Source organism: Podarcis pityusensis (assembly GCF_964106645.2).
Source record: "Podarcis pityusensis genome assembly, chromosome: 10".
In the NCBI taxonomy this organism is placed as follows: Eukaryota; Metazoa; Chordata; class Lepidosauria; order Squamata; family Lacertidae; genus Podarcis; species Podarcis pityusensis.
The window spans coordinates 65,755,615-65,899,793 of NC_138035.1; positions in this window are offsets into that span (position 1 = coordinate 65,755,615).

Genomic DNA, 144,179 nt, shown 5'->3' on the forward strand with positions numbered 1-144,179 from the left:
CTTATACTGTATACAACATTAATGTCACACATCAAATGTCACCGACCTGTAGAAAAGACTCTGACCTGAAAATAGAGACAATAAACATACTTTGGTCAACCAAGAAAATATTTTATTTTTTAAAAAATGTATACACTGAACTAAAACGTGCATAGAAACCCACATATTATTGAAAACACCATACAAAAGTACATTGCAGTAGGGAAACTTGTTTTGCAAAAATGTTCTCTTAAGAGATATTTACACCCAGAGGCTGATGAATTTCCAGGAGGACTTGAAAATAAATAAATCACTAACTAATGAGGAGAGGTAGAGAACTGAACTTGAGATTGGAAAAAATGAGAAATTTAGAGAAACTAAAACCGAGCGTTGTGTCCGTCCATCCCTATGGCAACACCGGGTAACAAATGCAGAAATTGAATGAAACACAGTTGGGGTCAGAACGTATGTGGTTGGAACGTGAAAGGCATCTCTTCCAAGCTGGTCTCCTTATTGGAGTCCAAGCGGAATAAAGGGAACCATGAGGATTTAACTGCCATTGAAGATTTTCCTCTAAAGTTGCATGCTATTTTAGTTCACATCAAGACAGATTTGCATACATGCACAAAGACTATGTAATTGTCTTCTGAAACAGACATTGTGCAATATGTTTGTTTCTACTTCGAGAAAAAGAAAACGGTAATTTGGGGAAGGGAGCCTTATCAAAAAAAGAAGAGGAGGAAATCTTGCTGCTCTTGAATACTGTGACGTAGAATGCATTAAAATAAAAAAAACCCAAAGAGGCCTATTTTGCTGACAATATATATTTTATGGATTCAGGCACTTGGCTCTAGAGTGTTTGCAGCTAAACATTTTTCATTTTGTTACTCCATTTGTTTCATACTTGGTTTTTTGCTTCATTTTCTTTTAAAGATCAGGTTTTAAAAAGGCACAGCCTAGGACACGGGTAGACAAACTAAGGCCCGGGGGCCGGATCCGGCCCAATTGCCTTTTAAATCCGGCCTGCGGACGATCCGGGAATCAGTGTGTTTTTACATGAGTAGAATGTGTCCTGTTATTTAAAATGCATCTCTGGGTTATTTGTGGGGCCTGCCTGGTGTTTTTACATGAGTAGAATGTGTGCTTTTATTTAAAATGCATGTCTGGGTTATTTGTGAGGCATAGGAATTCGTTCATTCCCCCCCCCCAAAAAAAAATATAATCTGGCCCCCCACAAGGTCTGAGGGACAGTGGACCGGCCCCCTGCTGAAAGAGTTTGCTGACCCCTGGCCTAGGAAAACTATTAGGAATGGACGGGAAATATCTGGGCACTAAACTAAGGCAGCAGATAATGGCATGCAGTGCAGACAGACAGACCAGAACAACCATGCTTTAAGAAGCAGACCTTATTAGGCAGACCCGACAAGTTGCTCCCAAAACTGGGGAGGGGGCCGTCGTGCTCACATGACATCAAACACATGCTGCCACCCCAACCCAGCCAGGTCGATTTGACCCTCCACTCCCCACTGCCAGCTGCTTTAGGGACGTGAAAGGGACATTCAGGGGTGAGGATGCTTTATCCTGCTGTGTCCCTGGCAGAGGACAAGCCAGGGGGAGCCAATTTATTTACAGTGGTGCCCCGCAAGACGAATGCCTCGCAAGACGGAAAACCCGCTAGACGAAAGGGTTTTCCGTTTTTCAATGCGCTTCGCAGGACGAATTTCCCTATGGGCTTGCTTCGCAAGACGAAAATGTCTTGCGAGTCTTGAGATTTTTTTTTCGCTCCCCCCCTTTTTCTAAGCTGCTAAGCCTTTAATAGCCTTTTAGCAGCTAAGCCGCTAAGCCGCTAAGCCTTTAATAGCCGCTAAACCGCTAATAGCACTAAGCCGCTAAGCCGCTAATAGGGTTGCTTCGCAAGACGAAGAAACAGCTAGACGAAGATACTCGCGGAACGGATTAATTTCGTCTTGCGAGGCACCACTGTAATTTATACTGCCCTATACCCACAGGTCTCAGGGTGGTTCACAGAAAAGATCACTATATATAAAATCAAAATAAGAACAATAACCCAATAACACCCCCACCCACCCAAAAAACAGCCACATTTTAAAAGGAGGCAGCAATGCTAACATGCCTACAGGACTCAAACTCAGCTCTCTGTAACTCAGTGGACTGCAGCCTATGTCCATTGTTTCCTAACAGAAACCAAAATGATCTCGGCTGGGAGTTGGGTATAATAATAATAATAATAATAATAATAATAATAATAATAATAATTTATTTATACCCCACCCATCTGGCTGGGTTTCACCAGCCACTCTGGGCGTCTTCCACCAAAGTATTAAAATACAGTGGTCTGTTAAACATTAAAAGCTTCCCTAAACAGGGCTGCCTTCAGATGTCTTCTAAAAGTCTGGTAGTTGTTTTTCTCATTGAAATCTGGTGGGAGGGCGTTCCACAGGGCGGGTGCCACTACCGAGAAGGCCCTCTGCCTGGTTCCCTGTAACTTGGCTTCTCGCAGTGAGGGAACCGCCAGAAGGCCCTTGGAACTGGACCTCAGTGTCTGGGCAGAACAATTAGGTTTAGGGGAGAAAGGCATCCCTTTTTCTAAAATGACTCTTGCCATCCAATATATATATATTTAAAAACAACGTGGGATGTGCTCAGTACCGTCAACTTTGTTTTTCTGTGGTTTCAAAGTGACAAGGGCTCCTATCACATATGAATCATTCGTGGTGAGTGTCACAAAAGACTGGTCTGCCATTGTGCCGCTGCTCCAGTCCAGAGACCCAGCAGATATGTCTGTTTTTTTACAGCTACTTTTCATTGACGTTTGCATTGATTCCCTTTTAAATGACTAGGCCTGGATTAATGCCTTTATTCAAGCTACATAATGCTATATCTAAATCAGTAAACAAGTTAATAGTTTCAGAGCTCTCTAAAGTAAGTGGGGGGGGGGGAATAATTATCTGCCCCGAAAACTCAATCCCACATATTGCACGTATTTTATGTGACAAACTCCTTCATGTGATACTGGCAGTAAATACCATGAAAAACCTTTCACAAATCTAATTATAGCTGTATTATCACAATAACATTTCTAGCTGATCACATGTTCCAGTGCTACCAGATGCTACCGATTATTAGTCAAAATGAATAGCAGCTTTTCAAATGGGAAATAACTGTTATTTTCCAAATCCCCAAGTTAATCAGTATATCCAGGGGGCAGGGAAATCAAGAGCCACCTAGAACATATCCATTTGTGGTCCTAGAACACGTCCCATTGGTGTTTCCTTTGTTCTGCAATAGGAAACAATATTATCAGGCCGGTACACACTCATAACATTACTGGCAAGTCCTAAAAGGCAGGCTTGGAGCTGAACCACTGGGGTTGGAGCTAAAGTCGAGAAGACTGCTTCAAGTGGGGATGTGGTCTAAACCACTGAGCCTCTTGGACTTGCCGATCGGAAGGTGGGCGGTTCGAATCCACACAACCGGGTGAGCTCCTGTTGCTGTGTCCCAGCTCCTGCCTACCTAGCAGGTCAAAAGCACACCAGTGCAAGTAGATAAATAGGTACCGCTGTGGCAGGAAGGTAAATGGCGTTTCTGTGTGCTCTGGTTTCCCTCATGGTGTTCTGCTGTGCCAGTAGCGGTTTAGTCATGCTGGCCACATGACCCGGAAAGCTGTCTCTGGACAAACGCCGGCTCCCTCAGCCTGAAAGCAAGATGAGTTCTGCAACCCCATAGTTGCCTTTGACTGGACTTAACCGTCCAGGGGTCCTTTATCTTTTTTATCTTGACCTTGCACCAAAGTCAAGAAGACTGCTTCAAGTAGTGGAATTTAGCAAAGTAGATAAAGGCAGGCCTTGATTTCTGAACAGTGAGACTGTTGGTAGCAGGGATATAGGAAACCTGTACCACCCAGCTATTGTTGGACTCTGGAGTTCCCATCATCTCTGTCCATGGTAGCAGGAGCTGGTGTGAGATGGAGTTCAAGAACATCTGAAGTCTTCAGGTTCCTCGCCCCCAGTTTGAAGCGCTGGGTTTAAACATAGTCCTAGTTCAGCCTCAGAGCAGCATAACGTCTCAAGCCTGCACTGTGACTCCCCTGAACTGTCCCACAAGCTATATTTACACAGCTGTTCCTTTGCTCTCTCAACCTGAGTTTCCTGCTTTGGCTGCTGTGTAATTCTAATTGCATATTTTAATTACGGATGTTTATATTGCAATGTTTTAATGGGATGCCTTTATTGTATATTTTAATTATGGATGTCTATATTTTAATGTGTGTATAACTGGTTCTGATACTTGGTTAGCCACTTAGAAGCCCATTTTGGCACTAAGTGGTAGATAATCATCCCCTTCGTAGACAACTTAGTGGTTTTATTACAATCAAGTGGCTTATAAATTTTGTGGAATAAAAATAAAAACATTTGGGACACAGGGTTCTGTGCAGATACACGAAGAGTTGTGCCATTCTGAGCTTTCTGGTATGGCTCTGTTGTTTTATCAAAGGTGTTCTCAGCTGGCTGGATATCTTCCTGGAAAGTTGGAGAACACCCCTTGGTATCTATAGCAACACTCGATAACAGAGGTTGCAAAAGTAAAGTATGCTCAATTGTATTAAAAACACACATACTCTCATTGTAATAGTGATATACACTGGGCTTCTTGTAAAGCTTTATTCCATATCACGGTGTATAAAAAGGTGGATGAGAGCTGGACCATAAAGAAGGCTGATTGCCGAAGAATTGATGCTTTTGAATTATGGTGCTGGAGGAGACTCTTGAGAGTCCCACGGACTGCAAGAAGATCAAACCTCTCCATTCTGAAGGAAATCAGCCCTAAGTGCTCCCTGGAAGGACAGATCGTGAAGCTGAGGCTCCAATACTTTGGCCACCTCATGAGAAGAGAAGACTCCCTGGAAAAGACCCTGATGCTGGGAAAGATTGAGGACACAAGGAGAAGGGGACGACAGAGGACGAGATGGTTGGACAGTGTTCTCGAAGCTACCAGCATGAGTTTGACCAAACTGCGGGAGGCAGTGGAAGACAGGAGTGCCTGGCATGCTCTGGTCCATGGGGTCACGAAGAGTCGGACATGACTAAACGACTAAACAACAACAATGCATAGGCACATGACTATGCAACAGTGTGACATGGGCACATTGTGATAATATTGATGTTAGGCAATGTCACAATGATCCTTTAGGCTGGAAAGATTTTTTGCACTAGCAGTAATGGGAAGAAAGAAAACCAACAAAGTCTCTGGATCATTTTCAACACTATCTAAGACAGGGAAGAATGCAGCCTCTCCTTTCTATTTAACGATCACTTAACAGAAAAATTCTAAACATTACTGTAAAATTGCCTCTTGCAAGCACACAGACAAACGCAGCATGCCATTTTCGTTTGCTTTGGACACTGCAATTATCATGGTCTCCCATTTTTTAAACGGCATACAGCTACCCATTTGTCTTTTGTTGTTGCAAGTATCTTTATGCCTCTTATTTGTCGAGATGTGATATGTTCGACAGAATTGCTGCAGTGGGTTCACTGGGGAGCTGAACTTTGCCCCATAAATCCCTCGTGAGCTCATTGTTGTTTGCCTATTAGCCTTGTTCCTTGTCACAAGCGTGAATGCTCCCCTGCCTGTGGTGGGCGAAGAGGGAATCTAAAACAAAACACTTTCCCCAACAGCTAACTATGCTGCATCAGCAGGGAACACAAAATGCTCCTAGCACAATATGCTCACACCCAGGTCTTACTTTAATCATGACTATTTAACTTATAAATGAGCCTAACATCATAATTACACATCACTCTGAACGTTTCTCTCTCTCTCTCGCCATGCATATTTATCTTATATAACCAATTAAAGCCAAAGGGAAAGAAATCTACAACGGCGCAAGGATTTAACACTGAATCATTTACTTCCTGAGTCTAAATTGGGGCTGCGTCAAATATTTGCTTATTTTGATATTTGCCTTGAAAATTAGTGCATGGACACAGCAATCCAAAGATAACACTGAGCAGGGGAGCTGCCAGATCCCAAATTCCTAAAAACAAGAGTTGTTTGGGGCACTCATTATATAAACACTTATTTGGTTAATGGGTGGAAATTAAAGAGTTATCTGTTAATGAGCATGCACCGTAAAATGCATTCCGAAAAGAAACAAACCCACACCGATGACATCCATGCTCACTACTAGGGAGGTCAAGGTAATGTACTTAGGAGAAGAAAAAGGGACGTTGTGGTCTAAACCACTGAGCCTCTTGGGCTTGCCGATCAGAAGGTTGGCGGTTCGAATCCACACGATGGAATGAGCTCTGTTGCTCTGTCCCAGCTCCTGTCAACCTAGCAGTTCGAAAGCACGCCCAAAAGTGCAAGTAGATAAATAGGTACCGCTCCAGCGGGAAGGTAAATGGCGTTTCCATGCACTCTGGTTCCCATCACGGTGTCCCGTTGCACCAGAAGCAGTTTAGTCATACTGGCCACATGACCTAGAAAGCTGTCTGTGGACAAACACTGGCTGCTTCGGCCTGAAAGCAAGATGAGTGTCACAACACCACAGTCACCTTTGACTGGACCTAACCGTCCAGGGGTCCTTTACCTTTTTACCTTGCACTTAGGAGAGAAGTGTATGCAATGTTCCCTGGCTACTTTTTTTGTTTTGCCACAGCAAAATGCAAAAGCTGTTCATAGGAAAGTGCACGTACAAGGTTCCTGTTCTCCCGCCTTGCTTTCTTTTCAAAAATAGTTTTAACAGACATTTGATTAAGCTCTCCGTCTTTGCTAAAATGAAGCTATAAACAATATTAGTTCATCAGTCCTGTGTGTGTGTGCATACGCACATAAACTAACACATGGAAGAGAGGGTTGATGCTCACCTGTATTAACAATGTTAGGCAGTACATTTGTACCATGAGCATCCTGCTGTCCGCTGTAGCTTCACTTTAAGAAATCCACAAAACTTTTGTTTCCATTCAAATTTAAAGCAATTTATAAAATTTAATGAGGGGACATAACCTCAAATACTTTCCAAGTGCTGATGCACAAAAACAAAGTTTCTAATGGTGGGAAGAAGCCGGAATTAAACTTTTATATGTTTTCTTTTAAATCATGGCCTGTGAATGTTTGCTTTTGGTGGCTTCACTCTTTTCACTGTTATGAAAATTGCATTGCAGATTTAGAGAGAAGCATGTGTCTCTAAGGGAGCCGCCTTCTCTTTGCTCCACATCTTCACCCCATTTTAAAACCATGCCTGTGAACTTGAGTTATGCTGAAGTGAAAAAGGTTTTCTTCCACTGAGTGGCTGCGAGCAAAAAGGCCAAATGTTCTATTTCAAGTGAACACAAGAGTTTTCTAGCCTTTTTTCTGCTTTGGCCATACCTTCTTGAAACAGAAAAACAGGGCAGCTTCTGCATAGGATGAGCTGAATCTGCCAATTTCATTTTCTCTCAGTTTTCTAGACTTATGTTCAGTTGCCTACATTTGCCCTTCAGTTTGCATTTTTTTTAAAAAAAAACAAAAACCTCAAGAAACTTCATCAGCATCTTAGTGTGAATTTTCCGTAATAATCATATTTTATATTAAAAAATATTGCTTGATGCACACATTTTTGGAAAGTCCATTTTTTACATTATTTTTGCTGATGTATCTACTCTAATGCACACTTTACCTCAGGGCATGCATTTTTGCACACCTGACTTGGCTGGAGTGCTCCATTTCAAAATTACGAGAAGCACAACTTTTGAGGGATGGCTATGTTTTGGTCCACGTATTTTTTTCAGAAAGCATGGATTTGGTAGTTTCACCTTCAAATGTCAGCTGAATCCAGTTCACCTTCCATCCCTACCTCTGGAACACCCCATACCCTTCAACATTTCTCTGATGAAAATAGGGACATCCTATTCCGTAATGATAATTTTACTATTTATACCCTCCCCATCTGACTGGGTTTTCCCAGCCACTAAACATTAAATGGGACGCGGGTGGCGCTGTGGGTTAAACCACAGAGCCTAGGACTTGCCGATCAGAAGGTCGGCAGTTTGAATCCCCGTGATGGGGTGAGCTCCCGTTGCTCAGTCCTTGCTCCTGCCAACCTAGCAGTTTGAAAGCATGTCAAAGTGCAAGTAGATAAATAGGTACCGCTCCAGTGGGAAGGTAAACGGCGTTTCCGTGCACTGCTCTGGTTTGCCAGACCACATGACCCAGAAGCTGTACGCCGGCTCCCTCGGCCAATAAAGCGAGATGAGCGCTGCAACCCCAGAGTCGGTCACGACTGGACCTAATGGTCAGGGGCCCCTTTACCTAAACATTAAATACCTTCCCCATACAGGGCTGCCTTCAGATGGTTCGGGGGTCGTATAACTCCATACTCTCTGACATTTCTCCAGTGAAAATAGGGATGTCCTAAGGAAAAGCAGGACATTCCATGATCAAATCAGAAACTGAGAGAACTTCTGTTTGTTATGGTCTGCAATTTTTAATCACAGTTTTAATCTGGTTTTATGTTGCTTTATCATTTTAATGCGCTCGTTGTAAACCCTTCTGGTATCTTAAATGATGAAGGGCAGAGTAGAAAGTAATTAAGTAATGGTGCAAGCCAAACCATGTTGACTCAGAAGTAAGTTCCATTGAGTTCAACGGGGCCTATGTCCAGGTAAATGGGGTTAGAATTGCAGCCTAAGAATATAAATGAACAAGAAAAGACAGAGGTTGCAGAATTGTGAATAAATCCTATTAATCTCTGTAGGATTTCATTCCAAGCAGACATGCATGGTATGTTGGTACATGAAGCATTCCTATGACCTCAGTGACAACGTGGTTTAACTGAATAATCTAAGCTAGCCAAAGAAATAAACTGAACAGAAGAAGGTCAAGTCTTCCGTGTTCCTTACAATACCAAAATCAAAGCCCAAAGGCATTTTTGTCATTTGAACTATTATTTCAGGTTAGCTCAAAATAGAAAGAGCCTAACAATGCTGACAAAGGCATTACAGATACATCAGTTCCCATTGCAGTTAATGCCTCCTAATAATGTTTTGGTTTACATGGCAGTTGCCGCAGAAGTAATTGATGTTTTCCTCCTGATGGCGTGCTCGCTTGGTTTTTTATTTCAAGGCATAAAGCTAAATAATGAGACACTTGTCTTATATTGGCGGTGATTAATTAATACACAAACATAATGGAGTCGCCTACACTTCATTTGTTTTACTATATTATTTCAAATTATGGAGGGAAATGTTCCATTGCTTATCTACCTCTAGGCAATAAAACTTGCATAGAAAGGCAGTCCACCTTTCTCCTACATGCGTACCTAGATAGTGCATACTTGATTCATGCTGAAATTGCCATGCAGTTTCTATAAAATCAGTAAGGAAAAAGGTAAAGGACCCCTGGACAGTTAAGTCCAGTCAAAAGCGACTATGGGGTGCAGTGCTCATCTCGCTTTTCAGGCCGAGGGAGGTGGAGTTTGTTCACAGACAGCTTTCCGGGGCATGTGGCTAGCATGATTAAACTGGTTCTGGCACAATGGAACACCGAGTGATAAGTGCCAGAGCACATGGAAATGCCGTTTACCTTCCTGCCAGAGCCGTACCTATTCATCTACTTGCACTGGTGTGCTTTCGGACTTCTGTGTTGGCAGAAGCTGGGACAGAGCAACAGAAGCTCACCCTGTCGCATGGATTCGAACCGCCGACCTTCCGATTGGCAAGCCCAAGAGGCTTAGGCTTAGACCACAGCACCACCCAGTCCCTTTATAAAACCAGTAACCTACATAGAGTAACTCAGCGAAATTAGATATAAGAAAGCAATCATGCCTGAGACAATAGTGCTTAACATTTCATACAGCTCAGTCAGAAGCAATGCATTCAGGGACTCCTGCTGGAATATGACCCCGCTTCATTATTCCTCCAAGGACTAGTTTACAAAAAGTCATAATCTCCCCCTTTGCTTTCCACCCTCTCTCTTGAAGAACTGCAGAAAAATAGCAGAGAATGGATTTACTCCAAAGTTCCCAAGAATTGTGTTTCAGTGTTCCTGGGGCAAAGTAGGCAAGGAACGTGAGCATTTTGTGAGTAAAGAAATGAACAAAATGAAGAACAGTCAAATAATTGCTTTCACCGAATGTTTGTGTGTGAAGCAAACAGATTCATTTTACTTATACACAGCAAGGGAATTTGCTGAGCTGGAGTTTTGGTTTGGAAGAAATAGAGCTCAAACTTAGGGAAAGAATTACAAAAATATTATTTATGACACAGAAAATGACCCATGTGTTAAGTTCATTTACGCATTCTCCTGAAATCACCATTGTTGTTGTTGTTGATTTTATTATTTATACCCTGCCCATCTGAGTGGGATTCCCCCACCACTCTGGGCAGCTTACAGCATATATAAAAACATAATAAAAACCTCCTAATACAGGGCTGCCTTCAGATGTCTTCTAAACGTTGTGCAATTCTTTATCTCCTTGACATCTGAAGGGAGGGCGTTCCACAGGGAGGGCACCACCACTGAGAAGGCCCTCTGCCTGGTTCCCTATAGGTTTGCTTCTTGCAGTGAAGAAACCAGCAGAAGACCCTCAGAGGAGGACCTCAGTGTCCGGGCTGAGCGATGGGGGTGGAGACGCTCCTTCAGGTATACTGGTATATTAGTTTGCTGATGAAACCTTGCTCCAAATATCTCAACGATTACTCACAAAAGCTTCACATGGGTATTAAATAGAAAAGGAGGAAATATAGTGCCCTTTGACACCCCATAACTCAAGAGCAAGGGCATTGAGAAACATTAACCCAACCCAACAGAAGGTCAGCGAGGCTGGCTGTTAACCAGAAGGTTGGTGGTTCAAGCCAATCCAGGGACAGCTGTGGGCAGGATTCGTGCATTGCAGAGGGTGGAATTAAATGATCCTTTGGGTCCCTTCCAACTTACAATTCTGTGATTCTGTACCATCTTCTGGAACTGTCCTTGGAAAGAAGGCAGGACCCACTGTAGAGCAGTCTCCACAGTCCGCATCTCTCATAGATGGTCCAGAAGGATTTCACGGTTGAAAAGCTGATGAGAAATAGATCAGGAGCAAGGGCAGATCTACACTAATGGTTTTTAATGTTAAGGAAGGTTTAAGGAATGGTTTTGATAACATCGATTGACTAATGACGTTCTACTTTTTACATTCATAATGCATTATTAGCTTGTCTCTTTTAACACTAAAAATTTGATTGTTTTATGCTGCTATATAGATGAAACACTGTTCATATGTCCCTGTGTAGCGTTTTACCTTTTAAAAAAACTGTATTCAAACTCCGACCCCACTCCAATGGTACTTGAGGGGCGGTATTCCGTTTTTCCCATAGGGGCAGGGCAGAGCAACCAGTGGCCAGCAGCAGGGACAGAAACAGCTTTTTGGAAAATGGTGTGGCCAGTTATTACTTACATTTGATGAAAAAAGCCAAAGTAAAAAAATGTTTTAATTAACAAGTACAGTGGAACCTCGGGTTATGTTACCCTCGGGTAATGTAAACTTCGGGTTACGTAAGCAGCAAACCTGGAAGTGTTCTGTCACTCGCGCATGCGCCAAAGCGGTCTACCGCCACGTGCGCATGCGCAGAAGTGGTCTTTCTGGTTGCAAAAACTTCAGGATACAGCCGGACCTCCGGAACGGATCCTGTTTGCAACTGGAGGTACCACTGTATGCCCTGTGATTTTTTAAGAATGGCATATCTAATATCATTCCAATGGGGGGAAATAACATTAAACATGTCAGCGTAGATCCAGCCCAACAGGGTCACACTCCCCCTCTCCCTTTCACAATAAGGGTCACCAGGGTTTTGTCATTCCTGAACCCAGGTCTGAGTCTAGGCTGCAATGGGTCTCGATAACTGGTTTCCTCCAGTAGTACATACAACTGCACTGCCATGACCCTCTCAAGGGCCTTGCCCGAAAAGGAGGTGTTTGTGACTGGGCAATGCTTGGTAAATACTATTGGGTCCAGGGAAAGTTTCTCCAGGAGTGGTTGAACCACCAGCTCCTTTAAGGCGGTAGGCATCATCCCGTTCCACAGAGATGCATTCACCATACCATGGACCTGTCAGTTTGCATTTCTTAGTATAGAAAGGATTGATCTGATGTGTAGAGATCTTTCCTATTCTGATTAGTTCAGGAGGATTCTAAAAGGGTTATTCTCTTTGTGAAAGAAATTTTTCTTTCTATGTGAAAGAAATAGGAAGAAGGTTTTCATTTGAGTTATTTCTGCTGGGAAGCTGAGTACAGCTGGTTTAAACTAATTTTGTTGTCCTTTCTGTTAAGGTTAAACTTACCTTTCCCGCCCTGACCTGGCCACAGTGATCCATGGGATCGTCACCTCCAGGCTTGACTACCGTAATTTGCTCTACGAGGGGCTGCCCTTGAAGCTGTCCCAGAAACTCCAGAGGGTGCAGAATGCTGCAGTGAGGCTCCTCACAGGGTCTCTGCCATGGGAGCATATTCACCCAGTGCTTTTCCAGCTGAATTGGCTCCCGGTGGAGTACAGGGTCAGATTTATGGTCCTGGTTTTGACTTTTAAAGCCCTTCACGGCCCAGGACCCTCATACCTACGGGACCGCCTCTCCTGGTATGCCCCACGGAGGACCTTAAGGTCCACATATAGCAACACCCTAGAGGTCCCGGGCCCTAAGGAAGTTAGATTAGCCTCAACCAGAGCCAGGGCCTTCTCAACACTGGCCCCGGCCTGGTGGAATGCTCTGTCTCTTGAGACCAGGGCCCTGTGGGATCTGATCTCTTTCCATAGGGCCTTTAAGACAGAGTTGTTCCACCTGGCCTTTGGCTCAGAATCAGTTTGATTCCCTCCCCCTCTTTCTTTTTCCTTCCTCCTCCTATGAGGAGATTGCTCCCTAATTGTTTTAATGTCGTATCTTAATCTTGTAAATTGTATTTTAACCAACTTGTTTTTATTATTGGTTGTTAGCCGCCCCGGGCCCAGTCTTGGCTGGGGAGGGCAGGGTATAAATAAAAATTTATTATTATTATTATTATTATTATTATTATTATTATTATTGTCAGGCCAGGAGGAGCCTGGCTCTCACTCACTTTCTCTTCTGTCTCTTTGTTCTGGTGTTCTGTTCTGTATGCTTAGTGTTAAGGTTAAGTCTTGTTATAAGTTTGTGAGTTTTATTGTAAGTGCGGCAACAGGATTTTTATGGACTGTGCCAATCCTGAATGTACTGGATTTGTGACAATGGTGCTCATTTCCCTTCAGTAGCAAGAAAAACCTCTGCTGGATGAAGTACAATTTCCTCTGGTCTATTATTTGGGAAATCTGCTATGTTTTTAAGTTTTTCCCTCCCCAGAAGAAGCTAAGCCGACAGGACCCAGCTAGCTTTAATCTGTCATGAAGGGCAAGGATCGAAGGGGTACATCATTGGGCACATACTCACAAGCACCTTGTCAACATCATCAGGTTGCAAAACCAAAACTGATCCCAGAAAGCAAGGCTTGGTGGAGCATTGAAAACTTCACTTGGAGCTGCATCAAAGACTGAAATTTTATTTTACTTCCCCTGAAAATGCAAAAAGAATGTGTCATGGAGCATCACATTTCCACATCTCTCTTGAGAGTGTGGTTGTGAGTTCTTCTTATTGTCTGATGTGAATTGTTGGCTTTCCTTTCTAGAGGAGGTCGAGGACTTTGAACACATTATCCTTAGAAATGCTGTACTTAGGGGGGCAAAGCTTGCTGTTGAATCAGAAATCTGTATAAAGCTTCTTATCTTTCTGGCTTCTTCATGAACTGGAGGGACAAGGGATTCTTCGTTTGTGCCTGGCATCAGCTCTCCTCAATGGAGCAGGTCTACATGTTTTTTTCCCCATTAAAGTGGAAAGCAGTTTTCGTACTGTATGCGGAGTGCAACCATTCAAGCAACCCTTGACCCTTTAGAAAACAAAATTATTTTGCCTCTGATCTTTCAATGCATTTATAGTGTTTTAGTATTTCAATAAGCACTCCCATCGTGACATGTTAATTTACTGTGAATTAGAAGCTCATACAAATTTCATAGCCTCTTGTCTCCGAAGGAAACTTTTTAGAAACAATTACAAAGTCTCCACAGTGAGGACTCACATCCAAACATGCACTTCTTACCTTTATTTCAGCAAAAAATGTAAATTGCATCCTGAGTAAGTATTTTAGGCAATTATATACTGCACAGAAGAGAGGGTGGTAGATCTGATGATTATCTCCTAATTAACCTTGAGAAAGAAACATTCTGAAGCACCGAAACGTCAAGCAGGTGAACGACAATAAACCTGGAATCAAAGGACTTTGCCACTAATGTCAGTGGAAGATGCTACCTTGTGCAGAGATTTCTCTGTGGCTGTAGTTTGGCTGCCCCCATTGGCATGACAGAGTGGCCCACAAGGTAAGTTTGAGTAAAGTAAAAGGTAAAGGACCACTAGACGGATAATTCCAGTCAAAGGCGACAATGGGATTGTGGCACGCATCTCGCTTTCAGGCTGAGGGAGCCGGCGTTTGTCCCCAGGCAGCTTTCCAGGTCATGTGGCCAGCAGGACTAAAACGCTTCTGGTGCAATGGAACACTGTGATGGAAACCAGAGCACACAGAAACACCGTTTACCTTCCCGCTGGAGCAGTACCTATTTATCTACTCACACCGGCATGCTTTCAAACTGCTAGGTTGGCAGGAGCTGGGACAGAGCAACGGGAGCTCACCCCGTCATGGGGATTCAAACTACCGACCTTCCAATCAGCAAGCCCCAAAAAATTGGGGAATGAGGGACGGGAAATCAAGAAGAAAATGTGTTAAAAAAATATGATTGGAGTTATGTAATAATTTGGAAGATTTAATAAAAATCAGTAATGAACTCCAACTCCAATTGGCCCCCGGCAGCATGGGATAATAGGATTTATAGCCCAGCAACATGGAGGCAATAGTTTCCCCCATCCTGCCCTAATGTGCCTCCATGACACCTCTAAAGTAAATAAAAATGACAAAAGACAAATGCATTAAACACACACACAAACACACACACACACACAGAGAGAGAGAGAGAGAGAGAGAGAGAGAGAGAGAGAGAGAGACCACCTGTACTGGTAACTTGCTTCATCGCTCTACCCATAAGCGTTTGCTACACAGAGTGTGAAGAAGAGAGAATGGAAATGTACAAAACCCTGTTGTTAAATATTAAGCTGTGGGGAAATGAGTCCTCGGTGTGCACAAAGGAAAAGAAGCAATGAGAAACAGACAAATCTTTTCAATTAAAAGATGCTAAGGCAAAATGAAGCCAATTTCTTTTGTTTTTCGTATGTGGTGTAATTAGGCATAGTTACCAGTGTGCATATGTCAACAGTTTAATTCAAAAGAAAAAACTCTCCGCCACATGCTTCCCCAAACACAGTCAGAGAAAACCAGTGCCTTGCAGCAAATGCAGTGTAAAACCCTCAAGTGAATTTTAGGGTCACAGTCGTAGCCCTATGTTACTTATAGGGTCACAACTGTGTAGTAGGTTCTACAGCTTATAGTTAGAAAATGGTTCAACAGCATGATTTGAAACATGGCAGTGTAGGTAAAAGTAAAGGTAAAGGACCCCTGGACAGTTAAGTCTAGTCAAAGGCGACTATGGGGTTGCAGCGCTCATCTCGCTTTCAGGCTGAGGGAGCGAGCGTTTGTCCACAGACAGCTTTCCAGGTCATGTGGCCAGCAGGACTAAATCGCTTCTGGCACAACGGGACACCGTGACGGAAACCAAAGCGCATGGAAACGCCGTTTACCTTCCCGCTGCAGTGGTACCTATTTATCTGCTTGCACTGGTATGCTTTGAACTGCTAGGTTGGCAGGAGCAGGGACCGAGCAACGGAAGCTCACCCCGTTGTGTGGATTCGAACTGCCAGCCTTCTGATAGGCAAGCCCAAGAGGCTTGGTGTTTTAGACCACAGTGCCACCCACGTACCAGTGCAGGAGGAAAATGTTTGATGATGGTCCAAGTCCAACTGGGAGTGACTTAAACATGAAATGAGTGACCTGGGAAGTTAGCATTTTGCTTGCGTCTGGTAACAGGCAGTGGTGAGTGTCTTGCACTGTGTACTCACAGGGCCAGGGGGTGTTAGAGTTGCAGCAACGGGATCCCTGATCTGGACTTTGCGTAGAGTAGGAATGAATGCTCTCCGCCATAAGAACGAGTTCCGAGGCTTTACTGGGGACAGTCTTAAAACAGTTACAAATAAATGTTAGAAGGATACAAAGTACCACATTGCTCTTAAAGAAACAAGCAGTGCAGGGCCATCTTCTTTTAAGTCTTTAATTTACCCCAAGAATTTTCATCTCTCTGGTCCCAGAGAGAGAGAGAGAGAGATCCTGAGCATCTCACAGAGCTTAGCCACTACTGCTACTGGCTCCATTACCAACTAAAACACTGAGTTCTCAGGTTTCATCTGTTAGAATTCCTGCTCCATGATTGCAGTCATGGGATTGTTGTCTGTCACATGACGGTGTATGTTTTGACTCCACAGAGTGGGAAGTGACAGAGACAGGATGTTTGTGTTACTGTGTTCCGTGAAATGGGACTATTGTCCTTTGTTCTTTTTCTCTTTGCTGTCTGATGCTAGAGAGAGAGGGAGCCATGTTGCAGTGCTCTGTGTGTGTTTAAATGTAAATACAGTAGATTAGCCAAAATGCTGAGTTGCTGAGGTCTGTTATGCATGATGCGCAAACTCTGTGGATCCCTAAGTGTGCTGGTGTCAGTTGGCATCGGTCGCTGTGATGTTCGGACTGAATAAAGCTTTTGAAGCTCCTGAACGATTGACCAGGAGGGAGAGAACATGCCAGTCAGGCATGTGTCTCTACCAGGGTCCTACTTGAGTGTAGGAAATGCTCCTGACATCTTCCTGCTGTGAGAGATCTACAACTTGAGTTCCTGGCAAGGAGTCATCAGTTGACCTGGAAATCTCCCCCCTTTGCTAAGCTCCTGTGCCTAATGCAAACTTCTCTACTTTGCAGATGAAAAGTTTTTCAACTTCAGTGCATACAAACATTAAACATCATGCATATTAAACTTACATCTTTAACAGGAGCTAAAGCAAAGCGGCCTTCACTGCATGGCAATATTGATCATGCTTTGTGTTAAGTCGTGGGTTGACATAGCAGCCGGCACAGCGATTTCTTCAAGTAGCTCTTTATTATGGTAAGCTGGAATAGAACTGACTGCGAACAGCTCAGCCGGCCTGTATTTATAGGCAGCCGGCTGTCAACATTGTAACCACAACAGCCCAGAGTTCCCGCCTAAAATAACTGGCGCGGACCTGAGTGAAAACTATCTACAGACCTGAGTGAAAACTATATACAGTATCCCCCTGTTGGCCCAGGGTGAAACTACACTACATAACACCCCTCCCCACCGAGATAAGGCGTTAGTTACAATCGTAATGGTTTCCTTATATACAGCACTACGCGTAATGGTTCAATTAGGCACAAAAGCATATCGGTTACATTTCCCATACTGAGACCAACAGTGATACCTGTCCAACAACATAGTCCTTTAAATGAGTTGGGCGCTTGGAAACTCTGCCAGACCGCCGGGGGCTGGTAGCCAAGTCCGGAGGGCCACACAGTTCTCGCTGAGGCTGTGGTGCGACCCTAGGTGGCGTTGGAACCAACTCCCCTGGATCCGCTGCTGTGAGTGGAGCCTTCGCAAGTGGAGTGGTCTGAGTCTGTTCTGAAACGGCTTGGTTCGGCTCCACGCTGGCAGTTTGCGAGGGAGGTGTGGGTGGGGCCTCGCCATCTGTACGTGTCTCTTCTGGAGCCGCAAACGCAGTTGGGGGCACCTCGGTAGTGTCCAAGTCCCCAACCCTGCGCCTAAGCTGGTCTATGTGCCGTCGCCACAAGCGTCCGTCTTCGAGTGCCACCTGGTACGAGCGAGGTCCAGTGACTCCCACTACTGTGGCCGGCACCCAAGGGATGTCCCCCACATAGTTCCGGGCAAAGACCTGGTTTCCTGGGACAAATGACCGTGGTGCGTTGGCACAGCCTGGGGGTTCAGCCACGGCAAAGTCTGGGTGTAGCCGGTCGAGCGGTGACCTGAGGCGGCGGCCCATAAGCAGTTCAGCAGGACTCCTCCCTGTGGCCGCATGAGGGGTGATGTGTTGCACGAACAAGTATTCGGCGACCCGCTCATGCCAGTCTCCCCGGTCCAGGCGCGCCAGTGCCTCTTTTGTCGAGCGCACCATTCTTTCCGCTTGCCCGTTGCTGGATGGATGAAAGGGTGCCGTTAGGGCATGGCGGATGCCCAGTCCCAAAAGATACCGCTCAAACGTGCCTGACGTGAACTGCGGTCCGTTGTCAGAGACAAGGACATCAGGACACCCATGCGTTGCAAACAGGCCTCGCAGCACCCGGATGACAGCTTCGGTAGTGGTGGAGGGCATCAGGGCGACCTCCAGCCATTTGGAATAGGCGTCCACCACTACCATAAAGGTCCGGCCGTGAAAGGGGCCAGCCAGATCGATGTGCACCCTCGACCAGGGTGTCTTTGGCGTCTCCCAGGTGTGTCCCTTAGCTGCCGGTGGTGCAGGCCTCGACTCCTGGCACGCTTGACAGGCGGACACCCAGGCAGTGATGGCATCGTCCATATTAGGCCACCAGACGTAACACCGAGCCAACGCCTTCATTTTGACAATTCCCGGGTGGCCAACGTGCAGAGCCTCCAGGACGCGCTGACGGAGTCCCTGGGGAATCACGACGCGGTCTCCCCACAGCAGACAGCCGCGATGAGCTGAGAGTTCATGTTGTCTGGTTGCGAAGGGCTGGAACTCCGATGCAAAGGGCCCTTGTGGCCACCCCCTCCACACCCAGTTGAGCACCCGGCTGATGGTGCGATCCTGGGCAGATGCGGAGGCCACAGTGGCAGCCGATACAGGCGCTGCCGGAAGATCCTCAATCAGAAGGAGCGATGAAGCTGGAGCCGGGTCTTCCACAAATGCTGGAAGAGGGCAACGGCTGAGGGCGTCGGCATGGCCCATCGATTTCCCCGGGCGATGGATGAGCCGGTAGTGGTAGGCAGCCAGGAAAACAGTCCAGCGCAGCATGCGTGGTGAGAGGACCGGTGGAGTTGGACGATCACCGGCGAGGAGGCCCAGGAGTGGCTTGTGGTCAGTGATGAGGTCAAAAGTCCTGCCATAGAGGTATTCATGGAACCTCTTCACTCCAGCCACAAGTGCCAATGCCTCCTTGTCGAGCTGGCTGTAATTCCGTTCCGTCGGAGATAGTGTCCTGGAAAAGTAGGCGAGCGGTGCTTCTCTTCCATCTGGAAAACGGTGACTAAGGACAGCACCGATGCCAAAAGGTGAGGCGTCGCAGGCAAGGACCAGCGGCCTGGATTCACTGTACTGTACCAGCACACTGTCTGAAGAAAGGAGAGCCTTGACCGCGTTGAAGGCCGCCGTCTCCCGATGACCCCAGACCCAAGGCGTCTTAGTGCTAAGGAGTCGGTGAAGAGGCTCAGCCACTGTGGCTTTGTGGGGCAGGAACATGTTATAAAAGTTCAGCAGCCCCAGGAATGCCTGCAACTCCGTTTTGTTCTTTGGAGTGGGGGCCTGCTGGATAGCGCGGATCTTGGATATGGTTGGATGAAGACCGGAGGCATCGATAAGATAGCCCAGGAACTCTACCTGTGGAACGGCGATCTGGCACTTCTCCCTCTTTACCTTGAGCCCGGCCTCCTGGAACCTGGTCAGCACGGCACGGAGGCGCTCGAACAGCTGCTGGTGTGAGTCTGCAGACACCAAGACGTCATCAAAATATGGTACCATGCCTGGAAGCCCTTGCAGGAGACGCTCCATAAGGCTTTGGAAGATGCCAGGAGCCACACTCACCCCGAACTGCAACCGGCGGCAACGGAATGCCCCCCGGTGGGTGACGATCGTCTGGGCTTCAGCAGTGGCATCATCGACTGGCAGTTGTTGATAGGCTTGGGCAAGGTCCAGCTTAGCGAAGACCTTACCCTCACCCAGGGAATGCAGCAGGTGTTGGACAACAGGAACCGGATAAGCGTGCTGCTGAAGTGCCTTGTTGATCGTGCACTTGTAGTCAGCGCAGATTCTCACCGACCCATCTGGCTTGACAGGCGTGACGATGGGGGTTTCCCACTTTGCATGGTCAACCGGCTCCAAAACTCCTTGGGCGATCAGTTTGTCCAGTTGTTCGTCCACCTTAGCCTTGAGAGCAAAGGGAACCCGGCGTGGCTTTAGCTTGATGGGGGCGACTTGTGGATCAAGGCTAAAGGAGATGGGCGTACCTGTATATTGGCCCAAGGTGCCGTCAAAAACCTCGGCAAAGTCTTTGACCAGACCCTCAGTCTCTGCGTTAGAGATGCAGTTGATGCCGGTGACTTCCAGGCCGAGGGCATCAAACCAGTCTAGCCCTAGGAGGCTTGGCCGCTGACCTTCGACCACCACCAACCGGAGCAGGCCCGAAAAATCCTTGAAGGCGATCCGGAACCGGCCAACGCCTACCACGGGAATGTCGTTTCCCTGGTAGTCTCTCAGGTGTACGCGGTGAGAGTCGAGTTGCCTTTTGGACACTCTGGGTACCAGTCTTTTGATGGTGCTCCATGACACGATGGACAGGGCAGACCCGGTGTCGATCTCCATGTCACATGGAGCTCCTTCAATGAGCACCGTGACATTCAGCTTGCGTCGCGTAGGCGAGTCGGTTTGGCCAATCGTGGTTCCAGACGGGCAGCGGCAGTTGGTGAGAGCGAAACAACTTTCCTTGGCAGACTGGAGTGAAGACTTGGACTTGCGAGTCGATGAAGGGGGGGTGTCAGACGGAGCCGATCGGCAGACCTTAGCGATGTGGCCCCTTCTGGAACACTTCCTACAGATGGCGTCTCTGAATCGACACTTGGCACGGGAATGGTTGCCTCCGCAGCCAGCACATTCCGGTTGGCCCTTGGACTTCTGTTGGAACTTCCTGCGCTCCCGCTTTGTCTGGTGCACGTCATCGTCTTCACTGGAGGATGCCTCCTCACTGCTGTCCTCTTCATGATGCACCGGAACTGGCTCCCTAGCAAGACGCGGGCTGCTGGACTTGCGGATCTCCTGGGCGGAGCGTTCAGCAGCTTCTGAGGCCACAGCTTCCTCAATGGCTTTCTGTAGCGTGAGGTCTGGCTTGGCTAGGAGGCGCCGTTGCAGATGGATGTCCCGGACCCCGCAGACGATTCGATCCATCAGGGCATCGTCTAAGTCTCAGAACTCACAGTGCATTGCAGCCTGTCGCAGGGCGGTGGTGTAGTTGTTGATTGACTCCCCCTCTACCTGGTTCCGGTGGTAGAACGCATGGCGGGCAGCAATCTTGGACGGCTTTGGTGCGTAGTGGTTGCGGAGCTTCTCTTGGATCGTGTCCCATGGTGTTGCCTGGACTGCTTCAGGCGCAACCAACGCTCGGGCCGTCTCAAACACCTCAGGCCCACAGAGGCTGAGGAATAGGCCCCGCTTCCGATCCTTTGATACTGCTGTCAGCTCGTTGGCTTGGAGGTAGCAGTCGAACCGAGCGAGGTAGGAGTCCCATGATTCAGAGGCTGGCGCAAACGGCGGTAGAGGCACAAGTGAAGCCATGATTCCGATGCCGGCGTGAAGGGCGATGGATGGAACACAGCGCTCTAGCCAGAACAGTCAGCTCTGAATTGGTTCTGCCCAGTGATTTCGCTCAGTGATTTCGCTCTGTGATTCAGCTCAGTGATTCAGCTCAGTTCAGAGGCTGGCCGCATCTGGCTGTGCTCTGATGTCCATCTATCCCACCCTCGTCGCCAGTGTTAAGTCGTGGGTTGACATAGCAGCCGGCACAGCGATTTCTTCAAGTAGCTCTTTATTATGGTAAGCTGGAATAGAACTGACTGCGAACAGCTCAGCCGGCCTGTATTTATAGGCAGCCGGCTGTCAACATTGTAACCACAACAGCCCAGAGTTCCCGCCTAAAATAACTGGCGCGGACCTGAGTGAAAACTATCTACAGACCTGAGTGAAAACTATATACAGTATCCCCCTGTTGGCCCAGGGTGAAACTACACTACATAACACTTTGTATATCTTTATCCACTACAAGCCATCCAGTATATATAAAACCAAGCCATCCAGTATATATATATATATACCGTATTTTTCGGACTATAGGACGCACCGGCCCATAGGACGCACCTAGTTTTCAGGGGGGGAAATCAAGGAAAAAAATATGATTTTCCCCCCGCAGCTCTGGGAGCAGCGGACAGGCTGCACGCAGCCTGTCCGCTACTCCAAGACCTTCTCCCTGCTTTTGCGGGAGGTGGCGGAATTCCCCCACCTCCCGCAAAAGCCCACAGGAGCCCCGCGCGACTCCTGCGGGCTTTTCGACCAGGAGGGAGAAGGGACTGAAACGGCCAGTCAGTCCCTTCTCCCTCCTCGGGGAAAAGCCCCCAAGAGCGGCGCGCTCTTTAAAGGGTGCGCGGCTCCTGCAGGCTTTTCTAGGAGGTGGGGGAATTCCCCCCCTCGTAGAAAAGCCAGCAGAAGCCGCGGAGCCCCTTTAAAGAGCACGAGGCTTTTGCGGGAGGTGGGGGAATTCCCCCATCTCCCCCAAAAGCCCGCAGGAGGGAGAAGGGACTGACTCGGCCAGTCAGTCCCTTCTCCCTCCTTGGGGAAAAGCCCCCAAGAGCCGCTTGCTCTTTAAAGGGTGTGCGGCTCCTGCGGGCTTTTCTAGGAGGTGGGGGAATTCCCCCACCTCCTAGAAAAGCCGCGGAGCCCCTTTAAAGAGCGCGCGGCTTTTGCCTGCTTTTGCGGGAGGTGGGGGAATTCCCCCATCTCCCGCAAAAGCCCAAAGGAGGGTTGGAGAGTAGCGGGAGGGCGTCGCGCGCCTTCCCGCTGCCCCCCATCCTCTGGGGCTGGCGATGGGGGAAGAGCTGCTTTCCCCACCGCCAGCCTCGAAGCCGGGTTGGAGGGTAGCGGCAAGGCGTCGCGCGCCTTCCCGCTGCCCCCCATCGTTTGGGGCTGGCGATGGGGGAAGCGCTGCTTTCCCCACCGCCAGCCTCGAAGCCGGGTTGGAGGGTAGCGGCCAGGCGTCGCGCGCCTTCCCGCTGCCCCCCATCCTCTGGGGCTGGCGATGGGGGAAGCGCTGCTTTCCCCACCGCCAGCCTCGAAGCCGGGTTGGAGGGTAGCGGCAAGGCGTCGCGCGCCTTCCCGCTGCCCCCCATCCTCTGGGGCTGGCGATGGGGGAAGCGCTGCTTTCCCCACCGCCAGCCTCGAAGCCGGGTTGGAGGGTAGCGGCAAGGCGTCGCGCGCCTTCCCGCTGCCCCCCATCCTCTGGGGCTGGCGATGGGGGAAGCGCTGCCTTCCCCACCGCCAGCCTCGAAGCCGGGTTGGAGGGTAGCGGCAAGGCGTCGCGCGCCTTCCCGCTGCCCCCCATCGTTTGGGGCTGGCGATGGGGGAAGCGCTGCTTTCCCCACCGCCAGCCTCGAAGCCGGGTTGGAGGGTAGCGGCAAGGCGTCGCGCGCCTTCCCGCTGCCCCCCATCCTCTGGGGCTGGCGATGGGGGAAGCGCTGCTTTCCCCCACCGCCAGCCTCAAAGAGCAGACTCTCCTGGCTTCAGCGGAAGCAACGCGAAGCCTCCGGAGCGCAGGCTTCGGAGGCTTCGCATTGCTATCGCTGAAGCCAAGGAGTCTGCATTCGCTCCATAGGACGCACACACATTTCCCCTTCATTTTTGGAGGGGAAAAAGTGCGTCCTATAGTCTGAAAAATACGGTATATGCTTATTAAGGGTTGCATAACCTCAAGCTTCACACGAACAGTCTTTGGAGAAAAAAAGGTACCATTCATAATAGCTGCTTTCGCAGTCAAGAAGGCTAGAACTTGATCAATATGCCTTTAATATTCAGTGGAATTTCACTGGCTTTTGGGCTTCTCTATACAGTGGTACCTCAGGTTACATATGCTTCAGGTTACATACGCTTCAGGTTACAGGCTCCACTAACCCATAAATAGTGCTTCAGGTTAAGAACTTTGCTTCAGGGTGAGAACAGAAATCGTGCTCCGGCGGCGCGGCAGCAGCAGGAGGCCCCATTAGCTAAAGTGGTGCTTCAGGTTAAGAACAGTTTCAGGTTAAGAACGGACCTCCGGAACGAATTAAGTACTTAACCTGAGGTACCACTGTATGTGGGTTGGCTTGACTAGCAATATAGGGATACAGGAAGCTGACGTATACTGAGCCAGACCATTGGTCCATCTAGTTCAGTATTGTCTACACCGATTGGCAGCTGCCCCCCCAGGATTTCAGGCAAGCAATCCTCTCAGCCCTACCTGGAAACAACCAGAGTGAACCTGGGACCATCTGCAAGGAAGGCAGATCCTCCACCATTGAGCGATGGCCTGTGCCTTCCTGGTTTTCTCTGAACAAGATCATCTTTGGTTGAATCAGCCGACAGGCAAAGGAAATCACTTGAGAGCATGAAAGTTATTTGGTGAATATCTTTCTAATCAAGGGTCATCTGTCAGCCGTGTATGTAATGCGTCGAGAGGGACGACTGTGTGCATGTGGAAGCAAAGATGTGATTGATTGTCATACACAAGGAGGGGGTATTGATTAAGCATGGCTTCGCATTTTATAGACCTGCTCCCCCGGTTACTGAAGAAGCAAATCTATAAAATGTGGCATTTAGTACATAGTTATTTGCCTGGCTTCTTTACACATGACCTCCCATCTGCCTTGATCTCTGCTACTGGGCTGTTCTTTTTCAATGCCTTCCTTTCATTCTCCAGATCCTCCCCACTGTCTTCTGCATTCCATAAACCTTTCTAAAAACCACACAAAAGAGCAAAAGAAACTCGAAGGCTCCCTCATTTACATTACAGAGACTCTGCCAAAACTATGATAAAAGGAAGGCCCCCGATCTTCAAAGATTTCTACAAGTCTGGATATGGGCTTGTCTCTCTGCTCATAAGTGCCAACCAGCTAAAATTATCATTACATTTGATGAACCACTATATTCTAATAGCAGCATGATCTAGAGCATCTGGGCTTCAGAACCCTGCAGAGATCTCCTGAACAAACAAATGCCATTGACTACATCGTTAATCCACCTTCCTATCTTATGGTCCAGTGAAAGCTGGACCATAAATAAGGCTGATCGCCGAAGAATTGATGCTTTTGAATTATGGTGCTGGAGGAGACTCTTGAGAGTCCCATGGACTGCAAGAAGATCAAACCTATCCATTCTGAAGGAAATCAGCCCTGAGTGCTCCCTGGAAGGACAGATCCTGAAGCTGATGCTCCAATACTTTGGCTACCTCATGAGAAGAGAAGACTCCCTGGAAAAGACCCTGATGTTGGGAAAGATGGAGGGCACAAGGAGAAGGGGACGACAGAGGACGAGATGGTTGGACAGTATTCTCAAAGCTACCAACGTGAGTTTGACCAAACTGCGGGAGGCAGTGGAAGACAGGAGTGCCTGGCATGCTTTGGTCCATGGGGTCACGAAGAGTCTGACACGACTAAACGACTAAACAACAACAATCTTAATTCCCTTTTAAAATAGCCCAACTGCTATAACTTTGCTGGATCATTTGTAGTGGAGGTTCAGAACCAGAGGAACCAACTTCTGGAAAAGATTGCAGGGGCCTGATTGCGATGTCGTGATGCAACATTTGTAACATCACAAGGAGGCAAGGGGCAGAGCAAAATGCAGCGGCAGCACAACTCCACTGGCTTGCGGTCTCCACCCTCCTCTTCCCCCTACTGAACAAGGGTAAGATAGGGGGAGCCCCCCCCCCACAGTCATTGGAGGCAGCAGTAGGAGGAAGAACCCAAAGCCATGTCACATCTGGCTCCACGTTTGCCCTCCTCCATCCTCTGAAAAATGGGGGGCAGCCCCCTCAAAATAAACTGGGGGTCCAAAATGCCTCTAGGAGTTGGTGCCTATGTTCAATAAATAAGGGAATACAGTGGTGTCTTGGTTCTCAAACTTGATCTGTTCCAAAACCAAGTCGTTCCAAAACCAGGGTGCGCTTTCCCATAGAAAGTAATGCAAAATGGACTAATCCGTTCCAGACTTTTAAAAACAACCCCTAAAACAGCAATTTAACGTGAATTTTACTCTCTAACGAGACCTTTGATCCATAAAATGAAAGCAATAATCATTGTACTGCGCTATAAAATAAATAAGACAGTACAGTGGTACCTCAGGCTACAGACGCTTCAGGTTACAGACTCCATTAACCCAGAAATAGTACCTCGGGTTAAGGTACTTCAGGATGAGAACAGAAATTGTGCGGTGGCAGCGGGAGGCTCCATTAGCTAAAGTGGTACCTCAGGTCCTCCAGAATGAATTAAGTTCTTAACCTGAGGTACCACTGTATTGTAGATGATAAAAATTAAAATTATTATTTTTTCTTACCTGCCTTGATGATAGTCATTGCATTGATGATGGTCATTCATCCATTTTCACAGTCACAAACAATCAATCCATATCTGAACTGGGCTCCACACAGTCACAAAAACAAATGAACCAAGGTACCGCTGTACTACACTCTGTGTAACGATGGAGACCAACTTCTTCTGGTCTTAGATTCCCATAAGTAGGTGACACTTCCTCTCAGTTCCCTTCTTTCCCTGGGTGCATCCAAATCAGATGATCCAAGATGCCCTGTAAGGACATATCCCTCGCAAGAAAGTCTGCTTATACTCTGAAATCAAGATTCAGCTTAAGCAGGTAAAATGCAATTTACTGTTAGATTGAATATATCGGTTAGATTTGAAGATAGGTGTTTGTTATCTGTTGCCTTCATTTCCCCCTTCGCCTCTAAATAAGACAGCTTTCAAAGAATATGAAGAAAGTTTGATTGGTTTTAAAATGTGCTTCTTGGGAATTACCGACTAAAATCTTCTCCATCTGCTAAGACAGTGTGGTTATTAAGTTAGCCCTTATGTTCTAAATATAGTTCACAAGGTTCTGTGAAATTTGGCATCTTCTGGGCTTTGAGAAATCAAAACTAAAACCCCTTTCTTTAATTTCCCATACTTTTCCTGGTTTGGAGGGATGCATTCTCGTTAGTGATATATAGACTTGCCACTGAATTTCCTTGGTAGTGGAATCCAGGTGAAATTCTATGGTCCTGCCAATATGGATATTTATTTATTTTTGGGTGGGAGGGAAATCATTTTCAAGTAGCTGTAGCTTTTACAAACCCCACAGTGCTGTGTTATCTTGAGTAAAAAATAATGCATGAGGGAGAAAATTGAGGGCCCAGATGGAACAAAATGGTTGGAGGGTGTCATAAAGGTGTGGATCATAAGAGCGTACACAAAATAGAACTGGAAATCACCTCACAGATTTTTACATGGAAATTGGTTGCTGGTTGCTGAGGAAATGGAATTGGTGACATTGGTTTTGCCTACACCTAATGAATGATTCAAAGCCATATAGGAGAAAACAGCAGAGATGAATGTCAAGAGAACTTCAGCATTGTTTTAATAACAAAATGAAGTTATCTTAGTTCACCTTTCGTTGGTCAGTTATTATATTTCAGAACACTGTTATGGATGTCAGGCTAATACTTTCCCAGTCTATTTAGTATGAACCTCAGCTGAGAGAAGCTGACCTTTGATGGGAAAATGAATTCTTTTCATATTGTGCAGCACATTAAGAAAATAAAAACAGCCCTGTCAGTTGGACAGAGAGTCCATCTAGTTATGGTTCCAACCATAGTCAGTCTCTAGGAGAGCCACTTACGGGGCAGAAAAGGGGTCAACTTTCCCCCTGAAGGTCTTGGGCATTCTGGCTTAATTAATTAATTTGGGTAATAATAATAATAATAATAATAATAATAATAATAATTTATTATTTATACCCCACCCATCTGGCTGGGCTTCCCCAGCCACTCTGGGCGGCTTCCAACAAAATATTAAAAGACAGTAATGCATCAAACATTAAAAGCTTCCCTAAACAGGGCTGCCTTCAGATGTCTTCTAAAAGTCTGGTAGTTGTTTTTCTTTTTGACATCTGATGGGAGGGCATTCCACAGGGCAGGTGCCACTACTGAGAAGGCCCTCTGCCTGGTTCCCTGTAACTTGGCTTCTCGCAATGAGGGAACCGCCAGAAGGCCCTCGGCGCTGGACCTCAGTGTCTGGGCAGAACGATGGGGGTGGAGACGGTCCTTCAGATATACTGGACCGAGGCCGTTTAGGGCTTTAAAGGTCAGCACCAACACATTGAATTGTGCTCAGAAACATACTGGGAGCCAATGTTGGTCTTTCAAGATCAGTGTTATGTGGTCTCGGCGGCTGCTCAGAAGGTCATCTGCTGCCACCATCTCCTGCATTTTCTCCCATTCTTAGATAGACGTTGTCCCGCAAGGGTTTTCTGAGAAAGCTATGTACTTGGACAACAGCTTCTTCCATGTCTTTCTGGCTGCAAGAGTCTTTCTGTCTTTCCCTGTTCCTGCTTCTCTTAGACCAGTAACTTAAATTGACATGCTGGAACGTGTGTAGAGGGCAACCAAGACGATCAAGGGTCTGGAAACCAAGCCTGATGAGGAACGTTGAAGGAGCTGGGAAAAGAGGAGACTTCAAATATCTTAGGGCTGTCACATGGAAGAGGGAGCAAGCTTTTTCTCCCTCCTGTGAAGAAAATGGCTTCAAGTTATGAGAAAGAAGATTCTGACTAAACCTCAGTAAGAACTTTCTGTCAGGAAGAACTGTTCAACAGTGGAACGGTCTCCCTTGGGAGGTGGTGGACTCTCCTTCCTTGGAGGTTTTTAAGCCAAGGTTGGATGGCCATCTGTCATGGATGCTTTAGCTGAGATTCCTGCATTGCAGGTGGTTGTACTTGATGACTCTTCCAATTCTAAGATTCTATGATTAGAACAGTTAGGTTTGTGGGTAGTTTTGGAACCATGTGGGAGAGAAGTAGGGACAACATATATTTAAAGCACTTTTATACCACTATAATAGTCATGGAGAATCTTGTAGTGTGTTAAGGGTGATGAGAATTGTAGCTCTGTGATGTCAGTGCACAGAAGCTCCCAAAAACATATGTGGAGGGCTTTAGATTCCTTCAGTCAGGTGTTGAGAGAGTAGAATTCAGTTAACATAGTAATAATCTCCAGAGGGACATGCATGTTACTCTCTTGTGGTACCTTAAAGACTAGAGATGCAGGTGGTGCTGTGGTCTAAACCACAAAGCCTAGGGCTTGCCGATCGGAAGGTCAGCGATTCGAAGCCCCGCAATAGGGTGAGCTCCCATTGCTCAGTCGCAGCTCCTGCCAACCTAGCATTTCAAAGTGCAAGTTGATAAATAGGTACCGCTCCAGGAAGAAGGTAAACGGCATTTCTGTGCGCTGCTCTGGTTCGCCAGAAGCGGCTCAAGTCATGCTGGCCACATGACCCGGAAAAACAGTCTGCGGACAAATGCCGGCTCCCTTGGCCAGTAAAGCGAGATGAGCGCCGCAACCCCAGAGTCATCTGTGACTGGACTTAACTGTCAGGGATCCTTTACCTTTTTTACCTTAAAGACTGACATGTTGATTATGGCATCAGCCTTCCTGGAGCAGAGTCCATAAGATACATGAAAGGTAATCCTAAATTGGCAGGCAGAAGACTAAAGCTTGTTAATGCTAGATGGGCCATAAAATGTTGAGGGCAATAATTTGTGCCCTCAAGAAACCGAGGCAAAAAGAAAGCATGTTAAGTATTTTCTAATCCATATCTCCTAAATCTGTCACCAAAGAGGGTACATTTGCAAAAAAAAACTGGATGGGTATGTGTGATGTCAGATTGTTCTTAAAGTAACCAAGGAGACAGGAGGGATTTATAGAATTATGTGTATTGAGAAAGGACTCTTTTCTCACACAAGACCTTGTGTGTTTCCCTAGTATCTGATATTCAGAGGTCTATGTAGTGGTAAATTTCAAGTGCAGGAGTTTTTCTTGGCAGCCTCCATAGGCCTCTGAATAAGTGAGCTTAATGGCTGAGTGGAGATTTGAATGCTGGTGTCCCAGGTTCTAGACCACTGCTCTAACAACTACACCACACTGCCTCTATTTATTACAGTTAACTGACATTCATAGAATTGGAAGGGATTCCAAGGGTCATACAATAGTGAGCTGGCAAAGTGTGCTTTTATTAGCATGCTGGAATTTGCCTGATAAACCATGTGGTATGATTGCAATCCCATGCACACTCACATGCAGTCCTCTTCAGACATTAACATGTCACTTTTATAAGTTACATTGAGGTCTTCTGTTGAGTAAGTGGTATAATTTTTGTAAAAATAAATGAAAGAAAGTGGATACAAGCATGCTAGCTCTGCCCCCATTTATGTCACCCTTCAACTTGTGGACGGCAACAGTCTGAAGCAATGAATCCACAAAGGCCATAATGTCAGATATAAAAGGTCAGATCTAAAAGGTGTGGCAAAGCTCCATTGATACAAAGGGCTCCTCACTACCAACTGTTGCCTTCCACAAATTGGAAGACAACAGATCTGGGAACAGAGGGAACAATGACAGCAAAACACATCTTGGCTGCCTCTTATCACTTGGAAGTAAGCTCCATTGGACACTGCTGACTGCATACACTCTTGTGCAAATTAATTGAAACAAACAATGAATTCAGTACAGTAGTTTATTGTACAAAACTCACGTATACATGTACAAAACTCACATACCGGTATACGTGCATTAGTAACAGATATGACCTCTGCTATTTTTAAGCAGCATTTGAACACGGTTTGGCATGGAGTCTACTAGTTTCGAACAGTCCCTGTTGATTTTCGAGTCCCTGTACCACACTTGAATCAGCGCCTGAATGAGCTTCTCCATAGTCCATAGTTCTCCATAGTTCTCCATAGCCTGCGAGCGCTCCAGTTGGAGAACAGCCTTCACCAAAGGTGTCATGGGTTTTGAAGACACTCGAACTCAGGACGCAAGGGAGAAACGTGCTAAGAGGAAGGCACGCTTGGCAAATCCACACCGTGATCAACTCCTGCCCGGAAACCAATGTCCCCACTGTGGAAGGACGTGTGGATCCAGAATTGGCCTCTACAGTCACTTACGGACTCATAGTTAAAACCGTGTTTATGGAAGACAATCTTACTCGGCTACAAGTGATTGCCAAAGAAGAAGAAGAGTCATACAGTCTACAGCATGGAGGCAACTTTTGCATATAGCCCACAAATTCTCAATGGGATTTACATCTGGGGAATTCCCTGGCCAATCAAATACCTGTATTTGCTGCTCTGTCATGAATTTCTTCACCATTTTCAATGTGTGACAGGGGGCTAGGTCCTGCTGCAATATCCCATTACCATCAGGACACCTCTTTTCCAGCTCTGGAATAACTCTCTTTTGTAGAACTTCAATATATTGTGGCGAGCGCATCATTCCTTCTATTGGCTGCAGGCTTCCAACACCATAATAACTGAAGCATCCTCAAAACATCTTTTTTTGTGGGTGCTTGACAGACTGATCGATGTGGCATAGAAAACATGCTTTGTTTCAATTAATTTGCACAAGGCTGTAAGTTGTAAGATCCATTAGGCTTCAGCAGAAGATCTCCAGCAAACTGAAATGCAACCTCTAGCTTCCAACTAGAAATACAAACAATCTTGCAAAGAAGGATATCCATTGGAGAGGATGTCTTTGGTCTTTTACATTTCAGCGGTGCCCCGTACGATGCTAAAATTTGGCATTCCCTGCCTCTCACTCTCCATTCCACAATGTTGTTGCTTAGGATTCTGCTCAATTCATTACATCAAAGTTGATGCCTTACAGCGCCTGAATGAGCTTCTCCATAGTCCACAGTTCTCCATAGTTCTCCATAGCCTGCGAGCACTCCAGTTGGAGAACAGCCTTCACCAAAGGTGTCTAGTGTGGCAGAACTGGTTGTGCTGCCCTAAATCTGCCTCTGAACCATTGGAACTGGTAGCATGAAGTAGGGATCCCAGCAAATAAAAGGAAAGATGTAGTCAGCCTGTGCTTGATTATTTCCCTCATTCTCCAACTAACTCTTTACTAATCTGTGACAAACAACCGTAACTTTTGAAAGCTGTATTACTTGACAGAGCAAGGAGGGGCTGTCAGTTATTTTGACATTGTGAAAGATCATATCTCTCTCTCTCTCTCTCTCTCTCTCTCTCTCTCTCTCACACACACACACACACAAAAAAAAAAACACCCCACACAAACACACACACTTGCTCTGGTAAACATCCTGGAACTCTGCATTCCCCATTCCTGCTCTTATATACACAACTTCCAAACTTGGAAGTTCCACTTTGCTATCATGCTTAAAAGCTACTGGTAGATCAACCCCCTCACCTAAGAATTTGTCTAACCATTTTTAGAAGTCAGTTGGGCTTTTGGCCATCATCATATTGTGTGCCTGAAAGTTAACTATGCACTGAGTGGAAGACTCGCTCCTTTTGATAAGAGCTAAAATCTTTCTTCAAAGTAAATGCTTTCAATTATTTCACAGGTTTCTTTTTGAAAAGCAAATTCTACAGAAGTGACGTGGGAAGCCTATAATTATTATACCAGACATGTCAATTATTTCATGAAAACAACTCTTCACAAAGCATGGCTGATGCTCTGCTAGACAGTGATGGGTGTCAATGACAAGCGCAATTTAAAAAAGAAAAGAAAATATGATCCTAGTTCAGCAATTCCCAAACCTTTTCCTTCCACAGATTGCTTGAAAATTGCTGAGGATCTTGGCAAATCACAAGGATTTTCCCACCTGTTGTAGAGCTTGAAATGCACTGTATGATTTTAAGCGTATTTTCATTCCTTCTTTTTAATATTGTGTTATATTGTACAGAATTCAACTTGTATTCCAATATATAAGAGATAAAAGAAGCAATAAAATATGATTAAAACCCAAGATGAATACATTTGATACATACAGAACAGAAACACGAAGAATTTACTCAGGGATATTTTCTCTCGGTTTTTGTTAAAACTGGGATCCTATAAATCTGGAGTGGGGAACTTGTGGCCCTCTAGCTAAAGATATTATTAAGGTCACTGTGGTTTTCCAAGACAGTGGTACCTTGGTTTAAGAACAGCTTAGTTTATGAACAACTTGGATTAAGAACGCTGCAAACCCGGAAGCAAATGTTTTGGTTTGTGAACTTTGCCTTGGAAGCAGAACATGTTCAGCTTCCTGTTGAGTGTGTTCCATTTGTAAATTGAGTCCCCTGCTGCTATGGGAAAGCACGCCTTGGTTTAAGAACACTTTAGTTTAAGAACGGACTTCCAGAATGGATTAAGTTCGTAAACCAAGGTACCTCTGCATTGGTTTTACTCTGCTGGCTATTAGACATTTTTGGCAACTTCAGTGTTGGGCTGTATTTGTTTTAAATCTTTGATTGATTTGTAGTTACTGCTCACTAGCTGTCTGTTATTTTGTGGGTAGCGTTGTAATGTGGGTGGCGCTGTGGTCTAAACACTGAGCCTAGGGCTTGCAGATCAGAAGGTCAGTGGTTTGAATCCCTGCAATGGGGTGAGCTCCTGTTGTTCGGTTCCAGCTCCTGCCAACCTAGCAGTTCAAAAGCACGTCAAAGTGCAAGTAGATAAATAGGTACCGCTTCGGCGGGAAGGTAAATGGCGCTTCTGTGCGCTGCTCTGGTTTCAGTGTTCTGTTGCACCAGAAGCGGCTCAGTCATGCTGGCCACATGACCCGGAAAAACTGTCTGCGGACAAAAATTGGCTCCCTCAGCCAGTAAAGTGAGATGAGTACCACAACCCCAGAGTCGTTCGCGACTGGACTTAACTGTCAGGGGTCCTTTACCTTTACCTTTACTTTTGTTTCTTGTATGATCTTGTTGTATTGACATAAGGGGTGAATGAAATTGTCAGTTTATGTTCTCTGTGTTTCTCATTGTTTCAGTCTTCAATTCAGTTCCCCACATTTTTGCAGCAATGTGCAATTTTTAAATTAAAATAAAAATCCTTATGAAAATTCCCCAGCACGTTAGTCAAACATCTCCTAATAAACATATATTTCTATTCAGTTTTGACTAATGCACACATTTTCACCTCATATAATGTATTTTGTATGTTATATTCACAAATATATGCATATTTGTGCATATTATTTGGTTGGAGAAATGCTTCACAAACTTTGGAGAAATGCAGATTTTGAAGGATAGCTGTGTTTTGGTTTGCATCTTGTGAGCATGAGGTGGTTTCTTGTTAAAAGGGAAACAAAATGGAATTTCTTCCCCAACCCTAATTGGAATTGTGTTTTGCCCTGTTGTGTCTATAAGCATCTTAGAGAGCACATTCTCCAGTAAGGTGGCCTACAAGAAATTCTTTAAACAAATAAGTAACAGTGAAGTGTGTTTAATTCCCAATGGTTTAAAGAGGACAGTTGGAGACATACTTATCTCCCATGAAATCAAGAGAACAACGACAATGACAAATCTTAGCTTTGAGCGTATCTTGCCCAGAATCTTTGAATAATGGGCAGATTCATCTGCAAAGACCTCAGTTTACTGTTAATCTGCAACAAAGCACGGCTCATTGCCTCCATCTTAAAACAGCAATCGCTTGTAGAGGGCAGCCATCAGCGAGGGAGAGGGGACATACCTGACATGAAGATTTTGAACAGCACGGACACCCTGCTACCTCTTTCCTTATTAATATTATTGCTTGGGAGAAGAACCAGAAAATCAGACGGTAAGGAGACGCCTTGGCAAGGCTGCCGCCTTGGCAGATGTACAACCAATCACTCTCTGGAAAGCCTTCACCTCAGCATTCAGTGCCAAGGACAAATTGGGGCGAATAAAGCTGAGGCTGCAGGCATCTTTGCATAATAGGATCATTTGTGATTAACCAGCTAGGGACATAGCCCAGTTGTGCTCTTCTAGCTATCAAACGACAAGGGGCCAAATGTGTCCACGCTGCGATACCAGCAAAGTGCTTTCCCATCATGGTAATAATGGCAATCAGGCTCCAAGGGGAGAGAGAGGAAGTCAGGGAGGGAGGGAAGCTGGTTTGCAGTGTGAAATCTGTCGGTGAGTCAGAGCAGGATGCCACAAGAGACGCTGCAGGATTCATCACCTCGGCGTGCAAAGGCCAGATTATTTGGTGGGAAATGTATCTATTTCTTTTAATTCATGTGAATTAAAAAGTGTGCTTCCTCCTGAGTTGAAGGAGGCATTCGATAACAGAAAGCGCAGCGTTGTATTTCACAGTACAGTGGTACCTCAGGTTACATACGCTTCAGGTTACATACGCTTCAGGTTACAGACTCCACTAACCCAGAAATAGTGCTTCAGGTCAAGAAGTTTGCTTCAGGATGAGAACCGAAATTGCGCAGCAGCGGCACGGTGGCAGCGGGAGGCCCCATTAGCTAACGTGGTGCTTCTGGTTAAGAACAGTTTCAGGTTAAGTACGGACCTCTGGAACGAATTAAGTACTTAACCACTGTACTGATCCTGCCACCCTAAACCTATTTTCTCTGAAGTGAAGTCCTATTGATTTTGATCAAGTTGATTACTGATACGATATGATACGATAATCTTTATTGTCATTGTCCCATACAGAACAACAAAATTGAAAAAAACCTAGATTAGACATTCAAAAACCAACAAGCCTGCTATCCCAGCCTGGTTGTCCCCCTAAAAACTCTTATACCCCATAATGAAATACAATATACTCCCATAGAGACTACCCTACACTGCGTTTAAAACCAAAATCGCATTTGGATAGAAACTGTTTCTCAGGCAGCTAGTCCTAGTCTTTATAGCCCTGTACCTTCTTCCAGAAGGCAGAAGCTGAAAGAGATCATTTCCGGGGTGCGCACTATCCTGCACTATCTCTGCAGCTTTCGTATGACACCTGGAAGCATAGATTTGATCCAAGGTGGGAAGAGTGCAGCCAATTATTTGCTCTGCAGTCTTTACAACCCTGGACAGCATTGTCTTTTCCCTGACCGTGCAGCTCCCAAACCACACACAGAGACTCATTAGACATGCTTAGCGTTGTAGTCCAGTTGCCATTTCTGGTTTATGATTCAATTATAATAGTATTTCTCCTTCAAGCAACCACATATGCACAGCAATTTGACCATGGGCAGGGTGTATTTGTCTGGAGTGAGCTTCTCAATAGCCTTTTTTGCTGCCAACTCAGATAGTTTCCCATTGCTGCTGCTGCTGTTTTATACTATGGAAAGGGCACATTCTCCATCCAAAATGGTCAAAACTTTTTGGCTTTGCAAAAGAGAGAGAGAGAGAGAGAGAGAGAGAGAGAGAGAGAGAGAGAGAGAAATGTCTTTTGCTACCCCAACCTTCAAACCTCTCCATTCTGAAGGAAATCAGCCCTGAGTGCTCACTGGAAGGACAGATCCTGAAGCTGAGGCTCCAATGCTCTGGCCTCCTCGTGAGAAGAGAAGACTCTCTGGGAAAGACCCTGACATTGGGAAAGATGGAGGGCACAAGGAGAAGAGGATGACAGAGGACGAGATGCTTGGAGAGTGTTCTCAAAGCTACTAACATGAGTTTGACCAAACTGCGGGAGGCAGTGGAACAGTGTGCTCCGGTCCATGGGGTCACGAAGAGTCGGACATGACTAAACAACAACAACCCCAAGCTAGTCAGCCCTTATTTATATCCCATGTTTCAAAAGAGAAATCCTTCCAAGTCTGCTTACGAGGAACATCCAAATATATTAAATCAAATCGCAATGAAAAGATCAAAACAGCACAAGTCATTAGGATCTTTCCCACGGGGCAGTTGGTAGGAGGATGTCCCATGGGGAAGGAGGAAGAGAGGATGGAGGAAGCACTTGGTGTTATCTTTGCCTTCCTGCCTCTTTCCCGAAATTATTTCCACAGCAGGCCTATAGGAAAAGTGGGTAATCCTCTTGGATCACACTCCTGAATCTCTTCACAGAGGGCTGTTGGTAGTAGGAGGCCGGAGAAGAGGGGCAATATGTGGTGGGGGCGCAAAGTGGTGAAACAATTCTTGATTATGATACATGAAGGGCTTAAAAAGATATTTAGGAGTTCAGTCTTTGAAAAACCAGAGGCATTTTTGCTGGGTTTAGTATCGAGTGACATCCCTAAGAATAAAAGGAACGTATTCCTTTACGCAGCCGCGGCAGCCAGAATCGTAGTGGCAAAAAATCGGAAAACTGATAAAATACCAGAATTATTAGAATGGAGAACTAAATTTATTGAATTTGCGGAGGTGGCAAAATTAACAGAGGCTACTCTAATTAAAAAGTTTATAACGAGTGGGAATTCGTTAAGGAATACATGGAAAAAGTCGGTGTTGGGGCTTTAAAATTAATATGCAAAAGTTTAAAAGGTGCAAGGAGATAGGATAATAATATACTAAGGATGGAATAACAAATAAAGTGAATAACGCCACAATAACAAAAATAATAGTTGGACCACACACGGGTGGAGGGAAGTACTGGGCTGTGGGGAAGGGAGGTGAAGGGATTAATTGAAATTGTTAATGATTGGTATAGGATTTAAGAGATTTAAATTTTTATAAAGATTCTATAAGGAAAGCAGAAAGCAGCAAGAAATATCAAGTAAAGGTATCGGAGAGGAGATCAGTGTAAATGAAAACATGAGACTTATGGTTTCGTTACATATGATTTTATTTTGGAGTTGTCTGTTGTAAAGAATGTATATTATGTGAATAAAGTAATAAAGGATGAGTGCAATAGAAGAAGAAGAAGAAGAAGAAGAAGAAGAAGAAGAAGAAGAAGAAGAAGAAGAAGAAGAGGGGCAATGGCCTCCAGGGTACCTGAAGCAGCTCTGATGGTTTCTTAACTTCTCTTCCTCTCTCTCCTGAAGTCCTTTGCAAAGGGCAGTTGATGGGGGATCAAGCTCTGAGGTCTTCTTCATTTCCATCTCTCTCTCCATAGGTATTTCTACAGCCAAAGTTGAAGGGTCTGTAGGGAGAATATGATTAGTCCACTTGGATGCTATTATTGCCTGCCTGCCTGCTTGCCTCTCTCTCTCTCTCTCTCTCTCTCTCTCTCTCTCGCCTTCCCTGTCATCTTTTATATACCCTCCATCATAAACACACAGACCCCAAATCCTTGTTGCTGATTGTGTGGTGGCCATGTGTCCTACTACTGCACAGAGGACAGTTTTGAAAGTGTCCTCTTATTTGAAGGCTGTCCTGTCAATATTAATGATATAGAACCATAAGAAAGGAGAGCAAGGGTCTTAAAGTTCCTCATCAACAGCACCTGGTCAGCACAATAATCAGGCAGGTACAGAGGTAATCTGCTTGTCCTTTTGTTCTCCATTCTGGTGAGATTGCTCATGTTTCTGTTTAAATCACCATCATTCTAAATTTACATTTATACATATAAAATAGCACATGCACATTTTATGCAAATCTGTCTCCTCTTTTGTTTGGCTGACAACCCCATTTCATATGTAGCATTTCGCTTAAAGCTCAAGACTCTCTACCCCAGTGCAAACCTGAGATCTGTGTTCAGTTTGTTGCCATGAATTTATTCCTCTTGGTGTGGATCAATTCTCTAAATTCCAAAGGGACGTAAGAAGGTAAGTTTAAGACCAAGCCTTTAAAAAACTTACTGCTCTTCCTCTCCCTTCTGTGATTTTTATGGCATACAATCAAATTAAATGATCTATGTTGGCATTGGCTTTTTCACAAGACTTAGTTTAACAGGTGAATGGAAGGGCTCGCTCATCAGGGTTTGAATCACTGTACCATAGAACAAAACCTTTTATTGTATTGATTTCTTATTACCATCAGACTTTACTGATCAAACCAAGACGGATTCAGTTCATTATAAAGAAAGTAGCTTTAGTAAAATGTTTTCAAAAAGGAAGAGTAGTTTAAAAAGAAGTAAGGAGAGAGAAAAAGGTGTTGTGGCTTAATAAGCACTAATTGGCTTATTGTAAGATGGATTTTCGGAGACGACAAGCCATTTCATCAAATGAGCGAATGTACTGAGAAAACAGCAATGTGCCAAAATGTAAAATATATAGAAATTGCCAAGAGATGATGTCAGTGCAAGACAATATAATATATAATGCCCCTACGAAAATTTTGTTGTTGCTTAGTCATTTAGTCATGTCCGACTCTTTGTGACCCCATGGACCAGAGCACGCCAGGCATTTCTGTCTTCCAATGCCTCCCACAGTTTGGTCAAACTCATGCTGGTAGCTTCGAGAACACTGTCCAACCATCACGTCCTCTGTCATCCCCTTCTCCTTGTGCCCTCCATCTTTCCCAACGTCAGGGTCTTTTCCAGGGAGTCTTCTCTTCTCATGAGGTGGCCAAAGTATTGGAGGCTCAGCTTCAGGATCTGTCCTTCCAGTGAGCACTCAGGGCTGGTTTCCTTCAGAATGGATAGGTTTGATCTTCCTGCAGTCCATGGGACTCTCAAGAGTCTTCTCCAGCACCATAATTCAAAAGCATCAATTCTTCAGCAATCAGCCTTCTTTGTGGTCCAGCTCTCACTTTGTGGTCCTATGAAAATTCTGTAGTATTTAATTACTTAATATGCAGTTTGGAACTGAACGTAGGCATTTAAAGGAGTAAGCTCATTAAGGAAGCATATTTGTCACCAGTGAAGTTACACATACGTGAACTGGCCATCAGCTCCATGAGAAAAAGGAGTGGGAACTAGTATTACCAGCCCACCCTGCAAGCAGCTGATTTTAAGACCAGAATTATGGTCAGAATTTTCAGCCTGGCAACTGGAGAAAGGCAACCCCATAAACACAATTATTTGTTTGCATGATCCTTCATCTAACAGGAAGTGCATGGAAGCTGCCCTATGTTTGTATATACCCCAGAGCTTGGATTGGGGTGCTGGGTATAATATTGATGAAGATATATTAAAGTATTGTAAACAGGCATAACTTTAGGAGAAAACTGTCTTCCTGAAAGCTTTGTGTTGCCTGGACATATTCTAGATTTTTTAATGGGTATTGTTTGCACAGATGCAGGTGTTCCTTTTCTTCTGAGTTTCTATTGATCTTTGCTATCAACCTCTATTTTTAACAGCCAGCTGTCTAGCTCTAACTGAAAGAGGGAAATTCTTTTGGTTCCTGGAGTTTGCTCACTTTGGGTAATTTCAACTGGGGGATCAAGAAGACTATGCTATTACAAGGTGACATTATTCTCTGCCTGCATAAACCTATAATGTCAGGTAGAATGGTAGGGATAGGCTATAACTTTGCTCTTCCCATGCTACATCTTCCAAAGCAGGGTAAAGGTAAAGGACCCCTGGATGGTTAAGTCCAGTCAAAGGCAACTATGAATTGCAGAGCTCACCTCGCTTTTCAGGCCGAGGGAGCTGGCCTTTGTCTGCAGACAGCTTTCCAGGTCATGTGGCCAGCATGACTAAACCACTTCTGGTGCAACGGGACAGCGTGATGGAAACCAGAGTGCACAGAAGCACTGTTTACCTTCTCATCACAATGGTACATATTTATCTACTTGCACTGGTGTGCTTTTGAACTGCTAGGTTTGCAGAAGCTGGGACCGAGCAACGGGAAGTTCACCCCGCTGCGGGGATTCGAACCACCAACCTTCTGATCAGCAAGTCCTAGGCTCTGTGGTTTAACCCACAGTGCCACCCGCATCCTATTCTAATTATTAGGACCAAATCAAAAAACAAGACAGTCTTCCACTCCTTCTTTGGGCTTCTCTGCAAAACCTGAATAGACCAAAGCAGCAATAGCAAATGATAAGATGAAAGGAAATAACTTTTCTTTTTATTTTTTGGGGCAGGGGGAAGAGGCTTTTTGTGGATATCATTGCCAATTCAATGCTGATATTACAATCAAAAATGTATTGTTGTGACTGTAAACTCTTGACATCATTACTTTTTTGCAACTGACAGTAAATGCAATATTGCTAAATTAACTCCGGTTGACTTTCAAAAGAATTAACAATAGTACTGGGGAAAACATAGAATTGGTAGAAGCACATCTTAAAGCAAATATAAACTGTCTGCAAAGATGGCATGTTTTGTTTAGTTGTTGTTGTTTTTGATATAAAACAATCTCTAGAAAAGCATTTTTGTCTGAAGTAGTCAGGCTGTCAACTTAGAGGAAACGATACAATCACTGTCAGGCAGTTATGGACAATGTACAACACGGCTGCAAAATATGCTTTGCAAGGATTACGTTGACTTTGATGCATGAAATGTGGGCCAAAGGTTTGTGTACTGATGAGAGCAAAAACAGCCCAAAAGAATCAAGACAATGCAGAGAACGAGACTGAATGAAAACAGCAGACAGGCGTGTCATGAAAAGAATCCAGTAATAGGGCAAGTGCCACTAACTGCCTCCCACAATTATCTGGTTTGCATGCATCATAGAAAATCACAAAGACCCATGGTTATGAGTTCTACCACTCACACCCTGTATACCAGTGTAAGCCTCATATGTGGGGTGACTGCCCACGACACATAGAGCAGGGGAAAGTTTGGTTTACCTCTCCCCACTGTGCTCTTGCAAGATTTTGCAGAATGGTGATCATCACATGGGATCTTGCTAGAGGGCAAAGGGGTCAAGGCCTTTAGAAGGCCTCACTCATGAGGATTTGAGGCCATTTTGCCCTGTGAGCTCCCCCCCCCACACCCTTGGTGCTAGAGCAGGGGCCGGCAAAGTTTTTGTGGCTTGGGCCAGTTCACGGTCCCGCAGACACCATGGTGGGCTGGAGTGTGTGCGCGCATGCATGCGCCAACTCTATTTCCTGCACTCCTTCTGGTATGGAGGAGGCGTGCACAGCTTCCTGCAGCCAATGGGAAGCTGGCCAGCATTGTGGAAGATGGTCCCCGCTCTGCTCCATGCCGGTTTGGCACGGCACACAGGAGTCGACTGGGTGGCGGTGGTCCCTGAGGGGGTTGGGGGTCCATGGACCGGTTAAATGACCCCCATGGGACACTTGTGGCCCATGGGCCTTAGGTTGCCAATCCCTGTGCTAGAGCCTCATTGGGCACTTGGGGTGCCAGTTGACAGGGTGTGCTGGTCCCGGGGGGGGAAGGTACTAATACCGTAGCCGAAGTTCAGTCCAGAGTCACTAGCAGGGTAGACAATCACTAGATGAGATGCGAGGTCCGAAACAGGGAGCCGGGCGGGGGAGCAGGAACGCTGGTAGGGCAGCAGCAGGAAGCCAGGCGGGTAACAGGAACACTGGTAGAGCAGAAGCAGGGAGCCAGGCGGGGAACAGGAACACTGGTGGGTCAGCAGCGGGCAGCTGGGCGAGGAACAGGAACACCGGAGAGTCAGGAGCAGGAAGCCGGGCGTGGAACAGGCACACTGGGAGTGCAGATCTAGGTCTGGGTAAAGCAGGTACTCCACAACGACGTTGCTCCCGCAACCTGGGACCGGGCTGCCTGACCTTTATCTTCTTCTAAGGCCGGGGGCGGTCCCGGCCCCCAGGAGCCCCGCCTCTCTTGGCCTTAAGGCGAGCACTCCTCCTGGGAGAGACCAGTTCCCTTCGCCTCCCTGCCCTAAGCCTCTGCAGTTCAGGAGAGGCCGAAGGGTTACTGGGCCCCGGGGGAGGCTCACCTGTAGCCACTGAGTCCTCCAGCACCTCTGGGGCCAGAATGGTCTCACCTGGTGCCTGCCCCTGAGGATCTGGCACAGGTGCAGGCTCCTCAGCATCTAGGCCTTGCCCCAGTTCAGCCGGCCCTGGAGGCGGGGACTCCTGTGCCGGCTGGGATTCCTCCGGTTCACTCTCAGACTCGGAATCCCAGGCCATCACACAGGGGCAGAAATGCATTTTTCCTCCCCACTTCAACTGGCCATTAATTGGGTTTTTTGGTCCCTTTTCCCTCTGCAGAATGCTTCCTCAGGTTTGTTGTTTAGTCATTTAGTCGTGTCCGACTCTTCATGACCCCATGGACCAGAGCACGCTCTTCCATTGCCTCCCGCAGTTTGGTCAAACTCATGCTGGTAGCTTCGAGAACACTGTCCAACCATCTCGTCCTCTGTCGTCCTCTTCTCCTCGTGCCCTCAATCTTTCCCAACATCAGGGTCTTTTCCAGGGAGTCTTCTCTTCTCATGAGGTGGCCAAAGTATTGGTGTTGTTGTGCTGTTGTTGTCTTATTTTACAGCCCCTCAGCTTTGCACCCTGTGCGGGAGAAAAGCTCACACCTCTCTAAATCCAGCACTGCTCTGGATCTAAGAAAGGGAAAATATATGACAGCAGAGTATCACCCTTTCCCTCCTCTTCTGAAATTAGGCGCCCAATTTTCCTGTCAGTTGAATTCAACATCCCCCCCCCCCTTTTATTATCAAAATCTATGCAATACTAACATTTTAGGGATATATGAAATAATTACCATTTATACTGAACAGTCTTTACAATGTTACATTGTATGTATTCCTGATTCTACAAGCTATTCATTCAATGATCATATTACCTACTGCAGGGATAGCCAAAGTGGAGTTCTTCAGATGTGTTTGGACTACATCAAACAACACTCCTAACCGTTGCGTGGACAGGCGGAGTCCTCCCCCAACCCCAGGTGACCCCAGAGCTGAATAATGACTCAAGACAATGTGCTATGGGATTAAAATTGGCCACAACTTTATTAAGTTTCAGATGTAGGGAGACCTTGGCTCAGGCATTGGGCGTTTATCCTTCCCAGTCCCCAGCCGGGGATCTGGGAGACATCAGGGTTATCCAGAATGTGTGGGGATTGGGCTGGCTCTGGAGAACATATGTTCAAGGAGAGAGCCCGCCCCCCGTTTCGCCGCTGTCGCAGGGGGGAGCAATGACAACCTCTCAGCGTATGGCCAATGCCTCCCCTCAAGACCCCTTTAACAGGGAACCCTGGGATTACTGCCGCAAGGGGGGCGTGGGTCACCGCTTCATGCCCCCCCCCATTTAGGAAGATAGACTAAAGGATTCCGCCCAAGGCCTGAAACAGCCAAAGTTGTGATGTTTTGCTATTTGGAAGGCAAAACCTGTGAATTCAGGAAAATCCCTTTCCAGCCCTTCAACAGCAACAATGATGTACCAGCACCCACGTACCTGTGGAGAAGAGGTTAACCTGCAAAAGAAGGCTTAACTGAGGGAGGGCAGGGTGGGAGAAGCTCTGGAGCCAACTGGCGCTTCGCAAGTAAGATTCACTTTCTGTTGTGTGGGCAGGGGGGTCCCTCCCCCTACCTGGCTGATCCCCTGGCAATGTCTCCCCAGACGGGATTGGGCAATTGGCTGAGGTAGGCAGAGACCTCCAGGTATCCAGCCTGGGGAGGGTGAAGCCAGCCCGAACTACCAGGCGCTGCACTGGGATCCGGGGGGCTGCACACAACTATGCAAAAGGGGCCCCCCATTTGATGTGGGGAGCGGTCATTGTCACCTGGCCAGTGCCGATGGGAATGCACTGCCCTGATTCTGCAGAGTCACATATCAATTCAAAAAGTGTCCATTCTAGAACTCTTTCAGTCTAATGCAGCGGTTCTCAACCTGTGGGTCCCCAGATGTTGTTGGACTACAACTCCCATCACTCCAGCTAGCAAGTTCAGAGCTCAGGGATGATGGGAGTTGTAGTCCAACAACATACGGGGACCCACAGGTTGAGAAGCACTGGTCTAATGTGTTCCATTCTCGAAACACTTCTCCGTACTCCTTGACACACAAAGTTCTCTATTTTCCCATTTGCCGCCTCTCTATTTTACCTTATATTAAAGCCAATTTCAAAACATTAAAAATTAGGCTACAAGTTAAATCTATTTATTTGGACTAATCTTATAAGCAGATTAATGTTCCTAGTGGTCTTCGAAAGAGGAAAATATAAGCTTTATTCCAATTTATTTTTGCTTTTAAAAAGTCCATCATACGCTCACTAATTCCGTAATAGTTCCCAAAAGCTTTCATCAAAGAAATATTTTAAGGTATTGAAATGTGTCTCATGTACCATTTGCTTGTTTGAAGCTGCAAACAGTTGACTTTGAATTAGTGCTCATCACCTGCCATTTGGATGACAAATTTGTGGATGAGTTGAATTCATGGCATACCCAACCACTGCATCCTCTTTTTGTTTTTAAGTCCCTTGGTGGTGGTGAATGTCAGAAGCTTCCTGAATATTTTAATTCTACTCATACCCAATGTGTAATTCACAGAGCCAGAAGCAAAGAACTACTTAAGAGGATCCCCCAAAATTATAAATCGTCACATTTTTCGATAGAGCTGCCCAAGTAAACAGAGCTGCCAAGCGACACGTAAAATAGGGTTGCCGTATGTTCAGAATTTCCCAGACATAGCTGGTATTCAACCCTTGTAAACTGTCTGGGCGAAAATTGCTTAAATGACTGGGCAGCTCAACCACTTTTATGTCCAGATTTTTACTTTTTGAAATATGGCAACCCTATAAGGTCACAAGCAGGGCCGGATTTAGGTTTGAGGAGGCCCTAAGCTACTGAAGGTAGGAACTATTAGAATCAGCAGCTACTGCCATCACATAGAGCCTTCTGTCCATGTAGAACCATTCTGGAGAACCTGTAGTTTCTCCAAATCATCTTGCCCTTACAACTCCCATCATCTTGCCCATGGGCCATCCTGGCTAAAGGTTCCCCTTCTCATTGGATCATTGATACGTTCCTGCATGAACTGAACTCACATGCATCCGTAATTGAGGACTTAATTCAAGTAGGGGCAATTGCATCACTTGACTCAAAATTACTTCATCTCATCTTCAGAGTTCAGGCCTTCTCTAACGACATAGTACAGTGGTACCTCGGGTTACATACACTTCATGTTACATATGCTTCAGGTTACAGACTCCGCTAACCCAGAAATATTACCTCAGGTTAAGAACTTTGCTTCAGGATGAGTACAGAAATTGTGCAGCGGCGGCATAGTGGCAGCAGGAGGCCCCATTAGCTAAAGTGGTGCTTCAGGTTAAGAACAGTTTTAGGTTAAGAACGGACCTCCGGAACAAATTAAGTTCTTAACCTGAGGTACCACTGTAATGGCATTGGGGGGAGAGAGGTTGCTATATTTTATATTTTGCTCTCCCCTACCAATGCCGTTTTTCTTTCACCAGGAAATAACAGGAAGGATTGCTTGAGTTTGAGGAATGGTTTTGGTTTTTTCCAGTCCACTCTGAGCATCAACCATTTGCAATATTTAGAATTACTCAAGTTCTCACCTTTAAAGTTTAAACAGTGAAGCCATTTTGCAGAGTCTCAGTGGTATCTGACCCAGTTCTCAACCTGCTGGCTATTAAAACTTCCCTTTATCTTTCAAATTCTTTCATAATGCCTTGGAAACAGCAGCAGATTTGGGGGAAAAAAACATTTTAATAAAACGCAGGAACCCGGTAGACTTTCAGAAGAAACAGTCTGCTTATTACGAAGGTCAGCTGGAGAGAAAAGCAAAGTCTCAAACACCAGGCTATGATAATCACTATGATGGGGGATTGGAAACTCAGCATTCATTTTTAGGATCAGGTACCCAGTGCATGATGACTGGGAGACACAACATATTAGGACACTGATTTCTTAACACTTAATACAACTACATGGTATGAAGCACACCATTCTTATTCTTTTGAATATAGCTGATTCCTTTCTATCACTTTTGAAACCTATGTTTGCAAGGCCTAAATAAGTGAGAAACCGCAGTTGGCATGGAGTTACTGATTGAATCACAGAATAAGGTAATTTGAAGGCTAGCCCCTAATATAGAATAGATTTTTGGGAGGAGTGGGGCATGTGGGATTATGAAAAATCTGTGACCATCCTGGAGAATCCAGCAGCAGGCCAATGGAGCTCTGGAAATGGGTGAGAATTTAAGATTAGAGGTGTTCTTTGTCCTGATGGTGATGGTGCAAAGTCAGTTACATCATTAGACAGAGTGAGGTAGCTGTGTATGCACTGCTGTGAAAAAATTGCTGGTGTGTTTGAGGACAGAGTCCTATGTGCTGCACCCCCTACCCTGGAAACTCCAGCTTCTTTTCCCCCAGTTGTGGAGGCAGTATCTCTCAGCAGGGTGTGTTAAACATATAAGGTTTATTATGTATTTAAAATGCTATGCAGAGAGGTTTCACTCTGGGAAATGCGGCAAAAGAGATTGGGTGTTCCCGTTTCATTTTTTAGACTAATTGATGACCCATTGCTGGAAATCCAAGTGGCAATCCGTCTGTCAGCATGAAATGTAATCTGTGGAGCTCAACATTTAAGGCAGCAATAGAGAGCAGCAGCGGTAGCAGCAGAAGCTAAGCTCTGTGATGGTGAATGAGCAAATTGCTTAGAATCTCTCTCTCTCCCCCTCAAACCAGAGAGATGAAAGTTTATTGAAGTATGTGTGTGACACAGGGAAGGAAGCATATATCTGTTGCCAATCCTCCCTGTCTTATTCTGCTATACTGATGTTTTCATTGCCCACCAGAGCAAAAAAAACCTTTACCCTGACTCAGCTCTGGTCATTTAAAGTTATGCAGGATGAGCTGGGGTTGAATATGGTGCACTTTTCATTGCATGTTCCACTGGAAATCCTGCAGGAAGAAATAATGATATCTGCATTTTTCTGCACTTTGAGATGCAGCTGTTATCATTCTGCAAAGCATTATTTTCAAGGGGATGTGAACTCAATGTGCATATGAATGACCATCTTCCACTCTCTGCCCCAGCTAGTCAGTGATACAAGGCTACATTTTTAAAATTGTTGGAAATGGAAACAAATTTCAGGGGGATTTCTGAAGTATTCTTCCCTTTTGGTTCAGCTTTATAATATCAGCCATTGGTTTTTATTTGTATTTTAGTTATTTCCTGTATTTTGATTTTAGTGTTTTGGCAAACTACTTCTGGATACTACTTTATTTATTTATTTTTTGGCTAAAAACATTAAGTGGTATATACATTTTCTAAGTAAATGCACCATTAATTTCATCTGTTTATGGGTGTGGTTATGATTTTTATTTTATTATATTTATGATCCTCCCTTCACTCCAAAGTCCCAGGTTGGGTTACACCATTAAAGCGTAGCATTACAACGCAATATTAAAAACAGTTCAAAACAACTTACGATCACAGAAAAAAGGTGGGTCTTAAAAAATATGCACCTCCTGTCGAAGGCCAAAGAGGTGGCTCCAATTTGAATGGAAGGATATTTTTACCACCACCACCATCTCAATAAATAGTGTATTGGCGCCCGACAGTACAGATTTTGTAGCACTCATGTGGGATTTGGTGATAAGTGAATGACACTAGTTTAATAACAAAGGTTAAATTCTCCTGTGAGAGAGACCATCTGTTTCTACGAAGGTGGGTAACATGATAATTCAGGAGCTGCATAAATTCTTGGGGTTCTCCGGGGTGCTACAGTCAAGGCAGAATACATAAGGAGTTCAGGGCAAGTGTCCTTCTCAAAATACAGAGTTGCTACTGGGGTATTGAATTTTGAATTATGGTGCTGGAGGAGACTCTTGAGAGTCCCATGGACTGCAAGAAGATCAAACCTCTCCATTCTGAAGGAAATCAGCCTTGAGTGCTCACTGGAAGGACAGATCGTGAAGCTGAGGCTCCAATACTTTGGCCGCCTCATGAGAACAGAAGACTTCCTGGAAAAGACCCTGATGTTGGGAAAGATGGAGGGCACAAGTAGAAGGGGATGACAGAGGACGAGATGGTTGGACAGTGTTCTCGAAGCTACAAACATGAGTCTGACCAAACTGTGGGAGGCAGTGGAAGACAGGAGTGCCTGGCGTGCTCTAGTCCATGGGGTCACAAAGAGTCGGACATGACTAAACGACTAAACAACAACAACATATTTCTGTTACCATTAACTCATTTCTCCATGCTCCACTTTTGGCTCTGTGACATGCAAGGTCTGCAAGACCTCTGGACCACCACTGTTCAAGATGGAGGGTTTGTTCACACAATCTAATGCAACCCCATGCATTGTGCCTTGAGCATCTCCGCCATGCCTGCAACTGTGTGGTGATCATGAATTGTCATATGGTCTCTCCTGGCTACAGCTGCTGGTTGCCTGGGGATCAGTTCTCTTTAAAAACTCATTTTCCAGCTGCTATGATCGCCCAAGCTGCTGCTGGGAAGCTGCCTCCGGAGACTGTTAACAAGGTGGTCCATGGATGAATGAGCTCTCCTTTAAAGTCCTTTTGTTTTAAAGAACATTGGGCTGGCGAAAATGGGAAGCTTCTCTCTGAACTTTCCGTGGCCTCTGCTTGCTATGGCTCAGAAACAACTTCTCAAAGGAATGCGATAAGGGGACAACACGGAGAAATAGACCCAGTTGCAGGCAACTGCCTACTGCCAGGAAATTTCGCACGACCCAGAAAGACAAGATGCATTGCCCGTACGGAATGCACTTAGGGAAAACTGATATCAATTTAATGTTATCGTTAGATGCCCACGGATGCCATAATGGTCTGTTGGAGCCTGATCACATTTAAAAGCTATCTGTACCAAAGAACTGGTAAGAGCATATTATTACGCTTTTCGCTATCTCTCTTTCTAACCTTCGCTTATGGCTAATGCACTCTTGGCTGTTGTCATATGAATAGAAGCAATTTGATTTATTAGAAAGCAACTCGTCCATTGTTTCCAAATGAGGGGCTACAAATTGTGAAAAGTAACATGACATGCAACTGGAAATATATGCATTTGATTTGTAACACATGTAGCATATATATATATAGAGAGAGAAGGAGTTCTCCATCTCACAGAAGGGGAAAAAACATACAAAACTGGAGATTTCAGATGGGCCTAACAGAGCCTTCCCCTTCTGCGCTGACTTTCTCTGTGAAGAGAAAAGTGTGAGTTTTGCTTTTCATAGGAGAATATTCTATTTTAGGAGCCTGCTATCTAGAGAGGTAAACCTTGACACAAATGTACTACTTCAGTAAGAACCAACCCTATGTGAGGCATCTCTTATGCCTTCCCCATAGCTTGCTGGACTTGAGCTCCCATCATCATTAGCCATTGGACATGCCAGCAAGGGCTGATGGGAGTTGGAGTTCCCACAGCACCTGAACACCTGAGGTGCTACAGAGCTCCAAGACTCAGGCCCTATCTGCACTACGCTTCTGAAGCAGTATCATTTTAAACAACCATGGCTCCCCCCTTGAAGAATCCTGGGAGCTGTAGTTTGTTAAGGATGCTGAGAGTTATTAGGAGACCCTATTCACCTCACCTGGCGTGCTCTGGTCCATGGGCCATGGGGTCACGAAGAGTCGGATACGACTAAACGACTAAACAACTAAACAACATTCACCTCACAGAGCTACAATCCCAGCCCCCAGTCCCCAAGTGTCCCTGTTTTCCAGGGACAATCCCAGATTTACAGAAGCCATCCTGTTTTCTTATTTGATCCTGGAATGTCCTGGTTTTCCATAGGACATCCCTATTTTCATCAGAGAAATGTTGCAGGCTATGGATTTATGCAACCCCCGAACCAAGGTGATAAGTAACTAGACAACTTTTAGAAGACATCTGAAGGCAGCCCTGTATAGGGAAGTTTTTTTTCATGTTTAATGTTTTTATATATGCTGGAAGCTGCCCAGAGTGACTGGGGCAACCCAGACAGATGGGTGGATAATAATAATAATAATAATAATAATAATAATAATAATAATAATTGTTTGTTTGTTTAGTTGTTTAGTCGTGCCCGACTCTTCATGACCCCATGGATCAGAGCATGCCAGGCACTTCTGTCTTCCACTGCCTCCTGCAGTTTAGTCAAACTCATGCTGGTAGCTTCAAGAACACTGTCCAACCATCTCGTCCTCTGTCGTCCCCTTCTCCTTGTGACCTCAATCTTTCCCAACATCAGGGTCTTTTCCAGAGAGTCTTCTCTTCTCATGAGGTGGCCAAAGTATTGGAGCCTCAGCTTCACGATCTGTCCTTCCAGTGAGCACTCAGGGCTGATTTCCTTCAAAATGGATAGGTTTGATCTTCTTGCAGTCCATGGGACTCTCAAGAGTCTCTTCCAGCACCATAATTCCAAAGCATCAATTCTTCGGCGATCAGCCTTCTTTATGGTCCAGCTCTCACTTCCATACATCACTACTGGGAATAATAATAATAATAATAATAATAATAATAATAAGAATAATAATAAATTTTGTTGCTGCTGCTGCTATTATTATTCAATAGGATGTCCCTATTTTCATTGGAGAAATGTTGAAGGGTATGCAATCCCCAGAGTTCCTTGGCAAAAGGGATTGATTGTTAAACCACTACGGAAATTGTAGCTCTCTGTGGGGACAAGGGGTCTCCTAACAATTCTCAGCACCATTAATAAGCTGCATTTCCCAGGATTCTTAGGGAGAAGTGGTATGATACTGCTTTAAACCTTTAGTGCAGATGGGCCCTTGGTGCATTTGTGCGACGGACAGAGACTGACTTATTTTCTTTGAAGAGTTTGGTTCTTTTTCCTTTTCTTTTTTGCAGCCATTGCAGCACTTGTTTCCCAGCACAACTTGCCTTTTAAGTCACGCATAGAATTCATGAGAGGATGATCTTATCAGCATGCATATCCAGTGGACACCTCCTTTTTTATCTACTCTTCATGCCACGGGGAGGCATAGCCTTCAATCCAATTAGGAGCTGCACACATAGAGAGCCAATGTGTGAACATTATCCATTTGGTTTAGCCCCTGTGTTTCTAAATTAAAGTGTGTCACCTCTCTCATCTACAGAGTAAAACAAAATGTGATTAATGCTAAGTTAAAGGTGGAAAACACTTTTCTCATTCAGCACTGCAATGCTGAGAAATGCAGAGACGCAGCCAAAAAGGGAATCTCATCTCTATAAAATAATTATCTTTCTATCGCTCTCTCCGTATCAGTGGCTTAGATCAGAGGGGGCTACATGTGGCTGCAGTTCCCATCACTGTTTATGATGGGGGAGATGGGGTCCAACAAACATTGGTAGGGTACCACTTTAGCTTCACCTGTTTTTACACACACGTTTCCTCTGTTCGTAAATAACAACCCAGAAATATTGTGTACTTTATCCTAGAAGATAGGCTTTAGTAATGAAAGTAACAAGATTCTTCACCACCAGAAACTAGGTTTACCTTAATGATCCTGTGGAAGTCTGCAAGAGAAAAAAAGGATGCTTTAGAACTTTGATATAATTTTTTGCTCAAATGCAATTTAAAGTTATGAGTATCTTGGACTCTGAGGAATGCTCAATACACTTCTGCAGATCAATGATATGTTTCTGAGCTGTCTTCACATGTGGCATAAAGTATCTTAGGAGGCAATGAGTTGGCAATGAAATTGACAGAGTCATGCATCCCTAGCCTAACTATAACTCTTATAATAATTTTATTGAGTTTACATTATTTTTACCATAATCATAATCTGTTAAAATCATAATAATCACCTATAGTCTCGCTCAAACTGAGCCTCGACTTCCCCTACTCCCATTACTTGGCTTTCATAAATATTCACTTACAACTTAGCATTTCTAGATCAACCTATTTCCCTTCTTTCATGCTTATAAAATTTACCTTAATAATTGTAAAGAGATTCCAAAAATTAGCATTACAAAATATTTTAACTCAAACCTGCAAGTGTTTTCTAATGTTTACAATGTTCTCTCATATATTGTATAAATTTACTCTAGTCCTTTTCAAATAGCTCATCGTGCTGGTTTCGTATCTTCCCCATCAGCTTCACCACTTCTGCATATTCCATCATTTTAGTCTGCCATTCTTCCAATGTTGGAAGTTCCTGCTGCTTCCATTTCTGGGCTAAAAGTATCCTCATGGCTGTGGTTATTGTTTTGTTGTTGTTTAGTCGTTTAGTCATGTCCGATTCTTCATGACCCCATGGACCAGAGCACACCAGGCACTTCTACTGCCTCCCACAGTTTGGTCAAACTCATGCTGGTAGCTTTGAGAACACTGGCCAACCATCTCGTCCTCTATCGTCCCCTTCTCCTTGTGCCCTCAATCTTTCCCAGCATCAGTGTCTTTTCCAGGGAGTCTTCTCTTCTCATGAGGTGGCCAAAGTCTTGGAGCCTCAGCTTCAGGATCTGTCCTTCCAGTGAGCACTCAGGGCTGATTTCCTTAAGAATGGAGAGGTTTGATCTTCTTGCAGTCCATGGGACTCTCAAGAGTCTCCTCCAGCACAATGCTTTTGAAGCATACATAAATAAATTTATATTTTTGGGGGGAATTTCTTCTCCAGTTATACCCAACAAAAACGCCTCTGGTTTTTTAATAAAGGTATTTTTGAAAACCCTTTTCAGTTCATTATATATCATATCCCAGTAGGCTTTAACCTTAGTACAAGTCCACCACATATGGAAGAAATTCCCCTCCTTTTCCTTACATTTCCAACATTCCTTATTTTGATCCTAGCCTAACTAAAACTCACCATTTTGTCAGTTCTTCTGCATGATTTCTGGTAGAGAGCTTGTGTGTTGGTTGTATGCATTGGAAAGAGGTGGCAGAGTAAGAATGGAGGGCAAGTTACCCTCCACACCAGGATTTGGATTATTGCTTCTGTTGGTGCAGCACCACTTTTGTTGGTGCTGCACAGCAAAGAACTTTCTTTGAGAAGAATTGCAGAATAAACTCCGTTCTCATTGACAAATTTGTAGGGCCTGAATAAACCCTACCAGTTAAGTCACTGCAATCTGTTTCTGCTCCAGCAGATGTTGCGGTGGGCGAACTTAAGTCTGCTACGTCTTGCGGGGAGTTGCTTCTACATATGTCTGTCTTAGCCGCACGGCTGTACAGCAAGTTCTCAATGGAAAGGTAATCACAGAGGAAAGTGCAGTCAGGATAAGAAGCAGGAACAAGTTGCTATTTGGCAAATCTGAAAGACTCTCCGGGAAAGAAGATCAATAGAAGACCTGCTGTGATTTCCACCAATAGCAAAATATCTGTCCCCAGAGCCCATTAACTATGTCCAATATGAAGGTGTCTACATTGGTAGTTGGCAATGGGAGCCGTCTCATGAGGCCATTTGCAAAGCACAGTGAACAGGTATATCATTATTTGTAGTGCAGGAAGTGAGTGAGACTGATTCATTTGACATCCATTCCAGGTTAAGATGTGAGAGTCAGTGTGGCATCGTGTGCGGACTAGGACTTGGCAGACCAGGGTTCAAATTCCCACTCAGTTGAGAAACCTATTGAGTCGCCTTGGGCCAGGCAATGTCTTTCAACCAAACCTAATTCAAAGGTTTTTTTGTTTTGTTTTTTACAGAATTAAATGGGGAGGAGAACTATGTTTGCCACCTTGACTCCCTGGAGAAAAAGGTGGGATGTGGCTGTGATAATAAAAATATACCATCATGGTGATGATAATCAGAACTCTCTCTCTCTCTCTCTCTCTCTCTCTCTCGTGTGTGTGTGTGTGTGTGTGTGAGAGAGAGAGAGAGAGAGAGAGAGAGAGAGAGAGGATTGTGTTTCATTGCCCTCAGAGCAGAGAATGGGTTGTCTTCCAATGTCAGAAGCTAGAAGCTGCCATCTAGCGGTCATAATATTTGGGAGCAGGAACTGATGGTTTGTGGAAGAAATGAAAAGTGGATTAGTACTGTAGGGTTGATTGAGTCAACCTCAGTTGTGGAAAATGGTGACTGAAAAGTGGATTACCCTCATGTGGAATTGCAAGGACAGAGAGCCATGGGTACCAAAACTGTGTTCAACTATGTTATGATTAACTGTGGCGTCTCCTTTGGTCTGTGAAGTGAACATTGCTTACTTAAGTTCTGCATCCTTTGCTTCCCCCTACTCTCTTAATTGTGGAATTGACAAACTTAAACAGTGTAATTTTTAGATCTGGATTTTTAAACCGAGCTTTCTAAGTAGTGTTGTTAAGTTTACTTCTCTCGATCCAAAATGACTTTCCCCAACAACAAAACTGTTCAAATTATGATTCAGTTTATTTTCATGAAGCACCCATTGGAGATCGCCTGTACTGAGCTCCCAGGATGCTTAATTTCATCAATTAATTAACTGACGGATCTGCTATAATTCAAATACCGAATCAACTATAGCAGATGAGTTGGGAATCATTTGATATATCCAACTCCTTTAAGAAATGTGTGCCATCTTGTGATGAGGGCTGAGGAGATAACAAGGCTGCTCAATGTTCCAAGCCATGGAAATCTTATTATCATCCTCCTTTAATTTCGTTTAGTCTTCATAGCTCTTTAAAAGCTGCAGCTGAAATCAATATGCTCTGGTAAAAACCAAGTCACAAAGTACAATAGGAAACGATAATACATTTGCAACGACGAGCAAACAAAGAACCAAAACGAAAAGCTTGCACAAAAATGCCCCCTTCTGCTCCAACACAGATGGTCAGGTCCAATTTAGTTTGAAATCTATCATACATGAGCTGGTACGTTCTTGCCTGTCAAATTATATTCTTGACAGGCTCAGTCTTTAAAAATGTACTAAAGCTTACTAAGGCTTATATAACAGCAATAATTGGTCAGCACAGGTCTATTTTCAGAAGCAGCTGATGCTAACCAACTTTGAACAAGGGAGCATTTTGGCAGCAAATGATTGATCTGAGAAACCAAACTTAAAGACATATGTCTCTTTGAATTTAAGTGTATGCAAAAAAACAAAAAACAAAACCCTCTATAGGATGATATCTCCCCCCCCTCCCGCCTCTTCATATAGAACCAAGAGACTTCATTCTCCCCAACTCCCTCCAAATCACTGTGTTCATAGGAGCTGAGCATTTGAAGTTGCACGATTGATTTTCATTTGTAGGATCAGAGGCTGCAGTCGTTGGCTCTCATTGGTGCTTTAAAACTGCAGTCTGTCTTCCTAGCAAGAGGGAAGGAGGGCCACTGTCAAACCAGACCGGGATCAAAAGTGTCCCTAATGCCTTTGGGCTAGATGGAGGTGGGAGCAGCTCAACAGTCACAGCGGGGAGGAAGGACGCAAGCCTTTTGGAGTCTGCGCCACCTGAGCAATCATTGCTAAAGGCATTATCCTCGCAGAGTGCTGAGACAAGAGAAACATTCTTTTAAAACCACAGATCCATATGCCTAAACCATTACAACAAAATGTTCCGTCACACTTGGGCCCTATAAAAAGATGCAGTGGGCAGTTGCTCTCGTGCTTAATGTTTCTTTTAGGAATGGGGAGCATAATCAACTTTTATATTCGGGTCATTATAAAAAAAAACACACACACCCAAAGTTATTTAGAGGGTTTATTTGTAATAACCTGGGAACAAGATTCAGGTAGGTAGCCGTGTTGGGTCAAAATAAATAAGACAATAAAAAAATAAGAAAAAAAGCAGTCGAAATAAATACCGTAAGAAAATAAGAAAATTGTCCAGTAGCACCTTAGAGACCGACTAAGTTTGTTCTGGGTATAAGCTTTGGTGTGCATGCACACTTCTTCAGGTCTGTCCAACCTGGGAACAAGTCAGCACAGTATAGGGGTGCCAACTTGGATAAAATATTGGGGTGGGGGGCAGGTAAGACCCACCCCACATAATTGATCGGAAGACATGGTGCAGGCACACCATTTGAATAGTAATGCGCATCTAATTGGGGGTCAGCTCCCTCAAATATTTTTAGGGGGGTGAAGGGACCTTGACCCCTAGGAGTTGGGTCCTATGGCACAGTTTGATTCATGAGGAAATGTGGAAGGCTTTTTGTTTTTTCTTGTGAGATGACCATTGCTCTACATGCATGACCGGAAGTGGTTGTGCCCTTTCTTGAAGAGGGGCTACTACTGCTGAGACCATGATACTGCAACTTGTTTTTTTTTGTCATTGCATTTATGCCCCACCTTTCCTCCAAGATAGTCAAGGCGGGTAACAAGTTTCCTCCCTCCCCATTTTATCTTTACTATAACCTTTTGAGGTAGAGCCTAGGGCTTGCCGATCAGAAGGTTGGCAGTTCAAATCCCCGTGACGGGGTGAGCTCCCGTTGCTCGATCCCTGCTCCTGCCAATCTAGCAGTTTGAAAGCACATCAAAGTGCAAGTAGATAAATAGGTACTGTTCCGGTGGGAAGGTAAATGGTGTTTCCATGCGCTGCTCTGGTTTCAGTGTTCCGTTGCACCAGAAGTGGCTTAGTCATGCTGGCCACATGACCCAGAAGCTGTCTGTGGACAAACGCCGGCTCCCTTGGCCAGTAAAGCGAGATGAGCTCCGCAACCCCAGAGTCGTCCACAACTGGACTTAACAGTCAGGGGTCCCTTTACCTTTCCCTAGGCCCAAGATGACTCAATGCACTTCATGACTGAGTGGAGACCCGAAACCTGGTCCCCCATGTCCTGATCCAAACCTCTAACCACTCTAACCATTCTGCCTTTGATACTGCAACTTCTAAGCTGATGGGGGAGCTAATATGCAGTCATGGTGACTGTTAAGCCTCTCACACCTAGGCAGAACAAGGAAATATGCAGCCGCACAATCTCTGTGAATAGTTTGGTCCACTTGGACATAATGCATGGGATCTAATGGAGCAATAACTCCCTCGTTCCATCAGTATAAGGATTTCTGCTTGTGCAATGGGACCTCGCTCCACCTTCTCTGTTTCATATCTGTTGTGGGTTTGCCACCCATCAACTCTTCAGAGCAGACCTGGGGAAGGTCTGGGGTACCCATGGAGAAAGGGAGTTCCATTGCACAAGCAACTGCTCACTGAGAAGGCACCCCTCTTTGAGGAGCTCTGGAAACCAAACATGGAGCACTTATGAGTTTAAACTGGGCCATGAAGTATATGTGCACATATAGAATTCAGCCATTTTTATGTGTGCTACACAGACCCAACTCACTCTCTTGAAGCTGCTGACTGAAGAAGCAGGGAGGAATGCAGATCTGAGCTGTACCATGGTCAGGCTCGCTGACCGTCCAGCTCTCTTCTTGGTGGGCTACAACCTCTCACTGACTATGTCAAAGGTTGGACATCCATAGTTTATTGGGGGGAGCAGCTCTCAAAATTGCACAATAAGCACAACCACGCTGAATCAGAACAGGCAAACATTTTAATATGGAGCGAATTTCAGGAATTTCCACTTTTGCAGTGGACATAAACAGTGGGGAGAAAACACAAACGTATGCACTAACAAATATCTGTTTCTGACTGATATTTGTCTGCTGTGTCATTTCTGAGGCAGTCAGGCACTCGGAGAACCTCCTGATTTCTTGAGTGTAGGTAACCCAACCGCTATCGGTTGAATGTGGGCTGGGCAAGTATTTTTATTTATTTTTCTGAAATACATTTTTAACCTAGCCACCACTCGCTGCAAACAGAACTTTTAAAGTCAGAACTACCACTTCTTTTTCCCTTGGTTGCCCTCTAAAAACAGAGATTGAGCGGGAGATGTACCCATGAAAGGCAGAGCAGATTTATTTGGAATGATGGATGACTCTGCCAGCATGTTCCTCCATCACTATTTTGATAAACAATTGCCCATCTGTGCTTGCACATTTTGTTTTGAGAAAGGTAGTCCCCCCCCCCCAATCTACTGGGAAGGCATTTCTGTGTTGTTTGCCTTGCTTCCCTAGGAATACGGGTGAAGATTATAATAGCAACAATAATAACTGCAGCCCAGAAATTTCATTTCTATAGCAGATTTTAGCTTGAGTTGCTTTACAATATTACACACACACACACACACACACACACACACACACACACAACTCCATCTACATAATCAATGGAATGCAACATTTTCATCTGTTTGATAAAATCCAATCTCTGTTTAATAGCCAAGCAGCCAGTCTCTGTTTAATAGCTAACTAACAGTAACAATTTAGCCGATGTGTTGAAGAAGGCTTCACTTGATGTTGGGACATGGGATTAGTAACTTTTGTAAAATTGCAAAGGATGTATAACTGTCCACAGTGCAATGGCTGAGCAGGAAGGTATGTACAAATAGCAAAATGGATAGCAAGTTAGGCAAGCTAAAATAGGCCAGAACCTAATGTTGGTTTGCTGAAAGACTATGAAAACAAGTAAGAAAATTAATTGGATACTTAGGTGAACTCCTAAATATCTATCAATGAGTTATAACAAAGGATATAGTTTGGAAAAAACAAAACATAGCAAATTTGAGATACTATGATAAAAAGATAGATGGATATCTATCTATCTAATCTATCTATCATCTATCATCCATCTATCTAGATACTGTAGGAGCTTCTAGATCAGGTATGGGGAATCTGTGGTCTTCCAGAAATTGCTGGACAATGGAGTAAATACAGTGATACCTTGGTTCTCAAACTTAATCTGTTCTGGAAGTCTGGTCCAAAACCAAAGTGTTCCAAAACCAAGGCACGCTTTCCCATAGAAAGTAATGCAAAATGGATTAATCCATTCCAGACTTTTAAAAACAACCGCTAAGGCAGCAATTTAACATGAATTTCACTATCTAACGAGACCACTGATCCATAAAAGGAAAGCAATAAACAATGTGCTGCAGTCACACAATCCATCAATCAATCAGTAGCTGAACTGGGTTCCACCCAGTCACAAAAACAAAAAGAGAGAGCCGCAAAAACAAAAACGCAAAATAAATAGCAAAAACAGTGTAACATTCAAAACAGAAGTGTGGCACTCAAAACGGAAGCATAACAATCAACTACTTCCGGTTTGCAGTGTTTGGGTTCCAAGTTGTTTGAGTACCAAGGCGTTTGAGAACCAAGGTTCCACTGTATATATCTCTCTGGAGAGCCCCAGTTTTCCCATCCCTGACCTTGAAGATACGAAACACAGAGCTGTCATCAAAATCAGCTTCCCCGATCAGTTTGCTTATCTGTCTATGGGTGGACAGAAAACAGTTACAAAAGATAGCAAGTTTCAGATATCAAAACAGACAGACAGAGAAATAAATTAGATAGATACTGTGGGAGTATCTGGTTGTTATGAAACACTGTGCTGCCAACAAAACCAGCTCTCCCATGCTGAATTCCCCTCCTTAACACTTAACTCATAGCTGGATATATTGTGTCCACTGGGATGAGAAGGTTTGGATTCAGTAGATCTTGGGCTTTCCTGGCTGAGCCAGAGCCTAACCTCATCATCCCAGCTGAGTTGGAGATAGGCCAAAGTACCGTATTTTTCGCTTTATAACACGCACCCGACCATAACACGCACGTAGTTTTTAGAGGAGGAAAATCCGTAGGCATGCCACCCGTAGGCATTTCCTCCATAACACGCACAGACATTTCCCCTTACTTTCTAGGAGGAAAAAAGTGAGTGTTATGGTGCAAAAAATACGGTAATTCGCTCAGCCCAACTCAGCTGGCGATACTTAAGTCAGTGGAACTTAGGTTAGAGTAAGTCTCCCCAAGGGGGCATTCCGGGGGTATGACAGGGGTGGGACAGCTTAGTCACAACTTAGAAACCCAGCAGAAAAGTGTGCTATAAGCCAAATTCCCCTTGAGTGGGGTTTGGAATAGGGCTAGCTTAAACTGGCATGGGGACGCGGGTAGCGCTGTGGTCTAAACTACAGAGCCTAAGGCTTGCCGATCAGAAGGTCGGCAGTTCGAATCCCTGAGACGGGGTGAGTGCCTGTTGTTCAGTCCCAGCTCCTGCCCACCTAGCAGTTCGAAAGCACGTCAAAGTGCAAGTAGATAAATAGGTACCGCTCCAGCAGGAAGGTAAACAGTGTTTCCGTGCGCTGCTCTGGTTCTCCAGAAGCGGCTTAGTCATGCTGGCCACATGACCCGGAAGCTGTCTGCGAACAAATGCTGGCTCCCTCGGCCTATAGAGCGAGATGAGCGCTGCAACCCCAGAGTCGTACGCGACTGGACCTAACGGTTAGGGGTACCTTTACCTTTAAACTGGTGTAATTTAGTCTGGGGTAAAATATTTTGACTTTTTATAGTTAGGACTGCTCTGTAAGTGTTTTTACAGAGAGCCAGTTTTGAGAGCCAGTTTGGTGTAGTAGTTAAGAGCGGTAGACTCGTAATCTGGGGAACCGGGTTTGTGTCCCCACTCCTCCACATGCAGCTGCTGGGTGACCTTGGGCTAGTCACACTTCTTTGAAGTCTCTCAGCCCCACTCACCTCACAGAGTGTTTGTTGTGGGGGAGGAAGGGAAAGGAGAATGTTAGCCGCTTTGAGACTCCTTAGGTAGTGACAAAGCGGGATATCAAATCCAAACTCCTCCTCCTCCTCCACTCCTCCCCTTTTTACACATTGAAGAGGGAGAACTCAGGATGGCATTTTTTTGTGGCAACCTTTTGTTCCGAGAGCTCTAGTTTCGCCCTTAATATAGCTTCTTTTGGTGACATTTCATGTAAGATGGAAATGCAAACATTCCTGAAAGCAATCAGCCTTAAGCTCTCTTCATCCATTCCAGAAACTTCTGTACAACTATTCTTTGCTGTAGAACTCCCAACTTTTGTCAACTCTCCATTTCCACACTGTTATACTGCAGTGGAGACAGATTTTCCCCGTGAAGTTAATATCTGTCAAATGAAACTAGATAAAATGCCCAGAATGTGTTGTCCAGATGGTCTGTACTTGTGAGGATTTTTTTCATGCAGGTTTGCTGATAATTATAACCACCACAAATTCTTTCAGCTCCTACTTCCTAACTCATGATTGGTCAACAATAGCCTTGTGAAGGCATTGAGCATTAGGTCTCCTAAACCCAAACAGATTAACAAGCATGCGCTAAACACCTGCTCACTCCTGAACGGGCTATGTTAGGTCAAAACAAGCTTCTCCCCATGGGACAGGTCTATAAGCTCCATGAACATGCAAAAAGGCATTTTTGATTAAGAACAGAAAGAAAAAGCAAACGTCAGGGTGATAATAGAAAAGTAAGATATAGCCAAGCTGCGATGCAACATATTTTTCACATCTATGTGTTTAAATAAAGCATTGACTTAGAAGACTCCTCATATGGAAAACCTATGTTCTGAAAGGAATGTATAAAATGGCCCAATGCCTTTTTTTATGATTACACAGACAAAACAATGCAGTTATCATAAAATGTAATTGCAAATGTAGAGGTAAGTCTGAGAGTAGGAAAAAACAACATGGTAACTTCCAGAAGTAGTGGACTACAATTCCCATCATTCCCTAGGGGTCAGCAATGGTAAATCCTTTTGCAGGTGTTCACAATCAGCTGAATGCATTCAAGCTGGGCTGCCAGTTGGGCTCCCAATTCTTCTTGTTTGAAAGTGGGTCTCCTGGTGTCCTACATATCTGTCAAAGTGAGCCTTAGGGTAGGGCTGCCATTTCTGAGTTTTTGCAAAAAATAGCTCAAGAACTTTTGTGTCTTGATCTTCACTTTTTTGAAATATGGCAACTGTGGGTTAAACCACTGAGCCTAAGACTTGCCAATCAGAAGGTCGGCGGTTCGAATCCCCGTGATGGGGTGAGCTCCCATTGCTCGGTCCCTGCTCCTGCCAACCTTGCAGTTCGAAAGCACGTCAAAGCACAAGTAGATAAATTGGTACCACTCCGGCGGGAAGGTAAACGGCGTTTCCGTGCGTTGCTCTGGTTCGCCAGAAGTGGCTTAGTCATGCTGGCCACATGACCCGGAAGCTGTACGCTGGCTCCCTCGGCCAGTAAAGCGAGATGAGCGCACAACCCCAGAGTCGGCCACAACTGGACCTAATGCTCAGGGGTCCCTTTACCTTTTACCTTAGGGGTTAAAGGAGCTTAGGATCAGGCCTGCCATCAAGATCCTGATCACCACCCCTGCCATGGACTGTGCTAGATGGGGTTAATGGCAGTCATCATCCACAATGGTATTATTTTTGTTGCTGGCATCAGTCTTTCATGGGAGACTGGGGTTGAAGTCAAATCACAGCATCTGAAGTGATCTCTCCAGGGTGCAAGTCTGGGCAGTGTGTATGGAGGTCCTGGGCTGCCCAGATGACAGGACACCCCTCTTGGCCTCATTGAGGTGGTCCAAAGGAATGCAGAGCAATACATTTGGCACCAGACTGACTGCAGGAGTTACTGGAAGAAGGTACACAAGGTGCCATTCAACTGTCTTATGGATTCCACTCCAGATTCGTGTTGAGTTTGTTGGGATACTGCCAGGGAGACAAAGTCCATCATGGCCCCCAAGCCATCTGCCGGACGATCCATCAATCTCCCGTAGGCATGCAGTATCAGCAGTTAGCGACATGAGTTTCTAGAAAATATCTTGCCACATTCCAGAGCTCATGCACACTCTATCTGCAGATAATGCACAGCCAAAGTCGCACTCAGGAGAGCATTATTTACAAGTTTTATTCAGCGTTGATCAGAACAAAGAAAGACATGACTGCCTGCGTCAGTGTCTCCAGACACAGAGAGAGAAATGAAAGCAACAGAAAACATAAACATCCTGTGAACAGGAAATACGCAGACTCTGTGACTCACAGCCTGCTCCCTTTTAAGGTGGAACGGAAATATCCTAACAGAGTTTACTCCATAGCCTTTTCTTGGCCTGAAGCAGCAAATAGATTTTCCCTCATGAATCCAGAAGCAGATCTCCTTAACATCAGAAGAGATGTCCTGCCTTCTGGTTCTGTTGGCCATGAAAGAGCATCATCATGCAGATAGTGATGGGTGTATCGGTCTATTTGCCTTCTACTTTGTATGTGTTCATCCACAAATTGATGCTTTGTCATTTATGCATTGATATGTGGGGTTATTTTTTAAAAAAATCCACATGGAAATTCACACTAAAATATCTCATTACACCTTCCCCACCCAAAATGCTCATTTTCAAAGCATATTCAGATGCATCTGAATTGCCACAAACAGTGTTGCAACATTCAGAGAAACTTTATGTTGGGTTGATAGCTGAGTTCTGTTCTGCACATTAGCCTAAGAAGTGCAGATCTGGTATCTGCTTTTGCTGTCTTTCATGATCCCTGCTTATTGGCCATGCTGCCCGGGGCTTACAACTTCAACTTCTTCTTCTTCTTCTTCTTCTTCTTCTTCTTCTTCTTCTTCTTCTTCTTCTTCGTTTTCATCTTCTTCTTTGGCGATCACTCGTAGCCGAGTAAGATTGCCTTCCATAAACACAGTTTTAACATTGAGCCCATAAGGGACTGTGGAGGCCAATTCTGGACCCACACGTCCTTCCACAGTGGGGACATTGGTTTCTGGATGGGAGTTGATCACGGTGAGGGTTTGCCAAGCGTGCCTTCCTCTTACCACGTTTCTCCCTTGTGTCCTTAGTTCGAGTATCTTCAAAGCCCATTACACCTTTGGTAAAGGCTGTTCTCCAATTGGAGCGCTTGCAGGCAAGTGTTTCCCAATTGTTGGTGTTTATACTACATTTTTAAAAATTTGCCTTGAGACAATCTTTAAACCTCTTTTGTTGACCACCAGCATTACGCTTTCCATTTTTAAGTTCGGAATAGAGTAGTTGCATTGGAAGACAATAAGCAGGCATCCGCCCAACATGACCAGTCCAACGAAGTTGATTTTGAAGAATCATTGCTTTGACACTGGTGATCTTTGCTTCTTCCAGTACGCTGGTATTAGTTTGCCTATCTTCCCAAGTGATGTGTAAAAATTTTCGGAGACACCGTTGATGGAATCTTTCGAGGAGTTGGAGATGGCATTTATAAGTGGTCCATGTTTCACAAGCATACAGTAAGGTTGGTGGTACGACAACATCTAGAGGACACCATGTTGACTATCCCTGGTCTAGAGGTGCTTTGGAATCTATCCTTTAGCTCAGGGGTAAACGATGACCCTCCAGAAGTTGTGTGCCTCTACAACTACCATCACTCCCAAGCAGCATGACCAGGGATGGAGGGAGTTTATGAGAGACACAGAGTCTACACTCCTACTCTAAACTTTTTCATTGGCGTGTCAGCCGGATCATTCAGCAACCTTTATTCCTCCCCCCCCCCCCAATGATACAGTATTAAACCTCATGTTCCCATTCTTCATTGCTGCAACTGAATAAAAATTATGTAGGCGGTTGAATTTGGTGATTGATTCTTTTCATTTAAAATACAGATGGCTCCACTTTTGATAGCTCTTTTAAAGAAGCGATATAAAGTTCATAACCTGTCAGCTGCTATATAATATTCTGATTTGCCAGTGAAGGAGGTCAAATTACTGCAGGGAGGAAAAAATCCAGAGCGCGCGCACACACAATACTGAATTTAAACAAGCCTAGTGAACACATATTCCCTGTGGAATATAGACTCGCCTCGGATTCTGAAACAGGTTATAAATTGAACCACCTTATTTGGACGGCAGCAGTTAGAACTTAGGAGAGCTTTTTTAAAAAAAAAAAAGTTTCTTGAATTTGTTCTCATTATCGTACTCTTTAAATCCAAATGGTTAAAAACTATATTTAAAAACCCATCTGCATAAAAAAATAATGGGTTGTAGATCACAGAAGCTGCAAAGAAAAATCAAAAGTAAAATTGCATATTTACACTGGAGAACTGATTATGAAACAAACCAAAACATTTTCAAGGAAAATAGGGACAAAGCAGCTTGAAATTCTATTGTTTAAACACATTGCAATCAATCAAATGACTAATTCTACCTCTGCAATATGCCAGTTACAAATGGCAGCAACTTGCATTAATGGTGTATAATTCATCTTTCCTTTGAAAGCTGAAATGTTTTTGATAAGCCAAACATTGATGAAGGTAATGTATTTGAGGTAAAATATAATTAATATTCCAATACTGAATACTTTTTCTTTTAAAACAACAAGCTTGTCTTTCAAGGACACATTAAATCATAGGTGTTTTTTCTTAGCAAATGCAATGAGTCAAAGAGGGAAAAGCATTTTCAGGAAGTATGGATTGTGGTGGGTTAGAAGCACTTAGATCCTGCAGATAAACACCTTTTAAAAATAAACAAAAACTCCTGTTACTAACTTTTTGTTTTAAGCTAGTTATAAAACATTATATACAATTATATCTTATATAATATAAAATTATATACACCAATAGATACTATTATATATGTGTGGGAAGAAACAACCTGTGTTTTCCTTGATGACAAATGTAATATTTTTGTCCTGTGACTTCTACTTCTCCCTGAATTAGTCACATGGGAAATCTCACTGAATCATAAACCAGGCAGTGATTGGAATGACATTAGAAATGGTCCAAGACCATGCAATACAAAAGCCAACTGGACTGGTGGCTAAATCTTCCTTCAAAACTGGTGGTGGGACAGTGTTCTTTATTGCAAGCTAGTTTGGGAGAGCTAGGGACGCGGGTGGCGCTGTAGTCTAAACCACAGAGCCTAGGGCTTGCTGATCAGAAGGTTGGCAGTTCGAATCCCTGCGCTGGGGTGAGCTCCTGTTATTTGGTTCCAGCTCCTGCCCACCAGCAGTTCGAAAGCACATCAAGTACAAGTAGATAAATAGGTACCGTTCCGGCAGGAAGGTAAATGGCATTTCCGTGCGTTGCTCTGGTTCGCCAGAAGCGGCTTAGTCGTGCTGGCCACATGACCCGGAAGCTGTCTGCGGACAAATGCCGGCTCCCTCAGCCTATAGAGCGAGATGAGCGCACAACCCCAGATTCGTGCTCGACTGGACCTAACGGTCAGGGGTACCTTTACTTTTACCTTTGGGAAGGCTACAACAGACTGTGTAACATGTATAGCTCCATCCTTGAACAGAGAGGGTGGCCAAGGAGAAACTGCCAGAGGGCTTTTGCCACTGCCCTCCAGAGCCTGCCGCCTGTGACAGTTGTCTCACATTGCCTAATGGTAGAGCAGGCCCTGGGTGACATCCTAAATCAGTGGTTCTCAACCTTGGGTCCCCAGATGTTTTTGTTTTTTTTTAATTATATTTATTAAAGTTTCAAAGAAAAGATTACATAGATAAGAAAAAAGAAAAAAAGGGGAAAGAAATAAAAAGGAAAAATACAAAATACAGAAAAAAGATAAAAAAAACTTAAAAAACGCATCAATCTTTCCATGCTTTACATTTCATTTCCTTATTTCCCTGACCTCCTCACACCTCCCTTTTTTGTATTCCAGTTCTATTTATTAATTCAGCAATTCCTTTCCCTCTTTGTTTTTGTCTTAATCCTTTAACTTAATATATTATAACTTTGGATTCTCACCTGTTAACAATCCATTTTTACATACACCTTTATAACATTGGTGCTAAAACCACTTAACTTCATTCTGACATCATTCTAACATTCATTAATTTTGCAATATTTCTGTAAATAGTCTTTAAATTTCTTCCAATCTTCTTCCACCAACTCTTCTCCCTGGTCTCGGATTCTGCCAGTCATTTCCGCCAGTTCCATATAGTCCATCACCTTCATCTGCCATTCTTCCAGAGTGGGGGTCCCCCAGATGTTTTTGGCCTACGACTCTCATGATCCCTAGCTCACAGGACCAGTGGTCAGGGATGATGGGAGTTGTAAGCCAAAAACATCTGGGGACCCAAGGTTGAGAAAGGCTGTCCTAAATGCTGCGTGGCCAATTAAATTTGATTATGCAGAGACATCAGTGAAAGCAGAATCAAGGGTAGAAGAAGGATGAGTCTTTTGCTTCCTTTCACACCCCTCCTCTTTGAATATGCAAAGCCTCTTCAAAATTTAGCATGATAATGTATTAGGATTCTCTAAGTCATGGGTAGGCAAACTAAGGCCCGGGGGCTGGATCCGACCCAATTGCCTTCTAAATCCGGCTCGCGGACTGTCTGGGAATCAGCGTGTTTTTACATGAGTAGAATATGTCATTTTATTTAAAATGCATCTCTGGGTTATTTGTGGGGCATAGGAATTCATTCATTTCCCCCCCCCAAAAATATAGTCCGGCTCCCCCACAAGTTCTGAGGGACAGTGGACCGGCTCCCTGCTGAAAAAGTTTGCTGACCCCTGCTCTAAGAGTAAAATGTTGCCCTTGTGGCTTTTAGCTGCGCATTTTCTGTGGCATTAAGAATGTTGCCTTGATTCTGTGGAAGGGAACAGTAAACCCAGTCGTGGCATGGAGTGTAGAATTAAAAAATGGGGCAGCTTTTCCAGGTGAGGCAGTGACTCACACAAGTCTCTCCTTCAGAAATGACAGTGTACAACAAGCTTTTTCAATTGTTCCTTTTGTGTATATAAAAGCCTTTTGTGTTTGAGCTTTCAGATGGCTATTCTATAGAAATACTGGCCTGTGCGATGATAAAATGAAGGCTACATTTCTGAAGAGCTATTAGGCCATGACAAAATGTTGACAGTGCTATTTAATGGTGTGTCTCTTTTTATTCCTAAAAAAGGAAGGAAGGAAGGAAGGAAGGAAGGAAGGAAGGAAGGAAGGAAGGAAGCTGTCTCCTCATGGGTGCTTAAATAAACCCCATCATATTTGATTATGATGGTGGTAATAATAAAAGTAGATGCATTTATAAAGTTCAAAGAATATGCAATACATAAAGCACATTAACTCAGTGTTCTTCACAACAACCATGTAAGGTATGTCCAGGGTATCTCTATATAATAAATTCCCCCCCAAAATTATTGCTTATGTGGAAAATGGGTGATGGTGGGCATCTAGCCATTATATAGGCCCTCAACGTATGAAGTTGTGCAACACTAAGTTTCCCTTGCTGTCGACCATTTTGCTGCATAGATGCGAAATCTCCTAAATATATGTAAGTGCCATCTTCTGAAGAAGGTTGAGAGGGCCTGATGTGATGTCCTGATGTGTTCAATTTCAACCATGGAGGGCCCTGGTCCCCTAAAAAAAAAATTGAGGGCACCCAAAGTGCCTCGGCCTCGCAGGAGCCGGTGCCTATATGCCTATACAGTGATACCTCAGGTTAAGTACTTAATTCGTTCTGGAGGTCCGTTCTTAACCTGAAACTGTTCTTAACCTGAAGCACCACTTTAGCTAATGGGGCCTCCTGCTGCTGCTGCACCGCTGGAGCCCAATTTCTGTTCTTATCCTGAAGCAAAGTTCTTAACCTGAGGTATTATTTCTGGGTTAGCGAAGTCTGTAACCTGAAGAGTATGTAACCTGAAGCGTATGTAACCTGAGGTACCACTGTAATGGATAGACTTGATTACTAGCTGGGCTGCACATAGATAAAATTGTTTTATCCATGAACATTTCCAGAAGTAGGTCAGGAGCTTGAATTCACAGAAAAGTGTAAGGTGCAAGGACACATCAGTCACGACTTCTCTGAATGACTTTGGCAAGCTATAATTCCACAAGAGATGTTCTCCACACCTTGTGGTATGGCTGTTGGTTCTGAGAGTTGTAATACAGTGGTACCTCTGGTTAAGTACTTAATACGTTCTAGAGGTCTGTTCTTAACCTGAAACTGTTCTTAACCTGAAGCACCACTTTAGCTAATGGGGCCTCCTGCTGCCGCTGCGCCATTTCCGTTCTTATCCTGAAGCAAAGTTCTTAACCCGAGGTAATATTGCTGGGTTAGCGGAGTCTGTAACCCGAAGCGTATGTAACCTGAAGCATCTGTAACCCGAGGTACCACTGTATGGGGGGGGGTGTTTTTTAAATAGTCATGAGTTAATGACAAAGGAGGTAGATTTTCCTATTAAAGTATGAGTGTGAGGAGCCATGATCTAATTAACATTTATTTAGGAAGTCTGCCTGTTGAAAAGATCAATACATCAGTAAAGATTTAAGCTTGCCTGTTTTGGCAACTCATTTGTCATCTTGTTTCTCAAATATTGGACATCTATACCAAATTGAAAAATCACACAGGGGCTAGAAAAGTTTGATTTAGCATAAATGCAATAGAATCTGATGTTATCTTTGGTACAGAACCCATCTTATTCAAGCCAGAGACAAAAAGCTCCACAAATGTTGAGAAAACAAAATGCATTCAAGCTGTCAGAGTTCTGGGATATTCAAGCTATTGTTTCTTTATTAAGAACTAAACTTTAAAAAAACAAACAACACTATTCTCACACAGCTGAATTTCATTGTAATCAGCATTAGCATTTGATTACTGGAGACCAAAGAATCCATGGGAGATACTATTATACTTATATTCTTGCAGTTTTGCAAGGAAGTTTTGTATAAAACCAAGCTGGCTCAGGACAGAACAAAGAAGGCAGTCCCATTGAGTTTAATGACACCTACTCCCAGGTAAGTGGGCATATGATTGAAGTATTAATAGCATTAGTAATTTGGAATTGCAAATTGCAGTGCAGCACAATTCATGAAATAGAATATTTTTCATGCAATAAATTATTTAACTTAGGAATAAAAATAACATAAGACTTTCCCTGTGGTATGTCGACCTATTGCTATAAATAGTCATAGTTGATCAAGAGATGAGGCCCCATAGTATGGATGGGGGAGAGATTTGGTTTGATTTGCATTTTAATATGAACTTCCTTCATTTGTACTTCCCAGAATAATGCATAAATTGTAGTGAAGCTGTCCTTTGAAAGCTGCACTTGTGATTCGAGGACCCGATCCCCACTTGGGGGAATGAAGACACGTGGACACAGTATATTAGGTTAATGGGCAAAGAAAAGGCCACAGCTTTATTGATTACAGCATGTGAGAAGGTATTGGCTTAGGCATTGGACCATGGACAATTTGACTCCACCCACTCAGAGAGGGGTGAGTCTCTTCAAGGGGTTAACCACCAGTAGGGGGAGCCTGTTGATGCTAATACAACTATAAGCTTTCCCCTGATGTCACCGAGGGTCGTGCCATGGCCCCCCGCCACACCGGGCATCGGACAGGATCCACGACAGCCGGATTCCTTTAACGGAATACCCAAAATTGAAGGGGTAGGCGATGGCCACACCTTGCCCTTCCATACACCAACAACACATTCCAATGCTTAACTGCCAAATACCAAGAAAGTTGTGACGATTGCTACGAGGTAGGCGGAAAAAACCAAGAGGCCGGTGCCAATTTGACAATTGGAAAAAACTCCTACCAGGCCCCCTGGGCAACCAGGGCGACCAACCATGGGTCCATAGCAAGGCCAAGAGAGAAGCTACGCCCTAGAGGGAGTGGTGGGTGGGTGACTCGTGGTAGATTGGGAGCGAATGGCGGGGAGAACTGGCGCGGCCGCATTTGAGTGGCTAAACCACACCTCCCTGGTGGCACCCGATTGGGTGCCCAGCTGGGGGGGGGCCTGGCGCGCCAGCAAAGGTGAGGGCAGGGGGCCGAACGCCCCCTGTGTGACGCGGGAATCGTCTCCCGGTCACAACCCCTCCCCTCCGGAAAGAGGAGAGGCTTTCTCCAGATTTGATGGTGTGATTTTCCAACTGAAGAACCTGAACAAAAAAATTGAATAAAAAATAAATAAAAAAATAAAAAAAATAAAGTTCAGATAGTAGCGAAAACTATATATAAAAATGCATTGTACTGGGGAAAATGCTTGCAAAAATGTGCACATTAGGAGGAATATTCACTAAAATGCCAGTGGTTTTATATAACACACACACATCCAGAAACAGGTGTGGAGAACTGAAATCGGTTGTAGAAGAATGAGATACACGGAGACAAAAATTGACAGATGCATCCATCGCTACCCATAGATCTGGTGCCTTCCTATTTAGTAAGGATGCTGAGAGAATTCCAACCTTTTTAGCCAGAAATCCTGTCAGCTGGCAGCAGTTTAGTAAGAAATGAGTAATAAATCTGCATTTTCCCCATTTGCTATGAAAGGGAAAGTGCCTTGTTCAAGAATGTTCAGTTTCACCTAATGAAGCGAATACTGTGTGAAAATTCTGTGAAAGGCGAACACACATATACAAAGTACCAAGGCTGCCATTTTCAGCTGGCACAAAACGCAGTGGCTAAATTACAAATGGAGGCTAGACATATAGATATTAACACCAACTTTTCTCCCAAAGTAGGAAGTCTTTGTCCTACCTATTTATTAAAAGGAAAAGCATATGATTCACAATGAGAGCCAGAGTCGGACCAATGGACCATCTAGTTTGGCACTGTCCATGCTGACAGATAGACGTTTTCCAGGCTAATAATAATAATAATAATAATAATAATAATAATAATTTATTTATACCCCACCCATCTGGCTGGGTATCCCCAGCCACTCTGGGTGGCTCCCAACAGAATATTAAAAACACGACAAAACATCAAACATTAAAAACTTCCCTAAATAGGGCTGCCTTCAGATAGTTGTTTATTTCCTTGACATCTGATGGGAGGGTGTTCCACAGGGCGGGCGCCACTACCGAGTAGGCCCTCTGCCTGGTTCCCTGTAACGTCACTTCTCGCAGTGAGGGAACCGCCAGAAGGTTCTTGGAGCTGGACCTCAATGTCCGGGCTGAACGATGGGGGTGGGGACGCTCCTTCAGGTATACTGGACCGAGGCCATTTAGGGCTTTAAAGGTCAGTACCAACACTTTGAATTCTGCTCAGAAACATACTGGGAGTCAATGTAGGTCTTTCAGGACCAGTGTTACATGGTCTTGGTGGGCACTCCCATTCACCAGTCTAGCTGCTGCATTCTGGATTAGTTGTAGTTTCTGGGTCACCTTCAAAGGTAACCCCATGTAGAGCGCATTGCAGTAATCCAAGTGGGAGATAACCAGAGCATGCACCACTCTGGTGAGACAGTCTGCGGGCAGATAGGGTCTCAGCCTGCATACCAGATGGAGCTGGTAAACAGCTGCCCTGGACACAGAATTGACCTACGCCTCCATGGACAGCTGTGAGTCCAAAATGACTCCCAGGCTGCGCACCTGGTCCTTCAGGGACACAGTTACCCCATTCAGGACCAGGGAGTCCTCCACACCTGCCCGCCCCCTGTCCCCCCCCAAAACAGTACTTCTGCCTTGTCAGGACTCAACCTCTTGAGCCCTGCCTTGAGATACTGGAAACTGAACCTGCAACTTTTTCACATGCAAAGCTTGTGCTCTAGCCCTGAGCTACCCCACCGTCTCTGTTTTAATTTAGGCTGCAATCTTATTTTGGGTACAGTCCGAACTCCAAGTGTAGCCTGTTGGGGCTTAATGGAGCAGCAGGGACACCTTCCAATCCCCAGCCCTGCCATGCATGCCATTCCAACATCCCCTGCCCTGCCATGCCAACCCGGGCAGAAGAAGGGACAGGCAAATCACTGTGCCAGCCTGGATACGGTGCGGTTGGCTTAGGAGTCAACAGATCCTCAGCCATCTAAGCCCTTCCCTGCCTGCAGAATGCCACATTTTGGTGTGTTCTTCTGACTGTTATCAGTGGGTGTTCTGCCGATGCAGTTCTGCCCAAGTATTCGGTGGGCAGAATGGGCAGCTCTGCAGAAGTGAAGTGGCACTGGTGGCGTCATTCTATTGGTAGACACTGGCAGGGCTGGGTAGGGGTGCCCCTTCTCCCAATTCATCCCCCACCCCCCAAAAAGGGGATTTGGATTCCTTGGGACTACCTCTGAATAGACATACAGTGGTACCTCAGGTTAAGTACTTAATTCATTCCGGAGGTCCATACTTAACCTGAAACTGTTCTTAACCTGAAGCACCACTTTAGCTAATGGGGCCTCCTGCTGCCGCCGCGCCGCCGGAGCACAATTTCTGTTCTCATCCTGAAGCAAAGTTCTTAACCTGAAGCACTATTTCTGGGTTAGCGGAGTCTGTAACCTGAAGCATATGTAACCTGAAGCATATGTAACCCGAGGTACCACTGTATATATGATGCTGTTAGGTACTTGCAGTAACTTAAGGACTTTTGGAATGCCTTATTCCCAGTTTCTAAAGCCAACTATCACTTTCAAAGAATTAAATTTTCATGCACTCTTTTTTTTTGGGGGGGGGGAGTTTGCAAGAACAAAAGGTGAACTAACTGTATTAAGAGTTGTGAACTTAAAGTGATAAATCAGCTCAACAAATCTGATCAATAAAAACCAAACATAAAATCTAACAAAGTTACAGCAAAGAGAGTGGAGATGACTTTAAAAAAAAAGACTAATACAATTTACCTAGGACAAAGAAAAGATGCAAGGCAGCATTCATGATATAAAAATAAGGCATGGTTTTCCCTTGCTCTGATATTGAAAATATATTTTCAGAAACTCAAAGAATAATGTGGGCAATTTGGTAGGAAAGATCAAAAGCAGCCGAGATTTGCTGCCAGAGGACCTGGGTATCAAAATTCCTATGTGGTTTTATATACTCTATTTTCAAGAGGCACTGAACCAAACATGAATAGCCATTACTAAAAGTGATGCATAAATGCAATCCCTCTAATTAAAGAAAATAAAAGAAGAACCCATGAAATATTGCAAACAAAATTGGAAACATTTGCTACAACCTATAGTCGTTCAGCACTGTGATGAGCCAATGGACTATAGAGGTGGGTGAAGAATGTGAAGAATAGCTGGTGCCATCCAGTTGTTGGATTATAGTGTCCATTACCCTTGAAACTTGACCATGCAAGCTGGGGCTGATTGGAGTACAACAACAGCCAGAAGTCATTTGACCGGCCATCCTGAATTTAGGTAAGATTAAAATAATTATATCCATTCATGAGATTTTTAAAAGTTTAACTTCTCAAAAAATTACTGCCCATATTAATCTTAAATGGTTTTGACACTTACAATTCATATACTGCATGAATAGGTCCATTACTGGAGATGCAGGTGGCACTTTGGTCTAAACCACTGAGACTCTTGGGCTTGCCGATTGGAAGGTCAGCGGTTCGAATCCCCGTGATGGAGTGAGCTCCCATTGCTCTGTCCCAGCTCCTGCCAACCTAGCAGTTTGAAAGCACACCAGTGCAAGTAGATAAATAGGTACTGCTGTGGTGGGAAGGTAAACAGCATTTCCGTGCGCTCTGGTTTCCGTCACGGTGTCCTGTTGCACCAGAAGCAGTTTAGTCATGCTGGCATGACCCGGAAAGCTGTCCGCGGACAAACGCCGACTCCTTCGGCCTGACAGCGAGATGAGCACCGCAACCCCATAGTCACCTTTGACTGGACTTAACCATCCAGGAGTCCTTTACCTTTATCAAATGGGCCTCATACATCCAAATTATGTTAGCCTGCTCGGGATTGGTTAACCCGAGGTATGACTGTATAGCTATATAATCCCTAGTGTAGTAAGATAAGACCTTTGGAGCAGGCATTTTTTTTTAAAAAAAGTTTTTTATGAACTGCCCTAGTAGGGCAGTAATTGTTACTTGATAATTTGTCACCCTCCCTCATGATAGCACATGGGGCAGACCGGCCCCACCCCCCTTCCTACGCCCCTGCTGGAGGGTTGGAGGAACTCTCCAGAGCAGAATAGGGAGCACACAGGGGGATGAGAGATAGTGGAAGTTACAGGGTGACAGTAGATCCCTGCCAGTGTAGCGTTGGATACAACCCAATGACTTCTCAACTCACAAGTTTTTCACCAAGTCACTAAGCCACTTCCGACCTCGGAAGCCACTTCCGACCTATTCATGCAGTATATGAATTGTAAGTGTCACAACCATATAAGATTAATATGGGCAGTATTTTTTTAAGAAGCTAAACTTTTAAAAATCTCATCAATGAATATAATTATTTTAATCTTACCTTCACGTCCCCAACACTCACAGGGAGGCTGGCTCCCAGCCCCGAAAGAAAAGGGGAAATCCTCTGCCGCGTCATCCCCTGGGCCAGCCAATCGGCTGGCTCAGAGGGTGTGGCTTGCCGCATTTAAGACAAGCGCGGCAGAGGCCCTTCCTCTTTGCCGCCGATCAGCTGGGGAATTTCGTTTGCATTTGGTTTGTTTACTCTGCTTGCGTTGGTTTGTCTGCCTTGTTTTTTCTCAGCATTGTTATGTAGATGAAGGGGGGGGGGAGGAGCGCCATCACTTCCCCCGGTTAGTGAGGGGTAGTCCGGTAAAGGATTCTGGGGGGGTGGGGTGGCCAAGTCTGAAGTTTATGGAGGGCAGGGCCCAAGGCACGCCCCCGAGTGGTGACCCTGGGGGAGTGCCTAGTTGATGTTCATCAGCAGGGCTCCCCCTGCTGATGTTAACCCTTCCCGTCCTTCAGGCAGACAGACTGGAGCCGGATAGTCAATTAGGACCAATGCCTAAAGCCAATACCACTCATCACCTGTAACCAATAAAGTTGTGGCCAATTTTAGCCCATTAACCTAAATAATGGTGTCTCGTATCTTTATTTCCACTGGTGGGAGGTGGGAACCTGCCACGCAACCCTTCATTCAGAAACCTGTTCCGTGATCACTGCTCTGATGTTCACCATTTCACTGCTGGTTTGTATGAATGAGGAAAGAATCTGAAGCCCATGTGAAGGACATAAGGTAAATCTTTGAAAGTTAATTTCTTGGAACACTGTTGATTTTGAAGCTTCCACTACATCCATGTTGGAGATAAATTAATTTTCTCCCCACTGAGAGCTACAGATTACAGTTATCAGCCTTTGTCAGGCTTAGGGTAAAAATTGGCAGATAAAAGGAAATGGCTGGCTGTAATTCCAATGACAACGATTTGAGGGGATAAGTATTTGGAAAGTTTGGCTTCAAGACTGCTGAGAAGTTTAGGAAGACATCCAGACAATGATGGATGGAAGCAACAATGCTCCTAAACTAAAAATGCTGGAAATGGCAGTGTTGGGAAATAGAGGGGATGGACAGGAAAATAAAGAGTCTCCAATTCATTAATCTGACACCAGTAGATGTGGCTAATGGTAGTGAGACAGGAAAACCAAAATCTATATTTCTGAGAAGTGCTCTGCAGGAACTGAAGAATGGATGTTTTAAGATCACTCTCATTGTATCAAAAATGCATTAGCAGGAAGAAAGAGGGCTTGGCTCAAATGCATTTTTTAAACTAACTCCAACCATGTTTTTTCCTAATGTGAAACATATATCAGATTTAGTATACCCATTCTAAAATTTGAAACACTGTTCCATAGATGTATATGGTCTCTCTCTCTCTCTCTCTCTTTCTTTCTTTCTTTCTTTCTTTCTTATTGGTGAGCAAGACTCTTAAGATGGACACTGAACTGCAGAATGTTACAATGAAATTATATTTTTGGATTACTGTAGATTGGCCAACTTCTATAGCCTTCTTCAGCCACCCAACAAGAATGCTTGATGGTTCAAACTAGGAAGAGTGGCACGCACACTGATTCCACCTCCATTGTCCCTACACAACGAGTATTTTACTACTTACTTTAAGAAAATATTGAGTCCCACCTTTCTGCAGGAAAAATATATTGTCCCTCCAATAAAGAGGTCCCTGGGGATGTGGGACTCTATAGATTAAAAATGGCACCTTTAATTGTTCACAAAAATGTGGTGGAAGCTAATATGGACCTTTCAGTCCAGGTGAAATTATGTTCACTGTGGTGGGTTCCTGACAAAAGTTGCCATGTTCCAAGCCATCAGAAACTTCAAAATAGCTTTCAAAGCCTGCCTGTGTATATTTAGAGAAATGTGTGATAAAATGCTGACAATTTTTTACAAAGATTTTTTTTTAATGCAGTAAACTAAATTTAAGATCTGAAAAATATGAAAGAAGGAAAGTGAAATTGACACATTTGTCCACCCATATTCTAGAAGGTGAAAGTACAGACTACATCTTTGGCTTGCAATTTGTTAATCATTCTAAACAAAAAAAGGGTTTGCATTTTATTTTATTTTATTTTTAAAAAGGTTGCCTATCCCTGGAAATACAGAAGAACATTTCACCATGGCTCTGGAGCTGACGTGCAGAAGGTACTGCTCAGTTTGCAAATCATGTCTGCAGTTTTGAATCATCTGAGGAATCCTTTAAATTCAGCTCAGCAAGGTAAGGAATTCATTTCATCATTCCTAGAATTGTTTCCTGAAGCTGAGTGCGAAGTGACAGCCTATGCCTCTTATCCCATAAAACAGATTTAAGTTCGCCCACTTCATTTGGCAATTCATTCAGTTAGTGCTGATAATCATTCACTTACGAAGCTTTCTAGTTTGGGGCTGAATTCAGCAGGCCTTAGCTCCACTGTCAATATTTAACTTAGCTCTACAAACAACTTCTTAAAAAGAGAACTTGCAAGAATATCAGGAACATACACACACATATTATTTGCATATAGTCATGACTTACATATCAACCTGCTCTGAAGATGTGGATCTTTGGGGAAATCACTGTAAACTCATTGATGCTATTTTTCAGTTCTTCTAAATTATCTCAGCGGGCGATTAAAAATACAAACCAATTAACCTCTCCAAACCACCTTTCTAATTAATCAATCTTTTCCAGCTTCATCAACAATGAGGCCAAGGAAACCTAGTAATTATATTTAAATATCTCAACAATTGATTTAGAAAAGATATTGTTGCCTGCCTTTTGCACTTACAGGGTAAAGAGGTTAATCGTTTTATGCAGAGAAACCCACATTTAAGATACAAAAAATAATAACAGGAGACATTGTTGTATGGGCTGTATGGCTGCTAAAATTGTATAACCCTTGTAAAATCTATTGTTTTGTCCATCTGTTTCTGCATGCACACACACACACACACCCTTCATTAGCACAAGCCATAATTTGGAAAATGTCATAAGTTTGCTATAAGAGAATAATATTTTTGTTCAATTAAGTTGAAGCAGATCAAGCATCCAACTCCAGCCCATGATCTTGTTACTAACAGTGATGAACAAGGTGTCCCTGAAACCTCACAGACAGACAGGTCATTGAAGTGTTGTTTCTTCTTATCGTCTTGTATTTAGAGGTCTCTGCCCAGGGAGTTTTATTAACTTATATGCAGAATTCATCATGCGAAAGGCTGGACTGGATGAATCTCAAACCGGAATTAAGATGGCCGGAAGAAATATCAACAAGCTCAGATATGCAGATGACACAACCTTGATGGCAGAAAGTGAGGAGGAATTAAAGAACCTTTTAATGAAGGTGAAAGAGGAGAGCGCAAAATATGGTCTGAAGCTCAACATCAAAAAAACTAAGATCATGGCCACTGGTCCCATCACCTCCTGGCAAATAGAAGGGGGGGGGGATGGAAGCAGTGAGAGATTTTACTTTCTTGGGTTCCATGATCACTGCAGATGGTGACAGCCGTCACGAAATTAAAAGACTCCTGCTTCTTGGGAGAAAAGCAATGACAAACCTAGACAGCATCTTAAAAAGCAGAGACATCACCTTGTTAACATATTGTTAAAGCTATGGTTTTCCCAGTAGTGATGTATGGAAGTGAGAGCTGGACCATAAAGAAGGCTGATTGCCGAAGAATTGATGCTTTTGAATTCTGGTGCTGGAGGAGACTCTTGAGAGTCCCATGGACTGCAAGAAGATCAAACCTATCCAATCTGAAGGAAATCAGCTCTGAGTGCTCACTGGAAGGACAGATCCTGAAGCTGAGGCTCCAGTACTTTGGCCACCTCATGAGAAGAGAAGACTCCCTGGAAAAGACCTGCCTTTTAGGGCTTTAAAGGTCAGCACCAACACTTTGTTTTCCACCCATCCTCACAACAATTTGTCAGCATTCCATTCCAACTGAGCATGGTCGGTTGTCATTGGCATGTTTGTGTTTTCCACCTCTGTTCTGGGTTTCCTGTCCTTATTTTGCTTGGGGCGGGGGGGAGGAATACACTTGGACTGAATCCTAGCCATATTAAAACATTTGTCTCAACAATGACTTTTTCCCTTTGGATCCTAGTCCCATGGGGACATGCATTCTAATCTAAGTGGGGAATTGAAGAGATAAGCATCCTCTTCCTATTCACGGACTTTACAGTCAGAACAGGTCTTCCTTGTCTCCGTAAATAATTAAAGAAAAAGAGGGCATGTCACTGCCTGCCTGCTATGTATTTAAGCACACGTCTATTTTTACAATTGCACATCTGTTTTTTTGCAACTGCTATTTCCAGTTTTGAAACATGCACGTTGACATTAATTGCCTGCGCACAATTCTCATCATGACTAATTTGACCCCCACTTTCAAAGCTGGCCTGCCATGTGGCAAGAGTCCCGATTCCACGGGATCAATCTAGGCATGACGTTAATTGCATGAAGGCAATACGTTTGCATGTTTTAAGAAATATCGACAGGGACCGGCTGGCATTTGAGACGCTGAAGCGCAGGTTTCCAACTGAATTAGCCGTATGGTTCTTTGGATCCTGGCTTGAGTCTTTAAGAGTGAAATAAAAGCTGTATGCTCCCATCATGCTGGAAGTTAAAAAAAATAAAATAACAGTTGCTAATTTGGTAAATGAAACTGTTGTTGGAGAACGTTTTGTTCCCTAATTACAAGAGGTGGGTCTTCTGTGGGTCATTTTCAAGTTACGTCAAGTTCCTTTCTTTTTATGTGGCATTCCCCCCCACTCAAGATGCTGTAATACATAAGAAGCATTAACTAGCACTTTCAACATCAGATTTTGCTTGTAACCAAGTACTTAAACAAATTAATGAGCTGAAGCTACAATGAATGATTATGTCATTTAGAATATGGTGTACATTAATGCATTTGACAAAGGCAAAGAAGGAAGATCATTAAACTGGGTTTTTACGGCCCCTGAGGGTGAACAGCACTGGATCTAATCGAAATGAAGAAGAGCAAGTGGCCAGACAATAACTGATTAAATATGACTTAACAATAGGGGAAAACTTGAGAGCCAGGATTAGCTTGTTCCGCACAATATCTAGATATGGTTGATTTATTTAAAATGAATATTGTGGGGTCACCGAGGGGGTAACGTATGGGCTGGCCTGCAAATGCTTGAGCGTTTCTTAAGCATTTGGATAAGACAAATATCAAATACTTGTCTATGCAATTGCATATTCTTCGCAATACTTATTTGATTGTCTTGTGTCTGATGGTCAATTTCATACAACCCTTTCACAGGTTGTACACATGAAGGGGGTTCACGTGATTATAGAAGAGGCCAGGCTATTTCCTTGGCTCCGCCTCCAACAGACATGGCTTCCTCCACCCTATCCCTAACATCCATGCATCGTTGTTGTTTAGTCGTTTAGTCGTTTAGTCGTGTCCGAATCTTCGTGACCCCATGGACCAGAGCACGCCAGGCACCTCTGTCTTCCACTGCCTCCTGCAGTTTGGTCAAACTCATGCTTCTAGCTTCGAGAACACCATCCAACCATCTCGTCCTCTGTCATCCCCTTCTCCTTGTGCCCTCCATCTTTCTCAGCATCAGGGTCTTTTCCAGGGAGTCTTCTCTTCTCATGAGGTGGACAAAGTACTATTTCCATGTATTAGGTGTGGATATTTGAGTAGGGGAAGTCTATGTGCATAGGCTTCCACCGGAGCTGGAGTCCTGAATGATTGGTGTTCCAGATCCCAAGCTAGTCTATATGCCTCCAGTTTCTCTGATGTCCATATATAATGAATAAAAATTAAGTATGCCTAAGGTTACCTTCAGGCAACCAGTACCTTGAGCATGCCAAGCCATTTTTATCCCACACTTTCCAGTCCATTTCCCCCATCACTTTCCTTACTGCAAAAGAGCCGGTCATTTTAGAAGTGGATTTATTGTGCCAAATACAATTCAAGTGCACACCTGAATTTGTGGGGATGCAACTCAATACAATCCGCAAAATAGCAACTGTCAGGAAGCAACTGACCAGGTCATCTCTCACTTCTAGGTACAGTGGCACCTCAGTTTTCAAACGTCTCCGTTGACAAACATTTAAGTTTTCGAATGCCGTAAATGCTTTGGTTTTCAAACACACCTCGGAAGTCGAACATGCCACACGGCTTCCGCTGTGTGCAAGATCGTGAGGCCTAGCTGTTGGCTATTGAGTTTTCGGTTTTTGAATGTTTCAGAACTCAAACGGTCTTCCGGAATGGATTACGTTCGAAAACTGAGGTACTAAGGTACCACTGCATATTGGTAATCTGAATTCTCATTCCGTGTCAGTTTCACATGTGTTCAATCATGAGCCAGTTCCATTCCATTTTTGTGATTTTTTTTCCCAAAAGGAAGACATTGGGGGGGACGGGACCACATGCCAATTTTTTATTTTGTGCACTTTTCATACGATACCCATTTTGTGTGCATTTCCTCCCTAAAATACACATTTTATGCATTCGTCCTGTAAAAGAAGCATTTTTGTATGCTTTTAAAAAATTGAAAAGGACACATCCAATTGTTAACCAAATTCTGATCCATGTATTTAGTCCAGGAAGTGCAAATTATGGAGGTTTAAAACAGAATTCTGTTACATCTCTAAATGCATTGTGAAATCCCTGTTCAATGCTCTTAGAATTTGATGTAGGTACTATTGCAGTGTCTCCCTAAAGGGATCTTACGACAGGCTGACCGTTCATGGGAGATCCCTCTACCACCTTACAATGAGTTTCCAAAGATTGGTGCTTAGAGTCTAATCTCCCATCTTCCTCCTGGTTATGTTTCATGCATTCATGCGTGTGAGGAACGTGGACATATTATAGACCAAGAGATCAACCATGGAGGTGGCAGGACCAGGTTGCAAAAGGTGACATTTGAACAGGGCAAAGAAAGAAACTATAGTATCATTTATCTTGCCACGGAAAGGCCCATTTGCAGTAGACTTGCTGGGCAGTTTTAATGCTTAAAATCCATTTAGATATGATTGCTGTTTAAAACGGTATTTAAATGTGTAACATAATAAATAAAATATATGATTCAATTATTTATTTAGGAAATTGCAGCTAATTTATACAATGCCCTTCCTCTTACCCTTGCTCTTCTTAATTTGGAAGTTTTCTCTGGTAAGAGGTGCCAGGTTTTCTGTATACCTTAACTGTATCAATGCACAGGGGAAATCTCTTTGAAAAAGGAAATACATACTAAAGCAAAAATAAAAACAAACCAATAACTTCCCTCCCCACACACAAACTCATTGGAAGGCCACAGACTGTTAGTCAGCCAAAAGCCTGGTTAGAGAGGAATAATAAATAATAATAATAATAATAATAATAATAATAATAATAATAATTTAATTAAACCCCGCCCATCTGGCCGGGCCTCCCCAGCCACTCTGGGCGGCTTCCAAAAAAAATACTAAAATACTGCAATACATCAAAAATTAAAAGCCTCCCTAAACAGGGCTGCCTTCAGATGTCTTCTAAAAGTTTGGTAGTTGTTGTTCTCTTTGACATCTGGTGGGAGGGTGTTCCACGGGGGGGGGGGGGCGCCACTACCGAGAAGGCCCTCTGCCTGGTTCCCTGTAACTTGGCTTCTCGCAGTGAGGGAACTGCCAGAAGGCCCTCGGCGCTGGACCTCAGTGTCTGGGCAGAACGATGGGGGTGGAAACACTCCTTCAGATATACTGGACCAAGGCCGTTTAGGGCTTTAAAGGTCAGCACCAAGCGAATGTTTTTGCCTGGCACCTGAATATATGTAACGAAGGCACCAATGAACCTCCCTGGGGAGAGCATTCCACAGACGGGGAGCCACTGCAGAAAAGGCCTCGTTCTCGTGTTGCCACCTTCTGGACTTCTCATGGAGGAGGTACACAAAGAAGGACCTCAGAGGATGATTTCAGGGTCCAGGTAGGTCCATATGGAGAGACGGTCCTTGAGGTATTGCAAACCTGAGCCGCTTAAGGCTTTGTGGTATTACGTCTTGCACTTCAATGCCATGTAAAAGACTCCCAATTCTTTCCAAAATGATTTTCATTGTGTTCTTATGTCGGAAGCCAACAATGTCCAACCGGTTGACCGTGATTGACAGATAGATCGCCGTGGTGCTCCTGGTCGATCGCAGGAGTAATGAAAGTGATCGCCCCGTTTGTCCTGAGCAATTGCAACACGCCCTGCTTTTGAAAGGCTGTATTCCCAGCGCCGGCGACATAGTGTTTGAATGTGGCAGGGCAGCAGACTTACAGCGATTTTATGCAATCCACCCCAAAAATAGTTGAACAACTCTCCCCCCAAAAAAGCTCAACAACTATGGGTAATGACAATGGGTTGTTATTAAACACAATGCCAGTGTTATTAAACTGGAAGTAAATTGCAGTCTGTAGAGCAGGCATAGGCAAACTAGGCCCTCCAGATGTTTTGAGACTACAATTCCCATCATCCCTGACCACTGGTCCTGTTAGCTAGGGATGATGGAAGTTGTAGTCCCAAAACATCTGGAAGGCCGAGTTTGCCAATGCCCACTCTAGAGAGTTGGACGTGCCTGTCGTAAGCCACTAAAGTCTTCAAAAGACAACTGTGTAACATAACTGTATATACCATTTTCTTAATTGAGAAAATGGCATCCGGGGTGCCAAGTTGAATAATATATTGGGGGAGGGGTCAGGTAAGTCCTGCCCCACATAATTGGTCACATGACATGGTACACACACCCCATTTGGATGGCAATGCCCATCAACTTGGGGGCAGGTGTCAGAATGCCATCAGCAGCTCCCGGCTGGTTGCCCAGGAAAGTATAAAGACAAGGGAAAGTTTCTTTCGGTCCTTTTTTATTTCAATCTTTACAGAGAGAGGCCATAGAACCCAGCCTCTTGGATAATGGCATTGTCCCGGGTGAATCTCCATCCCTTGTCTCTCCCACTTCCTCATTTGACATCCTCATCATCTCCTCTATGGGTGCTACTATGTGCCCTCTGTCTTTGAGCTCTTTGCTCTCCTACTTTTAAGGCTCACCAGGTTCTGGGAGATGGAGATTCTGGAATGCTTTCTAATGACAATGTGTCAGCCAGGTGTTGTTCTGGCTTTCCCATGATTTCCCAATTTCCCCCACATCTGCCTCTGGGCTGTGACCTCCTGCAAACTCCTGTTGTAAATCTATACAGTGGTACCTCGGGTTAAGAACTTAATTCGTTCTGGAGGTCTGTTCTTAACCTGAAACTGTTCTTAACCTGAAGCACCACTTTAGCTAATGGGGCCTCCCGCTGCCGCTGCACTGCCACCACACGATTTCTGTCCTCATCCTGAAGCAAAGTTTTTAACCTGAAGCACTATTTCTGGATTAGCGGAGTCTGTAACCTGAAGCGTCTGTAACCTGAAGTGTCTGTAACCCGAGGTACCACTGTACTATCCTCCTCTTCCTCCTCCCTGGAAGGGTCAGGACTGGAGAGGCGGTTTCCAACATTCCTCTTCTGCCCAGTCCCTGACAGCAGGGGGAGACCCAGGGGTGAAACTAAGCTTTATTTCACCCAGGTCAAAGACCTAGTTTGGGAAAAGGAAGAAAAACCCACGTGCATTTGTGTACACACAGAGAGAAAGGCTCAGAGTCTCCATGGAGCCCCTCTGGAGCAAAAAAACCTGGCAATCACCTCCGTGGCTACAAGACTGGCCCAGCCTCCTCAAATACAGTGGTACCTCAGGTTAAGAACTTAATTCATTCTTGAGGTCCATTCTTAACCTGAAACTGTTCTTAACCTGAGGTACCACTTTAGCTAATGGGGCCTCCCGCTGCCGCAGCGCAATTTCTCTTCTTATCCTGAAGTAAAGTTCTTAACCCGAGGTACTATTTCTGGGTTAGCAGGGTCTGTAACCTGAAGCGTCTGTAACCCGAGGTACCACTGTATTGCCGAAGATCCCTCAGCCTCTAGGAGTTAGCTCCTGTGGTGACACCTGACATGACTTCTGGTATTTAGCATATATTACTCAGGCTGTTGGTCTCATTCTCTCTTTTACTTCAGGCGCTATTTATTTTGGCACTGTTCTTTTTTAAGAGCATGTTTTTATTTCTTTTACAGATAGAAAATCAACCATAATGATATAATCAACAAACAGAAGAAAATAAACATTTGGCTTGAGACTAATGTCCAAAAATATGTTCCTCATCACTCTCTAGTGGGTGGACAGAAGTTCAGTTTTGGCAGGCCTTGAAGATTATCGTACAAAAACTGTAGTTACTGGGGTTTTTAAGGGGTTTTTTTAGTTACTTGTTAACTGAATGTTTCCATGTGACTTACAACACATTCAAAACATAAATACAAAGACGTTATGCCACAAGAAGAAAACAGAACAAGCCCTATAACATCCAAAAGAAACTTCATAAGGAAAGGCAGCTTTCCAGAATTTAAGATGGAGGTCAGTATTGAAAGATGTTTGGGTTGCATGTATAATACATAGCTCTAAAGTGATAGGAATATTTTAGATACTACATCAGAGATAGTCAACATGGTGCCTTTGAAATATTGTTGGAGAGTAATCCCACCATCGTTCCTGACCATTGGCCCTGCTGGTTGGTGGAAATGGAAATTATCGTCCAACGACATTTCGTTAGCACTGCATTGGCTACCTTTGGCCCAAACTCAGCCTTTCATACAAGAACAGCATTCAATATTTTCTTCCAAAAACCTTGAGTATACTTACTAATGGGTTGTCCCACTCAGAGTAGACCTATTGAGTCTAATGGGTTGTCCTACTCAGAGTAGACCTACTCAAGTCTTACTCAGAGTAGATCTATTGAAATTAATGTCCCTAAGTTAAGGTAAAGGGACCCCTGACCATTAGGTCCAGTCGTGGCCAACTCTGGGGTTGCGGCGCTCATCTCGCTTTATTGGCCGAAGGAGCCGGCGTACAGCTTCCGGATCATGTGGCCAGCATGACTAAGCCGCTTCTGGCAAACCAGAGCAGCGCACAGAAACGCCGTTTACCTTTCCGACGGAGCGGTACCTATTTATCTAGTTGCACTTTGGTGTGCTTTCGAACTGCTAGGTTGGCAGGAGCAGGGACCGAGCAACGGGAGCTCACCCCATCGTGGAGATTCGAACCGCTGACCTTCTGATCGGCAAGTCCTGGGCTCTGTGGTTTAACCCACAGCACCACACGTGTCCCTGTCCCTAAATTAGTCATGCCTCTATTTTCAATGGGTCTACTCTGCATAGGACTAGCATTGGATACAACAAATCTCATTTTTATTTACCAGGCTACCAACATGAATGGGAAGAAATTCTAGCCATTTATAGTACTGTACAAAGTTCCTGAAGGACGCCTATTCCCCCATCAACCAGTCCATGCATGTAGTGAGGTATGTGTAGAGAGGGAAGGAAGCCTTTTCAGTGTAGGCAAAATGCTTCTGGAAATCCTTCCTCTGGGAGGCTTCCCTGATGTGACATCTGTTTTGCTATCACTTGGGCACCAGGCAAACACTTAAAAATAATAAAAATTCTCCCTGGCTCCTTTATTTTTAAATCCTATTTTTGAGTGCCTTCTGCCAGCAGGCAGAAACCTCTTTATTTAAACAGGCATTGGGCCAACTCTGCAGATTTGTTTTTCTCTGTTGCTCTGCGTTTTAATCTGTATTTTAAAGTTGTGTTTTCAGCTGGCTGCCATTGTTCATATTAAGTCATTTTTTAGACGATGGTCTTATTTGCTTAGACATTTCTGTTCTGGGTTTTATTGTCATAGCCACCTTGGGCATCTTTACAGGATGGTGTGACATACCTGTAACAAACAGGTAATAAATAAACTTCTTTTAATTGCTGTTTTCAATTACTGGGTTGTTGCTGTTTTAATTGTGATGTTGAATTGTACTGGTTATTTATTTGTTTATTAATTTAAAAAAGGTGTTTGTAACCTACATTGAAATCCCAATTTGTTGAAGGCTGCTGTAGAAATGTTATAAATACATGCATGCATTAAATAAATAAATGAAATGGTAACGGCATCTTTAATGTCTGTGGGTGTTCCTCATACAAACAAGCACTGATCGCATGCCCCCCTATCAGAAGAATGCAGGACTGTACACACTGCAGGCAGGTCATGTGCTCTCCCTGTGTACAGCAGGGGGGGGCGTGGCAATGCCTCCCACATCACAGGGAGTCCCGGCCTCGTCACACCCCTTGCCGACCAATCCGGTCAGCCTGGGGGTGTGGCTTGTGCAATTTAAACAGCTGCATGGCTTGGGGTTCTCCCTTCCGGTTTCCTGCTCCATCAGATCTCCCGCCCTCCTGCCCTTTCTCCATGCGTTCACCATCTTGGCCTTGCTATGGACCACGGTTAGCGGCCCGTTGAGGGGCCTGGTAGGAATTACCCCACGTGGCAAATTGGCACCAGCCATGTGGTTTTCGCCTGCAATCGTCACAACTTTGTAAGGTTTGATGGTTAGGTAAAGGTAAAGGTACCCCTGACCATTAGGTCCAGTCGTGACCAACTCTGGGGTTGTGTGCTCATCTCACTTTATAGGCTGAGGGAGCCGGAGTTTGTCCGCAGACAGCTTCCGGGTCATGTGGCCAGCATGACAAAGCTGCTTCTGGCGAACCAGAGCAGCACACAGAAACGCCCTTTACCTTCACGCCGGAGCGGTACCTATTTATATACTTGCACTTTTGATGTGCTTTCGAACTGCTAGGTTGACAGGAGCAGGGACCGAGCAATGGGAGCTCACCCCATTGTGGGGATTCGAACCGCCGACCTTCTGATCGGCAAGTCCTAGGCTCTGTGGTTTAACCCACAGCGCCACCCGCGTCCCTCAGTTTGATGGTTAGGCATCGGTAAAACCTGGTTTATGGGAGGGGAGGTTGTGGTCATCACCTGCCCCTCCTCTTTAAGGGTATTCCATTAAAGCAGCCTTTCTCAACCTGTGGGTCCCCAGATGTTGTTGAACTACAACTCCCATCACCCCTAGCTATCAAGGCCAGAGCTCAGGGATGATGGGAGTTGTAGTCCAACAACATCTGGGGACCCACAGGTTGATAACCTCTGCATTAAAGGGATCCGTGGGTGTGGATCTTGTCCAAAGCCTGGGTAAGGGCTAGGGCCATGCCACAACCCCATCGGGGACCCTGGGGGAGCTCTCAGTTGATGTAGATCAACAGGGCTCCCCCTACTGGTGGTTGACCCTTACTGGACTTCCTGCATGGCAGGCAGGAGTCAGATATAGTCAGTTCAATTCCAATGCCTAAGCCAATACCACTCACATTCTGTAATCAATAAAGTTGTGGCCTTAATTATCCCTAACCTAAATTACTGGTGTCCATGTGTTTTATTATTCAACAAATGGGGGGGGGGGCGCTCAGGGCCTTGACATGCAATTCAGAGAGCTTTACATGCATTGTTTCAGTAATCCTCACATCAGCCAGGTAAGCCAGGTGAGACCCAGGCTCCGATTCAGTTATGAAACCCAGTGGATAAGTGTGGGCCAGGCACAACCCCTCAACCTAACCAATCTCACAAGGTTGCTATCAGGCCTTTTTTTCCAGCCAGAATTCGCTGGAACTCAGTTTTGGCACCTCTCAAGGGGGCGCCATTGCCAGCGGTGGAGAAAGCCTTTCAGGCACCTGGGGCAGCACGCCCAGGGGCGGGCAAACTGCCCATAGGGGCAGGGCGGAGGGTGCGGCACCCATAGGGTTCGGGCGCACAGCGCACATAGGGAGGGATGGGACGAGTGGTGCCCATAGGGAAGGGATGGGGCATGTGGCACCCATAGGGACGGGGCACACCGCAGAGCCTCAGCTGCCCTACAGCTGGGGAGAGGCAGCGGGCGGACGGTGTGGAGCCTGCGGGCGCCCGAGATGCGTGGCTTAGGTGTTCTGCAGGCCCTGCGGCGAGTTGTTGTTGTTTAGTCATTTAGTCGTGCCCGACTCTTCATGACCCCATGGACCATAGGACGCCAGGCACTCCTGTCTTCCAATGCCTCCTGCAGTTTGGTCAAACTCATGCTGGTAGCTTCGAGAACACTGTCCAACCATCTTGTCCTCTGTCGTCCCCTTCTCCTTATGCCCTCCATCTTTCCCAACATCAGGGTCTTTTCCAGGGAGTCGTCTCTTCTCATGAGGTGGCCAAAGTATTGGAGCCTCAGCTTCACAATCTGTCCTTCCAGTGAGCACTCAGGGCTGATTTCCCTAAGAATGGATAGGTTTGATCTTCTTGCAGTCCATGGGACTCTCCAGAGTCTCCTCCAGCACCATAATTCAAAAGCATCAATTCTTTGGCGATCACCCTTCTTTATGGCCTAGCTGTCACTTCCTTACATCACTACTGGGAAAACCATAGCTTTAACTGTTTATGGCCGCCTGCCATTTTGTCATTCCCCTTAGTGGGGGCACCCAGGGTGGACTGCACCTACTGCACCTTCCTTCCTACGCCCCTGGCCATTGCCATTCTAAGAGAAGAATGGAGGTGTTCACAGTTAGTTCTGGCGCCTCATTTTCTAGAAAAATAGCACTGGTTGCTATGAGAATAAAAGGGAGAGGGTCGTTCCATGTGTGCCATCCCAAGCTACACGGAGGAGAGTGTGGGTAAAAATGTAATAAATAAATAGTTTATTTAGCTCCATATTATTTTATTACATTTATATTCCACTTTTCTCCCAGGAAGGCATGTGTATCGTTCCCAGTTCCCCAAACTGCAGGTGTTGGAGTGAGATTTGAATTCAGACTGGCTGGATTGCACATATTCATGTGTGCAAAATTACAGTGAAAACAAGGCAATGTATTAATTTTCTGGTAACACATTAGGCCTTGTGCTCTACAGAACTACGCCCCCCCCCATCATCAAAATCCATGTTATTAGAATGAGCAACACCTATTAGGTTTAGCATTTAAATGTTTAATTCTAACCAGTGCTTTTTCTGGGGGGACGCAGGGGGACGCATACCCCTAAATATTTTGTGAATCTAAGTTTGGCCTCATTGAGGGGCAGCATTTCAATATGAGTAGGAAAATGAGAGTACCCCTAAACATTTTTTTTAGAAGAAACAAAAGCACTGATTCTAACTGATTATAGCTGAGGTCCGTTGGTCATATAATGTGCCTTTGGAGTGTCCATTGAATTTTTAAAATTATTAATATTATTTCACATATCTAGACACCCAGAAGCAGAAAGCCCTTTCACTTTCTTTTATCTGTCTTAAATAATCAATTCACCCCCCCCCCACTCTAAGCTCCATCTATATGGACTTGGCTGGAAATGTAATGAAGAAAAAGAGAAAAGGATGTTAGACCCATCTGTATTCCATTGAGCATTCTCTACCTTGCCCATCACAAGATCCTTCATTGACCAAAAAAAAAAAAATTGGATATATGGTGCTGGTGAACATGAAATATCTCTGGCCACTTTAGCCTTTCTGTCAAGCAGAGCCAAATCAATAACTGTCCACACAGCATATGAAACTATTTCCAGTTCACTGAAGCCCTATTGTTATGCTTGATAGACATCTGCAACAGCAGATAGCACAGTGGGCACATGTGAATCAGCTAAAGGTTGGGAAGTTATCTTTGAGCTCCTCTCTCCCCACTGATATTTAAATATCACTTTACCTGCCTACAGTGACAATGCAGAGCCAGTTTATTGCCATGCAACTTGGGGAGGAGGGATTTGGTTTAAACCAGTCTAGAAAAGCAACAGTTAAAATTTTACACAGGGATGATTGAGTGAAATTTAGGGAAAATGCAATATCAGGTGCCACAAAAACTGAAGAAAATATATAGTTCTGAAAATGTATGTGTCTGGCTCCATAATACCCAAAATGTAGGCTTTCAACATAAATCAGAGCATTTTGGAAATTGTTGTGAAAACCATTAAGAACCTTTAGGGGCAATGAAAGCTTGTATAATGGATCCTATCAGATTTCTCTGGCCAGCTGTTGTTGGACTTTAGCTTCCATCAGCCTAAACCAGCATGGCTAATGGGCAGGCATGATGGGACTTGTAGTCCAACAATTGGAGGGCCACAGGTTGATGAAGCCTGCTATAAATAGTATGTTAAAAACAAGACAGACCAGGAAGAGTGGCAAAATAAATTAGTGAACTATGCAGGCCAAATTACCGTATTTTTCGCTCAATAAGACGCACTTTTTTCCTCCTAAAAAGTAAGGGGAAATGTGAGCGCGTCCTATGGAGCGAATGGCGCTGCGCAGAGAGGGAGAGCTGTGCAGTGCCCCTTCAGCGAAGTGGGAAGAGGAACGGAGCCCCTTCTGTTCCTCCTCCCACTTCGCTGAAGGGGTGCTGTGCAGCTCTCCCTCTCTGCGCAGTGCCTGTCCTGCGAAGCTGGAGGAGGAACTGAAGGGTCTCCTTCTGTTCCTTCTCCAGCTTCGCTGAAGGGGCGCTGCGCCTTCTCCCTCTCTGCGCAGTGCCTCTCCTGTGAAGGAGAGGTGCTGCGCAGAGAAAGAGAACTGCACAGTGCCCCTTCAGCGATGCGCCTGTCATGCGAAGCGGGAGGAGGAACAGAAGGGACTCCATCTGTTCCTTCTCCAGCTTCGCTGAAGGGGCGCTGTGCAGTTCTCCCTCTCAGAGAGGGAGAACTGCGCAGTGCCCCTTCAGCGACACACCTGTCCTGGCTTCTGCCTTAGCCCTGCGCAGCCTCTTCGGGCAGGGGGAGCCTTCATCCCGCTGCCCTGAAGAGGCTTGGCGCGGTTATCCCAGAAGCCAGAACAGCCACACGGTTTCCCAGAAGCCAGATCCCTCTTGCTGTTCTGGCAACTGGGATTCAGAATAATTTTTTTCTTGTTTTCCTCCTCCCAAAACTAGGTGCGCCTTATGGTCTGGTGCGCCCTATGGAGCGAAAAATACGGTAGATAATTTGAAACCCAAGAAAGAGGACTTTGATTTTTTAAAAAGGGAAATGTTTAATGCATATTTTTAAAGCTTTGCGTCTAGATTTCTACATTAGTAGAACTTTTAAAAGTCACTTGTAATAAGATGAATCGGGTTTTTAAATTGGCCTGTCAAGAACATAAGCTTTTACGGACGTGCATGAAAAACAATGTAACCAAGAGGGGGAGTGGAGGGAAGTCAAGCATATGGTGATGTTATGGTTTGTATATGCAGATGAGCTAAAAATTATGGTTTGAAATTTTGTTTATGATGGGGGGTTCACATTTGGACATCATTCAAAACCAGGGATGGGAGACATGTGGTCCTCCAGTTGTTGTTGAACTACAGATCCCTTCATCCCCGACCATTGGGCTATGCTGGAGGGCCAAATGTTTCCCATCTCCATGCTAAACCATAGTTTTGCATGTGAATGAGTCACAGTGATCCTTGGGCTGAGAAACTGTGGTTAATTTGAGCTGTGGTTTGTTTGAACCAACTTGAAAGCATGGTGAGAAAATAATACTAATAATATCCACCCTGAACCAGTCTTTAACCATACTGTCAGTGAGTGCAACAGCCTAGTTAAACTTACTACTTCAGAGTCGGTGTCCTTATAAAATCTAGTACGTTGAGGTAGTGTATGTTGCAACATTTGGATGGGATGGGATTATATAAACATAGACAGACAAATAACTCTTCCAGCATTTGATAAATATGCCAGAATCACCCTTACCTAATCAACCCTATTAATTATTTTTCCCAAGGAGGATTCCTTTCACATTGATTTGCAGCGCGACAGCCATCTGTACCGACAAGAATAGCCTGCTTTAAGTGCTTTTCATCAGCATTACAATTTCCTCCTTCTCTCCGTTAGGTAGGTCTTCACATCTAATCTGTTTATGTGCAGCTTTTCATGCGCTGAGTGACAAGCCTGTCATTCTCCATTACAGGGTAGCGTTGACAACACAGCTCTTTCAAAATTTGTTCTGGGAATCTACTAATACTACATGTATCTGCCAGTTGTAAGCGTCTGTCCTACAGTATGTCCAGAGTGTCTTCTTGTATTTCCAAAGCATTCTGATCTGGATTAAAAACACACACACGAGCACTTCCCGTTGCATAAGCGATTGAATAACTCAGGTTTCAAGGGAACAACTCAAAAAGAGATAAATACTGTATGCCTCTGGAGAAAGGAATAGCACAACAAAATGTGTCCTAAAGTCTTTAATATGAAACTGAAATAGTAGTTTTTCCCCATTTCATGTTGTTGTTGTTGTTGTTGTTGTTGTTGTTGTTGTTGTTGTTCTTCTTCTTCTTCTTCTTCTTCTTCTTCTTCTTCTTCTTCTTCTTTCTTCTCTTCATTCTGTTCTGCACTTCTTATGAATTCCATCTCAGGATGGATGCATCCATTACCGTACAGCCTAACTCACATCAACATGGGGACAGGACTAAGTCTGTCTCTTACAGATTTAAAGGGGGAAATACTTTAAAATCAATAGGGAATTAAAATGTCAACAGAAAATTAAAAACAGAAAAAGGAAACGTGCTTACAAGGGCTACAGCATTACCTCTGTCCAAAGCCAGCTAGTTTCTCAGCAATGCCAGTGGAATGGCCCTACTTCTCATTTGTCATTATCCTACAGCATGGGTAGGCAATCTAAGGCCCAGGGGCCGGATCTGGGCCAATCAACATCTAAATCTGGCCCGTGGACAGTCTGGGAATCTGTGTGTTTTTACATGAGTAGAATGTGTGCTTTTGTTTAAAATGCATCTCTGGGTTATTTGTGGGGCATAGGAATTCATTCATTATTTTTTTCAAAATATAGTCCAGCCCCCCCACAAGGTCTGAGGGACAGTGGACCGGCCCCCTGCTGGAAAAGTTTGCTGACCCGTGTCCTACAGCCTGATGAAACACCTTCTTCCAGGTGACAGCTGAGAAAGAGTCAAAGGCTTGGAATTACTCTCGAAGAAAAAGTCACTTGTGGACTACAGCAAGGTAATTGCCCCCCGCCCAATAAATAACACCATTTTATAATAATACCACATTACCCACCATGTTTTTCCAATGCACAATCAGCTGTGGCCCCTTATCCCATCGGTACTTTTTTGCTGCCTTCTGACTGTTTGAGCAAGCTGCAAATGGCAAATGAAATGTTGGTTAGGCTGTACTAGAAGCACTTTGTATTATTTTGTCTTTCCCCCCTTCCTGATCTTGTGGAAAGCTGCCGAAATGAACACAGTCCTTTGTTGTTGTTGTTTAGTCATTTAGTCGTGTCCGACTCTTTGTGACCCCATGGACCAGAGCATGCCAGGCACTCCTGTCTTCCACTGCCTCCCGCAGTTTGGTCAGACTCATGCTGGTAGCTTCGAGAACACTGTCCAACCATCTCGTCCTCTGTCATCCCTTTCTCCTTGTGCCGACAGTCCTTAAAGGTAAAGGTACCCCTGCCCGTACGGGCCAGTCATGACCAACTCTGGGGTTGCGCGCCCATCTCGCTTAAGAGGCCGGGGGCCAGCGCTGTCCGGAGACACTTCCGGGTCACGTGTCCAGCGTGACAAAGCTGCTCTGGCGAGCCTGCACCAGTGCAGCACACGGAAACGCTGTTTACCTTCCTGCTATAAAGCGGTACCTATTTATCTACTTGCACTTAAGAGTGCTTTCGAACTGCTAGGTGGGCAGCAGCTGGGACCGAACGACGGGAGCTCACCCCGCCACGGGGATTCGAACCGCCGACCATACGATTGGCAAGTCCTAGGCGCTGAGGTTTTACCCACAGCGCCACCCGCGTCCCTGCCAACAGTCCTTACCTTGTCTTTAATAAGTGCTTCTTAAAGTCAGACCCCATCAAACAACTTGCCCAAAGCAAAATTCTCACAGCTTAATTCAAATTTGGAGAAAAGGGGTTATAGAGTCGATCCAGTCTAAGTCTTTGCGGAAAAATAAGCAAACAACTTGGTAGAAAAGACCGTGCACCGTATGGTCTGTATTAGCCACAAAAATTAAACTTATTTCATCAATGGCTTCAAAAGATTGATATAAATGTTTGAGCAGAAGTATCCATAAGGCTTCCCCTCCCATGACGTTTAAAAATTTCCCTATTCTGAAGTCATTTCCCATTTGACATAAAAGTAGTTTGAAATGCATTCTGATTTTATCTGCTTCAGCTTTGAAGTAACAGTTTGAACCTGCTTCAGAAAAGACTGAGATAAGGATAATATGATTGCTATCTCAAATCACAGAGTAGGTTACATGCAGCTTTAAAGATTTACACATCAAAAACTTTATTTGAGTGCAAAGATTTTGTAAGATCATTCTTACCCGGTAATTACATTACAAAAACTTTGCAAATGTAAGAGAATATCAGAAGATGAACTTAGTATGTTTGTCAAAAGCCTCATTGAGCCCAACAAAAAAATTTCCCCTGTTATATGCCATGCGCCAAGCTCTAATGTTCTGAAGTCTGACTAGACTGAACACAGTGTTTAAGGTACTCTCTATAATTTTTAGGGAACTATTAATGTCAAAGAGGCCTTAATTATGAAAAGATATGTGTGTGTGTTCCATCTAACTAAGTTATACTCAGAGCAGACTCACGGAAGTAATGCATTTAACTCTAACTATGGCATTGTAACCCAATCTTAGCTGAACACAACACAATATATTTATTGACAAAATAAGTTGGATCTACATATGCAGAGCTCAATGGCTCTTTTGTCAGTTGTGAGAATATTATAAACAAATAAGTGAAATAGTATAATCTATCCCTGATCCCAATAGAAAGATGTGCAAAATTCATTTTAGCAACCAAACTTTAAATAAATGATGTGGAAGTCTATTTTCAACATAACAATACTTACCTTACTAGTGTACTGTATTAAAAAAAAAACCCCACGTCTCTCTGGTACAAAATGTTCTGGTGACATTAAAGCAGTTTTGCTAAACTCTTGCTATTTTTTAACCAAGATTATTATTTTATTCTTTTACCATTTTGTAGAAAATGGCACATTATTATCAAGAAAAGATGAAACAAAATTGCACCAGCAAATGACTAAAACACATTATGACCTGAATTTTCCTTTCCCTATAAGATTGTTTTGATACAGAGCATTATTGTAGAATAATGTTCTCAGATGAAGTTTGGATATACTTTTACCTCCCTATGTGCACCAGTGTCAAATGAAAATATAATCTTGCATGGCACTTGGAGAGATGCCCTCATCTCTCAGACTGATGCCATTTAAACATTATTTTTCCCCTTTATGAAGGCTCCTCATAGCCATCTGCAGGCATAGAGAGAGAAAAGAAAACAACATACCCTTGGGTGGAGGGGGTAGGAAAAAATGCTACTAAATACCACCCCCAGCTTACTGCTGGGATGAATGCAACAAAGCGTGTTCTCCATAACAGAGAGCACGTGTTGCGGTGGGGGCCTAAAGACCACCCCACTGTTGTTTGGCTAATAATTTGGCCAGGAGCTGTGATTGGGCAAAGGAGTGTTGCTGGGGAGTTTGCTATGTTGCAAACTGGTGGGAGGGGTCAGAGGGCTTAAATACAGGGCACGCAGCCTGGGGATCACCCGCACACCCTCCCTGAAAAGGGGGGGTTCATTGTCCTCTGACCTTGCTATGCCTGTCATGGTGTCGTCTGCTTTGAGGCAGGGGCCTGGTAGGAATTTTGTCCATTTGGCTGATTGGCTGATTGGCTGTTGCCATTTGGTTTTTGCCTCCTGCGTAGCAGATCATCACAACTTGTAAGGTTGGCGGTTAGGCATTGCTTAAAATTGGTTGGTGGAGGGGGAAGTGCCTACCCCTCCAATGGTGGTGCTGCATAGGGAATTCCGTTAAAGGAATCCAGGGGCTTGCCATCCCTTTCGTCCTAGTCCCTGGCATCGGACTTGGGCCGTACAAGCCCCCGGGGACATGAGGGTGAGAGATGAGGGACTGATGCCTAGCTTCATTTCTCCCCAATATGGTTCTCCCTGACTGGCTTCCGCTGGAATCCGGAAGTCAGTTCTGTCCCTGGGGCAAGGACAGATATTCGTAACCAATGCCTAAGCAACCACTCACGTGTGTGTATTTAAATAAAGTTGTGGCCAAATTCATGCCAAAAACCTTAAACAAAAATTGATGTGTGAAGTGTGAGTTATTGGGGTGGCCTGTGGGACCTCGGCGCGCAATAGAGAATGACCCAGCAAAGGATGCTTACACTAGCAGATGAAATAAATGAATGGTAAATTTCTTTTAACAACTGAGGACAACTGTTCGCATCTATGAGCAACAGATTCCTGCTTAAAGAAATCTAATTGTGCAAAGGACTGCACAGAAATCACAGACACACCATGTTCCCCCATAAAATACTCTTGTCCATGGTATATCAGTGGAAAATTACAGACCAATCCTTCCACATTGTTTTCCAGGTACAAAATGAGCTATTAGGTTCTCTGCCTTGCTTGGAAAGCAAGGCCCTCTCCTCACACAGGCTCCAAAAGCCTGGGATGCTCCCACAAGATCTCACGGAAACTTGGATGGTCGCACAAGATCTCAGGAAGGATTCCTGGGGCAATACAACTAGAAAAAATGCTCCGTACATGTTTCTTGAATGTACCCACTCCTTCCAATATATGGTCATGCTGTGATTTTGGCTTTCCTAGGTTGATTTGCAAGTGGTTCCTAACTGGATTATCCTTTGAGCTCTTTAGACCCTTCAACAGTCATTGAAATTCTACTCAATATTGATCCTTTTTTTTTTTTTTGTAAATAATTTTTATTTAAGTTTTAAACAACAAAGAAAGAAAAGAAAAACATACACAATACATATCTCAAAAAAAGAAAAAAATAACAAGAACACACAAAAAAGAACACAATTCAACAATAAAAAACAAAAAACATAACAATTAAAAACAATATCGCTTTTCCATTTCCGTTTTTTTAGTTTGCTTATTTTCTGGACTTCCTCATACCTCCCTCTTTTGTATTCCAATCCAAATTGTTTGTCCAGCAATTTCTTTTCAACTTTTTTAATCCCAATCTTTAACTTTAGTATAATATTGTAATATATATCTTCAATTTCTTTAAACCTGATCTTTAATCTTAGTATAATATAACATTAAAATTTTCCCTCTTAATTGTCAGATTTCCATTTCTTTAAACATCTTTAATCCTAATCTTAATCTTAGTCTATCATTAACTTTAACCTGTTCAGCTGGAAACCGCTTATTTTCAGTCCAACATCACTCTAACATTCTTTAATTTTACAATGTTTCTGAAGATAGTCTTTGAATTTCTTCCAATCTTCCTCCACTGACTCTTCTCCCTGGTCACGGATTCTACCAGTCATTTCTGCCAGTTCCATATAGTCCATAAATTTCATCTGCCATTCCTCCAGCGTGGGAAGTTCTTGTGTCTTCCAATATTTTGCGATAAGTATTCTTGCTGCTGTTGTTGCATACATAAAGAAAGTTCTATCCTTTTTTAACACCATTTGGCCGACTATGCCCAGGAGAAAGGCCTCTGGTTTCTTGGGGAAGGTATACTTAAATACCTTTTTTAATTCATTATATATCATTTCCCAGAAAACCTTAATCTTTGGGCACGTCCACCAAAGGTGAAAAAATGTACCTTCAGTTTCTTTACATTTCCAACATTTATTATCGGGCAAGTGATAAATTTTTGCAAGCTTGACTGGGGTTATGTACCACCTGTATATCATTTTCATAATATTCTCTCTTAAGGCATTACATGCCGTAAATTTCATACCTGTGGTCCACAACTGTTCCCAGTCAGCAAACATAATGTTATGTCCAATGTCCTGTGCCCATTTAATCATAGCTGATTTTACCATTTCATCCTGAGTATTCCATTTCAGCAGCAAGTTATACATTCTTGACAAATTCTTAGTTTTGGGTTCTAACAGTTCTGTTTCTAATTTTGATCTTTCCACCTGGAAGCCAATTTTCCTGTCCAATTTAAATGCCTCCATTATCTGATAATAATGGAGCCAGTCTCGCACTTTGTTTTTTAGTTTTTCAAAACTCTGCAATTTCACTCTATTACTCAATATTGATCCAAAGCAGAACTCCGACGTATAGTTAGCAGAATAAAAAGTTAAACACGTTGCAGGATTCCCCCGAAAAATAGATCGGAGGCAATTGTATTTCATCCAGCAAATGAACATAATAGTCACAAATACAATACATTCAGGCTTGGCACTGTCCATAAGAAAATTCAGTTGCAAACTTACAATAACTTATAATAAGTCTAAATCTTAACACTAAGATTGAAATGGAATTGAAATGGAAAACTCAGGATGAAACGGTGAAATCTGCTATGATTAAATGGGCACAAGATGTTGGACATAACATAATGATGGCTGACTGCAAACAGTTATGGACCACAGGTATTAAGTTTATGGCATGCAATGCCTTAAGAGAGAATATTATGAAAATGATATACAGGTGGTACGTGACCCCAGTCAAGCTTGCAAAAATCTATCATTTGCCCGATAATAAATGTTGGAAATGTAAAGAAACTGAAGGTACATTCTTTCACCTTTGGTGGACGTGCCCAAGGATTAAGGCTTTCTGGGAGATGATTTATAATGAATTGAAAAAGGTATTTAAAGATACCTTCTTGAAGAAACCAGAGGCCTTTCTCCTGGGCATAGTCGGCCAATCGGTGTTAAAGAAGGATAGAACTTTCTTTATGTATGCCACAACAGCAGCAAGAATACTTATTGCGAAGTATTGGAAGACACAAGACCTACCCACTCTGGAAGAATGGCAGATGAAGGTGATGGACTACATGGAATTGGCGGAAATGACTGGTAGAATCCGAGACCAGGGAGAAGAGTCGGTGGAAGAAGATTGGAAGAAATTTAAAGACTATTTACAGAAATATTGCAAAATTAATGAATGTTAGAATGATGCTGGATTGAAGTTAAGTGGTTTCTAGCTGTATTGGTATAAAAGAATATGAAAAGAATTGGATTTTCAACAGGTAAATTAATGTTATAATATACTAAGATTAAAGATCAGGATAAAATAAGGAGGGGAAGGAATTGCTGAACTAATAAATTGAACTGGAATACAAAAAGGGGAGGTATGAGGAGGTCCGGGAAACAAGTAAATGAAAGATAAGTGATGAAAAGTTTGAATTGTTTTTAACTATTTTTACTTTGTATTTTTTCTTTTTTCTTTTTCATTTTGTAATATTGTAAAAATCTTAATAAATATTTATTAAAAAAACCCACTAAGAATACTATGTACAGAACAGCATACCAGAAGGAAAAGAGATAGAAAAAGAAAGTGAAACCTAGGCTCCTTCTGGCCCTCCTTTTATAGTCAGCATGGCCTTGACAGAAAGAGATAAGAGAACCAGTTTAAACCAGCTGTACTCAGCTTCTCTGAAGGTATAACCCAAACATCATGAACCTTCTGCTTGTTTCTTTCACACAGAGAAGCTTCCAGAAGCTTCCAGAACCCTCTTGAATTAATTACAAATAGGAGAGATCTCTACACATCAGATCAATGCTTTCTGCACTAAGAAATGCAAGGTGATATCAACTGCTATGCTTCTTCAAAAAAAAAAAAAAAAAAAAGGAAAAGAAATTCCCCTTGAAAATATCTGGATAATTAATGCACTTCAATTGGACTTGACAATAGTATTTTTATCTGATCCATTTTTAACGGTTATAAATTTAGCTTGGTCTGGATGTTTTATTAAAGGCACCTTATGAGAAAAATCCTATGTGTTTGTGCATTCCTTGCAGTAGCTAGGACGACGAGACGTGTACAGGATTCCAGCCCAGTGGCTGGGAAGAGAAGAATGTCCATTTCTGGAATGTTCTGTTCAACAAAAGAGTTAAACAACAATGAGCACTCACACTTTATATGTGGGTGCCCTTTGCGGGATCGAGCATGGGGCTACAGTTCCCAGGGAATTTTCTAGAAATAGGGGGCTGGCTTGCTTCTATGTGTTATTATTCGGAGGTTCACGCCCAGCCTCAGTAATCAAGATTCTGGCTGGGAGGTGGGGCCAGCCCCATTTTAAATAGGGGGTGGAGCCGACAACAGCCAGGCAGTCGGTTCTGGAGATTCACCTTCCCCACCCTCCCTTTCTTTAATGTTTGAAAGTTAACTTTTTCTTCCTGTTTAGTGGGCGCTGCTATGGTCTTTGACTGGTTGCTGTTGAAGGACTGGGAAGAAATCTTCCTGCATTGGCAGGTTTTGTCTTCCTCATAGCAATTCATCACAACTTTGGCGGTTTATGGCCTTGGATGGAATCCTTTTCTTCCCTATATGGGGGTGTGTGTGTGAAGTGGTGACTCACCCCCCCTACGGTGGCGATTCCAGCCCCCCCCCTTAAAGGGGTTATATATATGGGTGTCACTGGCCATACACTGAAAGGTTGTCAGTGAACTACCCTGAACGCGGGGATATGGGCTGGGCTGCCTGCAACACTTACGTCACGCAGTGCACCTTCATATCCCATTGACCCTGATGTGCCCCAGTTCCCCTGGCTGGGGGGCTGGGAGGGATACACTCCCAAGGCCTAAACCAAGGTCTTCCTAGATTCGGAAGTTTAAAGAAAGTTGTGGCCTAATTTTAATTCCATATAACGTCGGCCGAGTCTTTATTCCTTTCTTGTGATCCCTGGGGGCTGGGGCTGTCGCGCCTGGTCACGCAAGGGAAAACCTGACCTTTTTGACTTTGGTTTCTTTCTTTTAAAAAAATAAAACCTACGTTTTTTGCTTCCCAGCGTTTTATAAACCAGACGCCGTAAGGGTTTTATTATTCTGCCCAGAGGAAATTAATGATGTGTAATTTCTCCCTATCCAACTAAAAGGAATTTTAAACTAAATTATAACTCCAACAATTACATCTCACTTCTATTATATCCATCTGTTTAGGAATGCAGTATACTGATCTATGGTATTACAGTTCAATGGTAACGCTGCAGCTGGGATTTAAGGACTGTGCTTATATCAATTTCTTTCCCTCTTCTAATCAAGTTCTTTGTATTACCAATGGCATTGTGTGAACACACTGCTGCAAATTTATCACAGGCCTCTTTGCAGGCTCCTCTAATGATTAAGACTCTGGCTCGCGACACTTTTACAGTACTTTTAAGTCAATGGAATTGGACAGGCATAAAAAAACCGGTCTAATGGAGTGAAGTGGCAATGTCTGAGGCTACTAAAAGCTGTTTACTGTCTGTTTCAAAGATATGCATTACCTGCTTAATACCTGAACTAAATGAAAAGATGATGCTTTAGGTCAGCCTGACTGCGAAATCCAGAATTTGCTTTACTGTGAAAGAAGCATGTTGCTTCCATCTCTTCATTTAAGGTGAAAATGATTTGCTGAGATGTAATGAGGAGTCTGTGGGCACCTTGGTGCTCTCAGACACCCCCACTGACAATCACCAAAGCCTCCTGCCCCCCTTTTTATTTTTATTTTTAAGTGAGAGGTGGTTTTTTTGGTAGTTGCTTGCTTTTCTAGGGTATTGCCATGGGTGTCTGAGCATCACCCATGTCGCATCTGTGAAATAAGTATTTTGTGGTGCCCATGCCAGTTTACTAGATTTGCAAATGTACCTCTGCCTCCGCCCCAATTTTTTTAAAAAAAATCCTGGGTAGCCCTGGCGCAGTGGGAAATTTTGAAGCGCAGGATCTCACCATGGCAGTCCCTATAGCGACACCACCAGAAAGAGACCATTGCCATGTTTCCAATGAGAGTCCAAAAATTCAGGCGGCTGTGTGGATCCAATATGTAATATACAGAGGGGGCAAGCAAGATGATCAGGGGTCTGGAAACCATGCCTTATGAGGAACGGTTGAAGGAGCTAGGTATGTTTAGCCTGGAAAAGAGGACATATGATAGCCATCTTCAAATATCTCAAGGGCTGTCATATGGAGGATGGAGCAGGCTTGTTTTCTCCTGCTCTGGAGGGTAGGACTCGAACCAATGGCTTCAAGTTACAAGAAAGGAGATTCCAACTAAACATTCGGAAAAGCTTTTTGGCAGTAAGCGCTGTTTGACAGTGGAACGGACTCCTTTGGGAGGTTGTGGACTCTCCTTCCGTGGAGGTTTTTAAGCAGAGGTTGGATAGCCATCTGTCAGGGATGCTTTAGTTGAGATTCCTGTATTGCACTGGGCTGGATCAAATGACTCTTGGGTCCCTTCCAACTCTACATTTCTATTATTCTATTCAGCCCTCCCCAAGGAGTAGGAGTACAAACCATTATTCTCAGTTATTTAGGATTTTATTTTTATTCATTTGACAAAATGTGCTGTAAGAAAACCACACGCACAAAACCACCTCACCTTAAGTGGTTTACGAAAGTATCAGCTGACAGTGTTAGGCTAGCAAACTGGCAAGGTGGTTACGTGACTGGAATGCAATCTTTAGCATTTAATTGGGTGGGGGTTAAGGCACAGGGGTCAATTGCAGCTGTAGCGGATGTGAGGGTTGGAATCGATCATGGGTAGGCAAACTAAGGCCTGGGGGCCGGATCCGGCCCAATTGCCTTCTAAATCTGGCCCACGGATGGTCCAGGAATCAGCGTGTTTTTACATGAGTAGAATGTGTCCTTTTATTTTAAATGCATCTCTGGGTTATTTGTGGAGCATAGGAATTCGTTCATATTTTTTTCCAAAATATAGTCCGGCCCCCCACAAGGTCTGAAGGACAGTGGACCGGCCCCCTGCTGAAAAAGTTTGCTGACCCCTGGAATAGATTATTGTTGAGTGACCTTCCAACTGTGTAATTCTCTTAATACCAGCAGGCTGAATACACACTGACACAGAATTTTAGTTTAAGGTTAATGGGCAAAAGTTTAGACCACAACTTTATTGATTGCAACAATGTGAGTGGCATTGGCTTAGGCATTGGCAAGAACTATATCTGACTTCTGCCCACCTTGCAAGAAGTCTGGAAGGGTAAACAACCAAACGAGGGAGCTCCATCAATGGCAACCAACTGAAGCTCACCCTGAGGTTCCCGCTGGGTCCTGGCATGGCCCTAGCCCCTCAAGCGGACTTCGGACGAGATCCAGACCCACGGATTCTTTTACTGGAACATCCTTGTACCTGGAGATGCAGGTGATGGCCACAGCTCCCCTCCCCCACATCACAGTAAACTAATGCCTAACCGCCCAACCTTGCTAAGAGGTAGGTGAAAACCAAATGGCCAGTGCCAATTTGCCAAATGGAAAAAAATTCCTACCTGACCCCTGTTCCAAAACAGGCAACCAACCAAAGTCCAGAGCAAAGCCAAAGCAGACACGGGGTGGGTGGGTGTTCAGCGTCACGAAGCCAGGTGAATCCCCAGAAACGTGCCGCCACCTTTTATATGCCCCCACGGTCACACCACCGAGCTCTGATTGGCCAATAGGCCACGGTGTGATCGTGAGGCTATCCCATGGGCCGGGCTCAATCTCCTACCACCTCAAGGATAGTGGGGGGGGGTGACACCTTGGGCCCACATGCAACGCGGACCCCTCAATTAGGAGGATCCAATTTGTGGAGAGCTGTTGGGGATACTATGATTTTCTTAAGCTACAGTTATCCTGTGTGCTTCAGACGCGTCCATAGTTAGAATTGTTAGAAGGTCCATTGTTAGAATTCCTGCCCCATGTTTGCAGTCATGGGAATTTTGTCTTTCACATGACAGAATATGTTTTGACACTACAGAGTGTGAAGTGACGGAGACAGGATGTTTGTGTTACTGTGTTCCGTGAAGTAGGACTATTGTCCTTTATTCTTTTCCTCTTTGCTGTCTGATGCCAGAGGGCGAGGGATCCATGTTGCAGTGCTCTGTGTGTGTTTATATGTAAATAAACATAGATTAGCCAAAATGCTGAGTTGCTGAGGTCTGTCATGCAAGCTGCAAAGACTCTGCAGATCCCTAAGTGTGCTGATGTCTGTTGGCATCGGTCGCTGTAATGTTCGGGCTGAAGAAAGCTTATGAAGCTCCTGAACAATCGACCAGGAGGGAGGGAACATGCCAGTTGGGCATCTGTCTCTGTCAGGGTCCTACTTGAGTGTAGGCTGAACTCCTCACAAGTATGGCAGCTGACCCTTCACATAGCACACCTTCATATAAGACACCCACTTTACTAGGACAGCCCTAATTGAGAATCTGTGAAAAAATCAAGGAGCTATGGGAAGCGATACAGAACTGAGAAATCTCTATTTTTAATACTCTCTGTGAAGCAGAGTTTTTCTGCCTCTGTTCACTCTAAAGAATGTGAAAATAAATAGAGGCAACAGCTCTTCACTTGACCCTGTGGTGTCTGTATCCAAACAGATGACTTGTAATTGACCCATGCTCTTCCAGTGTTAACCGATATTCTGCTATAAGAGCCACTCACATCCATTTGGGCGAGACTTTTCAGTAGCGCTAGCCCCTGCAAGAGCGCCCTGGCGTGACCTAGCAACGTATATTTTCCCCGCGACACAGAAATAGAATTATATGTTTGGCAGGCTTCTGTGAAACTCCACACAGAAGTGTTCAATAAATGAAAGAAATGTGGCAATCCGCCAAGCATCAGGGGATATGTTTGTACCACCAACCACGTTTACTCAGGAGTAACTCCCATTGATTTCAGCGTGATGTATTTGCAGGTTGTTAAGCTGTTTAGGACTGCAGCCATGTAGAACAGTCCAAAGCAATCTTAGGCCGCATTCACACTAAGTGCTAAGATGCCATTTTGAACCATCATGGCTTCCAGTAAATAATTCTGTGAGCTTCTGTCTGTTAGGGGTCCTGAGAGTTGTCAGTTCCCCCTCACAGGGCTACAATTTGCAGAAGTCCCAGTGAAGAGGGCAGGGGTGTGCGGCCAGTGGACTAGGGGGAATAGACCAGACCCCTAAATAGTCCCTGGTACCCCTTCCCAAAGCCTGGGAAGCTTTGGTAGAGAGGCACGATGCTTATTGCGCAACAACATCCCCCATCCAACTGACCTCACAAGCTGGCAACTCTGGGCCTAACTGTTCCCCTACAAAAAATTCCACCGCACACCACCGGAAGAGGGACTGATTTTTTTTGTGTGTGTGTGTATTCCCTTTTCAATTTAACAATAATCATCAATTACAATTACATACATAATTATTTTGACCTCCCTCCTTCCCTTCCTTGGTTTCTTATAAAAACATTTTTAAAACTGCATCTCCCCAGTAACTCGTTTTGTTTATTACTCTCTGCATTTCTTCCAAAGTCACCTTTTAACTGCTTGGTTTTAATTTAATCCTGCTAATGTATTTAATTGTTTTTAAAAAATAGATAATCCACACATCTTCCCTATTCTTTGTTAAGCAAACATTCTTCTTGATTTCTTAATCTTCCCATAAGTTTTGCCATTTCTGCATAGTTCATCAACTTTGCTTGCCATTCTCCCTTTGTTGGGACAGTGTCCTCTTTCCATCTCTGTGTAAAAAGCATCCTGACAGCCATGGTTGTATACAAAAACAGTTTTGCCTGATCCTTTGGTATATCCTGCCCTAGTACCCCTAAAAGAAAGGCTTCTGGATTTTTTAAAATAAAAGTTACCTTCAAAATTTTTTCCAATTCATTATAGATCATTTCCCATCTTACAAGGCCTCCACATGTGATAAAATGTGCCCCTTTTCTCTTTATATCTCCAGCATGTGTCTGATTTTGACCTACACGGTTTCACTAATTTACTGGGTGTTAAGTACCATCTGCACATCATTTCCATGTAATTTTATTTCAATGTATAACGTGCTGCAAATTTCAAAACTATATTCCATAACCTTTCCCATGCTTCCATTTCTACATTGTAACCAACGTCCTTTGCCCAGGAAGAGGGATTGATTGTTAAACCATTGTGGAATTGTAGCTCTGGGCGGGGAATCGGGTTGTGTGACGAGGTCCCCAAGCTACCCCCTAAATAAATTACAATTCACACAGAATTTTTGTTTAAGGTTTTTGGCATAATTTTGGCCACAACTTTATTAAAATACATAAATGTGAGTGGTTGCTTAGGCATTGGTTATGACCATCTGTCCCCACGCCCAGGGACAGAACTGACTTCCAGATTCCAGCGAAAGCCAGTAAGGGAAAACAATATTGGGGAGAAATGGAGCTGAGCCACAGGCCCTCACCTCTCCCCACATGCTCCCAGGGGCTTGCACAGCCCTAGCCCCTTGCCAGGGATACGGACAAATGTATGGCAAATCCCTGGATTCCTTTAACGGAATTCCCTTGCAACAGCAACATTGGAGGGGCAGACACAGCCAACCCTTACCCCACCACCAACCAAATTTTAACCAATGCCTAACCACAACCTTACAAGTTGTGATGATTTGCTACACAGTAGGCAAAAACCAAATGGCACCAGCCAATCTGCCAAATGGACAAAATTCCTACCAGGCCCCTGCCCCAACAGCAGACAACCCCATGACAGAGAGGGAGGGAGAAAGGTTGTTTTCTGCTGCTCCAGAGAAGCGGACATGGAGCAATGGATCCAAACTACAAGAAAGAAGATTCCACCTAAACATTAAGAAGAACTTCCTGACAGTAAGAGCTGTTCGACTGTGGAATTTGCTGCCAAGGAGTGTGGTGGAGTCTCCTTCTTTGGAGGTCTTTAAGCAGAGGCTTGACGACCATATGTCAGGAGTGCTCTGATGGTGTTTCCTGCTTGGCAGGGGGTTGGACTCGATGGCCCTTGTGGTCTCTTCCAACTCTATGATTCTATGATTCTATGATTCTAGGCATAGCAATGTCAAACGCAACAGCCCTAAATTAGGGAGGGTGAGCGGGCGATCCAATGCACGCAGCAAAAGAGACTGAAAAATGCTGTGTGCCAAGAATATATAACCTTCGGGCCAACCCTCTAAATGGTAACATCAAAATCTCCCCAACAACCCAAATTGGCCCAGTCACAGTCATGGCCATCCAAATGGTCCCGCCCAGTAACCAAGAGGGGGTGTCCTGTTAGACCCCACCGCAACACGTGCTCCCCATGAAGGAGAACACGCTTTCTCCTAACCACTCTTAGCACCTTTAACAAACTCCCTGACAAAAGAGCAATGCTGCCTGGTTGGTACCCTGAACAAGAGCAATTCGCACTGCGTAATTTTGTTGCATGACTCATTTATCTTTCAAAAGGGCAACCATCACGATATCCATGATCCTAACATGCGGTGCCGTAAAGTTCCAGATTGTGAAATCAACCATTGGACTAATGTACATAGGCTTCTACCCAAAGATAGGGGGTAGAATTCCAAACAGGGGCAGTAGCTGCCAAGACAGTTGAGCAGTTCTTTTCCCTGCCGAAGGCTAAGACGGTGAGTTCTTGGAGTACTGAAGGATGCTTTCAGCCTATTCAGAGTGGATAGAGGACTTTCCCCAGGAAACAAGAACATGCCGGTGCTGTTTCAGAAGCACAGGGGCCCAGCTCTACATAATCAATAATCCTCAAGGGGGAAACAGAAGAGCCACTGAGAAGATTTTTAGGCAACCTACAGTGCCCTGAATCCCACAATAACAGCTGGCTGTAAACATTGTTACCAATTCAGGTCGAGACACGGATTAAATATATATTGTTTTCTTCTTTTTCCTGTGGATCACATAGCTTTTCCAGTGCTGATTGTGAAAACTTGCTTTTGCCATTCATTTTTTTAAAAAATATTGTGTTTTTTTCTATCATGGTTTTCATTGATTACTTGGATGTGTTATTTGGATTATATTTTTTCCTGATTTCTAAACCTGCTCTAAGGGCTCAAGAATGTGGGTGGCATTGACACACACTGATGGTTAGTATGTATGCTGTTCTGTTTTAAGAGTTAAACTTTGGTCTAAATATGCAAAGAAAAATGTATTTTAAAAAGCATTTTAGACTGGGAACTAAAGTCACATTTTGATTTATTCTTATTCTGAACCTTTCAGTGACATAGCGTGGGGGGTGCAGGGGGGGCCAGGCGCACCGGGCGCAACATCTGGGGGGGGCGCGCTCGCACTCGCAGCTCTCTGCCCCTACTAAAATCCACGGGTTAGGGGGCGCAAATTACTTGCCTTGCCCCGGGTGCTGACAACTCACGCTACGCCACTGGAACCTTTGCTGTTACTCAATTCACAGCATCTGGGTGGCATTTGCTACTTTTATATGAGACCTTCTAAGTGTTCCTATTTTCCTGGATTTACAAAAGCCATCCTGGTTTCTGATTTGATCCTGGAATGTTCTCCTTGTCCTTAAGACATCCCTATTTCTATCAGAGAAATATTGGAGGGTATGGAGCTATCCAGCCTCCAGGCCAAGGAGATAAGGAATCTTACAACTGAAGGCAGCCCTATATAGGGAAGTTTTTTTTAATGTTTAATGTTTTATATATATGTTGGAAGCTGCCCAGAGTGGCTGGGGCAACCCAGTCAGATGGGCAGGGTATAAACTCCCTGACATATGAAAATTGTTGTTGTTGTTGTTGATGATGATGATGATGATGTTATTATTGGAAAGACATGCTTCGCCACAGCATGCTTGTCTGGGAGTAAGAAATTGAACTTAATAGAATATAGGTAAATGTAAACGTACCCCTAACCGTTAGGTCCCCTCATGGACGATTCTGGGGTTGCGGCGCTCATCTCGCTCTATAGGCCGCGGGAGCCAGCGTTTCTCCACAGACAGCTTCTGGGTCATGTGGCCAGCAGGACTAAGCCGCTTCTGGCAAACCAGAGCAGTGCACGGAAACACCATTTACCTTCCCGCTGGAGCGGTACCTATTTGTCTACTTGCACGTGCTTTCGAACTGCTAGGTGGGCAGTAGCTGGGACCGAACAACAGTAGCTCACCCTGTAGTGGGGATTCGAACCGCCAACCTTCTGGTCAGCAAGCCCTAGGCTCTGTGGTTTAGACCACAATGCCACCCACGTCCCTTGACAGAATTTACTTCAAAGTAAATATGTATAGGCTTGCATTCAGAGGTGCCAACTTGAGTAAATTTTTTTGGGGGGGCAGGTACGTCTCACCCCACATAACTGATCACACAATGTGGCACATGCACACCATTTGAATGACAATGCCCGTCACTTTTTTGGGGCGGGGGCTCAGTCCCCTGAAATATTTTATGGGGAGGGGCAAAAGCACCTCAGCCCCTAGGAGTTGGCTCATATGCTTGCATTGTCCTTTTCTCACCTTAGTTCAGTGTGGGTCATATGAAATCTCCCAGCCAAATACTAATAATCAGGCCCTCCCATCCAGGCCATTCACCAGAAGGCAACTGCAAATACTCCTATAGGTTTTTAGAACTTAGAAATTGGAAATAAGACTTCTGATTCTGTGCCTAATCACAAATGATATTGTTTTAGGTAAGTAATTCAATACTTCTTGCTGGCTCCCCGCCGTTCCTGAATCTGTAAGCACGGAATCTCGCCAGACCTCGAAAACAGCAGAAATAATATACAACATGCATCATTCAGAACTTCCCCTTACACGGGCAGAATGCAGATAACCATCTCTGAACTCAGTGGAAGCCGGCAAAAATTTCCATTTATTTCCAGGATTTTCTTTTTGACCTAGTTCTATAGTGAATACATTTACTTACCAAACAAGGGCTTCCCCCAACGTTCTCACACTGCCTTCTTCCAATTATATTTTTTCTCCATTTAAAACTGTTTTATAACCACATTAAGGCACAGCTGGGTGTTCAATAATAGGGCAATAATCCACACCTTGTGCATTTTACAACACTGTATACAGCCACACACCTAACAATGCACGAGGTGTGAGTTATGACTCCATAACCTGCCCTCTGTTATTTTCCATTACTTAAGTCTCATGGTGAAGTCGAAGGAAAGATGAAGTGCTTTAAATATTTGCCTTCTATTAAAACTCCCCCTGTAGATCTTTGTTATATTTGTCATACAAATAAGATATTATTAATAAGGAACAGATACATAGCGGAATGTAGAGCATTGAAGGAAAACCGCTACCTTATCAACATGCCTAAGGAAGCAGCAATTTATTTCACTAATTTGGAAATGTTGTTTGTGCAAATTATGGGCAGGGAGCAACCAAAGTTTAGCAACCCATGAATATAGGGGGGGGAGGGACAATAAAGCATGTGTCTAGCTCTCCAATTGAAATCAATGGGATTTAAAGGTGCTTAACTATGGTCATGTGCAATTTCCCCCCTGGGTGCTCAGGTATGGTTGTACAGCCAAATTCAAGTACACAAAGAAATGCACATGCAGATCAGCTGAAATGAATTAGCTCCTGGGATAGCACAGTTGGTAGAACATGAGATGATCACCAGGGCTAGCTGGCTAAATTAGTCCTAGTTGGGCCTGTGAGGAAACCAGGGGAGAATTAGCTGTGGGATCCTAGAGTGCGTAATCTTGATAAAAAGGGGAGGGGGAGGGAAGGAAGGGGAATAAAAGATCAGGCTAAGTTCAAACTGAAAGCCAGGCAGAATAGCTTTGTCTTACAGGTCCTGCAGAAGGAAGTTAAATCCTGCAGGGCCCTGGTCTCATGGGACGGAGCATTCCACCAGGTAGGAGCCATCACTGAGAAGGCCCTGGCCCTGGTGGAGGATAATCTGACTTCCTTAGGGCCCAGGACCTCTAAACTATGATTATTCATGGACCTTAAGGTCCTCTACAGGGCATACCAGGAGAGACGGTCCCGTAAATACGAGGGCCCTTGGCCACAAAGGGCTTTAAAGGTCAAAACCAGCACCTTGAACCTGACCCAATATTCCACCGGGAGCCAGTGCAACTGGTAAAGCACTGGGTGAATATGCTCCCATGGCAGAGACCCTGTGAGGAGCCCCGCTGCAGCATTCTGCACCCACCGGAGTTTCTGGGACAGTTTCAAGGGCAGCCCCGCGTAGAGCGAATTACAGTAGTCAAGCCTGGAGGTAATCGTCGCATGATTCACTGTGGCCAGATAGGATGATGCAACAGTGTGCATGGCTGTGGTCAACTCATTCCTATCCAGCCTTAACAAGAATGTGTTTTGTGACACCAAGGCCACGGGAGCCTTCAAAGTTAAGCCCCATCTAAAAACACAACCTGGTGTTTCAGGGGTAGTGCAACTCGGTTCAACTCCATGAAGCAGAGTGTTCTTCACACAGTGCTCAGTTATGGAACTGGCTCTCACAGGAGGCAATGATAGCCATGAACCTAGGTAGCTTTAAAAGAGGATTAGAAAGTGGAATGAACTCCCCCAAGAGGTTGTGGATTCTCCTTCTCTGGAGGCTTTTAAGCATATGTTAGATGGTCTTCTGTCACGTGCGATTTAGTTGAGATTCCTGCATCACAGGGGGTTGGTCTAGATGACTCTAGACCAGCTAGACCAACTAGACTCTAGACCCTCCAACTTTAAAATTCTATTATTCTAAGTACAAAATCCAGAGGATAGCTAAGTTCCGATTCACACATTTGTTTGAGCGGTGTGGATCAGGCCATTTCATGCAGGAATTCATGAAGTTATAATTCTTCCATCATCTCTACAACTAAATATAGAAAGTCTGGGGTAAACAGCTAAAAACCCATTTAGCTGAAACAGTGGACAAGAGGAAAAGCAAATCCAATTTGAAATACCTGCAGAACTACATAGAAGCCAGTCATGTACTGAGCTTTTTGGGGTTTTCATATTATCTTGCTTTTCTAAATATGATATTAAAGCTCATGCCAAAAGAAAATTATTCCATTAAAAAACACCCTCAGCAATTTCCTCCCCGTGATGTATTTCTTGTTTCTAAACATGCACAGAATTTTGAATTATTTACTTGACAAATATGACTAGCTATTTGGTAAGTTATTGCTCAAATTAACCTGTCAAGCTAACCATGTTGTGGTATAACGATAACACATTACCATGTTCTAAAGATGAATTTATATAACTGTTACAATTGGCCGCAGGGGGTTACTGATTGATGAACCAATATTTCATAATGGGCTGGTTTTTAAGTGTGTGCGTGCGTGTATGCAAGAATGCAAATGGATGTGCTTGTTGTGTTTGATGCTTGAATTTTTGTGAAATTTGGAAAGAAAGTTATCTCATCCAATTCAGCAGGAGCTGGCTGCTCCTCTAGCACACAAACATAGGCCTCAGGATTTTGCTGTGTGTTCTCCTCTGCAGAGGAAAACACCCCCATTTCCTTGGGTGCTGACTGCTCTTCTTGCATGTTCACACATACTTCCAAATCCTTCTGCAGCACCTCTTCTTCTGACGTCTCTGCAGGCACTGATTCTTCCTGCACCCCCTCTTCCACAACAGGGTCCTAGGGAGGGGAGAAATCAATCAGTAGCAGTTCCTCAGTTCCATCCAGCTCACCCTTCTCTAAGATGTAGTCTTCCCCCCTGTCTTCAGTTACTGACTGCCTTTCTTTGCAGTCAAAGCTGTTCAGCTGCCCAGCCACATTCTGGATTGCTTTGGTTACCCCTTTCATCTGGGTGCCCTGCAGCTGGGGTCCTGGGACACTTTCAATATCCTGTAGCATCTAATCCATCTGGGGGCCTCACGTCATATGGAGTCACACTTTCCTCTCCACAGAGGCTTCTCAACCATTCCGCCAGTCGCTGCTCTATTTTATCCAACTGCAAGCACAGCTGACAGCTTTGTCGCTGCTTGATTTCATCAAGCCACTCAAAATAGTGCTGCCATTTTGCCTTCCATTCCATCTCAGCCACACCTGGCTTACAGGTCCTCCTCCCAAAAATATGAATCCCAACTTCTGACACCAGTGTTGCACACCACCCCAATCTGTGAGCAGTGTGACATTCCAGGGGTTCCAGGCACTTACCAAGGGTTCTTGTTGTTGTTAATTGAATTTATATACCGCCCTATACCTGGACATCTCAGGGCAGTTCACAGTGTTTCCTTTTGGAATGAGGCACAGTGGAGACTGTCGTGTCTTTAGGATATATGGTTTATTTATACATATATGCAACTTGAGCCTATGATGGATGGATAGATTCGTAGCATTAACACTCCCAAAGGGCCTTGTTTCTCCCATAGCCGCAGTCTTGGATTCAAACAGACATCAAACATTGTTCTCTGACTCTCCTTCTAGCTTGCTGCTTTTCTTCTAGGTCACATCACTGAAAAATCTAAACTCTAAACTCAGGATTTGTCCTTCTGTTTGTCTCTGAGCTGAGGGAAGGGCCTCACCCATTTGCTGTTTTGCACAGAGCCTCCTTTGCTTTCTTCTGTTAATGGCTCATCACCCAGGTAATCACCAACACAGAAACCTAGCTTGGCTTATATTTTAACATTGCTGGATCCAGGAATTAGAAGGATCTCACATACAGTCTACTTCAGGCATAGGCAAACTCAGCCCTCCAGATGTTTTGGGACTACAATTCCCATCATCCCTGACCACTGCTCCTGTTAGCTAGGGATGATGGGAGTTGTAGTCCGGGCCGAGTTTGCCTATGCCTGGTCTACTTCTTGCCCTGCAAACTCATAACCTTGCATGTGGGGCACTCATTAAAGACAGCTTCTATTTTATCATACTGTATGTTCTCCAAAGATTTTGATCGGTCCCTTAAAGCAGGGGAACTGTGCTTAGGAGAAAGACAGCATTAAGAAACTTGTTGCAAGGCCATAAGGAACATTTTTGCAGGGTTTTAAAAGAGACTTTGATGATCAATTTTTGAAAAGTGCATAGATATATCCAGAAGTGTGTCCTATTTGCTGACAAAAAGGATCATTTTTGGTGAGAGCATCTTAAAAGGTTTAGTAAACCATTCTCACTTTTATCACTCTTTTGTAAAGAAGTTATTTCCTGCGGAGGGAGGGGAAGAATTACAGGTCTTTGCCTTTAATTGCCTGCACTCATTCTCTGGGTTGTTGGCTAACCTTTCTCTTTTATTTGATCAAAAAAGAGTTTGAGAAGTTTTGAAGCCTTGACCTCTTCCATTCAGTCATGCTTTCCCTACATGCTATTCAGAACGCATAGAAACAGTCACACTTTTGCTTTGATACTCATGACATGTAGAAGTAACACTCCTGCCTTTTATTTCATATGCTGGTGGTTTCCACCATTTAGGGAACTGCAAATAAACAAAGTTGATGTATTCTAAAAGGTTGTACTTAAGCTATGGGCCCATACTCAGTGGAGTGTGTGCAAATGATACAAACAACACATATGTTGTAATCAAATCAGGCCACAACTTTGTTGATTACAGATGAAAGCAGCTTCAAGATAGTCATTGGATGTGATCACACTGTGATCAACTCCCATGCGGAAACCCATGTCCCCACTGTGGAAGGACGTGTGGATCCAGAATTGGCCTCCACAGTCACTTACGGACTCACTGTTGAAACTGAATTTACGGAAGGCAATCTTACTCAGCTAAGAGTGATCGCCAAATAAGAAGAAGGATGTGCATCCAGAGTTCAACCAGCCCGCCTGCTGGTTGATGGATATTTCGGGTTGACCAGTGTTAGGGGTGACCTCTGTAGCATAAACCGCTAATGGGAACCCCTCTCTGATCACTAGCAGGGGGCGCTGTGGCCCAACAGCCTCCAAGTTGGGTGTCTGGACAGAAAGCACTGCCCTCTGGTCTCCTTTATTCTGCCCATACACCAATCATGTGACGCTGCTGGATATCTCCTGCCAATTATTTCTATCTGCTCTACCATTTCCTGCACTTTCCTACTGTTAGACATGAAGCCATAGCTTGTGCTTCCTTGCTGTGATTTGTGTTGTGAAATTTTCAACTGTACTTTTGAGATCAGCACCGTTTCCCTTGTCTAGTTGCTACGAGGGTCTCCAAAGATGCTTTGGATGCTGAGAGCTCCATGATGATGTACAAGTGATCAGTGTTTAACAGACCTTCCCATTTCCTTTCCCACCGTACAGAGGAGTGTCTCGGTGCTGCATAAAACAAACAAAACAAAAAGAGGAGGGCGTGTCGGTGATATAATTATCCGCCAGCAAAAATGGGTGTAGCGTTGCTTATATGCTTCCTTGTTGTTCAGTCATTTCATTTGTTATTTCACCATTTCATTCATTCATAATGCAGCCCTGAGAAGTAATAACATGTTATGTTCCATTAGCATTATAACTTTCAGCTTTGAGACAATTTGGATTTGTGGCATGTAAAAAAAAATAAAAGTAAAGAAAGACATTTTTTCCACCAAGCAATCCCTCCTCATAATTTTCCCATAGTTATGTAATCTCTCTTCTATGCCAGCTATAATTTTGTTAACCAGATTGAGTTTAACCCATAATTTATTCTTCTCCCCTTTATGACAGACATTTTTTAAAATTGACTTCCCATTTCCCCTTTATGAGGTACATTTTATTTTCTCCCTCTCTTTACAGTCTTCTAGGAAATGAAAATAGCTAGCATATTGCAGTCCAGTTTTCACTCTATGCAGTCTTTGCAGAAGGCAGGGAAGCTATTGTCTTATCTTTGGGGCCAAATAATACATGCAAGTACATAACTTGATTGGCGTGTCGAAGCCCCAAGCCACCCCCATGAGAATAAAGACACAATGACACAGAATTTATGTTAATGTTAATGGGCAAATTTAAGCCACAACTTAATTGGTTGCAGAATGTGAGTGGTATTGGCTTAGGCATTGGCATCAACAGACTATATCTGACTCCTGCCTGCCATGCAGGGAGTCTGCTAAGGGTAAACCACCAGTAGGGGGAGCCCCGTCAATGTGAATCGACTTGAGCACTCCCTGGGTTCCTGCTGGAGTCATGGCATGACCCTAGCCGATCCCCAGGCTTCAGACGAGATCCACACCCCCGGATTCCTTTAACAGAATACCTTTAAGCATGGAGGGGCAGGTGATGGTCACACATCCCCTCCCCCACACATTGCTATTCCAACGCCTAACTGCCATACCTTACAAAGCTAACTGCCAAACCTTACAAAGACGATTGCTATGAGGTAATAATAATAATAATAATAATAATAATAATAATAATAATATACCCCGCCCTCCCCGGCCAGAGCTGGGCTCGGGGCGGCTAACACCAGTAAAATTACAATAAAAACATAATAGGGAAGGGGGAACCAATTTAAAATACAGGTTAAAATACAATTTAAAAAGCAGCCTCATTTTAATAATAGCCCATAGATCAAAACCATAAGGGGAGGGAAACCTAAGGGTCAGACTGAGTCCAAACCAAAAGCCAGGAGGAACAGCTCTGTCTTGCAGGCCCTGCAGAAATATGTCAGGTCCCGCAGGGCCCTAGTATCTTGTGACAGAGTGTTCCACCAAGTCGGGGCCAGTACTGAAAAGGCCCTGGCCCTAGTTGAGACCAATCTAACCAGCTTGCGACTTGGGACCTCAAAAATGTTGTCATTTGTGAACCTTAAGGTTCTCCACGGGGCACACCAGGAGAGGCGGTCCCATAGGTATGTGGGTAGGTGAAAACCAAGTGTCCAGTGCCAATTTGCCAAGTGGAAAAAGTCCTCCCAGGCCCCTCAACGGTGACCAACTGAAGTCCATAGCAAGGCCAATGATGAAACATAAACAAAGGGTGGGGGGATCAGTGGCGCGAGGCTGAAAGGGGCGATTCTGCGTCGCGCTGTGGTTTAAATTGGCCCTGGCCATGCCACCCAAGCCTCCTGATTGGTCGCTTGGCTAACTGGCGTGGCTGAGCCTCCCCGGCGTATGGCGGGACACAGTCCCACCCCCTCCCATGCTGAGGGGGGAGGCTTGGCGACTCGCCCCCAACACGTCCCCACACAGAGGTGGAGCCGATTTATCACAACCTGCTTGATCACAAGGTTATGAGAAGGGTTCAGCTAACAGACCCCATCGGTGAAATCCCTGTGCAGTGGAGCTTTGCCTGCTCCTTCTCCCATGTGCCCCCATTCCTCCAAAATTTGTTTTGGAGTGGGGTCTGGAGAACCCCCAGAACAGTGTACAGGGGCAGGGGGTCATTGCATCTGGCAAGATGAAATCCTTGTGCAGACAGAATGCTTATACAGTGCTGCCTCAGGTTAAGTACTTAATTCGTTCTGGAGGTCCGTTCTTAACCTGAAACTGTTCTTAACCTGAAGCACCACTTTAGCTAATGGGGCTTCCTGCTGCCGCCGCGCCGCCAGAACACAATTTCTGTTCTCAACCTGAAGCAAAGTTCTTAACCTGAAGCAATATTTCTGGGTTAGCGGAGTCTGTAACCTGAAGCGTATGTAACCTGAAGCGCATGTAACCCAAGGTACCACTGTAATAGTGTGATGTTCACACCTGTGCCTAAGAACTGAGTGTTAGGTTCCACTAAGAACCTCTACATATATTCACCAGTTTTCATGTCTTCTGAGTCTCCCTTACCCAGTCCAATGTTATAATCTCTAAACCATGAAGGTGAAACTACTATGTACCCAAGATATCATAGGATTAGCTAACAATCAAAAGTATGCTTTTTATATTTCACATTTAAATAACCACTAGCTTCTCTTGACTCATTTTCCCCCCACATATACATTAAAATGTTTCATCCACCATCCCCCCAACAGAGATTAATATCTCACAAATCTCATAAGGTAGTCTTCAAAGTCATATACTCTCTATCTGGGTACCGGAAAATCTCTTTAATTCTCTATAGTCATACTGTACAGAATATTATCTCATTTATTCCTCTTCTCATATGCTGGAGTTATATCCTTACAATATCAGTTTTGCCAGTATTCCTGAAACATAATTAAAACATCAATGCGATAGTAACTTTTGCTCCTGCAATTATCAGTCTTGATCTTCACCGGTTGCAAAGTGGTTTGTCTTAGCTTAGACAGACATATTTGATTTTGTTTGGGCACCAACAATTAATTAGGAAGAGTCAAGAATGCAGATGGGAGGATGAATGAATAACAATTACTAACAGATTGTCTCAGGATTCTAGACTTAGCCACGTATGAATATGAATTTAATAACAAAAAGGCAGCTCATCTTCACAGTATGAAAATTATACATACAATACCAAGAATCCAAATTAGTACTGAATAGTCTACAGATAATCAGTTCTAACATTAATAGTTATGTTTGTCAGCAAAATTTATATGGTATATATTTGAAATCATCTCAGCGAACAGAATTTTTAATAGCATTTTTTAAAAGAACACCATATGGAGATAATTCCGGTGCTGGAATTCTGATGGGATGTGCGATTAGTATAATTCTTATCTTCTTTCTCTGAAAAGAATGCCTAAGATGTATAGGAAACTTTAATATCTGTAGAATATTAATGTTTTACATTTATTTGATGCCATTTGCCATTACCTCTGTTTAGGAATGGGCATATCCCACCGAACTCCATCCCATCCCATTTTTGTGCAATTATTTTTAGGAGAGGTCCAAAAGAACTAAAAAAAAAAAAAAATCTACATGGAAATATTCCTCCTTCCTTCCTTCCCTTATATCAGCTTATATATTAGAACAGTTACCACATGGGGCTCCTGTTGTCATCTGCTTTGCTTATAATGCAACTGGGGGGGGAGCCTATTTGGGAAATATATACTATTTCCCAAAGAGCTATGACACATTAGCAGGTGCTGTTGCTCACAAGGGGAATAACTGCAATCTTTTTAAATGCCGTCTCATATCTTGAAATTTGAAGGAGCAAAAATAATTAGTGCAGTTTTGGAAAGCTCAGTTATGCAAAATGGTGTCCACTTGTGTCCAAGCATTGTTGAACACCTGCTCCTGGATCTAAGGCATGTGGGTGGCCCTGTGGTCTAAACTACTGAGCCTCTTGGGCTTGCCGATCAGAAGGTCGGTGATTCGAATCCACGTGATGGGGTGAGCTCCCGTTGCTCTGTCCCAGCTTCTGCCAGCCTAGCCGTTTGAAAGCATACCAGTGCAAGTAGATAAATAGGTATCGCTTTGGCAGGAAGGTAAATGGCGTTTCCATGCATTCCGGCACTTGTCACAGTCCTCTATGTGCCAGGAAAGTGAGATGAGCACTGGACTTAACCCTTCAGGTGTCCTGTAAGGTAAAGGTAAAGGGACCCCTGAACATTAGGTCCAGTTGTGGCCAACTCTGGGGTTGCGGCGCTCATCTCGCTTTATTGGCCGAGGGAGCCGGCTTACAACTTCTGGGTCATGTGGTCACCATGACTAAGCCGCTTCTGGTGAACCAGAGCAGCGCACGGAAACGCCATTTACGTTCCCGCCGGAGCGGTACCTATTTATCTACTTGCACTTTGACATGCTTTTGAACTGCTAGGTTGGCAGGAGCAGGGACCGAGCGACGGGAGCTCACCCCGTCATGGGGATTCTAACCGCCGACCTTCTGATTGGCTAGTCCTAGGCTCTGTGGTTTAACCCACAGTGCCACCCGCGTCCTTTTACCCTTTTACCTGGATCTAAGCCTCAAGCACTCTCAAGGTTTCAGGGAATCGGCTTCCTCCCCCGTGGCAGTAAATAAGCAGAATAAAGGGAACAGAGTCTTCTTACCAGTTAGAAACTTTAATAATCACAGTGAGAGAACAATGAACACATCTCCTTGAAATGGCGGTGCTCCCAATTAAAGATCCCACCCCTTCTGTCCCTATTAATCTATGTCACTTCCAAGTCTTGTAATCCGAGCTTGTACCCTCTGTGCTTTCTGTTCTGCCACTTTCTGAGCTCTCTGTGACTTTGGAGAAGGGGAGTGAATGCTGTCCAGAGACTGTGAATCTGTTATTCCTCTCTTTCCCGTGTTTCTTCTCCTAGCTATTCCTCACCCAGTAGTTCCCAGCTTCTGCCTTCTGAACTATGTCCCTCTGCAAACCACTGTTCCAAATCTATACTGTCCTCCTGCTCAGGGATGATTCAGGATCAGGATCCGGGGGGGGGGGGGAGGCTCCCACCATTCCTCCTCAGTGCAACCCTCCTCAGCAAGGTCCCTGAAAAGCCCCTCACTTTGAGCTTTGCATATAATGCTCAAAAGTCAGACAAGTGGCCCCTCTCTGCATACGTACTTCATACAATCAGTAGCTGTTTGAGAGCAGGGTTCCCAATGCAAACATTATTGTCTTTATTTTTAAAGACAATTTTATTTTCCGATATTTGTGCGGAACAGCTTAGTCGGTGGTCACCCCCTTTAACCCGACAGCAAGTAAACTTCCAGCTCCGAGACTACAATATCATTGCACACCATTTTCCCACCACCACCCAGCTAATTAAGGCTACATAAATCACTCTGTGAACTAAACTGCACCTGTGTTTGTGTAAAGGATAAAAGCAAACCCATACCGCTCTGCCTGTTTCATTAGCCGGCTAGCTATCAGACTAGTTCCCTAAATTGTTCTTCCCACTCTCTTTAGAAAGCTTTGTTCGAGTGGAGGAACGAACAGATGGAAAAGATGAAGTGTGATGACAGCTGCCTTCCATTTTTAATAAGCTTCCGATAATGTATTTGCAAATGCAGCATAACAAATGCATAACTTCTTCCATCAGCTTCCATTTCAGTTACATTTGTTTAATGGCTTAAGAATAAGTATACAAAATCAAAACAGGAAGCAATACAGGAGAGTAATAAACATATATCAGTGTAAACAGCTGCCCCCAAGAGGGAAACACAGGCTGGTTCATTAGGAGCGTGGTTGCAGAGAGATGGAGAAATCAGACTGGGGTGGCTTCAGGTTGACTGTGCAAAACAGATGAGCGCCTGGCAAATTAAGGCCAATTTATTGACCGCATGGCAAGAATTCTGGCTGTGTACATATCAGTGATTAGATTGGCAAGATGTGTTAGTGAAAACATGTGCAGAGGTGATTAGGGACAGGGTTACCTGTCATCACCCTCAACTGTCCTGATTAAATCAGGACATCCCATTTTGGGCGTCCCAGTTTTTGGCTGTGACATGTTGAAGCGTATGACATATTGCACCTCAACCTCAAAATTTTAGAGCCCAGGAATGGCTTCTCTTTTGCAACGCGAGGCCAGGAAGGTGCCTATTTGCATTATGAATGCAAATGTCAAGAAGGGTTGTGTCCCCAAAGGAAAACATCCTGAAGATGGAATCAGAATTCAAAATGACCTTAACAAATTAGAGAACTGGGCCCAAGCTATCGGAATTCATTTTGTTAGGGACAAATATAAGGTTCTGTACATAGGCAGGAAGAAGCAGGTGCAGAAATATATGATGGGAGATACCTGGCTTACTAGCAGGACATGTGAAAAGGATCCAGGGGTCTTGGTGGACCACAAGCTTAACCTGAGTCAATAGAGTGATGCAGCAGCAGCAGCAAAAAAAATATGCTAATGCTATTCTAGGCTGTATCAAAAGAAGCATAGTGTCCAGATCAAGGGAAGTAATAGTCCTGCTCTATTCTGCCTTGGTCAGACCACATCTGGAATACTGTGGTTCTGTTCTGGATGCCACAATTTAAGAAGGATGTTGACAAGCTGGAACGTGTGCAGAGGAGGGCAACCAAGATGATCAAGGGGTTGGAAACCAAGCCTTATGAGGAACAGTTGAAGGAGCTGTGTATGTTTAGTCTGGAAAAGAGGAGGCTGAGAGGAGATATGATAGCCATCTTCAAATATCTCAAGGACTGTCACATGGAAGATGGAGCAAGCTTGTTTTTTCCTGCTCTGGAGGGTAGGACTTCAAGTTAGAAGAAAGGAGATTCCGGCTAAACACCAGGAAGACCTTTCTGACAGTAAGAGCAGTTCGACAGTGGAACGGTCTCCCTCAGGAGGTTGTGGACTCTCCTTCTTTGGAGGCTTTTAAGCAGATGTTGGATGCTCATCTGTCATGTGTGATTTAATTGAGATTCCTACATCACAGGGGGTTGGACTAGATGACTAGATGGCCCATGGGATCCCTTACAAATCTAATCTGCAAAGCACAGCTGGGAACTTTACAGAAGACAGGGAACCTAGGCATGTTTACAGTTGTTCATGCACAAGTTCTGTTCAGATCTTCTGATGAGCGCATGGAAGTCAACAGAAGGTACATGGGGGGGCATCCATCCCCCCCCCAATGCGTTCACTCACTGAATGTAAGAACAGGCAGAGGGTTTTTTAAAATAGAGCACCGTACTATTTTCAGCTGTGTCTGTAGTAATAAATGAGATGGTGGTGATTGTGGTGTCAGACTGAAGAGTGGCAATGTGGGGGGAAGCAGGGAAGATGCGACATGAAAGGAAATTTTGTGGGAGGGGGGCTGAAAATAGAAGATAGAAGAGAATGACAGAGCAAAGGTTTAATCCTGTTGAGAGCTCCATTAACGAGAAGTGAGCCTGCCTTTGTGAGGCTCAAGCATATAGCACTTAGAAAGCAACATTGGATTGGGGAGGGGGGCAGACAAGGTGGGAAGAGAGAATGCATTTTCTGCATAAAACACAAAGCACTGCTGTTCAGGAAAGAAAAGTACCAATATATTGAATGAAAATGGGTTGTTTCTACCGCAGTCAGACTTCAAAGGGAATGTATTTTGGAAAAGCACTCCGGGGTATGTGGCTTAATGGGGACCCACTAATTATTAATAAAGTAGATTTATAGTGTTCAACAATGAAGCGAAGAAATTAATTTTGAATGAAACTCAAACCACTATACTATTCATTCATTCTAGAAAGGGTACAGTAAATTCAGTCTGTAGGGATGCTTCCCCTTGATTTACACAGGTGTCGTTTATGTAACAACTCAGGCCTTGTCACTGTAGCAGAAAGAGGGAGGAAGATGCCATGTTGACTGCATGAAATCAATGGTCACCCTCTCATGAAAACATACCTCTCAATGTCCTTTGTAGGGAAGAACAGCCTGTACTAGTTTTTTTATGTAGAGAGTTACTGGACAAATTCATAACGCTTGGAGGATAGAATAGCATTTGCAATGTGCTCTAAACCAGGGGTAGTCAATGTTGTGCCCTACAACTTTCTACAACTTCCACCAGCCCCAGGCAGCATGACCTATGGTCAGTGGTTATGGAAACTGCAGCCCACAACATCTGGGAAGCTACAGTTTGGCTAACCTTCTCTAAACGATGGGATGTTCCTTGCTGGTTCTGCTATAATCCCATAAACTATTGATAGTCACTGAGATACTTTCCCCCCTCTCATTTGCCCTTCAGCCTAAGGGCAGATTGGAGCAATTGCACCAGAGCCCATGCTTGCCTCTTGGAGTTTGAGCTTTCTTTAATAAATAATAATAATGATGATGATGATGATGATGATGAAGAAGAAGAAGTCTTTAGCCATTCCAGAAGGTGAGTTATAATGAAAATGTGTAACCAGACTGGAAGTAAGTTTTTCCTGAATTTGTTTTTTTTTTTTTAAGATATTTATTAAAATTTCAACATATTACAAAAATGAGTGAAAAAAGAAAAAGAAAAGCAGATAAAAAAAGAAAAAAGATGTAAAAATGGAAAAATACAGAATACAAAATAAAAACAGTTAAACAAACAAATTAGTCTTTCTATGTCTTATCCTTCATTTACTTGTTTCCTCGACCTCCTCGCACCTCCCTTTTTTGTATTCCAGTTCACATATTTTGTTCAGCAGTTCCCTCCCCTCTTTTAAATATCCTAATCAATAATCATAAAGATATTGTACTTTTAGATTTTTACATATTACATAGTAAACCCTTTTTTCATCTTCCCTTGTAACATTTCAGCTAAGAACCACTTAGTTTTTATCGAACATCATTCTAACATTCATTATTTTTACAATATTTCTGTAGATAATCTTTGAATTTCTTCCAATCTTCTTCCACCGACTCTTCTCCCTGGTCTCGGATTCTGCCAGTCATTTCCGCCAGTTCCATATAGTCCATCACCTTCATCTGCCATTCTTCCAGAGTGGGTAGATCTTGTGTCTTCCAATACTTTGCAATAAGTTTTTCCTGAATTTGGAGGCACAGAGAAGCTCTAGAAGTGAGAAGGGTCTTTCCCTTCCACTCTGACTGGCTGTGAGGTAATCTCCATTTTGCCTCTCTGAGAGTTTGTGTGGAAGGTGGCAGGAGCCAAAGGTATGTTAAGTATAATTGTTCAACATACATTGACATGGAAAATCACTCCTTCATGTGCCTGTGTAAAATACTGTGAAGCTTGTCTGGAAATTTAAAGCTGAAGAGAGAGCCTAACAGGTCAATCATTAAAGGTAAAGGGACCCCTGACCGTTAGGTCCAGTCACGGACGACTCTGGGGTTGCAGCGCTCATCTCGCTTTATTGGCCAAGGGAGCCGGCGTGCAGCTTCTGGGTCATGTGATTAGCATGACTAAGCCGCTTCTGACGAACCAGAGCAGCGCACGGAAACGCCGTTTACCTTCCCACCGGAGCGGTACCTATTTATCTACTTGCACTTTGACATGCTTTTGAACTGCTAGGTTGGCAGGAGCAGAGACCGAGCAACGGGAGCTCACCCCGTCACGGGGATTCGAACCACCGACCTTCTGATCGACAAGCCCTAGGCTCTGTGGTTTAACCCACAGCGCCACCTGTGTCCCTGGTCAATCGTTAAGTGGGGATGTATCTTTGTGACTCAGTCACAAGGTGTTTAAATCACATGAAAGAGATACTGGTACAGGTTTATGCATATGCAGGGACGTAGCAGGGGGGGCATAGCCCGGGGACACAATTTTGAGGGAGCACAAACCATGTACTCCCCACACTTGGATCCCTGTTCTGCCCTGCCAGATGCCAGGGGTCTCTGGGCCCTGGAGCCTGGCCTTGCCTCACACCCGCATCCCCGGTCCCCTCGCTGAATGGCCGCCCCAACCACTTTAATCCCCAGATCCAGCAATCACATCCACTCACATGTAATTTCCCAGAACCAGCGCTCTTGTGAGAGTAGCAGCAACAGCAGCCGATCACTCAAGGACCCAGCTCTTCGGCGCTGCCTCCAGAAGTGTCAATCCTGTTTCATCCATTGTACTTTAACTGCAGAATACCCAACTTGAATGTGTTTTGGGACCTAGCAGCAGGTGCCTGTGTGTGCCTTCTCCATCGAGAAGAGATGGAGGGCATCCTATAGGGCTCTGCCTGTTTACCTACAATATAACAGGCATTTCTGGATTGCCCTTTCTGACCTTCTGAACAGGGTCACCAGCAATACTGGCAGGCGAATCAGATATAAACAGTTGCAGATGTATCTGCCGGATGCCTTCATTTCAGATGGGCCTTTTCAGAACTAGAGACCATAGAAACAATGGCTTTGGCATCAAAATCTGACATTGCTTGGAAGGCTTACAAAATCAAGGCCTTTTCTGTGAAAGCCAGCCATCAAAGCACTGTGAAGTAGGGGCTTCCCTGGGGCTAAATAACTGGGGCCAGTTTGCTATGATGGCACCATTAAACAACAATATTCAGGGACAAATTTGGAAACAAGGGAGATTCTATTTTTCAGATTTTAACCATTCAGCTAAGCATCATAAAACCAATCGACTCCAGCCATGCAGCTGGATTTTTACGCTTCCCATTGCCCTTTAGGGCTACTGTCATAATTTTTCCTCAACGGCTGCAGACCTATATCTGAAAATGTCAGATGGTGCTTTTCATTAAGGAATTTTCATTTTGGTGTGTCCTGTTAAACTGGAAAGAAAAGGTACTGTTGGGGAGTATAGACATGATATTTTCTGCTTGCTGGCACAGACTTCCATAAGCCCGAAAGTGCAGTACGGATTCATTGCAGATAAGTTACATTTGGTGAAGAAGCAATGTCAGAACTTTATCAATGAGGGATGGGAGTCTTGCCCTTTCACTGCTACACAGGATTCAATCCTGCAGGCATCTTACCTACAGTCTTCAAAGTTCCCATTGATTTCAAGATACCCCTTTGGTATCAGTAGGACTTGATTGTAAGATAAGGGACTCGAAAAGCAACCTCTGTGACTTTCACTGCTTGAAGTTGCTTTTGGTTCATTTCTTTGACTGGCATCAGTACAAGTCTTGAAAAATCCTAAGAAGTGTGTTACTGGAATTGCTCTGTGCTGTGTAGACGGTGTAATATTATTCATGCACCTCTATTAATTATTATGATGTATCTCTATTAAAATCTTATTATTGCTATTATTTATAAAATTTGTATATCTCCCCCCCCCCCCCCCATTGCAGGGTAGTTTACAATAGAAAAACACAAAAATGCACAACTGTAACAAACAATCACAAACACAGTCCGCCACAAACACAGTTTAAAAGACTATAGTAAAGGTAAAGGGACCCCTGACCATTAGGTCCAGTCGTGACCAACTCTGGGGTTGCGGCACTCATCTCGCATTTTGGCCGAGGGAGCCGGTGTACAGCTTCCGGGTCATGTGGCCAGCATGACTAAGCCGCTTCTGGCAAACCAGAGCAACGCCGTTTACCTTCCCGCCAGAGGGAGACTTTGACATGCTTTTGAACTGCTAGGTTGGCAGGAGCAGGGACCGAGCAACGGGAGCTCACCCTGTCGTGGGGATTCGAACCGCCGACCTTCTGCTCGGCAAGCCCTAGGCTCTGTGGATTAACCCACAGCACCACCTGCGTCCCTTAAAAGACTATAGATTGGCTAATTAAACAAAGGCCTGGGAGAAAAGGAATGTTTTTGCCTGGCTCACGGGTGGCGCTGTGGTCTAAACCACTGAGCCTCTTGGGCTTGCTGATCGGAAGGTCGGCGGTTCAAATCCCTGGGATGGGGTGAGCTCCCGTCGCTCTGTCCCAGCTCCTGCCAACCTAGCAGTTTGACAGCACACCAGTGCAAGTAGATAAATAGGTACCACTGTGGCAGGAAGGTAAACGGCATTTCCGTGCGCTCTGGTTTCCATCACAGTGTCCCATTGAACCAGAAGCAGTTTAGTCATGCTGGCCACATGACCGAGAAAGCTGTCTGTGGACAAACGCCGACTCCCTCGGCCTGAAAGTAAGATGAGTGTTGCAATCCCATAGTCGCCTTTGACTGGACTTAACCGTCCAGGGGTCCTTCACCAAATGTGCCAGGCGAGCCTCCCTAGGGAGAGCTTTCCGCAAGAGCTGAGGTAAACCCACAAAAGCACAAACACAAGCATGCAAGTTTGAGAGATCTACATGAAGATTTTTGTCTACAGATCCTCCCCTGCTTCCATATACCCGACCCTGCTACTTCCTTCTTTTCAAAAATAATGAACACCAGTGTCAACGTCCTACAGGGTATAGCCACACGTTTGTATCTCCTTTTGCATCATTAGCAAATACGAAAAATGAAAGAAATCGTGTCTCTCAACCGAAATCCCCTATGGAAGTCTTTAAACAAAGTTAGGTCAAAAACTGTATTGTAGGTTCAGGCAGCCCGGACATTTTTAGAATACATTTATTATTTGTTCTCAGAATCTCCCAGCTGCCTCACAGGGCCTTCAGAGCACTCCTTTGATGGTCATTGATCATGATGCCTTGTGCTCCCAAAGCATCCTTCGTCTGCTCATTCTGCTTTTACAGAATATTTCAATAATCACTGGAGTTGTTTTACTTCTTTTCCACGGTTGTCCCATTTTTAAGGACAAGGCTCCTTAAAAAGGACAACACTTCTGCTATGTATTCCTTTGGCTTTCCATATCCCCCACTTGCAGCCTGCTTGGAACTTATGTAAGACCTTTGTGCCCTGATGTGCGGCAGAAGCCAGAAATCTGAGGTCAGGTGATAAGGATGCAAGAGCCATGCACCCTTTGATCTCAGCCCCTTGGGGGCAAGGCTGGGATTGAAGGGCACCTGACATCCTTCTTGGACCACCCTCCTGGAACTGTTTTGCAAGGCTGGGATCTGTATATATAATCCTATGATCTTGTTGTTGTTTAGTCGTTTAGTCATGTCCGACTCTTCGTGACCCCATGGATCAGAGCACGCCAGGCCCTCCTGTCTTCCACTACCTCCCACAGTTTGGTCAAACTCATGCTGGTAGCTTCGAGAACACTAGCCAACCATCTCGTCCTCTGTCATCCCCTTCTCCTTGTGCCCTCCATCTTTCCCAACATCAGGTTCTTTTCCAGGGAGTCTTCTCTTCTCATGAGGTGGCCAAAGTATTGGAGCCTCAGCTTCACGATCTGTCCTTCCAGTGAGCAACCAGGGCTGATTTTCTTCAGAATGGAGAGGTTTGATCTTCTTGCAGTCCATGGGACTCTCCAGAGTCTCCTCCAGCACCATAATTCAAAAGCATCAATTCTTTGGCGATCAGCCTTCTTTATGGTCCAGCTCTCACTTCCATACAACACTACTGGGAAAACCATAGCTTTAACTATACAGACCTTTGTCGGCAAGGTGCTGTCTCTGCTTTTTAAGATGCTGTCTAGGTTTGCCATCGCCTTTCTCCCAAGAAGCAGGCATCTTTTAATTTTGTGACTGCTGTCACCATCTGCAGTGATCATGGAGCCCAAGAAAGTAAAATCTCTCACTGCCTCCATTTCTTCCCCTTCTATTTGCCAGGAGGTGATGGGCCCAGTGGCCATGATCTTCATTTTTTTGATGTTGAGCTTCAGACTATATTTTGCGCTCTCCTCTTTCACCCTCATTAAAAGGTTCTTTAATTCCTATGATTTTAGCTGGAAGTAAAACCATAAGATTACATAATGAATCCATGAGATGGTCCACCAACTGATCCCATTCACAACTATTCACAAACCAAGAAACATGATCTGAATGAAAAACACAACTGCTACAGGAAACATGGGTGTGAAGAAATCATCTGAGGTTCTGTTGTGGTTTGAACAAAACTGTTCTGTTGCTTACATACTTTTCCAATGCTTGTACTTTTAAAGAAGCTACTTTAAAAAATGAATTTCTGCAGTAATGCACTTGAGAGTAAAGTGTAAGTGCAATATGCTTAGTTAATGTAGTCACCCTTACTTCTGACATACTTCCCTTTAATTACATTATAACAAAACAAAGGCAACAGCAGAATGACAGATCTCTTTTATCCCACATACTTTCATTCTTGTTGGAAGTCATGACATGCTTCTTTTAAATGTTTAAAGGCGAAGCCATTCCATCTGATGAACATTTGTCGCAGAGTATGGATGGAAAAATCAAAGTAGCAATGTATCTTTGTCCAAATTCTGTTGTCATAACCACAAAGCAATAATTAAAGAACATGTTAACTAAAGATGACAGGCTAGAGAAATACCCACGGTCTTTGAAGTGTTGCATTGAAACTGTCAAACAAAACTAGTTAAGACGATGTGCATTCTTGTATCACTTCCAAGTTTCGCAATTAACTTATGATAGAAGTAAGAGTCAGGCAGCGGAATGGCTGGATGAAGTTTGGGGAAGTATAATATCAAATTAGCCGCAATCTAGATATCCTCCCTCGGTATATATGTTAAAGGCAATGTAACTAGATCAATTAATGTACATAACAACCCACCATTGTGTTCATTCACCAAGCCTTCTAGAGGCTGGGTGGACAATCTATCCATGAAGACAGAATTGTGCACATTTCCCAGTCAATGTACATGATTTACAACAGAGGAATGTGTATATCACAACCACATTTTCAGTGGAGATATGCACATTCCTCCAAGACTATGAGAGATTATGCATGATACAAAATTCAGTCGAGATATCCACATTCCCCAAGGCCCGTCGTACATTATGTATATCGATTAGGGAATGAGAACAATTTTCATTATATGTTCAGATTCACGGGGGCCTGGTGAATATACACAATGGCCAGTTATCACTCAACTTACATTACCCCAAATATATGCACCAGATGTCCCCAAACATTTCCCCTGCCTGCTGCTGTCAGTAAAGATTTGGCCTGATTTTATCCCACCATCGTTGTACAGTCTGGTTATTTTGCTGCTCTCATGGGTCACAAAATGCACCTGCCTGGGCAGTTGGATACCAGGTACTAAGGATGAATTAAGGCCTCACAGAGAGGCCTCCGCATCCCTAGGGGATGCCTCACTTTGAACCACTTTGGACAGACCCACAGCACTTTTGATCTGAGGTGGAATAGTTCTCTGAAGCTTCAGATAGCTATAGCTTTTTTTGCAGAACTGGATGAAATTTGCAAACATAGAAGCACCTCCTTCTGAGAAGGTGAAGCCTTTAGATTTTGAGGGGTGGGGCTTCTTAAGGGGTGCCTGTAACCTTTTCATTACTTACCAGAATACTAAGAAAGAACCCATACTATTACTCAGAAGTGCACAGACCTATAGATATTTAACATGGGACTCAAACCAAATGCAACTAATGCCAGAATGCGGGCGGAGAGACAGGAAGTGACTGACCAAATAATTAACAAACAAAATGCAATTTAGATATAAGCAAGAGCAAATAAGTGTGGGAATGATTAAATATTATCCTTCCTTCACTCACGCTAGTGAGTCATGTAGCAGGGCAGATTCCCCTCAATTCAGCAGGAAGCTAGTTTGTAGATTCGTTTGAATCTCTTTAGTTAAGCAATCCAATCTGGCTTGATCAGATTGCATTATTCCTGGTGTCCCCTTTTATCCCTCATAAAAGAATACATAAGAGTCTTTCCTTAAAAGTAACTAGAAGTTTACTCACATTCAGTTCACAGTATGATCCCTGAAGGCAGGCTTTAGCTAGTAGCTACAGAACATAGTGTGAGTTCATCCCTTATGGGAATTGAGCCCATGTGCAGCTGGTTGAGAGCCAGCAGACAGCAAAATACATTAAGAGAACAGCATCAAGAGAATAAAATGGCTGCAGGAGAGCAGCATGGCATCAAGAGAGAGAGATGGCTGCGGGACTTGGCTCTTTTATGGAGTCAGCCCATCTCCCGGGTCACATGCAGGGGGAGGATGCTCCAGACCAGTGAAACAGGAAGTTATACTGGCTGGAGTAACATCCCCCTGCCTGTGTCCGCTCTGGGGAAACAAGGAATGTTGTATTTGACTACTCCAATGGATTACATCCCACAATAAGAAGGGGGCTGGGTTTTAGGAGAGGATTGGTCTGGATTGGAAGAGTCCGCAAGCAAAAATCTGCCAGTACCACAACTCTTTCAACATTACCCATTCCAGGGGAGTCAACCACTCCTATGGGAGTCAACTTGAAAAAGAGCATTCTGATTGTCCCTTCTCAATGCACCACAACTGGAGAGCCCATGTGAGGTCATCTCCTTGTCCAGAGCTACGACAATCAGTAACAAAACTACATATTTACATACAAATTTATCCTGCCTCAACCCAATTGTTAGGGCATTTTCTCTTCTCTTTCCCCCCCCCCCATCACCCCCCCCCCCGCCCCCAGTGAAAGGTCAAAAACTGCTCGGCTGAAAAGATCAGTTTGGTGCTTTATGCAACAGATCTCATCAGAAATTATGTGCATAGCCCTAACTGATCGGATTTTACCCCCCCCCCATCATTCATTATACCAATACTGCTCTTCAAAGTGTATTGCATATTTCAAATATTTAATATGAATTTTTATCCTTTCATTTTTCAGCTGCTCACATAAACTGGTATCAACACAATACTTGCAGCATCTGAATGAAATGTACTTCTAGGAATAGCAAGCACTAGGCAATCTCTTGCTATTCTTAATAACCGTCCTTAAGTGACATTTTTAAAGAGTGCTCTCATCTGAGTGCTTTGCCGTTTATTGCCATCAAATTGCTCCTCTTTATATAGTATTATTCTACATGAGCCACTAAAAAGTGAGATGGTGATATAAACACTAATACACATATTTTCAGATATAGTATGGCATTGGGTTGAAAAAAAATGAGTTAAATATACCCTTTGGGCATTTGGCAAGGCTAATTAAATGCCAATTGCCTTGTAAAATACTCTGAGGATCATTCCAGGTTTAGAGCTTTTTAGAGGTCTCAGAGTGACACTCAATGGAAAATTGTACATGCTGGAGCACAACAGTGCTTTTTTTCAGTTCATACTGTGCTGAAACCCCCTTGTAGTTTGGAATATATGTGAGAGCAAGTGTCCGTTTTGAACACAACCTGCAGCTGTCTAGATTTAATTGGCAAGTTTTATTAAGAGAGCTGTTACATAAGAGGGGAAGTGATAGCATCAAGACTAGAGGTGATCTGAAAGAAACACAACTCCACCCACAGAGAGTGTGACTGTGTGCCCCTGCTTCACAAAGGAGTGTCCTCTATTTGAAGAGCTGCCCAGTCTAAGTCTAATTAAAGGATACACTGTTGGAAAGAGAGATTTCGTACTCTCTCACAGCAGAGTTAAACAAAGTGGTGATTGCTGCAAACCCATTTGAATTTGATTAGATTTAATTTTGCCCTCACCCATCTTTAAGCAAACATTCCCTATAAAATACTTAGGCTAGAATAAATCACAGACACTTAGCTTTACTCAACCATTGAATGTTTTACTTACAGAATTACACCAAACCAGTCTCCATCTACTCCATCTATCAGAATCCCCAAACTGCAAACATGATCCTTTAGGGGGCATACAGTTCTGATCAGAAAAAAAGTTGAACTATGCTATGGAGAAGCATAGATGAATATCAACAGTGTGCTGATTACACTTTACTCCAAATGGTCTCATATCATGGTTTTATGGCTGGGTTAGGGAGCCTCTGGCCTGTAGACCAAACTTGGCCCACCAGACCATTTCTCCCAAGCCCCACCCACTTTTCCCACACCTGATGATATATGGAATGTCAGGTGTGGAGTAGATAAAGACACAGCTGCAGAAAGTACGATTAAACTCCCTGCACATCAGCTGAAAACAGATCTGAAATGCAGGTGTTTGGGGAATATCTTCCCCAACCCTGCCGGCCAACTTTGACAGGTAGACAGGACAACCCACCTGCCAATGTTGGCCCATGGGGGTGGCAAAGGTAAAGATCTGGTCCCAGCCTGTTTCATGTAAATATTTAAACTCACTGGAGAAAGGATAGAACCCTCCTAACATAGATACTACAAGGGCAAACCTTAGTCTCTCAGACAGTTTCTTGGAATCGCCATCCTAGCAGGAATGGATTCACTGAAACGCAATAGGCCCAACCATTGAAGGAAACAGTGGTTGAGAGGCCCAAGAGAATTAACAGGGTTGCCCTTCCCCTACCCTTCTTCCAGAATTGGTCATCCCTCAGGGCAGTCTCCCCTTGGGCAGTCTCGGTGCCCAAATGCGTCTGGCAATCAGATTGAAGTGGGTCTGCCATTTTTCATACACTCAACTTCATGGACCACTGCAGTTATACTTCTCTTCAGTATCTGTGTCAGTTAAAAAAGAAGCTAAATAGTGTTTCACTGAAGCTGGGCAAAAACTTTGTAAGAGAGCTAATAAGGCAGTCAGATGCTAAATAGATAAGAGCTATGCATCACAAATTCCCTCTGGAATTCCTAGCCTTTTATAAGTGCTTTCATTTTACAGTATATTAATGAGATATCACTGATCAAATTCAATATTGCATTCTTAATTACATTAGAAATACAGCTTTCAGATTTTTAATTATACAAATTATCCAAGGCATATTAAATGCACGTCTCCCATATAAGAATGATGTTCCACAGCCTATTGACTTACAATCAGTGTTGCGTCCTTGTTTAACATTCTGTTTCTTTATTAGGTTAAAATATCATGCAAATTTGATTTGTTTCCCACTAAACCTATGTTCTTGGTACACTGGCCTTAATCAAATCTGAAATGGCATAGTAGTAGAGTCCTAACTACCACTGAATAATGCAGTGAAAGCTTTCTGGACTTGTTTGTTTTGTCTCTGTTGATGAATTCATCTCCTTTTACCAAGAAGCATCATGTCATGCAATTCAGGCAGATGGATTCCTGGCCTCCTTCAGCAATACATTTTTTCCCAATCTGAAGGAAAACAGATCTGGAAACTTAAAAACAGGCAGTGAAACAGGATTGACTCTCAAATGCCATCAGGCCCCTAGGGCTGGGGCAATGCGCTGAGGGCAGACTGGCGGTTCCCTCACTGCGAGAAGTGAGGTTACAGGGAACCAGGCAAAAAACAGTTAAAATCAGCTGTAAAGAGAGGTTAAAAGATGTCAATAACTATGTGTCTGCATAGACTTGCCTGAACCAGGCAGAGGGCCTTCTCAGTAGTGGCACCCGCCCTGTGGATCACCCTCCCATCAGATGTCAAGGAAATAAGCAACTATCTTACTTTTAAAAGACATCTGAAGGCAGCCCTGTTTAGGGAAGTTTTTAATGTTTGATGCTGTATTGTGTTTTTAATATTTGTTTGGGAGCTGCCCAGAGTGGCTGGGGAAACCCAGCCAGATGAGCGAGGTATTTTTTTTATATTATTATTATTATTATTATTATTATTATTATTATTATTATTGGTTGCATTCTCCAAACAGTGGACCTAATCGTACAGGGCCAGTTCCTGACTCACAGCCATCCAGTTCAAGGACCATAGCTCCTGACATGAAGCTTATGGGTCATCAGAGAAGATATGGATCTCCAGCAGGAAGCCCAGAGACCCAAACCTTGTCTACTCTTTAGCTGGTGGCTCTGTAGCCTCCAACTCTGTGTCCAACTGCTGGACTCAGTGGTCATGATATTCTGGGGGGCACCAAATTAACTAAAATCTGAGATCAGGGAAAATTGAAAACCTCATACTAAGGGCCCTTACGGAGAACCCACAAGAAGACCTACTGGAGAACAGAGCATTACTACATTATGTGTAAGGGACCCGGGTAACGCTGTGGTCTAAACCACTGAGCCTCTTGGGCTTGCTGATCAGAAGGTTGGTGGTTCGAATCCCTGCGATGGAGTGAGCTTCTATTGCTCAGTCCCAGCTCCTGCCAACCTAGCAGTTCGAAAGCACGTCAAAGCACAAGTAGATAAATAGGTACCACTCCAGCGGGAAGGTAAACGGTGTTTCCATGCGCTGCTCTGGTTTCAGTGTTCCATTGCGCCAGAAGCGGCTTAGTCATGCTGGCCACATGACCTAAAAAAACTGTCTGCGGACAAACACCAACTCCCTCGGCCTGCAAAGTGAGATGAGCGCTGCAACTCCGGAGTTGTCTGCGACTGGACTTAACTGTCAGGGGTCCTTTACCTTTACCTTTTTACATTATGTCTGCCATTACTCAGGTTGTATTTTACCTCCTACAGTATAATTCCCCAGGTTGAAAGAAGAGTGAGCCAAGAATAGTTCTGCCCATAGGGCCTTTTTTTCACCCAGAGCAGTTGTCTGTTAACTAGCTGTACTTAGGAAGTCCTGCCCTGAGGTAATGCTATTGGGACATGTGCTAATGAGTTAGTAATTAGTGACTTACATAAGGTTTTTCTCCAGCCCCTTTTCTGTACTGCTGCTACTGTACAATCAGTCAAGGGAACCAAAGCAGGCCCACCCATTTTTGAAGACCAAAGCTTGTGCATTTTTAACTCCTTCATTAAGACTGCACAGGTGGGGATAGACACACACCTAGGAGGTTACACATGGACAATTAATTTGATTTACTGTTCTATTAATTTTGTATTTAATGGGTTGCTTCACACTAATTGATCTTGTTTTCGGCAAGACACATACCATTTTCCTTTGTAATTAATAGCAATTGCTCTAACGATTTTATAAATCTTTTCATCCTTTAAATGACTTTCAGAGCTTGACTGATCGCCTCATGCTCCCAGCATGCCTCAGGAGGTGGGGGGAAATGTTGCTTGCTGTGGAGCTGTTTCAACCTCAGATGTTTCAAAGCGGCGACCTAACTTTCAACCTTCACCATGGTCTCCTTTTCAGAAAATGTTGTTTCTTTTCTAAATATAAGGCCTGGCAGCCACCCCCAATGCAGAACTTCATGGCACACATGCATAAGACTTGACAAAGGCCAGTGTTGTACAGTAGATGTGTTTGTCATGGTTGCTTGTTCAGACCCAGAGACCTCACCCTTAAACAAAGACGCATTTGACTCAAATTTTAGTTTTGGTTTTTGGCAGAATTTAGGCCACAACTTTATTGATTACAGAAAAGTGAGTGGTTGCATAGGCTCTGGTTCGACTAGCTCCCTATACCCTTGCAGGTAGCGCTGACCCAGAGCTCTATCATAGGTCAGCTGAAAAGCCTGGGAACAGACTCTGTTCACTCCCCTGGACTCAGGCACGGGCACAACCCCCTTTTGGGGGATGACCAAACCAAGTTGAGTCCTTGGATTCCTTCAACGGAATACCCTTCACATAGGGATGGCAGGACCGTTCTCCCATCCCTATCACATGAACCAGTGCCTAGCCACAACCTTACAAGTTGTGACGATTTGCTATGTGGCAGGCGAAACCCAATTGGCAACAGCCAATCATCCAATGGGGATAATTCCTTGCCATGCCCCTGTCCCAACAACAGATGACACACAACGGCATAACAAGGTCAAGCACAAAATGCCCTAAAATTAGGGAGAGGTGGGCGGGTGTTCTGAATGCATGAGCTGAAAGAGGAAGCTCTGGGTCACATACATAGGTATATATAGGTCCCTTGGACCGTTTAGACAGCTTCCCATTGGCCAGATTAAACCCAGCAACAAGGGACCTACCAATCGGGTGTTGTGGCTATCCAATAGACCCACCCACAACCAGGAGGTCAGTCTCCAGGTCTCACCACAACACATGCCCTCTTTTGGGGAGGATACGATTTATCAGAAACCCTGGCTCACTGATCTCCTGATCTCCATGCCCTCCAAGTGTCCCTATTTTCCATGGACAGTCCCGGAGTTACAGAAGCCATCCTGGCCTGTGATTTGACCCTGAAATGTCTCTGTTTCCCCCACCAATGCCTCCGTTGCCAAGCCTGCAGAGCAGGATGAGCTGGCACTTGTCCCAAGTGGTGATGGCTGCGAGAGAACATCCCATGGCCTTTCCATGGCCTCTCCGTGGCTGCTCCACTGGCTTCATTCCTTGGGCAGAATGCTCCAGGAGTCGGCTTCACCTGTTGAGCAGCAGCCTGAAAGAGCAGAAGGCGAAGAGACTCCACCCACTGCTGATCATCCTTCTTGCTCCTGATGAGAGCCAGCTGGCTCCAGATTTCTTAAGCAGGGTTTCCATCCTCAGTCAGTTGCTGGAAACAACATTTGTTGTTCCTGGCCAGACCTTGCTGCCTCTTGCTTTTCGTGACCTTGGACTCTGTTTTCTTGACCCCAGTCTGACTGAACTGAGATGCTCCTTAGTTTAGGACTGGACGGAGTCTTGCATTTGGACTCTGCACCCAGGCAAGTAGCCCCCTGAGGCTTGGCTGGCCTCACCCGCCACTCAGTTCTGCCATGGCTGTGCTCAGGCACTACAACACGGAAGCACCATTTACCTTCCCACCGGAGAGGTACCTATTTATCTACTTGCACTTTTTGGCATGCTTTCAAACTGGTGTGTTGGCAGGAGCTGGGAACGAGGAATGGGAGCTCACCCCGTTGCGGGGATTCGAACCGCCATGGCTGTGCTCAGGAACTACAACAACCTGTAGTGGCTGCTAGAGAGTGGGTGAGGAGGAGGAGGAGGAGGAGGAGGAGGAGGAGGAGGAGGAGAGGCTGTGGCTGCCGAGGCCCAGCCCTGTGTGATCCGCGGACTCTAAGGGACAGGAAGAAGGTAGGGCCACCATGGGCAAAAAGAAATGGGGAGCTGAGTGCAATGTCTTGATTTTTTTTTAATGCTTTGTGCATCTGTATCTTTTCTTGCCCCTTTATAAAATGTATTTATAGATGTGTGTTTTTCATTTTATAAATGAAAAAGAATAGAATAAAGAATAAAATAAAGTCAGGATTTAAAGGGTTTTCTCAGGGCGGTGGAAGAAGAAGAAGAAGAAGAGTTTGGATTTGATATCCCGCCTTTCACTCCCTTTAAGGAGTCTCAAAGCGGCTAACATTCTCCTTTCCCTTCCTCCCCCACAACAAACACTCTGTGAGGTGAGTGGGGCTGAGAGACTTCAAAGAAGTGTGACTGGCCCAAGGTCACCCAGCAGCTGCATGTGGAGGAGCGGAGACGTGAACCCGGTTCACCAGATTATGAGACTACCGCTCTTAACCACTACACCACACTGGCTCACAGTGGAGGGCGGATGTCCTGTATCCCGTTGGTGTAGTGATGGTGATACCTGCTCTTCTTCTCATAGGAAATGCTTCTATGGGAGAGGAGGGGAGACGACAAAAAATGAAGTCGAGGAGGGTCAGCTGGGGGTCAGCTGTTTGTTGGGGATGATCCTAGACCTTTGTCAAATGCACAGCTGGCCTGTAAAGAGGACAGCTTTAATTCATGTCTTGGTGAGATCAGGAAACTAACCAGTAGGTGGTCTCAGTGTCAAAGTGGCCTGAGGAGGCTTGGGGACACCAAGGTTTCAGCTCACGGGCCAAATCCAGTCCCTTCCCCCCGCCCGACCCAGAGTAATTGTCCTAAGCTGTGGAATGATGTTAGATTTAATATCTCTAACTGTTGTACTAGGTAAAGGTAAGGAACCCTCAAGAGTTAAGTCCAGTCGCAGACGATTCTGGGGTTGTGGCGCTCATCTCACTTTACAGGCTGAGGGAGCCAACGTTTGTCTGAAGACAGTTTTTCTGGGTCATGTGGCCAGCATGACTAAGCCACTTCTGGCAAAATGGAACACCGACTCCAGAGAAGTGCACAGAAATGCCATTTAGCTTCCCACTGGAGAGGTACCTATTTATCTACTTGCACTTTTTGGTGTCTTTTGAACTAGTAGGTTGGCAGGAACTGGGACCGAGCAACGGGAGCTCACCCCGTCGCAGGTATTCAAACTGCCGACCTTCTGATCGACAAGCCCAAAAAGCTCAGTGCTTTAGACCACAGCGTCACCCACGTCCCTAACTGCTGTACTACCCTACTCCAAAATGTTCATATGTATCAATAAAAGTTATGAATTGGCTACAATGTGCAGCTATAACCCAGGAATGAAGTATCCATGGGTTAAATGAGGTCAAACAAATAGGGAAGCAACTGAGCAATGGAAAAAGAGAGAGAATGACTCACACTATGAAATTGTGATGTGCTAATATTTCAGAACAACATTTGACATTTCAGTGTACAACATTTTTTTAAAAGAAGCATATAGTTAATTACATGCACAGTGCTCTGCATAATGAGCCAGAAAGTTCAATTCCTTATAGTTGCCCTTTTGATACCTTAGAAGCATATTTTCTTGCAACTAATTTTCCAGTTTTCATTTTCTCACATCCCATCTTAAATCAGATTAGTCTTTTTTGAAACAGCAGATGCCATTAATTATGCAGTTGTAAAATTTTGACAGAACCTTTATGATGTGCTACCAGATCTGTTTGTGTGTGTGTGTGTTTGGGGTGGTGTCATTTTGCTGCATTTTTATTAGGTAATTTCACTAGGCAAACTTGTTAAAGATTCAGCGAGGAAAAGAGATGCAGGGCCCTGCAAGAGCTTTGGAAAAATCTTTTATACTTTTAGGTAGCATTGTCCGTTGCAAGGCCTTTTGTCAGCCTTCACTTTTCAAAATACCCCACAACTCAAATATTATAGAAAAGAGGAAGAGTATGGAGTTTAGGCATGTGTTTCTTTTGGAAATTCATAATATTAGTTCCAGAACCTGTATACCATGTGCTATGCATGTATGTGAAATAATGAACTGCTACTTCTGTATGCCACTGTACTGTAGATCTACCTTGGGACCTCATTAGTATATGACTTTTTTTTTGCAGTCAATGAAAGCACATCTTAGAAAGTTACAACTCTCTGAAGAATTTACTAAGTTAAAGTAAGAGCTTAATACTTTCCCTTTCATTTTTTCTCGTTTGTGCCAACTGCAGCGGGGCTAAATGCAAATTGGTCTTTTAGATCCCCAGTCGATACAAAAGAAGCACCTAAAAATAGCTTCGTACAACATACGGGGGTGCAGGCTTGTAATGCGAAATGAGTTACACCGCAGATGGAGCAAAAACGGGCTCAGTGCACTTTGTGAACATTCACAGCTGTATCAAAAAAGCATCCCAACTTTTGCTATGTTTCTCTTTCTGTTAGTTGCTTTGAAAGGGTTTTCAAGAAACACTGGGTTGTAGCCAATGCTAGTCCTACTCAGAGTAGACCTTTTGAAGCTATTGACTAACTTAGACTCATTCATTTCAGTGTGTGGACTCTGAGTATTGTATGCAAACTACTTTGCTGTATCTCAGAAACAGTGTCCTTATTTTGAATTTACTTCACCTTTCTGGCAAAACATCAGGAAGAACTTTCTGACAGTGAGATCTGTTCAACCATGGAACAGACTCCCATGAAAGGTGCCGGGCTCTCCTGGAGGTTTTAAGCAGAGGCTGGGAGGGCATCTGTCATGTATAATATAAATAACTTTCATCATCACTGACCGCTGGTCATCACTAGTCTTGCTAGCTAGGGATGATGGGAGTTGTAGTTCAATAACAGCTGGAGACCCAAGGTTGGGGTACACAGATATAGATGACCCTCAATGCCCAACTCTACAATTCCATGAGTCTATGGCTCAACCCCGATGTTTGTCTCATAACCAAAAACTGATTGGCTCTGCAAGAGTGTGACACCATCCTGTTTGCTACATGATCTCCCCTTGGTGGGGAATAGCAGTGACCATGAATACTGAAACGATGAATATCATCAGAATTAATGGGACGTGGGTGGCGCTGTGGGTTAAACCACAGAGCCTAGGACTTGCTGATCAGAAGGTCAGCGGTTCGAATCCCCGTGATGGGGTGAGCTCCCGTTGCTCGGTCCCTGCTCCTGCCAACCTAGCAGTTCGAAAGCACCTCAAAGTGCAAGTAGATAAATAGGTACCGCTCCTGCGGGAAGGTAAACGGCGTTTCCGTGCGCTGCTCTGGTTTGCCAGAAGCGGCTTAGTCATGCTGGCCACATGACCCGGAAGCTGTACGCCGGCTCCCTCGGCCAATAAAGCGAGATGAGCGCCGCAACCCCAGAGTTGGTCATGACTGGACCTAATGGTCAGGGGTCCCTTTACCTTTACTAAGGGGTTTTCAGAAAATATTTTTGAACTCTGCCCTACTCTTCTTGCCATTACTATATATGGAAGCTAGAACATCAAACAGGAACTTATTGGATGATCTGAGCAGAATTTTAGGGAGGATATGAATAAATAAACCTAAGATGAATTAATGAATCTTTATTTGTGTCACCCATCAGCCATAGCAACAAAACAGCAACGCAATATTCAAAGAACAGAAATAAAAAGTTGGTTATACAAAACACACTTTAGGGTCCTGAATCAGCAGTCAAATAGTGGACCTTATTCTGATTGCCTCAGATAAAAACCTTGCAACCTTTGCTGTCACCTGCTCATCTTGATCTGCCAAGAGAAAGGACACTGTGGCAGTGGCTGGGCAACCCGGAATGGACAATAAGAGAGGGGTGATAATCTCATTCCTCAAGTCTGTATAAAGAGTGCAATCCAGAAGGGCATGCGCCATCTCCACAGGGACATAAGCGAAACCTAAGATCACTTCCTACTGCAGTCATTTGCTCCAAAAGAAGAGTGATGCTGGCACAGGAAGTAATCAAAGCACCTGCCTATCCAATGTGATTCCCAGTTCCACACACTATAGCTATGGCATAATATTCCATCCACTTAAAAGCAGTAACAATGCTGCAGACATATTAGAAATTTCTTGCAAACCTGGCTTGTAAATAGATCTTAAACCTACTGACAGCATTAAGCCAACAGAGCAACTGAAATTCCCAAGTTCAGATGAAATTAGGAATTCAGTTTTGGAAATATTTAGGCTGGAAACGCAACAAATATTTCCTCCAGCTGTGCAAAAATGTTGTAGCCCTATGAAATCTTCTAAGAAAGCACATGATCACAGTGTCTGAGATGATGTCTTATTTCTTTACAGTGCTTGCTTCTTCATTACAGCTGTACCTTGGAAGTCGAAAGGAATCTGTTCTGGGAGTCCGTTCGACTTCCAAAATGTTCAGAATCCAAAACACGGCTTCTGATTGGATGAAGGAAGCTCCGTCAGACGTTCGGCTTCCAAAAATAGTTCACAAACCAAAACAGTCACTTCCAGGTTTGCAACGTTCAGGAGCCAAAACATTTAAGAACTAAGCTGTTGGACTTCCAAGGTACGACTATATCCTGCAAATGCTGGTGTTCTCACAATGGTAAATAATAGGGATGTGTATCAGCTCTAGAACTGGTTATTCCTGCCATTGGTTCTAGGTCCACCTAGGTTTGAAGAAGAAGAAGAAGAAGAATTTATACGCCACCCATCTGGCTGAGTTTCCCAAGCCATTCTGGGCGGCTCCCAATCGAATATTAAAAACACAACACAGCATTAAACATTAAAAACTTCCCTAAACAGGGCTGCCTTCAGATGTCTTTTAAAAGTCAGATAGTTGTTGACATCTGATGGGAGGGCATTCCACAGGGCAGGCGCCACCACCGAGAAGTCCCTCTGCCTGGTTTCCTGTAACCTCACTTCTCGCAGTGAGGGAACCACCAGAAGGCCCTCAGCGCTGGATCTCAGTGTCTGGACTGAACGATGGGGGTGGATTATTTATACAATTGTAAAATTGTAGAGTTGGAAGGGATCACAAGGATAATCTTGTCCAATCCACTGTAATGCAGGAATCTTAAATCCACAACCCTGAGATTAAGAGTTTCATATGTGATGAACAAACAACGTTCGTGGGATTTCAAGAAGCTCTGTGAAAGGTTGAGGAGTATTGTAAAAAAGAAAATAAGATTAGGAAGGCATATAAAAAGGCAGCATTAAATTTAGGAAATGCGTAACTAAGATTTAATTACGGATGATTGGCAGATAAGCTGAAGGAACTCCATAATATATAATTTGTGATAAACCTTTGATATGGCATTATATGTATATTGTATTGAAAATTAATAAAAACTTTATTAAAAAAAAGAGAGAGATTAAGAGTTTCATGCTCTACCGACTGAGCTAGACTTGGGGGCCCTACCAGTTCAAAGGGGCACCAGCCCCCCCAATGTTAAAAATGTGTGTTTTAGGGTAAAATATATTTAGAGTATATTTAGAGATGTGTACGTTGAGGTGAGAAAAAATAAAATATGTATTTTGTGATAATGAAGACAGGAAATAGTATCATGCAGACACAAGGAGAACAGAGAGTCAATCAAGTTTTTCATCTACAACCGGCTTCACAAAGTCTTAGACCTGAATTGTTGACATGTAAACATACATCTTGGCATCCAACCTACAGAAAAGGAATTCTTCATTGGG